This window comes from Enhydra lutris, unplaced genomic scaffold, assembly GCF_002288905.1.
Source record: "Enhydra lutris kenyoni isolate GAN:26980312 unplaced genomic scaffold, ASM228890v2 scaffoldscaffold31, whole genome shotgun sequence".
Taxonomy (NCBI): Eukaryota; Metazoa; Chordata; class Mammalia; order Carnivora; family Mustelidae; genus Enhydra; species Enhydra lutris.
This window is the reverse complement of record NW_019154115.1, coordinates 14810764-14954942: the sequence shown is the minus strand read 5'-3', so window position 1 is coordinate 14954942 and position 144179 is coordinate 14810764.

Here is a 144179-nt window from a genome sequence, read left to right as displayed (position 1 = left end):
ATAACGCACTTTCATTTTAGCCGAAGTTTTAACTCAGAATTCCCTAATCTCTTGACACTGGGGAGTCCCTTCACTATCTTTCTCCTTACCAGCTCCAACCTCCATGAGGTGTTTCTGAAAGAAGCAAACTTCATTAATTAATTAGGAATTAGTCCCACATACAGATCATTATATTTTTATAAAATGGAAGAGAATTTGTGGGCAATATTCCAGTGGCTTATTTGAAATCTTGACAACTTCAGAAGGAACCTTCCTCATTGCCATCTTAATAGGTCACCAAGTGTTGGAAGACCCTTTGGAGGAAGATATGGTCTCTCTCCAAGGGCAAAGCAACATGGCAGAATGGAGTCTACTGTGGTGGGGGTGGGGGGCGGGGGTGGTATGATTATGAATTTGTTACAAGCAGCGTCCCACTCTGTCTCTGGGTTGGGCTGGCTGCGATGCTCAGGACATTGTCCCTGGAAGCCAGTGAGAGGATGGCTGTCTCATTAATGGGGCAGTGGCTGGAGGGTGCAGCGCATGGAGGCAGGATGGGGGCACCTTAGTCACCTGGCAGTCTGGGGTGGGGACAATGTAATGAAGTTTCTGTGAAAGGTATGTTTGTGTGACACTCATTACAGTGCTTCACCTCTCTCTGAAACTTTTATTTCCCCTGTTTTATTAATGGGTATATTCCCTGTACTCAGTATGCATACCCGGTACACCGCAGGGCTCAGTATGCACTGGGCACGTAGGTGACTTTGTGGCTGGCGGGGCAGCCTCTGTTTCTTCTTCCTCTCCCCTCACTTGCTCACTTCTGGCCCACTGGCCTCCTGGAACACATTGGTCATGCTCCTGTCTTGGGGCCCTTAGCCGGTCTCTTTCTTAGGGTTTTATTAGTGAGAGTCTTGGTGTTAGTACTGGTTTTAACCCCAGAATTCTTATATCCTGGAAAATCCTGGAGTGCTGGGCAAACTGAGGTAGTTGATCACCTCCATTTCTCTGGAACATTCTTCTCCAAGATACCAATCAGGTAGACCAATCTGTCCCATTAGGCCTTTGCCCAAATCTTGCTTTCTCTGTGCTTCCTAGCCTCACCACTCTGATTCCCCTTGTTTGCTTTTTTTTTTTTTTAAATAGCACGTTTCACCTTCTTGCCTACCATGTGCTTTACGTACTTATTATATTTATTATTGATTGTTCATCTCTTGTTGCTAGAATTAAGCACTTAGGAGGGCTGTCTATTTGATTTTCTGATTTAACCCAAATACCTGGAAGAGCACTTGGCAAAAAGTAGATGCCAAATAAATATTGAATGAATGAATGAGTGCTCACATCTTCCATGCAGATTATGTAGATGCTATGGGGGGCATTTGCAAAAGCATAAATTGTAATCCTTGCTTTTAGAATTTATAATCTAGCAGGAGAAGGAGAGTAGGAAGACATTGTCAACACTTCATCATCTGAAAAAGATACATCCTTTATCCTGAGGCCCACTTTGGATATAATCTCATTGCTTTCACCCTTGGTTGTGTAAGCTTTGTGAAAAGACAGCCTCCTTTTAATGCACCCATTCCTTCATTGCCTATCATATCCATACCATCTGACTTCCCTTCTCGTGCTTCACTGAAATCCTCCTCCCTAAGGCCATCCCTAAGCTCTTTATTGTCAAATCAGTGACTAGCTGTTGGTCCTTCACTTACTGAACATCTGGCCACATCTGCCTGCACCAGACCCTTCCTCCCTCACCAAAGGCTCCATTCCCTAGATTTTATCATATCTCCTTGTGTAAACTCACCACTTCTTTGCAGGTTTGAATCCCTCTGAACACTTCCTAGATGCTGGTTTCCTGAGAGCTCCCTCCTTGGTCTGCTCCAGTTCCCTCTTTACTCTCCCTAGGAGGCCTCACTTATTCAAAGGGTTTTCAGTACTTGCATATTCCTGATCTCTACCTGGGTGTCTGTCTCCCACTCAAATCTCACCTCCAAGCTTCAGCCTCTTGTGCCCTGCCTACGTAGCATCTTCCTGCGGATGTTATCCAGGCCCCTCATGCTTGCCACATTCCAACAGAACTAACCACCAGCCACCAGCTTCCTGGTTCCTTTATTTCTGTCCCTGGCACCATCATTTAGCTCTCTGTCAAGCTGGACAAGTGTGAATTGTCTTTAACTACTCTTTTCCCGTCACCTCCCATGTTCAGTAAACCATCAAATCCTATTAACATTGCTTCCAAAATATTTCTCAAATATGTCACTTTTGTTCTATACCAATAACTCTCCCCCCCCCACCTCCAATTCAGGGTTACTCCAACAGCCTCCTAACAGATTCGTTACCCCTGGTCTTGTCTCCTCAAGCCTATTCTCCACTCCACACAGCTGTCATTCTTTCCCTATTTAATGCTTATCCTATATGGAACACAGTGATATGTATTAGAGGTACAGCAGTGAAAAAGACAAAGGCCCTATTCTCACACATCAGTGCAATCCACATAAATAATAAATCCCTCACTGGCTGTCTCTGACCTACAAACTTTAAACATGTTTCAACCCTTCTCCCAGTTATCCTTTGCATGTTTGGGGTCATGAGTTTCTTTTAGAATCTGATAAAAGTTGAATTCATGCACAAGACTTTGCTAGCTAGATTTTTTTAAGTTGGTTACTTATACATTTTAAAACTCAGGAAAGAGGGCACTGGACCCTGAAGGTCAGACTTTAAGAACCCCTGACCTGTACTATTAAGTTTGAGCCTTTTTGAACAATTCGCATGGCCACCCATGGCCTGAAATGTGACCCCTCTCCCAGCCTTGCCTCCTGCGTGGCACCACGCCCACTGTCTCTCTTTGGTGTCACAGCAACACGGGACTTCCCAAAATTCCTCACACGCATCATTCATTCATCTGGTGAACGCTTATTAAAAACCTGTTTTTTTTAGATTCTGAGTCACCAAAAGTACAGAGGTAAAAAAAAATACGACCTGAGCATTACATTCTAACTCTGTGCCTTTTTCTCACTTTGGCTCTACCTTCTCCTGGTGCCCCTCTGGTCCTTCCCATTCACTGGCCATTGTCCACTTTAAAATGCAACGCAGGCATCTTAGTCCCTGGAAGATGTAAATGGAACCTCCCTCTTCATATTGGCTTCCTACTGTAGCCCTTCTCAGGGTACCGGTATTTCTTAGTGAATGCTCATTTCCTGTCCCTTAGTACATTCTATGATAATTCCCTATTTGTGTGGATGTTTCTTGCATTACATTAGGAACTTTCAAGGACAGAAACAGTTTTACTCTTGACTACCTTATTTCTGTGCCCACTTTAATTCAGTACACAATAAATATCTGTTGAATGAATAGATGAATTGAAAGAAATAAGGCTACAAAAGTCTGTATCAAGCTACACCAAAGGAGATCCCCGAGTGCTGGCGGAACCGTGTTGTTCTTTACTGTGCAGCTTATGGAAGAGCTGCTCGAAGTGGTGGATAGAGGATGACAGGGTAAAAAAGAGTCTTGGTAACGGCAAATCTGGCAGTGGCTTCCAGGGTCGGGGGAGGGGGCCGGGCCTCTGCCAAGGGCAGGATCTAAGCACGAAGCGGAAGAGGCAATGTGGGCAAAAGGAGGAAGCCTAGTGGAAAGGCTGGCCTGAGGGCTCAGGCTCCAGCTCAATCACTTTTAAAGTGTGTGCGAGTTATTAGGCATTTCTCTCTCCCGGCCCTAGTTTCTTCACCTGTTAATTTAGGGGGGTTAATTGGATGTGTTTGGGATCCTGTTTTATGTGTGTGGCTTTTTCCTCCTTGCTAGCACCTCTCTACTGCCCGCCTAACCCCGCAGCCTCTTTCGCGCGCTGGTTAGAACTGGCCCGCGGCGGCCACCGTAGCCCCCTCATGCCTCGCTTAATTTGGACGCCTGCGTGGGTGACTCCAACTTGGAAGGCCAGTGAGGGTATTTCAGGGTTGATAGGGATCTCAGACGTCACCAGGGCTTTGACTGCTGATAATTAGGCCCCAAGCGACGGCTGTCTTCTTCTCCAGCCCCTTAGCCCCGTGGCAGCTTCGTCATTTTCATTCCTCGGTAGAAGAGACGGCGGCTGGCTGGGATCTTCCCGCCGGACGGGCCCTCATCAGAGCCTGACGAGGCGCCCTTGTGAAGGAACCCCACGCAGGTAGGAGGGGACCCCCGGGTGTCGCCTCTTGCCTCCGACAGGTTGTCTCACCCTCCACGGCTTTAAATAGACCCACCGTCCGTGAAGGAGGCGGGGACCGGAACAGGACGGGCCCCCGCACGCGGTGGGACCCTTCCCCCCACCGTCCGCGCCCAGGCCCGGCCCTGCTGGGCGCTTGTCCCGGGGCGTCCTGGCACCCCCGGAAGCTGCCTGCTTCCCCTTTCCTAGGGAAATGAGGGCGTCAAGGCCCAGAGGGACGGAGGAACTGCCCAAGTGTCTGAGCTGTATTTTTACCAGGGCTCCTAACTTCAGAGTCTGTGGTCTTTGCAACCACAGAGGCGTAAAGAATCAGCCGCTGGGCGCCACAGGTTGCCCACACTGGGACTTTATTTATTAATATGGAAAAATCAAGGCATCTGGGAATCCAAGTTGTGGGTTTCAGTCATGACTCTGCCACTTACTTTGTGACGTTGGCAAATGACTTTACACCTGTGAGTTTCATTTATTTGCCTTATCTGTAAAATGAGGCTGATTCCACTTACTGCATGGCCTGATTGTGAGCAATAGCTGGGAATACCCAAATGCTAATCCTTGTCACTGTTGTCCCCGGTGGGGATATTTTGGAGGGAGGGGTGGGGTGGATGAGCTGAGCACTGTCTCCGGCTGTTGGCTGCATTTGTGTTTCCAATCTGGGGCTTGTCCTGCCCACGCAGTTACATGGGTGACCCCTCCGGTGAGGACTTGGTTGCCAGGAGTGGCAGAAATTCAAGGGAACTCAGACTTTAGGCTTCCCTGGAAGTGACAAGACCACTGTGGGAGGAGGAGGAGAGGAACATCTCCAGGGCACCCTTTCACTCTGCCCTTGTGAGGCTGCCCTAGTGTTATCCGGAAGTGGGGCTGGAAGGGCTCAGGAGTTGGGGGTGGGATAGAGGTGAGGCTTGTAGAAGCCACATACAGGGAGACAGCGACCTCCCAAGTGAAGCCCCCCGCCCCGCACTTGCTGGCTGTGTTATTTTGTGCGACTCACTCAGCCTCTCTGTATCTCAGTCCCTGCATCTGTGACTCAGTGTAACTTACAAGTTGTTACTCAGATTTAAAAAGGAGAGGAGGGTGAAGGGAGAATAACAACATTAATAATAGCATTGGGTTAACGTGGAATATTTTTTTCTCTTGTGAATTTATTGATATAAAAAGTCTTACAAATGGACAGAATTAAACTATTTTGGTGTAACCTAATGAATAATCTTTGTTTCAAAGACAGCACAATGGAATTCTGGTTAAAAATCTAGGCTACTTGATTAGTGTTGATAAGGAGTCCTTTTTACTCTTTTTTCCTAATGTCAATCGCAAGAGGACGCTGGGAGAAATCATGACAAAGCAGCCAAGAAAAACAAAACCTTAACTGTCTCTTATAACAATTTTGAACACATTCACTGAATTTTTTTTTTTTTTTTAACCTGTTGACTCTTACTCCCCAACAAAGACACTCTTCCTCCCTGGATTCTTCTTTCTTTCCATTTTCAATATTAATTCTATGATACCCTTTTCTAGAAACCAAAATAAGGATTTGCTTGATGATAAATAATGACACAGTATGTGGTCCTGGACTAACATGGCACACCAGTGCAGGCTTGATGTTTCCCTATTATTTATTGTACCATGAGCACAGCTCTCAATTGGGTCCTGGTCTTAAATCAGGGATCCCATCACAGAACCTAATGTGAAAGAAAGCCAGAAGCACCAGGAGCCTCCTTTATTTATCCTCTCTGGCTTGTCAAGCAGTCAGAAAACGGAGACTCGACATTAAAAGCTATGTGCTGAATAACTCTCTCTGGTTGCTAATGACACTGTGATGTGGCGAAACTCCAGCTCTTGCTGATGCTACTCCAAGCAGATCTGCATTCTAGAGGAGTCAGGCCCAAAGTCCTTTGTCTAATAAGACATTTAGCATTTCAAACTTACAGCCAGAGCATCGGCAAGGCATTTTGAAATTTTATTTGAGTCTTGTGGGAAATGCAAAAGGGTCAAGGGATTAGAAGAGCTGTTTAAAGAGTTTTGAGGTAGACTCAGTTTGTGACAATCTACTGGAGGTGTTGCTTGCCATCCCTGGATATGGTATGGGACTGGTCCCCCGGTGAGCTGCATCTGGGTCCGGTGGGTGTTATTCCACGGGCATATCTACTGAGTGCCAAACTGTGTGCCGGGCACTGGGCTGCATGCTGGAGACAGATGCAGAGGTCCAAACCCGTGGTGCCTGCCCTAACTAACCTGTACTCTCTAGAGATGGACAAACGGTTGTGGTATCTAGGAAAGGCTTCTGTAAGGCTCCCTGTGAGGGTAACTGGAAGCCTTTTGGATGCTGGCTTAGGGGTATCAATTCTAAGGATTTCTGACCTCTTTTTCCTGACCTTCGCATCATAGAGAGCAGAGGTGATTCCAAGTTCCAGAAAGGTGATTTTTCAGGTGTCGTCTTTTTTCACTTCCTGACAGTAATTTACTAACGAACAAGGAAGTCCATTTCACTGAAAGCAAAGTGGTAGCAGGTGAGATCCTGGATCAAGTCTTCATGGGCACAGATGGATGTCTCCCTCTGCCCACCCCCAACCCCCACAGCTGGCAGTGTGGTTAAATGGAAAAACCTGGTCCCCTTTCCTGGGTGTCACTTGCCAGGCCTGGAGCCAATGATATGCTAATAAACTGGCTGTCGGAGGGGGGTGGGAAAAGCCCTGATGTGTAATGTTTGCCCATTTCCATGGTGTAAATACTCCCATGATGGCTAATTTCAAGCTATCAATAGTTGAACACCTGACTTGAAAAATCCCTGAAAATTTAATAGGCTCTGGGGTGCCACAGAAGCTGGCTTTCGCACACTACTGCACAAGACCTTGATGAACCCTCGTTTCTCCAGGGGTAACAGTTTCTGCTCTGGCATCTGCAGGGCTGTGGTGAAAATGTGGTAAAAATGGAGGTAGGCTGTACCATGGACTGTCATGGTGTGTGGCACACAGAAGGGGCTCAGTAAAGTGTTGGTTTCTTTAACTCTTTTTCTCTCCACTCTGGGAACTGCAGAGTGAGAGGTGTACTGCCACTCATTCATCCAGTCAACATTTATTGAACACCTACGAAGTGCAGCCAACCTCCTAGGTCCTGAGGGTTAAACATACACCAGTATGAGAGTCTTGTGTGCAGGCATTGTGGGGGACAGAGCCATGGGTCAGAGCCCTGGAGGGGGGCTCGAGGATGAGTGCTGTGTAGAGGTCACTATGGGAGCAAAGAGGAGGGGGAAAAAGAAATGGGTGTCCAGAGGTTTTTTGGTAAGAGGGGACATGTACTGTACTGAGTTATGCTCCCTGAGGCAGATAGAAAGGGCAGAAAGTCACTCTGAACCAGTGTAGACAAGGGACTGTCTTTCCGTTATTGCTCCCCTAAGGAACCTTTTCAGACATTTTCCCCCAATCATTCCTCCCTTCCCATGTGAGATTTTTAAATATGCTGCATATCTGTTTATATACTGCATGTACTGCATGAATATTTGTTGTTTATATGTTAGAAGAGTGAGATTTCTTTTTTTTTTTTTTTCTATTTCCCCAGAACCAAAGGGCAGTATTGCCTCCTGCTGAAAGTGTGTACTCCAGGTGAAAAGCCCCAAGGGAGTAGGTGGTTAGAGACCCTGACTCTTCCTTGCTAATCAATGAGCATGCAATAAGCAGTTAATAATTATTTGCAAGGTGAATGAATGCATAAATAAATGTCACCACCAACAGGAAGAACTAGGGCAGGATGTGGAGCAGAAGAGTAAAATAGCAGAGGTGAATGAGGCAATGCAGGGTTTTGCTCTTATTTGCAAATAAGGAAACGGAGGCTCAGGCAGTAGTAGGTTGGGTCCATCTGGTAGTTCCTCACATGCCCGGCTGAGATGTCAAATTCCATTTGATGAGATTCTTGAGCTCTGGGCTCACACTGAGGAGAGATTACCCATGGCTCTTAGGACTCTTCGTCGCAATGAGCCAAGACGTGGTCGCCAAGGCGGAGATGAACAACCACTGGCTAACTTATTACGCTCCAAAGTTTTAATGAAAGAGCTACAATTACCAAGCTCTCTGCCTTTGGCACTTGAGAATCCATCTCAATTTCCCCTTTCTTTCTGAAGCGACAGTGATTAAGGATTCATTCTGCACATAAAACAAGTGATCAATGGCTCCTGGCAGTTGCCATTGTCTCTCCCCCCACCCCCATCAGTAGACAATGTATCTTGGGGAGCTGCCGGGGCCTGAGAAAAATGAGTTTGCCAGACACAGTTCTATTTTGATTTAGATCACAAATAGCTCAGCTCAGTTTTTACATTGATAACAAGGAGATGGGCTCCATTTCCTGAGTTCTGCAATCTCAGAATAAGTCCATCTCTGTTGAGAGAGAGAGCAAGAGAGATCGATCTTTTTGTGTTGTTAGTTGGAATGCACTGTACCCAGATTTTTGTGGTCAAGCAGACGCATGAGGAGACTCAGGCTGACTGACCTGGCTCCTTTCCTGGAACCTCAGAGATCTGTGGAGAGTAGGGGTCAAGCTCTACTCTTTACTTGTGGACAGGCTATGGGTGCTGGAGACAGTAGGGGGAAGGAGGGGCACTTGAGGAGAGAAGTCCAACCTCCTCTCCTTCCTAATCCAAAATACTCTCCCCCATAATCCCTTTCTCCTAAAGGGGAATACTTATTGAATCTGCAGCTGAAGAGCCCAGTTCAGGAGTAGGAGCCCCTCACAAGAACAAAAGGTGAACCATGAGAGAAGCATCAGAAGCAACTGCTGAAAGTTCTGGGGAAGCTTCAATGAGGAGACATCTGGCCAGATGATCAGGGGAGGAGTAGGGGTTTTCCAGCCAGGCGTCATGGGAGGGACATTCGAGTCACAGGATATCATCTGGGTGAGGGCTTGAGGGGAGGTTGGTGGGAGGTAGAGACAGAGGGTGGGCTGAGTGTCCAGGGACTGTGGCACTGGGGGTTATTCTGAGGCAAGAAGTGAATTCACATAAAGTTGTGTCTGCTTATAATTTCGACCATGAAAGTCAGTATTGAAAAGAATTTCAGAAGGAAAGAAACCAAAATGTTGGTAATGTTTATCTCTGGTGACAGTTTTGTCCTTTGTTATATTTTTCTGTGCATTCCATCTGTCAGTGAGTATGGGCTAGTTTACTTTTTAATTTTTAAACAGCTTCATTGAGGTATAACTCACATACTATATAATTGATTCACAGAGTTATGCAATCATCACCGTGATCACATTGAGAACATTTTCATTAATCCTTGAAGAAGCCCTATGCCCGTTAGTACTCATTCTCCATTTTCTATGTCCATCCCCACTCCTGCTTCCTGTTTCTATAAATCTGTCTCTTGTGGAAATTTCGTGAAAATGGAGTCATACAATATGTGGTCTTTTGTGACAGGCTTTTCTTTCTTGAAATCATGTTTTCAAGGCTCATCCATGCTGTAACCTGTGTTGGTGTTCCAGTTCTTTTTATGACCAAGTAATATTCCATTGTAGAGGAGTAACACATTTTCATTATCCATCATTAGTTTTAGTGGACATTTGGATTATTTCTACAATCTAGCTATTATGAATAGTGCTTTTATGAGCTTTCATTTACAAGTCTTTATGTGAACAGAAGTTTTCAGTGGTCTTGGGTATATATATGCCTAAGAGTAGAATTGCTGGGTCGTATGGTAACTCTGTATTTATATATATTGTTTTCCAAAGCAGCTCTACCACTTTCCCCATTTCTATGGGGATTGGATGAGTGTTCCAATTTCTCGTTACCTACTTTTATACTTATTGTTATGTATTTTTTTTTTTTAAATTTTAGCCATCCTGGTGAGTATGGAGTAGTGTCTCATTGTGGTTTCAATTTGCATTTCCCTAATGACTAATAATATTGAATACCTTTTGATGTGTGTATTGGCTATTTGTATATGTTCTTTGAAGAAATGTCTATTCGAATCCATTGTCCATTTTTTAAAAGTTGGGTCATTTGTCTTTCTATTACCGAATTATAAGAGTTCTCTATAGATTCTGGAGATAACACCCTTATTAGACATGTGGTTTGCAAATATTTTCTCACATTCTGTGAGTTGTCTTTTTGCTTTCTTGACAATGTCCTTTGAAGCACAAAAGTTTTTTATTTTTATGAAGTTTAATTTGTCCGTTTTTCTTTAGTTTCTTGTTCTTTAGGTACTTAGGAACCTTGGCCTAATCTAGGATCGCAAAGATTCACCCCTATGTTTTCTTCTTAGAGTTTTATAGTTTTGGTTCTTACATTTAGGTCTTTGATCTGTTTTGAGTTAATTTTTATATATGATATAAGATTCAAACTTTATTCTTTGCATGTGGGTATCCAGTTGTCCTGCCACCATTTGTGGAAAAGACTATTTTTCCCCCATTAAATTACTTGGCATGCTTGTTAAAAATCATTTGTCCTTAAGGTAGGGATTTATTTCTGGACTCTCAGGTGTATTCCACTGATACATATTTCTGTCTTTATGCCAGCACTTTATTCCACACAGATTTGATTACTGTAGCTTTGTAGTAAGTTTTGAAGTTGTAAAGTGTGAGTCCTTTACTTTTGTTCTTTTTAGGTATTATTTTGGCTCTTCTGAGTCCCTTGAATTATTATATGAATTTTAAGATCAACCTGTCAGTTTCACCAAAGAAGCCTACTGGGATTTTGATAGAGATTGCATTGAATCTGTAGATCAATTTGAGGGCTTTACTTTGAAAGAAGAAAGTGGTCTTGAAGTGAGACAATAGGTATAGAAGAGAGAATGGGTGAAGGTGTCAAAGCCAGGCAGACGGCAGTTCATGTGTGATTTCTCAGCACTGACTTGCTTTCTGATCTTGGGTAAATCATGTCTTCTTTAAGCCTCAGATTCCTCATCTGAAAACAGACCTAAGGATGCTCACTTCAAAGGTGTTTTGAGGATTAAATTAGCTTATTTGTGCAGGATGACAGTGCTTGGCACATAACTGAAGTTTCCATCCATTTCCTGGTCTACTGGAACTCACTCAGTTAACAGGAGGGAAAGTACCAGGTTGGAAAAACGTGAAGGCTGGAAAGGACCTCAGTGATTAAATTAGCACATTGAAATGTCACCATCTGTGACCTCAGTCTTTCTTTTGCCCCTAGAACATTTTTCTCCTTATACCTTTATCAAAATTGTACCCACCCTCATAGTCCAGTTGGTGGTAATATCTTTTCTGAAGACACCCAACACTTTTTCTTCTGAAACAACATCTAATTCTGTTTGCCAGTTTTCTACAGATTTGGGTGTGAACCTATACTCTATTTCTGAATAATAAGCCAATAACAGCAGGATTTAGCCATGCCTTCCTTGAAATATCAACGTGACAGGGCTGGATAAAACATGGCTACATTCATGTTTAGACACCGCAGATGTGTGTGTGTGTGTGTGTGTGTGTGTGTGTGTGTGTGTATGTGTGTGTTGAGGGCATCATTTCCCTGCACTCTTACCTCCACGCTCTCCAAGCACATGCTCCCCACCTCAAGCTCAGCAAGACTCTGCTAACTGTGAAATGGGTGAGGACAGAGGGGAGTTGACACTTGAAGACTACTGAAGGTTACAGAGGTTTCTTCTGCCTTGTCTTCTGCTCACTTCCTCACACACGCCTGGCACAATTGGCGGGCAGCCAGCACCTTCTCCAGCAGGGAAGAGTTTCTTTTAATTTTGCCAGTTGGACAGATGGAATATAGTATCATGTCTTGATTTGTACTTCTTTCATTACTGCTGGCATTTATTTTGTTTTTTTTTTTTTAATCTATTTATTAGCCATTTGTACTTCTTTTTTGATTACCCTTTCCAGCTTAAGTATTTCACCATTTAGATTTGAACTGATATGGAATAGACTGGGAACTAGTAGGAGATGCAGTTCAACAGCTTGTTGGGGGTGATGAGTCAGAAGTTTGGACTGGCTCATTGTGGGGATGTGGGGGTGTGTGAGGTGCCTGAGAGACCTAGAGCGTCACCACTGACTTCTTTCAGTGCCACTCGAAGTCATGATGGCATTTATGCCACCCAGTACCTATTAAATGCAGATTTTTGGCATTGTGGCCTTCTGCATAGAACTATGGCTGAGATCTGTTTCTCTTAATTCTTTCATTTAAGCCTTCTCGCTGACTTCAGATGTTGGCACCTCTGTCAAAACGTCTCTTATGTGTGCACAGGCTTCTGATCATTTCCCTTGGAAAAACAGAATTGAACATTACATGCCCCTGTTGGGGTGAGAAACTGATTTTTTGTATCTGTTGCCAGTTGCCAGTTAATTACCTAAATGTTTGATGATGGCTAGAAGCTGGGCTGGCGCTGGAGACAGAAAGAAGAGGGGACTCCCTGTGCTCACTTGCCACAGAGAGTTCCCAATGCCTGGAATGTGCTACTGGAGCAGGATGCTCAGAATAAAAGCACTAGGCTCTGCTGTTAGGTCCAGGGTGACCTGAGAAGTAAGCACCTTTTCCTTGCTCAGAACCTAAGAGGAGGACTTTCTGGATGGCTTCACAGAGCTGAAGATGTTTGTATAGAAAGTGGATGGAAAAAGGATGACCATGCTCTGGAAGGAGGGGACAGTCAGAGCAAAGGCCTGGTACCACTAAAGAGCTTGACCTGTGGGAAGTACCAGGTGATTGAGATGACTAGGGCTCTAGGGTTCTGGGTGTAGCAGGTGGGGATGAATGATGAGGATGAAAAGTGGGTCTTGGCTGGTTGGGGGAGGCCCGTGGGCCATCTTCTATAGGTAATGGCGATGTAAGGGTGGGACAGCATCAGTTAGAGAGCTCAGGAGAGGGAATCTGCTGCTACTATCTGTTGATGGGCTGAAGGATTAAGTGACAGGGGGTGGAGGGCTGACTCTGGCTTCTGGTTTGGGAGCCTGGCTGGATGGTGGTGTCAGGAACTGAGACAGAGGGTGTAAGTAACGAGCTCAGCATGGAACATGTTGAAATGTTACAATCAAAGGGTCTGTGGTACCTGTGAGAAAGTGGGAGTTTGGGGAATCCTGTGTGTGGAACAAGGAGAACCAAGGAGAGAGACAGAGGTTAGAGGAAATTCACTCCGGGTCTCATGGAAGCTTGAAGAGGAGGAGGTACTCCCTAGGAAGAAGGCAACAGTGATACTGTGAAATGCTACAGAGAGGTTGGGCAAGATCAGTGTTAAGGTGGATTTGGCAATGTAGCGTTCATCTAAGGGCACGGCCTTTCAGTTGAGGTGAACCTAGGTTTAAATCCAGGTTCCAGCACTTAGTATCTCCAGGATCTTAGAGATGGCAGTTGACCTGAACCTCAGCTTCCGCATCTGTAAAATGGGGAGAGAATAGTAGTAGCCACTTTATAGAGTTGTTGCAAGTATCAGGTGAATTATTACAGGTAAGGTAGTTGGCACAGATCCTGGCACATTCTGAACAGGCAATAAATATTACTATTATAGTGACGGTGGATAAAAATGGTAACAAAATCTTTACAAACTGTGGTAAGAATTACGTGAGAGTATGTGTGAATGTCTTGTTTATTGTTCAGTCTCAGGTGTGCGGGTGTGATATGATTTATAATAAGAAATGTACCTTTAGTCTTCATCCCCTTTCCTAGCACAGATCCCCTAAAATCCTTGGAATTTCCTAAGTAATGAGAACCATAAAATTGTCTTTTGTTATGTTGATGAGGTGACTTTTGGAAAGCACCTTTGGATGGGGCCTGGTTGCCGTGGAAACCAACCTAGTGATTAGAGAGTTGGAACTTTCAGTCCCATCCCCCAACCTCTGAGTAGGGGAGAGAGCCTGGAGATGGGTTTAATAGCCATAGGCCAATGATTTAATCAGTCAGGCCTATGTAATAAAGCCTCCATCAAACCCCAAAAGGACAAGGTTTGGAGAGCTTCTGGGCTGGTGAACACATGGAGATTCAGGAAGAGCTGCATGCCTGGAGAGGGCATGGAAGCTTCACACCCTTTCTCCATATACTGCTCTATGCATCTTTTCCATCTGGCTGTTCCCGAGTTATATCCTTTTATAGTAAACCAGTAATCTAGTAAGTAAAGTGTTTCTCTGAGTTCTTTGTGCAGCTCTGGCAAATTCATCAAACCCATGGAGGGAGTTGTTGGAACCTTTGATGTATAGCCAGTTGGTCAGAAGTACAGATGACAGCCTGGATTGGTGATTGGTGTATGAAGTTGGGGCTGGGGGCAATCTTGTGGGACTGAACCCTTAACCTGTGGGACCTGATTTTATCTCCAGAAAGGTAGTGTCAGGATTGAGTTGAATTGTAGGACACCCAGCCGGTGTTGGAGCACTGTTTGGATGTGTGGGAACCCCCTCACACAGACAGACACACACACAGACACACAGTGTAACTGGGAGCAGAATGCTTAGTGAGGATGAGAGCTTTTGCTAGGGAGAAGGCACGAGCTGGGATTGGGCCAGGAGTTGTGTGGTGTGTGGGTGAGAGGCACCTGGAGTCTGGACCAAGACTGAGTATTAGATTCAAGTTTAATGCAGGTGGGTTTCATCTAAGGGGTCTGAGAATACTTTGAGACTAAAGTGATAGTATTAGGTGGGAGTCGTTTTTTGTTTTTTTGTTTTTTAATTGAGTGTCTGAAACATAAATCTAGACAAGGCTAGGGTAAGAAGGTCCAAAGAATGAGACTTCTAGGCAGATTTGGGCAGTGTGGGCTCAAATGGTGGAGTGCTTGCTTTATGGGGAACTGCAGCTCAGTCGTCTTATGGAAATCAAGAGCTGGCGCCACCCTGCAGTGCACAGGTATGCGAGCTAGAGACTCTTTGTAGGCACTCTAGTTCACAGGCAGGGCTCTGCATGTTCCCAGGTATGACTCTCACTGGCTCAAGACCAAGGCCTCGAGCACTGAGCCTGTAGGGGACAGGGTACATTTTGGGCAGCTGGGGATCATTGTTTGCTGACTGATGCTGTGAAAATGCCCAGACTGGGATTTCAGGTCAAGATGATGCTCCTGCTTTGAAAGCCCCTTGATGTCAAATACATTGCAGTGTTAGACTAAATATTTCCAGAAGAACTTTAACGTAACCACATTCAACAGGAAATAGCACTAAGATGGCAATTGAGATTACAGACTTTCTGGGCTCTTGGATGTGGGAATGGGCAGAGGGGTTTGAAATATGGCTGCCGTGAGATGACAGGGACTAAAAGTTCTGGGCTCATACCTGGGAGCAGGATCCTAGCTCACTGGGAAAAACTGAAGGGCTTATTGCCTGCTCTTCACAAGGCAGGGGCTGGAAGGAACTTCAATTACTGTTTGGAGATGCCGCATATTCTAGAGCTGAATGCCCAGGTGAGGGGAAGGGCAGAAGAAACTACACCACAGGACCTCAACTAACCACTGCTGGCCAACTGATTAGATCTGTGATATCCCCAAGATCACCTCAGAATAAGAACCCTGAGTCAACATAATCGGATCTGACTCTGAGCTAGGAGTCTTCAGGGAGGAAACCGAACAACTCCCAGATTAGGAGGGATGAGAGGAAAGAGAGGGAACTTGCTAACTACAGTTCTAAACACATAAAGAAAACGAATGCTGAGAATGACAGCCAACAAGCTCAACCATCAGTAGACTTCACTCCTATTGAAAGTGAATAATAGAGCAAACTGATAATGACTTTAAAATGAGTATGTTTGAGGTTATCAAAGGTGATATGAAGAAAGGAATAACACCTAAAGAGCAAGAAAATATGAAACAAAATCAGACAGGTAGAAATCAAGAACAGGTGTATGGGAAAATGAATGAGTTAGACTCTGGAAATGAAAACTCAAGTAATTGGAATAAAAATACATTCAGGAGATGAGATCAACTCTGGACTCACTGTGTGCGAGAGAGCACCAGTGATTTGGGAGATAACACTAGGAAGTTCACTCTGTGTTTCAAAGAGATAAAGAGATAGAAAATAGGAAAGAAAACTTAAGAGTCATGGAAGATAGAGTTTCCGTTGGGCTTCCAGAAATAGAGAATTGAAGGAATGGGAGAGAGCAGTTTTCAAAAAGATAAAATCTAAGAAGATTCTGAAATTGAAAAAAAGACACAAGCCCTCAAATGAGAAGCACATACTGAACACTGAACAGAGATAATGCCCTAGCACAATGCCTGGCAAACCAGTGGTAGCTGTGCAGTAGATATTGGTTCCTTTTCCTTCCTTCCCTCCCTCCCTCTGTCCATTTGTACTTCCTTCTGTTCTTTCTTCCTTCCTCTTTCTGAAACCAACCGCTGAACAGGTGGTATGAGTGTGGCATTGTGCTGAGCTTTGGACAAACAGAGAAAACTGTAATACATTCCCCCTGACAAACAGCTGAGAGTTTGGTAGAGAAGACGGATACGTAAACAATTATATATGTAAACAAGTATAGTTACAAGGACCGTGACAGAAATCTATATAGAACCTGGAAGGTACAAAAAGGAAGGAAAGTTCCTTCCTTCCTTGGGTGTGTGGAAGGGGAGGCTTGATAGAGTAGGTGATCGTTCCATAGCGTCATGAAAGGCGACAAGCAAAGGAGAGGGAACAGAGGGACAAAGGCACAGAGGTCCACGCTTCTGCACTTGAGGAAAACTGTAGGCAGCTTCCTGTGGTTGGAGGGGATGTGTGTATTTTTCCTTTTTTCACCCCATTTATTATGAACTCCCCGAAGGTAGGCTCTTTGGGGGTGGTACTTTCCCAGAGCATATCTAGTAGGGTCTTTGACCAGCTGACCTTGAAAGCATCCTGCTGATTGACCTGCGTAGATGTAAGACTCTTTTGGTGGATGTATTTTGTCACCAAATTTTGGGAGAGCAGAGGCTCTTGTACTTGTGTTATTCACATTCAGGTAGTCCTTAAACCCGATTCCCTTGGAGTACTTGCTCCAACAGCGCCAGGGAGGTGCTGATCTGGAGAGAGGCTGATCTGCCCTCACAGGTCCTTGGCTGATTCACTGGGGGAGAGTTTCTTAGCTTCTCTGTTCTTTCATCTGTCACTGAGGAATGACAATACCTGCCACCTCTATGTTTCACAGATACGTTGTTATCAGGAACATTGGCAACACTCTTTGATATATAGAGATGAAAGATGCTGGATTAATTCAAAGCTTTATTTGTTGTTTTTCACTATTATTACTAGTTAAATTGCTGAACACACTTTTGACAGTCTTGTCAGAAGCTCTCCCATATGTCCTCTCCCGGGAAGAGTAAACATTGCCTTTAGAGGCTTGACTACTATTTTTTTTCTTTCTTGGCAGTGAAAAATGACTTCAAATCACAGTATTTAGGATGATGATATTTTTGATGTACTTTCTCCTCTTTCAAGCTCTTTCTCTACTCCCTCTTCCTGTGTAAAAATGCAAGGGCAGAGGAAAATTCGGATGTTAGCCTAGCCTTGGCCTCCAGAGCCATCTAGGGGTCACGGTGAGGAGGCTGTCATTTGATGGGCCATGAAAGGGGTCGCTATTCAGAACCAAAGACTTCCTGGATGTTTAGTTTCTTGGGGGGTGTTAGAAGGGCTGTACAAGGCTCCGGTCTGCATGTCCGGCAGTTACTGTCTCCTGAGACACCGCTGAACACGGATCTGCCTTCTTTCCTAAATCACAAGGTTCTCAAAGGCCTGGATTTTGTGCAACCTTCTGGGTCCTCTGGGTAGAAAATACTTTTTTGAAGCTAATAGAGTTTAAGGTTTTAGGGTCCTTCATCACAGATCTCATCCAAGACCCTAAAAAGAAGCCCAAACAAAGTAATCACATGTTTTTATAAAATTCACAAAAGTAAGATATTTTGATAGCAATCAGTTAAGACCACAGCCTCTTTCCTTTTAGTTTCTTCTCCATCACATTTCTCTTTGTGTCCAGGTGGTGTGGAGTGACCACAGATATTTGGGATTCTGCAAAAGGAAAGTTGGCTGGAAATATGCCAGTTTGAGTGCAGTTTGCAAAGATCACTGGGAACATATCAGTAATAAAATAAGTAAGAGTTTACAGATTCCCAAGTTGGACCCATGTGAAGAATACTTTCCTTTGTCACCTTCATTTATTAAAGAACTAGGAGAGAATTCAGACGAAGATTCAGAGACCATGAAATGAAAGCAGTAAGATACATGATGGAATCAATACAAATTCTTCACTTTCTGACGTCAGAATTGTCATAAAAAATTTCAGATTCTATTAAAAGGAGAAAATCTATAAGAAAAAGAGATACATTTTGGAATTTACTGACATTTAGGGCCAGATATTTCTTATCTGTAGCTATCCTGGGCATTGTGGAATGTTTGGGAGCATCCTTGGCCTCTACTTACTGGGTGTCCATACTCCCTCCCCAGTTGTGACAACTGAAAAGTCTGCAGACTAAACCACATGTGCCCTGGGGGAAAAGTAGCCCTTTCTGAGGCCCACTGACATAACAGTGAAGGGAGTGGAGGAGAAAGAAGCTGACCTAAGTACTTCTGGAAATTTGGGTTTTGGCTTGATACCGTAAGGCTAAAGATGAAAAGAACTGCATACACATACTTTTCCTACAGAGATATGGGCTAACGATTCTGAAACTACTTTCTATGTATACTAGGTTGAACAAATAAGAAAATGTATTGTAGATAATAAGAGCCAGGTTTCTCACTGTGAGAAAACCAAGTTACAAATAAGGAAAGAGGAAAGATGTAGAATGAGTCTTGTGTTACTGGAATGCACTCAGAGAATTAGTGGGAACTATTGGTGTATATAACACACACAGATAGATATAAAAATACAGATGTGTGTGCATGTGTGGGCTAATGTACATGCAAAAACATTCTCTTGTCCACTAAGAGGGCCTGGAAGCAGCGAAACCTCAGGAGCAATAAGCACACCTAGCGTCTATATCTTGGTTTCTAAATACTACTCTCCACCAAAAGGTAAGTGACTGATTCCAGGGCTGGTATAGAGAGAAGACAGGATGAGCACGGAGCATCTTACGGTTTCAGAAAGTAAAGAAGTTCTTAAAAAAGGGGGAAGGGTACATATTGAAGGGCACAGGAATCAATCTGAAATAATTCTTAATGGTTAAAACTAGAAGAATTTGAGCAACAAAGTCAATCAGGATAGTATTGGATTATAACTCAAAGAATAAGTAGCCATGAGTCTATACACATATGAAAAGTAACCGCTAAATGAATAAATGTGGTGGAAGGGACATATAAAAGAAACCCATTTAAAAAATGTCAAAAGTATGAGAGAAATAGGAAATCACCATTAAAACCATAGTATTACCTCAAAAATAGTCACTAAGCAAGCTCCACTAACAGATAATAAAATTAGAAGATGAAGGTCTAAGGCAAACCAGGATTTTTGCATAATCTTAAAATATCTCCTTCCAAACATTTATTAAATAAAAATAGGGAAATAATAACTCTCTAGTGGAGAAACCTGGAGATGCCTCCTTTACCAAGTGATCAAGGTTAATACCGGCAGTAAGAGGAGAGCAATGTCCTGTGGCTTGACGTTATGCACTGAGGCACATGCCATTTGTGGAATTCTTTCTAATAACCCATAAGCTCAATTTAATCTCGAGAAAACACCAGGAAATTCAAACTGAGGGAACTTCTGCAAGGCATCTGACCAGTGTTCTTCAAGAAGGCCAAGATCATGAAAGACAAGGAAATGCTGAGGAACTGTTACAGACTGGAGGAGACTAAGGGAACACAGCAGCTAAATGCAGTGTGGATTGACTCCTGGAATAGAGAAAGGACTTAAATGGAAAAAGTAAAGTCTGTAGTTTTGTTCATAGGATTATACCAATGTTAATTTCTGACATTTGATGATGGTGCTACAGCTACGTAAAATGTTAACATTAGGGGAAGCTGGGTGAACTCTTAGTACTACTTTTATATCTCTTCTGTGAGTCTAAAATTATCTCAAAATAAAAAAAAAATTCAGTTAACCACACCAGAGGAAAGACTGAATTATCTTTCTAATTTTTAGATAGGAAATATTATAAAATAATTGCTACATGAAACAGAGTATGCCGTTAAAAATGTAGGAAAAATACCCCATTTTAGAGGTGTATAGAGCAGTTAAGTAAGCAAAACATTTTTATATTTGTCAACTTCTTATATTTGTGGTGATTTATTTTATATGTTTATTTTTGTACTTAAATTTGTATTCTTAATATTGTAATCAGAGTGAGACCCAGAGGGGATGTCTGTTACACAAGTTGGTTTCCTGTCCTATTCTTTCCATCTCTCCTGGTCTGTTGGCTGTGCAGGTGATTGCTTTCTCCACAAGTTTGCCCCATTCTCCTCTACGTATTGGTGAGGCTAGAAACCTTCCTGCTCCCTCCAGCCATGATTTTAACACACTCATGGTGTGTGTCTGCGTAATAGACCCACTGGTTAAATAAAGTTCTCGGAATCCTGCCGACGTAAGACTCTGCTCCTAATTTTCTGGCTGTCCATCCAGTTGCATTTTACATCTCTTTTCTGTGTTTTATTCTCATTGGAGCTTCATTATTTGGGGTCTCCAATGATGAGGAAATATATATGCTTTTTCTTTCATTTTTTTAGGTTATTATTTTCTGTCCTAAAAATTTTTTTTTCTCTATGAATTGTAAGAAAGAGAATTCTTTCCAAGACGTTTTAACCCTAACCATGACCATTATAAATATTTTGATAGATCTCCTTCTTGTCGTTTTCTTATGCATAGGGATGTGCATATGTATATTTTGAAACACAATGGTACTAATGCTATATATACCATTTGTTTCCTGCTGACAGCGCAATGTAAATATTTTCTCACAATGATTTATCTCGTCTTTACATACATTATGTTAGTGATAGTACAGTCTTCTGTCCAATGACTGTTTTGATTTACTTAACCATTTCTGAATCAACAGATGCAGGCATATTTGCACACCTGTGTGTGTCTGTATGTGTGACTTTTATAAGGTGAACTCGGGTATGGCTACTGGAAAACCTCAGATAGGTCTGAGCAATTTAGGGAAGAGCAGGCTCTCTGCTAGGTCCCTGGAGTCATACCTTAGAGGCTGTGAAAAGTAAGGCAGACAGTGTCACTAGAAACACAGGTTTGGGTTCTAGGCACGGTCTGGAGTTCAACTTTTTGGTTGAGCTAAAATGGTTTTTCTACGTCTAGGATGAGCACCTAAGAGGATGTTTATTAAGCACCAGGAGAAATGAAAATTAATGCAAATGTCTATTAGCCACTAAAGCCCAAGGAAGGGCAGAATGAGACATTGCAGCAGAGAGGAAATGCAATCCATAATAATGGAGCAAACAGCATGTGTGGAGACTTCCAATGAAGACAGAGACTTGCAATGTAATTAAATCAAGTCCTTGGACAGCTGAGAAGCAGGCCCGTTAATGTGCTGAATCCCACTCTGCAGCAGAGGAGGCTGAAGATGCATTAGAGATTAGAGCCTTAGCTTCCGGTGTCTGTGGAAGCCCCACCAAACCTGTAGCGTAGTATCTCCAAGAGAATGTGTGCTGATTAGTAACATGAGTGATACGGAGGGCTCAGATGCTGTAGATTTGCTTAAGGTAATTTGCCTAAAGAATGCAGAAGGTCGTGGCACCTGGGTGGCTCAGTGGGTTAAAGCCTCTGCCTTCGGCTCAGGTCATGATCCCAGGATCCTCGGATGGAGCCCCGCATCGGGCTCTCAGCTCGGCGGGAAGCCTGCTTCCCCCTCTCTCTCTGTCTGTCTCTCTGCCTACTTGTGATCTCTGTCTGTCAAATAAATAAATTAAAAAAAAAAAAAAGAATGCAGACGGTCATTTACGTATTTACAAAAACCAAGAAGATTTTTACCAAGGGAGGGGTGTTATTTAGTTAAAACAACTTTGGACAGTCTGCCTCCTAAACAGTCCTTATGCTTTGAAGGATATTGGTGACATTCAAAAGTCCAGAAGTGCTTGGGCTGGAAAGAATGATGGGAACTTAAGACACATCCTCCCAGGAACTCTGTAAAAGCCAGCTAAGTGTTTCGAAGCAAGCTGGCATTAGAGATAGTCAGCAAACTACCAGAGGAACCCCAAGGGTTACAGGGGCTGCCACTCAGCTCAAAGAAAGGGCTTCATATCAGAAACCCCAGCTCTTGCCATATACGCCATCTTGATGCCCATGATTTCCCACAGATGTTTCTCAACAAAGCAAAAATGCTATTCTACACATGTCCATAGACCCTGCCAGAGAGTCAGGATTCTCTCAGGGGCTTGCTTAACTGCTTAATGGAGAAAGGAAAATGAAAGAGGGGAAATTGTTCTTTTGGTGCAGAATAGAGGGGGCCGAGGTGATTCCCTACGCCACATCGGCATCTGACAGGATGAGAGTTATTTCTGAGCCAAATGTAGAGAGGATGTCATGGCCCTTTTTAAAGTGACTTTTTTTTTTTCACCCAGTGGAGGCAAAATCATTATGTGGATTTATTTCCAATAAGGCAGTGGTTTTCAGAAGGGAAAGGTAATAAATTCTAGTGACTAAAATCAGAAAACAGCTTTGAATTCTGTTTCCCACCACTCTTAGAATGATGTCCCATACTTTGGAACTAAGGCTGGCTAAAAAACAAAAATTCACCTGAGTAAATGTGAAGAATCATGATCCCATCTGGCAGATAGAAAGGAGCTCTGACGAGCTGTGCAAAATAGGACTTTTATCAGCAGGAGGAGGCAAGTTAAGGAAGTTTTTTCCAGCAGAGAGCGGATTGTTTCAGGCAAGATCACCCACCTAGGGGGGTCCGTCCAGTGGATTATGTCACTAATGTTGACCAGGAAATCCAGACTGACTGGCTAAGATTCCATTTCTGGGAGAGGCTGAAACTGTGGTTTGGTTAGGTATTAAGCGTCAGTTAGGTGACATGGGCTCAGCACGAGTGATTCCATTTGGGGCCTGCTTTCTCTTTTTTAACAGGTTCTTTGTGATCTGGGCATTTTCTAGCTTCATTTTCCATTATGTTTCTGCTGAGATTATGCTACAGCTAAGTAACCTTGTGGTTTCTAGAACATATCAGACTCTGTCAGTCCTCTAAGTCCTGAAATGTTGATGAAATGGATGCTCTTCTCTGTCGTATACACTTTGCCTTGGGACTCTTCCATGCATCCTTTGAGATCCAACTTGACATTTTTCCTCTCAGGGAATCCCTGTATCAGACCAGACTCCAAAAGGAAGCAGACAGTGTACTCACATTAGGGTGATTCCAAGAGAGTTTAATAAAGTTACCAATAGAAGGTATAGACCTATTAACACCCCTAAGTCCAAAGGGGTGAGAAAGGAGAGGAATTATCAGAATCCAAACTCAGAAGGACAGAATTGTGCATGAAAGGCCAGCTTGAGAAAAATCAGGCCCATTTCATCAAATAAATACTCTGGGTGACTGCTCTTTTCTTCCTCTGATCTCCTGTTGGATCTCCCTATTAGCTACACCCAACCAGAAGCCAGAGCCATGGGAGTCTTGTTGTGAGCCAAATGGATCAGCCTGAGGGTGGAGAACAGAGTAGCTAGAAAAGGAAAGAGAGTGGATCTAGAGGAGATATAAAAAATATTCAGTTCAGCCCACGCCTTTTGTCCTGCAGAATCCATTGCTGTTCTTCGTGTGAGAAGTTCATATTCTTTAAATAGCAAATGAAGAAATTCCAGCAATTCAGCTTTACTCATATGGGAAACCTGACCTACTAATCACTACTGATGTTCTTTATATAAAAAGTATTTGGGGTAGTAGGGGAGAAACTAAATAATTAAGTAACATAAAACATAGCTGTATAGTCGTTTATTCTATAGCTTATCTGGAGGCCCATGTGGATAAACACAGCTGTTTTCTCTTATCACCAATTCCATGTTCTTTCTTTTGCCAGACCCATAGGTTGTATGGGATTCTTTCTCCTTATTGCTAAGGATTCTGAAATCTGTATTCCCATAAGATTAGAAGTCTTAACCAACTTGATTTTATTGTGTCCTCTTGATCAAGGCCACTGGGCTGGGGAGTAGAGAAAGGAACTCTGATAAATACTTCGGATTTCAAACCTAATGCTTGTTTTTATTGAGTATCAGCAATCCACTTCCCACCCAGCAATGACTCATGCACATGCATACCTGCCATTGGAATAACGCCTTTAAATTCCTTTTTGTTCAGTAGTATGAGAAGCCCAAAGTGGTTAGGGGGAATCTCAGCTTTCATTTCACTGGAACCATTACTTACAAACCCATTGAGCCCAAAGCTATGGGAATGGGAAACAAAAATTCTCTAAATAATAAGAAAACTACTCACATTTCTATTACTAGTTTCTTGAGCCCAGCATCCCGACTGGGAAAGATGAATCTCCATAGAGGCTGCTGGTTTAGGGTGTGTTTTGCATCCTGCAGGAAAGTAGCCTAACCTCATGAGGTGTTTCTCCACCTGGTACTTAACTAAACCCTTAAGCTCTCCCACTGTTTTATCAGGCCAGCTGCATCTGAGTATAGGTATAGTTAGTTCCTCAGTGTGACCCATGGTTTGAATCTTATTAAATATGTCCCCTGGTAGGAACGAACATTGTATGAGGTACTACAGTCTTGGATAAGATACTCTGTAAGTCTATCAGTAGTGGGTTTAGCAGACATAGTTTGGGTAGGAATGGCAAACACACCTGAAATGTGCGTCTGATTCTGTGAATACAAAGCATTGATCACTCCACGATTAGAAGGATCTAATGTAATGTAGTCAGCTTGCCACCTCGTATCTGGCTGGTCTCTGCGGGGACTGGTGCCACTCAGCACTGGTCTCCATTGATGGCATGTTGGACACTTAATATTGGAAGTAATCAGATCAACTTTGATGAATGTAAGACCATGCTGCTGAAAATATGAATAGCCCTCATCCAGACAAATATAGCCACTTGGTACATGAGCAGGCATTGTACCCATTAAGCTGGTATCAGATTAAGCTGGTATCACAAGCCACTTGTGGAAAGTGACTGCTTGATACCCACTGGACTGATCATCTTGTTTACCTTACTGTTGAGAACTGCCTCTACTGTGAATGCCTCTAGTGGGTGTTTAAGTGGACAGGTATCTTCACATTCTTTACCCATTCTGAGAAATTTGTCCCCTTCTCTTTCAGTCTTTCTGTCCTTACTTCCTTAATTTCACCAGCCAGCCACTTCCCATGAGACAGCGTAGAACTTCAGGCCATTTTTCCCCTCTACATATCACTTATTTATTTATTTTTTTAACATGTTACTGTTGTTAACCTGGGCATAGAGATAGATTTCAGGACATGAACTTGGATGGGAAATAATTAAATCCTGATTTTCACAAACATCTAACTGAAATTTAGAATTTCATTTATGAATCATAGTTAACAACCTATATTAGTGCTAGGAGTACCTGTGATTCTGTCATGAATAGAAATTGCATAGTCTTTAATAGTGTAGTACAGTTGTTTGGGGATATCTTGAAATATCTGTGCATCACTGCTTTGAAAATAGAGTGGTTCTTAGACACATTTCTGGAAGAAACATGGTTTCAGTCATCCTATATATGTATGTATACTTATGCAAGGGTATACCTTAGTAATCCAGATACCTATGATGCTTTTCAGTATTCCCTGTCTACAACTGTTTGTTGATAAATTTGTGAAAATAGTTTAGTGGCTTTGAGAGTTTTCTAAGAGTTTGAAAACCTGGATGGAGGGTTCAATGAGAATTCTTAATTCTGTATAGGATATTTCCAAATTTGGATTTGCCAAACAAAAGAGGAGAGAAAAGCCATATATACTAGCCAAAAATGGGCTGCTTTGTGGACTGGAGCAGAAGGAAAAAGCTGATAGCAACACTCGTTAAATGGTGACATCTGATCTAGAGTAGTTGATTTAAAAAAATTCATTCTGAAGTCTGTCACTTAGAATTGGCAGTTTTGCCATTCTCCCTTAGTATATGGCTGCATGTAAACAGACATTTTTCATACTAGTTTTTTTGAAAGTAGGCTCCATGCCCAACATGGGGCTTGAACTCACAACCCTGAGATCAACATTTTTCACTGTAGCCAGATCCTTCCTTTTGCTCCCTGTGTGGAGGCTGATATACTTTTAAAAATTCTTATTTTGTGAGTCCTTCTTGGAAACTACGAAACACTTTAGTATTTTGGAGATGGTAAAAAGTCTTTTTTTTTTTTTCCTCAAACAAAACTTTGCCTAGAAATAAAAGCTTCAGACTCTGCACAGATGGTGCTTCTACAATACTTGGTGATGCATCTGCTTTTGGTATATAGTGAAACTGGAAGCTCCTTACATTTGTGTCACTTAATTTCTTTCTCATCCAGACATGTATTTACATTAGATTTAGATTCCTTCAACAATTCTGGAAGTTTGGTAAATGCCATAAAGTCATTGACTTTATCAGGAGCGGGTCTCCAAATCATAGTATTTAAAGACTTTGTCAAGAAATAGGAGTAGAATACAAGGAGCTTTTCTACCACACAGAGGGCCTTTGGCAAGACAACCTACTAGGCCCTATTAACACACACTAAGGGCAGAATTTTATTTTTTCTTAAAGAAAAAGAACCTACTCTTACACCTTTCTGAAAGAATTTTATCCATGAGTTGGCATATCTTGTAGATATTTTAAACCATGTGAATAAGATAATAAATCTTTCAATTCAGGTTCTTGAAGTTACCTTTATGGATGCTACTGAAAAATTAAAAAACTTTCCTGCCTTAGCTACTGATATGGAAGGAGAAAGTAGAGGCCAACACTCTTACAGACTTTCAATTGCTAGAGGAGGTGCTTTTCCAAGATGGAGTTGAGATACAAAATTCTGTCAGTTTCTGAAAAGATAAATCAGAAAACACATGGAAACTCTTCAGAAGTTTTTCAAAATTTATCTCTATCTTGATGGCATTAAAGTTGAATTATGGACTCACAGTCCCTCTCTGATATAAACTATACTGAAGATGTGGACTGAGTGAGCCAAAGAACATGTTGGTTTTAGGTCAAAGGACTCACCGCAATTGGAGTTTAAAACAGCCTTGAAAATGTTTGCTGTTCCTTAAGAGAACCCATCTTGATCTTATGAAGTGAGCTATGGAAACTTAAATTCTGCTTGTAACATTATATCTTTGTGAACAAGAATTTTTAACATTTGTAATCATTGAAACAAAATGTCAAAATTATTTGGATGTCCCGCTTATTGTGTGTGTGCAGTGCCAGTCAATGATCACCCCAGAGTTTAATGTTATTTTACAAGCTTAACAATGGGAGACCTTACATTACATGTCTTTTTTTTTTTATAAAGCACCAGAGTCAGGGGTCGGGCAGAGAGAGAGAAAGAGAGAATCTTAAGCAGACTCCGCCCTGAGAACAGAGCTCGGCACAGGGCTCTATCTCATGACCTGTAGATCATGACTGGGCCACAGTCAAGAGCCAGACACTTGGGCGCCTGGGTGTCTCAGTGGGTTAAAGCCTCTGCCTTCGTCTCAGGTCATGATCCCAGATCGAGTTCCGCATCGGGCTCTCTGCTCAGCGGGGAGCCTGCTTCCCTTCCTCTCTCTCTGCCTGCCTCTCTGCCTACTTGTGATCTTTGTCAAATAAATAAATACAATCTTAAAAAAAAAAAAGAGACACTTAACCAGCTGGGCTACCCAGGTACCACACATTACGTCTTTTTAAAAAATAAGTTTACCCTTCGGATGCCTGAGTAGCATAGTTGGTTAAGCGTCGGATTCTTGGTTTCAGCTCAGGTTGTGATCTCAGGGTGGTGAGAGCGAACCCTGTATTGAGCTCTGTGCTCAGGGTGGAGTCTGCTTAAGATTCTGAATTCTTCTGCCCCCTCCCTGCCTCAAATAAATGAATCTTAAAAAAAAAAAAAAGTTAAGTTTAACCTCAACTTAATTATATTATGCTCTCTTGGTATTTAATGTAATACACATATATATTGCTATATTACAAATATATAACTATGCATGTATACATAAATTCATGACATATATAAGGAAATATGTTTCTATTATATATTACATTTATTATACATAATAAGAAATGTATATTATTTATATTTAAAAGATTTTATGTACTTATTTGACAGCCAGAGATCATAAGCAGGCAGAGAGGCAGGCAGAGAGAGAGAGAAGCAGGCTCCCTGCTGAGCAGAGAGCCTGATGTGGGGCTTGATTCCAGGACCCTGGGATCATGACCTGAGGCAAAGGCAGAGGTTTACCCACTGAGCCACCCAAGTGCCCCAAATATATATTACATTTATATTATATTTCATTATATATATTATATAAAATTATAAATATATATTTCATTATAATTGGCATTCAGTTCTTTACTCTCTGAGCCCTCCAGAAGCCAGGTCAAGGGAGACTTTTAGTACATTCATAGAGGTCACCATTACAAGGACAGGCAGCAGAGTAGAGAGGAGGAAAGGGTGACTCTGGAGCAGTCAGTGCAAGGTACCTGGAGTCTTTCTCTTCTTTTCCTCCCAGTGCTGAGTCACAGTGTCACATACGTTATGCTTCTGTCATAGTAATGGTATTTTAATGACTTCAATTCAGCTCTGCTCAGAAAACATTTTTGAGTACCTACTAGAATCCAGGATTCATATACTATCTTGCTAAATACTTGAAAAGTGGATATTAGCATCTCCATTTTACAGAGCAAACAAGCTTGGTCACAGTTAGCAAATGATAGAATTTGTGCAGGACCTTTCAACACTTTGGCCTACAGCATCTTTCTTTCTAATCAATTCATGCGGGTGGGGAGATGAAAGATTCAGAAGTACAGGAGAGAAGTAAAACAGGTCTGAGAACATTTGTACACAAGTGTGTTAGGTGTTGCTAGAAGCAACAGGCTTGCACAATGCTATGTTTGGACTGTAGACTATCATAAAGAATAGAAGTTCAAGTTTAAACACTTGAAGTACATACTCTAGGCCTATAAATAACTTAAGACCTATTTACAGGGAAATTTACCAGAATAAATGTAGCAGTTTTTCTTCTTTATGAAGGCTTAATGTATTCTTGCATGTCTGTATCCTCTTGTGTGTACCCTTGAAAGATATATTCACATGAAATACGTATTACTTAGGCTTTTTCTTTTTTAACACTACTGCTGCCCTAAGTTAGCACCTTACAATTGTCCTTATCTTTGACAGTAGCCTTCTAGCCTATTGCTCTGCCTTTCATTTCTTCGTCTTCAATAGAATGTATAGATAGTAGGATTTAGGTGCTAAAATCCTATTCTAAATCCTTACAGTTCAATTGATCCTTATATATGTATTAAGTATTACAATTAAATATGTAAATAAATACATATACTTCAACATACTTTAATAACAAACATCAAATATTTAAATATTAAAATAATTTAAATATTAAATACTTAAATATATTTAATTTTAAACAGAGGCATCTAATTATTTATTTAAATTCATTTTAATTAACAGATACTGTATTATTAGTTTTAGGAGTAGAATTTAGTAATTCATCAGTTGCATAACACTCAGTGCTCTTTACTTCAAGTGCCCTCTTAATGCTCATTACCCAATTATCCCATCCCAAAGAAGTCTGTCCTGTTTCTCCATGGTATACCTCTAGTTTCTTTGGCTGGTCAAAGAATTTTACCTGGAGAGCTGGAGAGCTGACCAAATCCGGTGAGTTCAAATACCAGAAAGACTTGATTCCTAAATTTTTATATCCATCTCTTTCTTAGATTCAGACTCATTGCCTACTTCATATCATCACATAGATAGATGGGCCAGGGCATCTCACACTCAATATGACCAGAAAGAACTCATCTTGTTTCCCTTAAAAGTTGCCTCTGAACTTCTCAACTAATAGTGCTGGAAAAATTGGGAATACGTAGATAAATAAATGAACCCATATCTCATGCCATATACAGAAATAAACCAAAATGGATCATAGACCTAATATATAAAATCTGAATCTTTAAAATTTCTAGAATAGAATGTAGGATTTAAAATTTTGAAACCTTGGACAAGGCAATGATTTCTTAGCCAAGACACAAAAACCTCTAACTATTAAAAAAAAAGAAGTTTGATACATTGGACTTCATAAAAATTAAGTATTTTTTGAAAGCATGATTAAAATTATGAAAAGACAAGTCACAGACGGGGAGAAAATATATGCAAATAATGTACGTGATAAAGGACTTATATTCAAAAAGAAAGAACTCTCTCAACTCATTAATAAAAAACAAACAACCCAATAAAAAATGGACAACAATTTGATGGGGTGCCTGGGTGGCTCATTAAAGCCTCTGCTTTTGGCTCAAGGTCATGGTCCCAGGGTCCTGGTATCGAGCCCCACATTGGGCTCTCTGCTTGGCAGGGAGCCTGCTTCCTCCTCTCTCTCTGCCTGCCTCTCTGCCTACTTGTGATCTCTCTCTCTCTGTCAAATAAATAAATAAAATCTTTTTTAAAAAATGGGCAACAATTTGAATAGACATTTTACCAAAGATATGCTCTTATACATCCATGAAAAGTTATTCAGCATCATTATTCATTGGAGTACTGCAAACAAAAATGGTGAGACTCCACCACACACCTGTTAGAATGGCTTAAATTGAAATTAAGTAGCAATACCAAGTGCTAGTAAAGATGCAGTGCATTTGGAACTCTTAGATTGCTAGTGAGAATTAAAAAGGTATAGGCATGGTAGACAAGTCTGGTAGTTTCTTAAGATGCTAAATAAGTACTTCCCATACAACTGAGAAATCCTTAGCCTTTACTCATGAAACAGGAAAATAAATGTATACAGAAAGACTTGTACTGTGGTGTTCATAGCAGATTTATTCATAATAGCCACAAACCGGAAACCACCCACGTGTCCTCAGCCAGTGAATGGAAAAAGAACTTACTACATCCAATAGCATAGTACTCATGATGTAAAAGAGCAAATGCTCCTACAACAAGATGGATAAATCTCAAAAGCATTATGTGAAGTGGGAAAAGACTACATACTATATGATTCAATTTATGTGGAATTCTGCAAAGGCGAAAAACCCTAAAGGATCAGATCAGCAGTTGCCAGATCTGGGAAAAAAGTTTCGATGACAAATACATTCTGAAGTTGACTTACATGAATAAAGCAACAGCGAGAGTTTGAGTCCATTGCTGAAGTTTTTTGATCACAGTGCAACACTGGTCATAGATGCATACGAGCCTGAAATATCCAGGCTCCATGACATCTTGCCACAGAAAGAAAAATAAAGGGGTGCCTGGGTGGCTCAGTTGGTTAAGCGTCTGCCTTCAGCTCAGGTCATGATCCCGGGGTCCTGGGATAGAGCCCCGCATGCAGCTCCCTGCTTAGGGGAGAGCCTGCTTCTCCCTCTACCTCTGCTTCTCCCCTCGCTTGTGTTCTCTCTCAAATAAATAAAATCTTAAAAGAAAAATAAAACAGCCAATTCTAAAAGCAGCCATCTTTCTGCTGGATGATGCTGAATTTCAGGGTGAGGGAGAAGGAAACAGAGAACATAAAATGGGTAAAGTAAGATATGTTAAAAATGGCTCTGTCTTGTCCTGAACTCAGTCCATTCTGGATAGGAACTTCTAGTTCAGATATGTGAAGTTTTAGCTCTGATACCTAACTTTAGCCTTCTTGGTCTTCTGATTGCATTGTTTTGATTTGTTCTTCTAGAAAAGCATTTTTGCTAGCAGCCATACAGACTTTCTCCTTCATACCTAGCAGTCCTTTATATTCCTATAGGTATATGCCATGCAGCATTTGAAGACTCCATTTTTGAAACCGTTATAACTTGTTGCTGACTTTCTTGTGTTAATTCCTGTTTCAACATCTATTTCCCTTAATTTGGAATATGACTTCTTGTGTATGACAGCTTTCCTTCACACACCATTTTTGTGGGTGTATATATATCTGACTTGAGGGAAGTTGGGGGAAAAAAAACACTGCTTTTTAATTTGTTTAAAACAGACTTTCTGCCTGTTACATTTTGTGCTCTTAACCAATTAAAGAAGCCAGGGGCATTTTTAGTTTTATACTATGTTTTCCTCTAGTATATCCCTGTTGATTTGTTCATACCCTTTATTAACTGCCATTTTCTAAAATTTTTTTCAATAAAAGGAGAGAAGATGTGAAGAATAAAAGAACTATATACCTAAAATGGATTAGTTTAAAAAATCCTTCTCCCGAGATGATTTCTCCTTTAGTGTTTTCTAACTCAGGAACTGGTTCCACCTTCCAGTGAGGTTCCCAGCCCTGATGATTTCAGTGGCAAAGTCAAAATGTTCCTCTTTTAAAACTTCTGAATCTCCCATCAGCTCTGGATCCCCACTGTTTGTTTTTTGTCCGTACCATTATCTTTCCTTGCCTGGATTACTGTGACAGCCCTGATGGGCCTCTCTGGCCCTGGCGTTGTCCCTTCCACAGCTGCCAATGGACCCATCAGAGAGGCACACTTCCCTTACGGCATTCTCCTGCTTGGAAGTGAACACCCTGTGCATTTTAGCCTCACAGTACTTGCTCAGTTTGTGTGAAGCATCTGTGGTTTCCAGCATCAGTTAAGCAAAAGCCCAGTACGATACCAGGAATTCCCTTACTCCACTCTTCACCTTCCAGACCCCATTCAAGCATGCCATCACTCTGGAAGGGTTTCCCTGAAGTCTCTGTCCAGGCAACACACCCTTCTGTGTGTCTCCATGGCACCCAATGCATGCCTTGAATATAGAACTTGCCGAATTGTATATGGCAAGGCTGAGCTTATTGAATGCAGGTCTGTAAATTTTTATTCACTTATGCCAAGAACTCAGCAAAGTTCCTATTTTATGGTTGAACCACATTTTGTGGGTCAAGTAGGAACATCCACAGGATAGAATTCCTGTACAGAAAGGTACCCTCTTATAATGGGGCTGTTAGGATGATGGAGTGGGCCTTACCTAAAGTTTTAGATTCCCTGGTGTTGGTACTCCCCCTGTTACCACATCGGCTCCCAGGACCTCACTCCCTGCCTCTGCCACCCAGCAATACTGTTCTTCCAAGCAGCTCCCAAGCCTTTCCCTACAGCCTGGTCCACACAAATTTTCTCTGACCCAACTTACTTCAGGCTAGTGGTCCATCCATTATGGACTAAAACTATTGTAGAGTTCCTCAAAGGGCCTTATTAGAGAAATAATTAGGGTGTTTTTAATAAGGAAGGTAGGAAGGTGGTGAACAATTTGATTCCACAACAAATATAGAGTAGTTTTTAATCTGCTAGTCTGATCAACCCCAAATGTAGCATATAAAGGGGTCTGTTTTCAACATTTACTGTCTCTGAGCAACCCTCTTTAAAGCTATTAGGGATTATGTGCCCTTATGAAGGAGAGAAGTAAAGCAAAGAATGTGTGTGCATGTCTTCAGGAAATGCTAACGGAGTAGCCTGCAAGTTAACTTCCCAGCTTTCTCTTCCAGAGTCAACTCCCTTCTCCCCTAATAGGCAGAAGGCTCTGACTCCTGAGGAAATGTGTGTCTAAGTAGGTGACTTTGATGCAAGGCAAGAACAGGGCTTTGTCCTGGATAAAGGTCGATTGGGAAGATAAATGCTCCCTCCGTGTCCATACTTCACACCAGTGAATAGAGTGATAGTCAGCCTGTTTATTTTCTAGCAAAGGGGACATGGCCATGTGACTCATGAAGAAAGAGTCTGCATTTACCTCCCAGATATTTGACCCTGTCCTTCTGAGAGCTACCGGGCATATTTCAAGTCTAAATCCACAAGAGAGCATTTCCAGAGCACATGGCCGAGCATTTAGATAGAGATGAGGAAACAACCTGAAGAGAGATGCATTAAGGAAATCCAATTCCATGACCTTCATCTGTGTCAAGTGCAACACCCGCATCTCATGTCATTTTTTGGTAATGTGACTTGACTGTCATTTTTCTTTTAATTTTTCTTCTCACCATACTGCCTAGTAGTTTCTCTCAAGTTCCTACCTTAGGAGTTCCTCTAGGAAGCACACAATTAATCTTTTATAGACTTATTCACCTAGGTTTGAAGGTAGTTTGTTTACAACATTGTTATTCCTCTGAACCCAGAATCCCCCTGGGATGCATTTTGTTGAGCCAGGGTCCTAGCTGAAAGGAATGATGGGTTCAGTATAGCTCAGGAAAACACTTAGAGCTATTTGGTTTCAATTCAGAGGGGGTGATTTTCAGAGATGGAGTTAATGACTGGTCAAAGTGTATTTTGTTTATAGAAATCTTGACTCTCTCTTTGTCTGACTGCATTTGTATGAGGGGCCATATGCCCTTGTGAAGCGGGGGATGGGCTCTCTCACTTTCCGCCCAAACAAAATTGTGTTGTAGGGTCATGGCCTCCTAAGCTACGGTTGTTAAATAGCAGAAACCTATTGTCAAAATCTCATAAGGAACCCACATATTTAACAGATAAATTGGTAGGTATTTTAGTAGCAAAATCAAGTTGAATACTTAGTATACAGTTAATCAATGAAAGCAAGGAAGTATATTTGAGGAACAGAGAAAGTTGAAAGTGCTAGTGATTGATGACAGTTGCAAATGTAACAGTTTTAGCATCTACTTGGTTTCTTTTTTTTAATATTTAGGTTGTAATGTATCAAGAAAAGCTAGATTTACATAGGTGAGTAATTGCAAGTTCTACATTTAAAAAAAATACTTATTTGAGAGAGAGAGAGACAAGCAGGGGGAGGAGCAGAGGGACAAGCAGACTCCCTGCTGAGCAGGGAGCCCAACGTGGCACTTGATCCCAGGACCCTGAGATTGTGACCTGAGCCAAAGGCAGAAGCTTAACTGACTGAGCCACCCAGGGGCCCTGTACAATCTACATTTTTTAAATAGCTTACCATATAATCTCAGAATACTCTTCAGTTAAAAGAAAAGGCCAGCGAAGCTTCATTCTGAGGGCTCAGTAAAAGTGAAATTACCTGAAATCTCCAATGAACACATTGGTATTTTCCTTTATGTTAAAATTTGGAAGGTAGCACATTTGCATGTCAACATGCTTTACAACAGTCTGACAGATAATTGAGAGTTCTGGTACTACAGCATATGGAGTTAGCACAGTCTCCCTGTCTCTGCCACTAAAAGCAGCAAGAAATCCTGGACAGGACACATGAAACATCTATTTGAAGACTCTGAAAAGTAAATGGTAGCAGGCAGATTGGAAAAGGAGACCAGAATTTGAAGTTCTACCACACTGATGGTGAGGGAGTCTTTCTCTCTCTTGCTCCCTCTCTCTGTTTTTTAAGATTTTATTTTTAAGCCATCTCTATATCCAACATGGGGTTTAAACTTATAACCCCAAGATCGAAAGTTGCAAGCTTCACAGACTGAAGCAGCCAGGTGCCCCAAGGAAGTTCCTCTTTTTTTGTTTTCCTGTGATGTCACCTGATTGTGACTCAAATGCAGCCCCAAATCTGGAGGTGCACACTGGGTATGGAAACAAAAACTAAAGAGAACGCTTCTCTTTCTCCTCTGAGGAGCATGGAAAGGGCTCCTTCAGGTTAGAAAAAGTGGAGGAATCTTTTGGATTTCTACTCTTCCATGTCCTGTCTCTAAGCAGCACCATGAAAATAGTGGTGACCAGACAGGGACCTGAAATTCTAAGGGAGGGAAGGCCTGACCAGAATATCTGTGGTCCCAAGAGTACGGAGCAGATCTCCATTGATATTTTTTCTTTTCTGTGCTCTCACTACTTGGCCTTACATTCAGGTATAATTGTGGGAAGTTCACAGCAGAGCAGGGAAACAAAAATCCCAGCTTTCTAGTTGGAGGACCAAGAAGAGAGGCCACAGAATCCAAAAAGGAATTGGGGAGATCATGGAGAGAAAGGAGGTCAAGAAAATAATCTCATAGGTTTGTATATGAATTTTTGGGTTCACTTGACTCATGAATTTGACTCAAAACAGCATACCATAGGCTTTGAGTACTAAGCTATAGGCTAGGTCATCATAGCCAGACTGGCTACTCTGGCACATACATAAGACAAATCTAGATAGCACAGTACTTTGAGACTTGAACTGATATTGAAGTCATAGCCCATGGAAGCAGATTAGAATTTGCAGCCTGAATATAATCTGGGTAATTGCTTCCTAAAACAAAAATTGCTTCTCAGGATTTATACAAACCGGGAGTCTTAAAACAATATATTCAAAATGTGCAGGATACACTCAGTATTTGAAGAACCGGGAAAAATTCAACATTCAAGAAGAAGGATAATCAGCAGAGTCTAACCTTGAGAAGACACAGATGTTGGAATTATCAGACAGAGACTTTAATGCACTTAGTATAATTGTACTTTGAGAAATAAGGTAAAATGTTCTTGAAATCAATAAAAAGAATGGTTCACAAAGAAATAAAAGATATAACGAAGAATCAAAAGGGAGATGAGTGAAATAGATAAAAGGGATTAAGAGATACAAACTTCTAGTTATAAAATAAACATGTCACAGAGATCAGTGACAGAGAATATAGTCAGTAATATTAATGTTGTGTGTGGCAGTTGGTGACTGCACTTGTGATGACCACTGAATAATGTAGAGGATTGTTGAATCATTATGTTGTACACCTGAAAATGATATAACATTGTATATTATACTTCAATAAAAGTTGTTAAATAAAGAAGAACCAAAAGGAAATTAAGAACTGAAAAATAAAAAAAAGAACTAAAAAATATAATATCCAAAATTAAAAAAAAAATCACTGGATGGGCTCAATTGGAGAATGAAGATGACAGAGAAAAAAAGCCAGTGAACTTGATGATAGATCACTAGAGATTATCCAATCTGAACAACAGAGAGAAAAAAGATTAAAAAAAAAAAAAAAAACAGAGCCTCAGGAGCCTATAGAATAAATACAAAAAATGAGATTTGGAAAACATATGTGCTGATCAAAAACATTTATATGCTTAAGTCTAAACTACTTGTTACAAGCTGGGGAAATGCTTTCCTTTACTCAGAATGATGTTTCCCATCATTTTCGTTTCCAGGAAACTGAGTTAAAATTCCAGGCCCAGCTATCACCACAAGTTGGGAACCTTCCAGACAGATTTTCATTATTTATTTCCAGTGCAAAAGGCAAAGAAATAAATAAAAGAGATACAGTTAGAAAAGAACAAGCAAAACAGTTGGCTATTGGCAGATGACATGATTGTCTTCATAGAAAATGTATGAAGTCTAGAAATTATACTAGAACTAACAAATTAATTTAATAGGATTAATGAATACAAGGTCAATATAAAAAATCAATTTGTATTTCTAAATACTAGTAGTGACCAATCAGAGAATGAAAATTTTAAAAAATCAGTAGAACTTAAAAGAGCATCAGAAACTATAGATACTTAGGAATAACTTTAAGGAAAGAAGTAAAGGACCTCCAAAATAAACACTACCGAAACATTGCTGAGAACAGAGCAAATTGGAAAAAAGAAGTTATATTGCATCCATTTTGGTTTTTAAATGTTGAACCAACCTTGCATTCCTTGTATGAAACCCTCAATCCTGAAATGTCAACCTTTTATATAATTCTGGATTAGATTTCTTAAAATTTCAGTAAGAATTTTTGATTTAGATATTGATAATATGAGGATATTATTTGTGCTTTTCTTAAGAGATTCATGTTTTGATGTCAGGCTTATTCTAATCTCATGAAATGGTTTGGGAAATTTTCAGTCCTCGATTTGCCAAAAAAGAAGTTGTGTGTGATTGATATTATTTATTCCTTAACCTGAGAAGGCTATCTGGACTGGATTTTTTATTGGAAGATTTACCATTACTAAATTATTCTAAATTATTCTAAATAATTTCTTAAATCAAGGGCTATTCATATTATTTGCATCTTCATATGTCAGTTATGCTTATTTGTATCCTTAGCATTGGCCCATTTCATCTGGTTTGTCAACTTTATTGTCAAAAATTTGTTCATAGTATTCCATTTTGTTTTTTTTTAATGTGGTATCTCTAGTGATATCTCTTTAATTCCTTCTTTATTCTTTTATTTTTGCTCGATCTCATTAAAGGAATTATACAATTTCAAAGAACTAATATTTGTTTACATTTGTTACATTGTTTATTTTCTATTTCATTGACTTCTGCTTTACTCTTTTTTTTCCCCATCATTTTGCTTATTTTGGTCTAAAATTGCTCTCCTCTGTTCAGCTTCTTAAGGAAGAAGTTTAGATTATTGGTTTTATACTTCTCCCTCCTTTGAACAATAAATTTACCTCTAAGCACTGCTTTGTTTATATCCCACAAAATTTTCAACAGATGTGTTTTTATTACCACTCAGTTTTATATATTACAAAATTTCCTTCATGATCTCTTCTTTGACCTATTAGGGCTCTCTGCACAGCAGGGAGCCTGCTTCCTCCTCTCTCTCTGCCTGCTTCTCTGCCTACTTGTGATCTCTCTCTGTTGAATAAATAAATAAAATCTTTTAAAAAAATCTATATCACTTCACATATAGTATAATTAATTTAGATAGGATTCTGCCATTTACCCTATTCCATTCTTTGTGCTGCTGTTGCCACATGTTACTTCTGTAGTAGAATAATAGATTTTTATTGCCTTTTCAAATGACATTTATATTTTAAAAATTTAGTCTCATATTTTACCCACATATTTGTTACCCATATTTCTGTTGCTTTTAATTTCTTCATGTAGATCCATACTTTCATCTGGTATAGTTTTCTTTTAATCTGAAGAATTTCCCTTTAACATATACTATATCATAGGTCTGCTGGTGATGAATTGTCTCACTTTTATTTCCACTTTTATTTTTGAAGGATACTTTTACTGAATATAGGATTCTAGGTTGTTGTATTTTAGCACTTTAAAGATACCATTATTGTCTTCTGGTTTGCACTATTTCTATTGGGAAGGGAGTACTAATTTTAATTGTTCCCTGTAGATAATATGTGCTTTTCTTTGGCTGCTTTTAGGGTTGTCTTTTCATCTCTGGTTTTTACCTGTTTGTCTCAGATGTATGTGGTTGTGGTTTTCTTTGCCTTCTTCCTACTTGGGTTTGTTGATCATCTTGTATAGGTTGATACTTTTCATCAAATTTAGATAAATTTTAGCCATTATTTCTCCAACTCTCTTTAGGCCCTAACTTTTCTCTCCTCCACTTTGAGACTCAAATTATATGTATATTTGCTTGACGTTTTCACACAAGTAACAGATTCTGTTCATTTTTTTCAGGCTTGTTTTTCTGTTTCAGTTTTGATGGTATTCAAGCTGACTTTCTTTTGCAGTGTCAGATTTATTTGTGAGCTCATCCAGTGAATTTTTTCTTTCAATTATCAGATTTTTTTAGCTCTATAATTTCCAGTTGTTTTTTAAAATCATTTCCATTTATTTACTGAGCTTCCCAATAATGTTCACTCATTATGTCCATCTTTTTAAAAAGTCATTAAATATAATAGCTATTTTGAATTCTTTGCTAATTTTAAAATCTCTGTCATTTCTGGGTCTATTTCTATTGATTTTCACCCATAGTTATGGGTTAAGTTTTCTGACTTTATACATCTAATATTTTTTAGTTACATGCTGGATACTGTTGAGAGATTGCATTTCATGGTCTTTCTTTAAAGAGTTTTGTTTCTACGGGCAGTAAAACAAATGGTCACATTGGTTTGCTACCTTTGAGCTTTATCAATGAGGTTTATTAAAGCAAGTTTAGATGAGCCCTTACTACAACTGGCTAGAGTCCCATTGAATGACTGGGAGTATTAGGCAAGGTCTCTAAACTCTGGCTATTCAAAATTCCTGTGTTTGCAGTACTCTGTGATTTTTGGAATCTCCATGTAGCTCATGTTGCCTGAGCCTATGCAGCTTAGTACATGTTCTGAGCATATGCAACTTAATATTCTGCCAAAGGGTTAAGGGGGTCCCTCTGTGGGTTTCTGGGATGCCTCTGTGCAGCTTCCTCTTCTGTGTTACTCTATACTACAAATCAGCCTACTTTATCAGTGCCAAATTTCAGTCTATACCTGTTCAACTCATCAAAACCTCAGAGATCTGCTTGCAAACCACCTCCCTACTTTGTTGTACAGAAACTAATTGGGCAAAAATGAGGGTGGTAGTGGTGATCACCACATAGATTTTTTGGTCCTTTCAGGATGACAGTCCTGTGCTATTTTCCAGTGACTCAAAATAACTTATTCATGTATTTTGTCTAGTTTGAGAGTTGTTTACAGCAGCAGGGATAGTCTGGTACCAAGTATGCCCTCATGATTAGAAGCAGAAGTCTCACTTACTTGTTTTTTTACCAAAATCAACCTATTATTTAAAGTAGCTAGAGGTTAACTAAATCCAACTGCTGTTCCTTCTCACTTTCCTTAAAACAAGTCAAAAACATATGTGTCCAACTAAAATTTCAAGGGCTAAGATTATGAAATATATGTAATTAATACATTGCACTAATAAATTCTACTCTGAAAACATAAACAGGCATTTAAGCTTGAATTTTGAGTTTGGCATAATAATTTTTAAAACTCTTCAAGGAAGAATTTTATTTTATTTTATTTTTTTTTTATTTTTTTTTTTTTTTAAAGATTATTTATTTATTTATTTGACAGAGAGATCACAAGCAGGCAGAGAGGCAGGCAGAGAGAGAGGAGGAAGCAGGCTCCCTGCTGAGCAGAGAGCCCGATGCGGGGCTCCATCCCAGGACCCTGAGATCATGACCCGAGCCGAAGGCAGCGGCTTAACCCACTGAGCCACCCAGGCGCCCCAAGGAAGAATTTTAAAAAGGCAAACCAGCAGCTCTCTATAGATTAGATATTGGGAGCTGTGGGTTGTTTTTTTTTTTTCCCGTTTGGAAACATTGATTTCTTCTCTGCCTGGGTTTTTATGTGATGCACTGATTGACGTGGCTGCCTTAAGATGGCAAGTCCATTGCATTTCATTTTTTATCATCTCCAAACATCTTGATTCAGGCCGCAGAGTCATTGATTGATTACAGTGCTATCCTGAACATTGTGATGGGTTGTTTTGTTTTAAAATTTAACCTCTGTGGGTAAAGTGAAGAAGTGTCTATTATTTTGGAGACCTACTTTTAAGTGGCTACCTCTGTGACTCTTCATTCAGACTTCCATAATTTGTGATTTGTGGTTCTTTAGGCAAGTACCAGCAGATGTTCATCTCTCTTAGATAGCTCTTTCTTCTTAATAGAGACAAGGAGTTTTCAAGAAGCAGAGAACTCCCCTACTCATTTTCTCCAGGTCACATGACATGCAGGGACATTCAAGGCTAACATGTCATAGAACATGGCTCTGAAGAGTTAACCACATTCTTTGGCTTCCCATTAGTGCACCAAGTGAATGGAGCAAAAGCTGAGCTGAGCATGGCCTGAGCGCAAAGATTTTAGAAAGAAAACTTGTAGGAATCCCTCCTTGTACTCTGAGGTTCTGTTTTGTCTCTACCAAATGTTTGTCACTTTTGTCCAGGTGTGAGGACTACTTCTCAGCTTCTTGCTAGTCACTCATCTAGGACTAGGTATCTCTTAGGTCTAATACACAGAATATCTCATTTCAGCTTTTTTCAGCTTTTTTACTCTGGTAGAAGGAGCTGGGATAGGTAGACAGAATATGTAGATAGTAAATAGGAATCTGGTTATATTTTACTATCACTGACTTGGCCATACTTGGTCAGGTTTTCCGTTTTTTTCTGTAATTCTTGATAATACTGAAGCTACATTTCTTTAAAGAGTAGTTCCCAGTTCAGACTTTCTCATTAGTTAATCTACTTGAATTAATGATATTTTGATGTATTTTAATTTTGGAACCCAAAATGGGCACTTTTTTTCTTTTTCAGCTTTCAGTACAATACAGATTATTCAGTAGTTGCACAAGGAAATTATAATATTCATTTAATGTTAAAAATGCTCTTTGATATTGTTTAGGATCTATTGATGTAATGCTTCTTTTATTTGCTCTTAGAATTCAATGTTTTCTAATTCCATATATGAGTAATTTACAAATATGAGAAGCTCAGGCATTCATCTATGTTGTGATGCTCTTAACTCACTGTCCTGGCATATACACTTGAGCAGCTTTGTATGGAAAACAATGGAATGAGAGGACTAAAGAATTCCTCTGATTTTTCACACATAGGAATATATGATCTGTCAGACCCGTTTGCCCTTAGGAGGTCTCATAATGACCTGGTAGTACAAGAGAAGTTGAAATTTCTCTGAGTCTTCCTGTATTCATACATTTTTCTTCCCTTTCTGCTGTGAAGGTTTGTTAGGATTCTTGCCTCAGACAAAAGGTTATATAGTCTTTTAAAAAATTCCCAATTTTTTGGAATTGGTAGCAATCTTTAACTTCCTACCTGCAAAGAAAAAGGAGCGACTTTAATAATAAAATAATAATAACTAAATTTAGTACAACAAGTCTGAATTCACAAAGGCCTTTCTAATGAAAACTTTAAAACAACCCTGGGAGGCTAGCAACATTATTATTATCACCATTGTACAGAGGAAAAATGAAGGTATATAACCATAATATACTAGGATATTATAGAATATAAAATGAGAATAGCCTTACAAATGAGTAGAGAGATTTTGAGATTCTGAACATTAAATTTTGCTTTTGTTTGATCTCTGGGACTGGAAGGAATCTGCGGGGTTCAGCTCAGTAGTCTTATTTTGCCTAGACCCAGGGAGCTAGAGAGCTGCCAACACTGGAAGGACTCTCCAGTATCACAGCTGGAACAGGGCGCCCTGGATAGGAAAGTAACCTCCAGGGCAGAGTGGACTCTCCACGTTCCCAGCTAGCATTTTACAGCACTTCTGTCCAGCCTGGACATAGGAAGAAGGCTTGGCTCATTGAGGGCACTGTAGGGGCAGGTATATCCTGCCCTAAAGTCACTTTGGCTCCAAGGCATTGGGTCTTTCAAGACCCTCATTAAAATGCAACTCTGTGGTGTGAGAGGGGAAAGACACTGAGGCAGTAGACTCCGTGATCACACCAGCATGAACTAGGTTGTCTAACTGGTTTGCTCTTACCTTGCAGTATGATTTCTAAGAGGACAGTTGCCTGGGCTGTTGCATTTTTACTGGGCAAGAAAAGAAATGAAAGGCTATAGTACACAGGATGAGGAAAGTGAATTTAATTGGGGCACCATGATGGACACTCCGGGAGAGTTCAGCAGGCATCAGGCAACTGGGTTTGTCTGATGGGGAGAACGCTAGGCTTTACTCAGTTCTGCACAGGGCTAATTCTGTTTGAATTTTTCAGTGGGACTCCAGGGGCTGATTGATCATTCATTCATTCATTCATTCATTTGTCAAGCATTCTGGATTTACTTTTTCTCAAGGCATTTTGTCAAACCTAGTATAGTCAGAGATGGTTAATTAATTAAGCCAATGTCACATTATTTTGTTCTAAATGTAGGCATAATGCTAGGGACTGAGAGAACACAAAGATGAAAGTGATATAGTCCTTGACTACGAAGATCCTGCAGTCTAGTACACAAATAAATACAAAAGTAAAAAAGGGAATCAGACGTAGATACTCAAGAAAATATACAGAATGCATTATAAAATCCAGAGATGGAGAATTTTTGTGCAGCTGTGGGTGAGGGTGGAGTAGAAGAAGGGTCCATAGAGGAGGTGGCATTTGAATTGGTCCTTGAGTGATAAGAATGTCACTCACAAGCTCATATATCTGCAGGTCACATGTCTCCCTTGAGTCCATACTCCTATGTCCAACTGCCTGGTCAGCATCCTCATGCAGATATCAAATAGGCATCCATATGTGACATGTTGATATTTAGACTTTTGATTTTACCACCCCAAACTGGTGTGCCCCTCAGTCTTATTCATCTCAGTTACAGGAACTCCATTCTTCCAACTGGTCAGGGCTTTTCTCTTCTCCTTAATCTACCCCTTTCGTTTCTTGCCAAAGCCACAGTTTGTGCATTCAGCAGCTTATTGCTGTGTGAGACTTGGACTTTTCGATGTGTTAATGAGAATGAGAAATAGCTAATAAGGACTCAATAATATTTAAAGAACATGTTTTACACTGTTGAGATAATCCATCCAGAGTCTCTTTTCTGAACCTAGGACTTTAAATATACCTGTATTTTATAGGGATTGATACATTCATAAGATATGTGTCACCCTTTGCAGTTTTACCTAGCATGATCTCACTGTGCATTTTCATTCGATTTCACAGCAAGAATATTGGCACAGATTTTTTTATTTCTCTTATCCCATAGACAAGGAAGATGGAGTGAGTAGCGCATCTGTGATGTTATAGCTAGTCCAAAGAAGAGCCTGGGCTTATAACCTGGATCTAAGGACTCCTGGGCAGCTTGGTGCTTGTAAGGCAATCAGTGCTTCAGTCTGAGTGGGGGAGCAGTGGTACATTACTCTGAAGAGGAAGTTGGGGACTCGCTTGTAGAGAGCCTTGAATGCCACTCAATAGTTAGAACTCAGTCTTCTAAAACTGGGATTCCTTGAATAAGACCCACTCCTTCCAGGCATAGTCTAGGCAGTCCAACTGGGCACAGCAAAATATTAAAACTTCTATTCAGATTTGTAAACCACCTCTTTCTAACTGCTATTTTTATGAATGTTTTGTAATATGGTAATGCATTTCCAGAGTAACACATGAATAGACACACACATGTATTTCTATCTCAAAATTGTTTTTACTGATGGAGTGAAGTGGCATGTTTTGAATGAGACAGTATCATAATGACAGTAGCTCTTAGGGAAGAGTAACTGTGGGTGCCATGGCTGGGGACATAAAGAGGGCCCCATGCCCCAGGATTCCTGAGCACACCAACCAGTCTGGTCTGCATGGGAAGCATAAGTGAGATGAAGCAAGTGAAAGCAGCCTAAAAATAGAAAATAAACAAGAAAGCATAGCAAAAGATGCAAACAGAATTTGCCTTTAAAACTGCCTAACAGCTGATGCTAGATTCTTGGAAATCGAGGACTCTGTTAGAGGCTAAGAGGAGAAGCTTAAAAAATAAGATGAGGAACTTGGAAGCGAGGCTGAGGAAACCCTTTTCAGATCTGACTGAGCAGATTTTGAATTGTTTATTTACTTGGCATTCCTACTGTCTGTTTTAGAATCATTAGAGCCTTATGTGGAAAAATAAAAACACTTTAGAAAGTGGAGCTGTGCTTTGAAACACCCAAATGAGTTTTTAAGGCATCTTTACCTTTTTATACAGGATAGCATTTATCATTCTGTGGTCCAGTGCTAATAAAACATTAGCAGAGAGGCACATGGTGTAGGAAATAGCTGTGTGAAGAAATTGACTACCCAAGCATTAATAAGTAGGAGGTTCCATTTGTTCTCAACCCCCTTGAGCTTCAACGTTTTTTTATGCCCAGAAGCGAAGGCGACATTTTTCTGTTTTTCAGAACTGAGCTGAACCTGTGTTTCAGGAGCTCTGGCTTGAAAAGCTTTTATTCTACAAGGAACAAAGTGGCAAACTTTCTAATTTAGTTAAAATTCCTGTAACTTAAGAATCAGCTAAAAAGGATCTTGGTGCAGAACAGTCTGTTTGCCAGACTGAGGACTCCACTGGCGTGACAACTATTTTTAGGGAGAGTGCTGGCAGGCGGCATTCTAATGAAAGGCACAACACAAGCACCCTAAATGCTTTCCCTCTTTGTCCAACCTAGACTGGAAAGAAGGACGCTTTTACAATCAGATTTTCTTTAGTTCAAAGATTTTGTGTGTCTGTGCATATTGTGTATGGTTCAAACGCTGCGAAGTTCCATGGAGGGGAAAAAATGCCATTTGCACATCCATGGCTTAAGGTGGCTCTTGGTTGGTTAGAAAAGATCAGTTCTTGGCTCAAGGAAGGGTCGTATGCACAGACATCAAGCCTTAACTGGGAGTGTGAGTGAAGAAAGTACTGAGTAAACCTGAGGCCGTGTAAATAAGTGAAATTCAGACTTGTCCTGGAAGAAATAATGCGCTTGTTGTTAGGAATGCCTTTGTCAAAGGCAAGAGTTTTTTTTTTTTTTTTTAAGAACAAAGGATTCTACATAAACAAGAGAAATAAACAAGACATTCCTTACTGGCTGCTCCAGCTTTGGGTTTCCTGTGGTTAGGCTTCCTGTGAGGAGGAGAATTCTGGCTGGAAGAGGAGAGGGCAGCAGGAGCCCTGAGCTGGGTGAAGGTCAGGAGACCTGGGTCTGCTTTGTCTCTGTCAAGAACTCAGTCTTGGGCGTGACTTTGAGTAAAAGCTTCTGCTCTCCGACCTCAGTTTCTTTCCCCATGAGGGTGCTTTTCGAGGCTCTCCCCAGCGTTAAGAGTGACTCTACCTATAGTTTTCCACGTTTCTCCTTGTTTCATGCGACAGTGTGAGAGTAACTTTTTTCACCCAGAGACAGAGCCCTGCATGGTTCTGGCCCTGTGCCTTCCCAGTGGGGCAGGCAGAGCAGCGGCAAGCACCATCTTCCACTGAGTCACAGTTACCTTCGATTGTAGGCTGTACCCTTGTGTTACATACCACTGAGAAAAAGAACACACAATTCCACCTGTTAAACTTTGTCAATTGTGGGATGCATCCTGATTTAAAAAAAAAATTTTTTTTTTTAATGTAATGATGTGCTTCTGAGGATGATACAGTGTAGCCATTGAATGTAGAGTAGTAACTGGTAGAACAGGTGCTCAGGGAAGCACCAGAAGGAGGGGCAGTTACCTGTCTGGGAAAGGTGTGGTGGAAAGTCTTTCAGAAGGCTTCTGGGTCAGCGGAAAGTCAGTGTGGCATTGGAATGCAGACTGCTTGGGTTTCTTTCCCAGCCCTGCGACTTACTGGCTGCAGGACCCAAGGCAAGTTTCTTCATTTCTTGGTAACTCAGTTTTCTCATTTGTAAAATGGGGTATAAGAATAGAAATTGCCTGATAGAATTGTTGTAAGGATTAAATTAATGAGTATATGTAAAATACGTGGGACAGAGCCAGGTACTTCGTAAACATTCTTCCCTGAATGTTACTATTGATGTGATTAATACCTCCCACCCCGCCCCAGAATGTGAGCTCTAGGAAACAGGGAACAGGCTCATTTTGCCCCCAATTGTAGTACCGATCTGTGCCAGCAATGTAGTAAGTGCCTATCTGTGCCTGCCATATAGTAAGTGACAAGTAAGTGAATTTGGTATTTGTTATTCCCTTTTGGCCATATTCCCCTTTATCCATGATAGTACATCCCTTTCAGTGGCCTCCCAAAGCTCTTCCATGAAATGAGCAAGATGAAAACCGACTGAAATTAGTTTTGGTATAGTTAGCAAATGTCTCATAGAACTATACTCTTAGGTCCTTGCAAATGATGGGTGTCTTTGTCTTTATCAGTGTGTAGACTCCGGCCTACTAATAAGGACAGAAGTAGATGCTAGAAATAAAAAGACCCGCTGTTCCCACAGCTCAACTTTTTCAAGGCTCTGCTTATTGGAAGGCAGATGATGTCCTTGAGCGACTCCACAACCCAGATAAGGCTGGCTAAGACAAAGGGACTGTCCCTGCTTTGACAAATGGGACTGACCTTCTAGTCCTGGTAAAACATTCTAGTTTCAACAAAGTCTGTATCAGGTGGGAGATGATATATGGCTGGGAGTATGTAAATCCACAGGCAGGTGTTAACTGGCTGCCTTGTTATGCAATTAACCCACAATTTACAAGCGCATCCAAGAAAGAAGGGAAGTTGTATTTGTCTTCTCTTCTGGCTTTTTAGTTAAGTGGCTGTATTAAGAAACGCTTATGAAAAAGAAAGATTCATTAGTCGTAGATTCTAAGAGTCTCTATCTGAATTAAGATTCTGTAATTCAGCTTCAAATAACACTTGTCTAAACACAAGATGAGTCAATTAGCAGAATTGGAAGGATATCAAGCTTTCTTTGTATGTTTTCACTGGTGCTACCCCCAGCAGTCAAGGAAGGTAACTGCAGAAATGTATTTATCAGGCCGGAAGTGAAGTGGCAACTGAGAAATGAGAATTTCATAGTTAATTTGAGTCACAGGAGGAAAAGACATTGTGTATTACTTGGTTCTCTGTCCTCAGTTTCAGATAGAAACTTGCTTTCCCATCCATTATCTTTTTGACGGATCCAACATGTCAGCTTGGTTCTCTTTCTCTGAAACTAATCCAGTCCCCCTATCTTCCAAACTTGGAATTCCATGTCACTATATGGCAGACACTTGACATTTTGAATTACTAATTGAAATTTTGATTCAGTTTGTTGAAATGAGGGCTTGGGAGGACACAATAAGTACCTTCGTATAGTTGAAGGTCTGTCATGGAAAAGATGAAAATCGTTCTGTAAGGGTGTAGAACAAGGAAGGGTGCCACAGAGGGAGTTTTTAATTCATTGTAAAGATGGATTGTTTATCAAACAAGGATGAACAAAAATGAAATGGGAAATCCCAGGAGATGTGGCTTTCCCAATCCAGGGTAATCCTTGGATTTGCCAGTCATTAGTGCTGTTGCCAGTACCTGACTTTCCTCTCCTTCCAGTCATTTGGAAAACTGACATTCCTGGTCCCCTTGTGGTTGAGCGGGGCCCTCTTGTCCAAAACTGACATCTGTGCTTCTGAGCCAAAATATAATGTGAAGACAGAGTTTGGGATAAAAAGAAACAATGGCTCTATTGCTTTGGTGGGCAAAGGAGGCTGCAGCAGGCTAAGACCTTCAAAGCTGCAAGCTCTCCCAGAGGAAGGGGCTGGGGTTGGGGGCTGGGGTGGTTTATAGGGAGCTAGAGGATCTGGCTGGTCTCCATAGGAATCATGTACCTGCTGTCAGCCTCATTGGTCATATCTCCAGGGTGGTACTGAGTTGGTGAAACAAAAGGCTAACAAAGGAGGAGGGGAGGTTTGCATAAAGGAGGAAAAAGGTTACTTAGTTTCAAAATCAAGCTTCCCTGAAGCATTGGTGCAGCCATTTTGATTTTTGTTCAACTTTATGCTTTTAAGTGATTTCAGCGTGACTGGTTCCTACTGTTTGGTCTAGCCCATATTATTAAATTGCCCAGTATGAAATCCTAACAGCTCTGTTCCCCTGGCAATGTAATCTAGAAAGGATAAGCCTAGACCCAGTGTCCATCCACCTGATTCCCAGGGGGGTAACCATGAGCAGAGACTCCTTGTCATCTTGCACTGAACATACAGCAAAAAGGAGAAATACATGTTATTTTAAGCTACCGTAGCATAACCTAACTCATCCTGAATGTGGATTTGTTCAGTTATCCCTGGGCAGCAGTAGGCTCAGGAAGGCAGATCCCTCCCCCAGCCTCAGGGTTGGATTGTCCTTGGTCACAGCCAATCGTGGCAATCCCATTTCCCTTTCCCAGAGGAAAAAAAATCCCCAATGGCTGGCCATATGACCACATTCTGACGGATGAGAACTAAGAGGGTCTTAGATTGGAGAGCCTTTGAAAGAGATTTTCCTTCCTGATAAAGAGAGGGAAAAGGGCAAGGAGAGGAATTTTTTTTTCCCCACTTATGATTGTTTCCTGTTAGAGCAAGATCTTGGTAGGGGGAAGGGAAGACATAGTCTGCTTCACACAGAACGGGGGTGGGGGGTGTACCTGTGGAATGCATTATTCTAAGGGGCTGCTCACGTTGTGCTTCGCAAAGTGGAATTCCCACTTCCTTCATCCGCATCTAGCCGAATGATACTCCTGCTTGTGTGTCTCACAGGCTCCTCCATCTTACATTCAAAACCAGGTCCTCCCGTGGGATCCCTGTCTCAGCTAAAGGAACCATAGTCCTCCCTGTTGTCCAAATCAGAAATCTGGGAATGACCCCGCTTCTGCCTCTTACTCATCAGGTCTTTTACATCTCCCAAGTCCATCTATTCCTGTCTGTTCCCATTGCTTCTGCAGAAGCTCAGGCCATCGGCACCACTGCAGAGGGCTGTTTACCTGGCTAGTTTGCCTAAAACCTCGCTCCCCTCCAGCTCGGGTCCAAATCACAGCCAGAGGTATCCTTCTAAAACAAAGTGATCACATAAGTCCCTTGCTTAAAACAACTTAAGTGACTTTCTTTTTTTTTTTTTTTTTAAAGATTTTATTTATTTATTTGACAGAGAGAAATCACAAGTAGGCAGAGAGGCAGGCAGAGAGAGAGGAGGAAGCAGGCTCCCTGCTGAGCAGAAAGCCCGATGCGGGGCTTGAACCCAGGACCTGGGATCATGAACTGAGCCGAAGGCAGCGGCTTAACCCACTGAGCCACCCAGGCGCCCCTTAAGTGACTTTCTAATGTCCTTTGGACATTAGATGTCCTCACATCCTTGGCCGAGTTTGTAGGACCTTTCATGGTCTGGCTCTGGCTCTATCTGTAGTCTCAATTTAGGCCATTCCCACTGGCTCCATTCTTTTTTTTTTTTTTTTTTTTTTTTTTTTTTTTTTTTTTAAGATTTTATTTATTTATTTGTCAGAGAGAGAGAGGGAGAGAGAGCAAGCACAGGCAGACAGAATGGCAGGCAGAGGCAGAGGCAGAGGGAGAAGCAGGCTCCCTGATGAGCAAGGAGCCCGATGTGGGACTCGATCCCAGGACGCTGGGATCATGACCTGAGCCGAAGGCAGCTGCTTAACCAACTGAGCCACCCAGGCGTCCCCCCACTGGCTCCATTCTTAACTACATTCTCTACAGGTCACAGAATGCTGCATGCTCTCTTCCTTCCTGCCCCTTGCACACGTCGGCCTGTTTTCTTAGAACTATCCCTTCTGCTTCTCTTCCCCCTCCCTTGCCCAGCTAACTTCACATCTTCTTGAAGGACTTCCATTCTTCCTTCTCATAGAAGTTACGTTCCTCTCCTGAAAGCCTCACTCACTTCCTCAGTGCCGGTTGAGCTGCCCTTCTCTGGGCAAACAGCACATTCCTTTGCTTTCACCTCCTTAATATTTTTTTAGTTATAATTTCTATTCGTCCTTTGTCTCTCCCACTAGATTATAGCCCCTTGAGGGTGATGACTTCCCTTTCCATCTTTGGAAAAGAGGCTGGCATGTATTCGGTTCTCCACGAGGGGTTGTGCCTGCTATCATTATATGCGTCTTTGCTAGACAGAAGAGAGTCCATGCATGTGGGTTCTGAGAATACGCATCTGTGATGAGCCAGGGGATCGATGGTATGAGACAGGGATGCTGGCGAGAGAGACAGCTTGGTTAGACAGGCTCTGGGTCTGGAGTGTAAACCAGGCAACTAGCATGCAAATGATGAAACTAAAGGTCAGAACAAAAGCAGGGATAGAAGCTCAAAAAGCATGATCAGGGCCTAGGAAACTATCCAGCTAGGCCAATCCTGGGCAGAAGCCCTAGGGGGAGAGAATATCCAGGTTGAGGTACCAAAGGCTTGAAGCAAGGGCTAGGGGCTGTCGCGAGCACAGAGCCAGGGGGCAGCTTGTTTTGTTTAATACAGAGAGAACTTAGCTGACCTGAGGAAGATGTAAGGTGGAACAATAAAAGCAACTTGAGTTAAACTGGAGAATGCTGGCTCTACAACCATGCCTATAGCTGTGAATACCCTGCCTCTATAGACTACGGATCCCAAGACCTTTCACGCTGCAGTAGATTAGACTTTGGGTTATCAGCAGGCAGACAATAGGAGGCAGAGCTTCGTTCAGGGTAAAGGAGGAAGAGAGCTGTCGTCCCAGCTTTGGCCCCGCTCCGGAAAGGCCACTCTCCAAGAGGAGCAGTACTAAGAATCATTGGTGCACACAGGGTCCTTTGGAGGGAGGAATGTCCTGGTTTCTGCTACAGATTCACAGAAATGGTTCATATTTGGTGACGGATCCATGAAGGTCCACAGATCTGAGTGAAGAGCTAACAAAATTGGAGAAGCAAAACTGGACTTTATTGGAGAAATTTATTAAGTAGTGATGTAGACTATAAAGCCAGAAAGGACACTTTGCCCAAGTCAGGTATGCCTAAAATCATACCTTGGAATTTCATGTGAATGTCTACCTGTCACCAGAGCTTAGAATCCCTATGAGGTAGTAAGTTTGTTTACCTGTCTTTCCTAAGACTTAAGGTGGCCCCAGGGTTAAAACCCATGTCTTCCTGCTGGATTCAAGCAACTGGTACGCAAATGATAAATCTTCTAAGAAAATAAGGACAATAGAGAAACCTGTCTCTTGACTCTCCAGTGCCTTAATGGGGCCATGGTGACCTTTACAGTTGAATTTTCCATCTCTTCTATGTCCAGACCTTTGCCCTCCCCAACTTCCATAGGCCAGTCCTACCAGTACTGTACGATTCCATTACTTTATCTTTATTTTCATTTTATGGAATGAAACTTCCTTTGAGTGATCCTACCCCAGTCCCTGTCCCTTTGTTCCTGCTCTTTGGACATTCAAACCTAGCCTTATTTTTTTTTCAGTAATGATCAATCATCCTTCATGGGGGCATGAAGATGATGCAAAGCACCACTGTGGGTTTGTGTAGAAGGGCTACATGCTCCATAAATGCGTTTTCCATGTACAGGCAAGCAAGTCAGACTTATGAATTCCATTGAATTTAGAATTAAACTTAATATTCTTTGAGTCTTTCTGTTCCCGGGAGAATTTCTTTACAAGTATGTATCTAATCCTGGTTTTTCCCTTGTTTCTGATTTTTAAAAGAGACCTAGTATTTTGGCATGTAACCCATGCAGCTCTTACTGTTCTCTTTTGTCCTTAAGAATAGCATGAAATCTATCCTACTACATGAAGACTTCATAACAAGTGAAGGAATTTTATAACAAGCAAGGAAATGTTTACTGACCGGTCATTAATGGTGACATGATATGGGCTGAGAGGAGCCTGCCAGTGAAAACACAGAACAGTCAGCTTGCCTCCACCAGACCTTCACTGTGTGCCTCCTAGGCCCAGCACTCCATTCCTAGAAGAGGGTATATTCTCTGGAGAAATGTGCAATATTCAAAATATGGTCAAAGGGACAAACTCTGCAAAACAGAATTTGTCATCTAAACCATCACTCACATCCAAGGAGATTGAAGTGGGAATATCAGAGCAGTGGCCAGGGACTAACCTCAGGTCGAAGGTAGAAGGCATCTCTGAGCCACTGCAGAGGGCTGCCGTGGGCTTCTAATACCAACAATGAAGGGACATGGCCCCAGTAATAATAACAAACAGAGCATAAAAACTGTATGCTGTTCTGTTCTAAGAAACCTACATATTTTATCTCCTATAATCCTCACAATAACCCCAGGAAGTAAGCAACACTATCACACCCATTTTATAGATGAAAGGAACTGAAGCACAGAGAAGTTGAGTGGCCTGTCCGGCTAGAAAGTAGCTGAGCTGGGATTTGGACCCAGGCAGTCTGGCAGCAAAGCTTGCTCTGTACTAGTTCTTCCCTGCACAGAGGATGAGAGCGGAACCTTTAAGTTTTGACTGGGTAGTCCATGTTCTGTTCCCATCTGAAGCAGCTCTTTGTTTTCATGAATAAACACATATAGTGACACTCTTTGAAAGCTGGTTGCCAGTTTGCATTGTTTGAGCTCTCACTGGTCTGGAGTTTGGAGGGGAAGTCCCTAGAAGATGCTTGGTAGACGTGGCAAGTTGGCCTTAGAAGGAGCCAACCATAGGGAATTAATTTTCTGAAGTCAGTAGAGTCCATAGGCCAAAATGAAAATTGGGACCTAGGCAAGTGGTTGACTCTTAAGCTCTTCCCCTTAGAACTTCCTCTCCCACCTGGGCCTGTCTAGCTGGTGACTTCTAGGGCTGTGTGTTTGGTGAAGCATATATATGAAAAGACCAGTGTTTGCTTGCATTTAATTCAGAGGGAAGTGAAAGGGAAAGGTTGGAAATTGAAAAAAACACAGTCCTCTTGTTGAGGCACATAAGCTGAAGGAGAGGCCAGAGTTGTTCTGCTCATACCCCCACCACACTTGCTCCCACAATCTTCCCAAGCCCCCTCTGAGCCGTGGCATTATTGGTGGTGCCCTCTCCCTGCATTTCAGCCTGCCATGATCCCATACGTTTCCAGGGCCCAGCTCAGGGCTGTGCTCCTCTGTGATTCCCTCCTAGTCCCCTAGTCATCCCCTAGTCTTCCTCACCACACCCTTCCTAGAGCCCCTTAGCATGTTCAGAAACACAGATTTGAGGAGTGCTGTGCTCCCAATTTTTGCACAAGTCTTCCGCTCTGTACCAGTATGGAAAGTATTAGAAGATGGAGACTGTGATTTTAACATGCTCCCCCAACCCCTCCTCTGTACTGGCCCGCTGTCTACCATCTACTGGTTGGTGTTTCATTATAATCCACACATTTCAGCATAGGGTTGTAATCTCTGGATTTGGGGTTTTGGGGGAGACAAAAGAGAGGTTTGAGAGGAAAAAAAAAAGGTGGCTTGCTTTGGGAGAAGAGAGATGCTTTCCTAATAAAAGATAAAATGGCCAAATGGGGGTAGGTTTGTGTTCCTGAGATAAGAGGAAAGGTCATTTATTTAAATGGTAAATGGCTAGAAATGCAGATCGGATTTATAGGGCGCCTACAAATCCATAAAAAAGCTTGCACACAGATGCATGCATAATAATCCCGAATTGGCTATGAAATTTATCTTCATGAGTAAAGAGAGGAGGGATTGTTGATCCTGTTATGATTTTTACCCCATCTTTCCAAAGAAGACAGGATTAATACCAAGAGAGATAAATCATGATGTGATTTTTGTATATATGCACAAAGCAAACACAATGAATATTTGATTTTCTTCAACTTCTGCAGGGCTAAATCAATTTGAAGAGATAATGGTAGAGGATTAAGTTATTGGAACGTGCGTAACTATAAAGTTTTGAATACAGTTAACTCACAAGTTATTACAATTTCAGTATAACATCTGTTATCGTTGAAACAGCAGATGTGTATTGTGAAACTAAGGGAAAATTGGATAGGCACACGTTTTTCAAAAGAAACCAGGCTCATATTAAATTATTTCTGAAATGCAACACTGTAAAAATTATTGCAAAGGGTAGACTAACTGAAGGGGTGTCCTCAAAATGAGGCTATGTCACAGATAATGCTATTAATAGAAAGTCACCTTAAAATACGAGGCAAGTAGAATGTTATATGAGTTCTTGCACTACAAATGTAGAAAGAAGGGAAGTTAGCATACTGAAGGACTTAGAAAAATTTTAAAGCACGGAATGGAAAATAGCAGTTCCTAAAAGTGGGTGTGATATAAAGAATGGAGATTTCCCAACTCTGTGGTCCAGACTCAGTGCCGGTGATCTTACTCTTTTATTGCAGTGACTAAACCACAGACTCTTCATGTGCAGCGGGTTCTGTCCACCATCCTTTCGGCAGTCACATTTTCTGGATCCAGAGTTGGGACATGTGCTTTAATGAGAATATGTAGATGCATAGGAATGAGGGGAGTGGATGTTTGACATTTAAGTTTTTTCATAAAATCCAGAAGGTATGGTCACTTTGCCTGCATTGCCCAGCAAAGTGCTGGCCTTGAAGCCAAGACTCAGAAACCATTTACTCATAGATCTGAATTTGCAGCTGCTCTTTGCCAGGTGCCACCCTTGAGCACCTCTGTGAGTTTTCTGATTACATTATTGTGATCACGTTATTAGTAGCATTCAGTTAATATTTTGTCTGGAGTCTTGAAATTGGTTGCTACATTTTAATTTTTTTTTTCCACTTGTCCACCATTGTGCTTTTCTTTTTTGAAAAGTCTGGGGAAACGAATCCCACTGTATTATTATTTATCAAGTTTCATGGTCAGGAAAGAAAATACCAGTAATGTGAGGTTGGAGGTGGGGGGAGATCTAATTAAGCTTGACTCTGTCTGGTTTTCAATTCTACTACCATTGACAGCTCGCTCCTAGGAGAAAGAGGTCCCAGTTGGTCTCCACCACAAAAAGGTTTTTAATAAAATATTCAAGATAGCTGAGGACCTTTAGAATGGGTAATTTTATTCAACATACACTATGATCTTCCTGCTGGTTGTGGGCTCTGGACCAATACCCAGGAGCTTCTGTTGGAGTGCATGACTATTATGCATTGTTAGAGTATTCTGTGAAAAGTCAATTTACTCGGAGTCAGATACATCATATTTTAACTTTGAGACTAAAATTGTCTCTGGGGTTTAGTTTGCTGCCATGATTAAGTTCTTACTGTTCTGTAAATCCTAGATATATTTTTAACTGCTTCAGTGCTGCATTTTTTAAAGACTAATGAATGGTTAAAAAAGAAAGAGGAAGAAGAAACACACAGGAAAAATCTAGGACTCAGGAAGAGTGCTCTGATAACATGCAGACTTTCGTTAAATAATGCCTGTAGTGAGTTTACCTGCCGTTGGCTTTGCCTCTGGTTTTGAGAGCCTGCCTAACCAGGCCTAGGACTTAATGAGGTGGCTCCCTTCAGTGTTCTAGACACTCAGCTCTCAAAAATCTCTATCTACAAACCAATTTTTCCCATCCATTACGAAACAGGCAAGAGAAATTGAATGCGTGGGTTGAAATCCCTGTTAATCAATTGGATTACTCCCCTTGGGTTGTAGTTGAAGAGCAAATTTTCATTATCTCCAATAATTAGCATCATTTTTTTAAAATGAGCTGAATGGACTGACACAGTAATCTGTGGCGGATATGCTATGTGTCTGTCCATTATTAACTTTTTGGGGAGGAGGGAAGAGAAAGTAGGGGAAGAGACTGACTATGGGAATTTTTTTATTATCTTGACGGTATTTAACAGGAGCTGTGGCAGGGAGTGGGGTCTATTTTAGATGATCTAAAAGTGTTATGAGCATGACTTTGGAGACATAAGTAACGGCTTGAATTCTGACCCTACAGTTTATTTGGTGAGTGAAATTTGGTAAGTTGCTTACCTCTCTAAGACGGTGCATCTGCCTCTGTAAAATGGAGGTAATAACACCTCCATAGTAAGGTTATTGTAAAGATTAAATGAGAGAGTGAGTGCATATAAAGCACCTAAGAAGTTACAATACATTGTAACTACTGTTACTGCAGCTTTACTACTTTAGGCAGCTGTCATATTACATGGAAATTCTTTTTACTCATCATATATATGATGGGTTCACTTAACTACTACGCTGAAGACTCCTGATGAGGCCCTGAGAGGCACAGAGAAATGAATCCATTATTCTCATAGGAGGATCAGAAGTGGTCAGAAATGATCATGGCAGAAAGCGGGAGGTGACAAGTGCCACAGAAGATGAACAGGGCAGCGTCTGGTACAGTGGTGCTAATGGAACAAGCTCCCTTCATTGAGTGGTTGATGGCAGCACCATGTGGGACAGAGCTACAGCTGGATTTTGGCTGTGGTTTTGGCCACAGAGCCCCCAAGCCAACTTTCTTTTCAAGGGTGTTTTTTGTTCTGGCCCCTAAATTCCTATGTTGAAACCCTCACCCCCAATGTGATGGTATTTAGAAGGGGGTTCTTTAGGAGGTGATTAGTGTTAGATGAGATCAAGAGAGCAAGGACACTCTGATGGTATTAGTGTCCTTATTAAAATAAGACAAAGTGACAAGAAGAGCTCTCTTGTGCTCTCCTGCTCTCTTTTTCTCTCTCTGCCACTTAAGGACATAGCAAGAAGGTCGCTGTCAGCAAGTATGATAGGGCCTTCACTAGGAGTCACATCTGTTGGCCTCTCAGTCTTTTGACTTTCCAGTCTCTAGAAATGTGAGAAATAAATGCCTATTGTTTAAGCAACAAAGACAGAGGTCTCCTGTGAGCTTCTTGTTATCCTTTTATTTATTTTTTAAAAAGATTTATGTTATTTATTTGAGAGAGAGCACAAGTGGGAGGGCAGAGGGAGAGGGAGAGAAAGAATCCCAAACAGATTTTGTACTGAGTGTGGAGCCAGATGCGGGGCTTGATCTCATAACCCAGAGATCATGACCTAAGCCAAAATCAAGAGTCAGATTCTTAACCAACTGCACCACCCAGACACCCCCTGTTATCCTTTTGCTTTTATCAGCCAGAGTCCACTGCTTTTTGCTGCTATGAACTTGACCAGTGTACCCCTCAGTGGCAGGATCTGCATTGTGAGACTCTGGCACAGCTCGGGTCTCTGGTCATCTCTGCCCGTCTTCTTTCTCATCCTACTCTAAGAGGCTAATTCCTTCAGGATTCCCCCATGCATCTTCCAAATTGTAGAATCTGAATGGCTTCGTTAATTACCACTGGGCATTGTGGGACGTCAGACCACCTCAATGGACTATTGTCAACTTGCAGACTTGGGCCACACTTGATCTAATTAGGGACAAAGACATGCTCAAGGCATAGCTTGGGGGCACCTTCCCTTTGCATGTGGCACAAAGGAGGCATGTTCCTTGACAGGGATGGTGAACATGGTAGGCACCATGATTGACTTTTCTAGTATAGTGCTTACCATATAACCTCAACTGAGGAACAAGCTGGCAAGGTATGTGTTAGGAGGAATCCAGGCTGGGATGGAATATCTCTGAGGGGATTATCACAGAGAGAGATGCCAACTCCACCAAACTCTCGGTTTTAATGGCTCAGATATGATGGATGGAAGTCTATTTCCCACTTACATAATGACCTCCATGGGAGTTCCTAATTAGAGGGTGGCCACCCTCTAAGCAGGGATTAGGGATCAGGACCCTTCTGTCATTTGGCTTCACTGTCTTCAGCATGTGGTTTCTCAGGTCTCCATGCTTTCCTCCATTCAACTCCATGTGCAGAGTTTTATAAGCCGGGTCTGGAACTGGCACCTGGCACTTCCATTTACCTTTCACTGGCTAGCGTGCAGTCATGTGGCCACCTCTAAATGTAAGAGATCTTGGGAAATATAGTCTAGCTGTGGGCAGAGGAAGAAGAGGAAATGGTTTGGCACGTAGCTAGTTAACCTTTTGAGTCTTGAGCTGGGGCACGAAGAATGAGAAGGATCTGAATGGGGGAGATGAGGGGATGACATCTCAGCAGCAAACATGAGGAGTAGAGGATGGAGAGCAAGAAGAGGTGGATGGCTGTGAGGAGTCGAGGATGGAAAATTAATGTCTTATCACTGAAGTTCCTGGTCTGAGATTTTTATATCTCAAACGAAGAAAAAATGCTATGATTGAAGATGCTAGCCTGGGACCTAGAACACCTGGTTCAAATCTGAGCTCAGACACCTATCAGCTGTGGTATCTCTCTCTCTCTCTCTCTCTCTTTTTTTTTCTCTTTTAACATTTTATTTACTTATTTGAGAAAGAACATGTGCGTGTGCACAAGCAGGGCAGAGGGGTGTGTGTGGTGGTGGTGGAAAGGGAGGGGCAGAGGGAGAGGGAGAAGCAGACTTAGGCAGAGCAGGAGGCCAGACTCTGGGCTGAATCCTAGGACCCTGGGATCATGACCTGAGCCAAAGGCAGATGCTTAACTGGCTGAGCCACCCAGATGCCTCTCAGCTGTGGTATCCTGCATAACCTTTCTGTGTCACGTTTTCTGCATCTGTGAAATGGGACTAGAAATGTGATCTATGGCATAGGCAGGTTGTGAGGATTAAAGGAGTTAAAATCTATGAAGGATATAGAAGAGTGTGTGGCATACAGTAGAATTCAATAAATGTTACTACTTTCATTCTTCCCAGGAGCCCGATGTGGGACTCGATCCCAGGACGCTGGGATCATGACCTGAGCCGAAGGCAGCTGCTTAACCAACTGAGCCACCCAGGCGTCCCCCCACTGGCTCCATTCTTAACTACATTCTCTACAGGTCACAGAATGCTGCATGCTCTCTTCCTTCCTGCCCCTTGCACACGTCGGCCTGTTTTCTTAGAACTATCCCTTCTGCTTCTCTTCCCCCTCCCTTGCCCAGCTAACTTCACATCTTCTTGAAGGACTTCCATTCTTCCTTCTCATAGAAGTTACGTTCCTCTCCTGAAAGCCTCACTCACTTCCTCAGTGCCGGTTGAGCTGCCCTTCTCTGGGCAAACAGCACATTCCTTTGCTTTCACCTCCTTAATATTTTTTTAGTTATAATTTCTATTCGTCCTTTGTCTCTCCCACTAGATTATAGCCCCTTGAGGGTGATGACTTCCCTTTCCATCTTTGGAAAAGAGGCTGGCATGTATTCGGTTCTCCACGAGGGGTTGTGCCTGCTATCATTATATGCGTCTTTGCTAGACAGAAGAGAGTCCATGCATGTGGGTTCTGAGAATACGCATCTGTGATGAGCCAGGGGATCGATGGTATGAGACAGGGATGCTGGCGAGAGAGACAGCTTGGTTAGACAGGCTCTGGGTCTGGAGTGTAAACCAGGCAACTAGCATGCAAATGATGAAACTAAAGGTCAGAACAAAAGCAGGGATAGAAGCTCAAAAAGCATGATCAGGGCCTAGGAAACTATCCAGCTAGGCCAATCCTGGGCAGAAGCCCTAGGGGGAGAGAATATCCAGGTTGAGGTACCAAAGGCTTGAAGCAAGGGCTAGGGGCTGTCGCGAGCACAGAGCCAGGGGGCAGCTTGTTTTGTTTAATACAGAGAGAACTTAGCTGACCTGAGGAAGATGTAAGGTGGAACAATAAAAGCAACTTGAGTTAAACTGGAGAATGCTGGCTCTACAACCATGCCTATAGCTGTGAATACCCTGCCTCTATAGACTACGGATCCCAAGACCTTTCACGCTGCAGTAGATTAGACTTTGGGTTATCAGCAGGCAGACAATAGGAGGCAGAGCTTCGTTCAGGGTAAAGGAGGAAGAGAGCTGTCGTCCCAGCTTTGGCCCCGCTCCGGAAAGGCCACTCTCCAAGAGGAGCAGTACTAAGAATCATTGGTGCACACAGGGTCCTTTGGAGGGAGGAATGTCCTGGTTTCTGCTACAGATTCACAGAAATGGTTCATATTTGGTGACGGATCCATGAAGGTCCACAGATCTGAGTGAAGAGCTAACAAAATTGGAGAAGCAAAACTGGACTTTATTGGAGAAATTTATTAAGTAGTGATGTAGACTATAAAGCCAGAAAGGACACTTTGCCCAAGTCAGGTATGCCTAAAATCATACCTTGGAATTTCATGTGAATGTCTACCTGTCACCAGAGCTTAGAATCCCTATGAGGTAGTAAGTTTGTTTACCTGTCTTTCCTAAGACTTAAGGTGGCCCCAGGGTTAAAACCCATGTCTTCCTGCTGGATTCAAGCAACTGGTACGCAAATGATAAATCTTCTAAGAAAATAAGGACAATAGAGAAACCTGTCTCTTGACTCTCCAGTGCCTTAATGGGGCCATGGTGACCTTTACAGTTGAATTTTCCATCTCTTCTATGTCCAGACCTTTGCCCTCCCCAACTTCCATAGGCCAGTCCTACCAGTACTGTACGATTCCATTACTTTATCTTTATTTTCATTTTATGGAATGAAACTTCCTTTGAGTGATCCTACCCCAGTCCCTGTCCCTTTGTTCCTGCTCTTTGGACATTCAAACCTAGCCTTATTTTTTTTTCAGTAATGATCAATCATCCTTCATGGGGGCATGAAGATGATGCAAAGCACCACTGTGGGTTTGTGTAGAAGGGCTACATGCTCCATAAATGCGTTTTCCATGTACAGGCAAGCAAGTCAGACTTATGAATTCCATTGAATTTAGAATTAAACTTAATATTCTTTGAGTCTTTCTGTTCCCGGGAGAATTTCTTTACAAGTATGTATCTAATCCTGGTTTTTCCCTTGTTTCTGATTTTTAAAAGAGACCTAGTATTTTGGCATGTAACCCATGCAGCTCTTACTGTTCTCTTTTGTCCTTAAGAATAGCATGAAATCTATCCTACTACATGAAGACTTCATAACAAGTGAAGGAATTTTATAACAAGCAAGGAAATGTTTACTGACCGGTCATTAATGGTGACATGATATGGGCTGAGAGGAGCCTGCCAGTGAAAACACAGAACAGTCAGCTTGCCTCCACCAGACCTTCACTGTGTGCCTCCTAGGCCCAGCACTCCATTCCTAGAAGAGGGTATATTCTCTGGAGAAATGTGCAATATTCAAAATATGGTCAAAGGGACAAACTCTGCAAAACAGAATTTGTCATCTAAACCATCACTCACATCCAAGGAGATTGAAGTGGGAATATCAGAGCAGTGGCCAGGGACTAACCTCAGGTCGAAGGTAGAAGGCATCTCTGAGCCACTGCAGAGGGCTGCCGTGGGCTTCTAATACCAACAATGAAGGGACATGGCCCCAGTAATAATAACAAACAGAGCATAAAAACTGTATGCTGTTCTGTTCTAAGAAACCTACATATTTTATCTCCTATAATCCTCACAATAACCCCAGGAAGTAAGCAACACTATCACACCCATTTTATAGATGAAAGGAACTGAAGCACAGAGAAGTTGAGTGGCCTGTCCGGCTAGAAAGTAGCTGAGCTGGGATTTGGACCCAGGCAGTCTGGCAGCAAAGCTTGCTCTGTACTAGTTCTTCCCTGCACAGAGGATGAGAGCGGAACCTTTAAGTTTTGACTGGGTAGTCCATGTTCTGTTCCCATCTGAAGCAGCTCTTTGTTTTCATGAATAAACACATATAGTGACACTCTTTGAAAGCTGGTTGCCAGTTTGCATTGTTTGAGCTCTCACTGGTCTGGAGTTTGGAGGGGAAGTCCCTAGAAGATGCTTGGTAGACGTGGCAAGTTGGCCTTAGAAGGAGCCAACCATAGGGAATTAATTTTCTGAAGTCAGTAGAGTCCATAGGCCAAAATGAAAATTGGGACCTAGGCAAGTGGTTGACTCTTAAGCTCTTCCCCTTAGAACTTCCTCTCCCACCTGGGCCTGTCTAGCTGGTGACTTCTAGGGCTGTGTGTTTGGTGAAGCATATATATGAAAAGACCAGTGTTTGCTTGCATTTAATTCAGAGGGAAGTGAAAGGGAAAGGTTGGAAATTGAAAAAAACACAGTCCTCTTGTTGAGGCACATAAGCTGAAGGAGAGGCCAGAGTTGTTCTGCTCATACCCCCACCACACTTGCTCCCACAATCTTCCCAAGCCCCCTCTGAGCCGTGGCATTATTGGTGGTGCCCTCTCCCTGCATTTCAGCCTGCCATGATCCCATACGTTTCCAGGGCCCAGCTCAGGGCTGTGCTCCTCTGTGATTCCCTCCTAGTCCCCTAGTCATCCCCTAGTCTTCCTCACCACACCCTTCCTAGAGCCCCTTAGCATGTTCAGAAACACAGATTTGAGGAGTGCTGTGCTCCCAATTTTTGCACAAGTCTTCCGCTCTGTACCAGTATGGAAAGTATTAGAAGATGGAGACTGTGATTTTAACATGCTCCCCCAACCCCTCCTCTGTACTGGCCCGCTGTCTACCATCTACTGGTTGGTGTTTCATTATAATCCACACATTTCAGCATAGGGTTGTAATCTCTGGATTTGGGGTTTTGGGGGAGACAAAAGAGAGGTTTGAGAGGAAAAAAAAAAGGTGGCTTGCTTTGGGAGAAGAGAGATGCTTTCCTAATAAAAGATAAAATGGCCAAATGGGGGTAGGTTTGTGTTCCTGAGATAAGAGGAAAGGTCATTTATTTAAATGGTAAATGGCTAGAAATGCAGATCGGATTTATAGGGCGCCTACAAATCCATAAAAAAGCTTGCACACAGATGCATGCATAATAATCCCGAATTGGCTATGAAATTTATCTTCATGAGTAAAGAGAGGAGGGATTGTTGATCCTGTTATGATTTTTACCCCATCTTTCCAAAGAAGACAGGATTAATACCAAGAGAGATAAATCATGATGTGATTTTTGTATATATGCACAAAGCAAACACAATGAATATTTGATTTTCTTCAACTTCTGCAGGGCTAAATCAATTTGAAGAGATAATGGTAGAGGATTAAGTTATTGGAACGTGCGTAACTATAAAGTTTTGAATACAGTTAACTCACAAGTTATTACAATTTCAGTATAACATCTGTTATCGTTGAAACAGCAGATGTGTATTGTGAAACTAAGGGAAAATTGGATAGGCACACGTTTTTCAAAAGAAACCAGGCTCATATTAAATTATTTCTGAAATGCAACACTGTAAAAATTATTGCAAAGGGTAGACTAACTGAAGGGGTGTCCTCAAAATGAGGCTATGTCACAGATAATGCTATTAATAGAAAGTCACCTTAAAATACGAGGCAAGTAGAATGTTATATGAGTTCTTGCACTACAAATGTAGAAAGAAGGGAAGTTAGCATACTGAAGGACTTAGAAAAATTTTAAAGCACGGAATGGAAAATAGCAGTTCCTAAAAGTGGGTGTGATATAAAGAATGGAGATTTCCCAACTCTGTGGTCCAGACTCAGTGCCGGTGATCTTACTCTTTTATTGCAGTGACTAAACCACAGACTCTTCATGTGCAGCGGGTTCTGTCCACCATCCTTTCGGCAGTCACATTTTCTGGATCCAGAGTTGGGACATGTGCTTTAATGAGAATATGTAGATGCATAGGAATGAGGGGAGTGGATGTTTGACATTTAAGTTTTTTCATAAAATCCAGAAGGTATGGTCACTTTGCCTGCATTGCCCAGCAAAGTGCTGGCCTTGAAGCCAAGACTCAGAAACCATTTACTCATAGATCTGAATTTGCAGCTGCTCTTTGCCAGGTGCCACCCTTGAGCACCTCTGTGAGTTTTCTGATTACATTATTGTGATCACGTTATTAGTAGCATTCAGTTAATATTTTGTCTGGAGTCTTGAAATTGGTTGCTACATTTTAATTTTTTTTTTCCACTTGTCCACCATTGTGCTTTTCTTTTTTGAAAAGTCTGGGGAAACGAATCCCACTGTATTATTATTTATCAAGTTTCATGGTCAGGAAAGAAAATACCAGTAATGTGAGGTTGGAGGTGGGGGGAGATCTAATTAAGCTTGACTCTGTCTGGTTTTCAATTCTACTACCATTGACAGCTCGCTCCTAGGAGAAAGAGGTCCCAGTTGGTCTCCACCACAAAAAGGTTTTTAATAAAATATTCAAGATAGCTGAGGACCTTTAGAATGGGTAATTTTATTCAACATACACTATGATCTTCCTGCTGGTTGTGGGCTCTGGACCAATACCCAGGAGCTTCTGTTGGAGTGCATGACTATTATGCATTGTTAGAGTATTCTGTGAAAAGTCAATTTACTCGGAGTCAGATACATCATATTTTAACTTTGAGACTAAAATTGTCTCTGGGGTTTAGTTTGCTGCCATGATTAAGTTCTTACTGTTCTGTAAATCCTAGATATATTTTTAACTGCTTCAGTGCTGCATTTTTTAAAGACTAATGAATGGTTAAAAAAGAAAGAGGAAGAAGAAACACACAGGAAAAATCTAGGACTCAGGAAGAGTGCTCTGATAACATGCAGACTTTCGTTAAATAATGCCTGTAGTGAGTTTACCTGCCGTTGGCTTTGCCTCTGGTTTTGAGAGCCTGCCTAACCAGGCCTAGGACTTAATGAGGTGGCTCCCTTCAGTGTTCTAGACACTCAGCTCTCAAAAATCTCTATCTACAAACCAATTTTTCCCATCCATTACGAAACAGGCAAGAGAAATTGAATGCGTGGGTTGAAATCCCTGTTAATCAATTGGATTACTCCCCTTGGGTTGTAGTTGAAGAGCAAATTTTCATTATCTCCAATAATTAGCATCATTTTTTTAAAATGAGCTGAATGGACTGACACAGTAATCTGTGGCGGATATGCTATGTGTCTGTCCATTATTAACTTTTTGGGGAGGAGGGAAGAGAAAGTAGGGGAAGAGACTGACTATGGGAATTTTTTTATTATCTTGACGGTATTTAACAGGAGCTGTGGCAGGGAGTGGGGTCTATTTTAGATGATCTAAAAGTGTTATGAGCATGACTTTGGAGACATAAGTAACGGCTTGAATTCTGACCCTACAGTTTATTTGGTGAGTGAAATTTGGTAAGTTGCTTACCTCTCTAAGACGGTGCATCTGCCTCTGTAAAATGGAGGTAATAACACCTCCATAGTAAGGTTATTGTAAAGATTAAATGAGAGAGTGAGTGCATATAAAGCACCTAAGAAGTTACAATACATTGTAACTACTGTTACTGCAGCTTTACTACTTTAGGCAGCTGTCATATTACATGGAAATTCTTTTTACTCATCATATATATGATGGGTTCACTTAACTACTACGCTGAAGACTCCTGATGAGGCCCTGAGAGGCACAGAGAAATGAATCCATTATTCTCATAGGAGGATCAGAAGTGGTCAGAAATGATCATGGCAGAAAGCGGGAGGTGACAAGTGCCACAGAAGATGAACAGGGCAGCGTCTGGTACAGTGGTGCTAATGGAACAAGCTCCCTTCATTGAGTGGTTGATGGCAGCACCATGTGGGACAGAGCTACAGCTGGATTTTGGCTGTGGTTTTGGCCACAGAGCCCCCAAGCCAACTTTCTTTTCAAGGGTGTTTTTTGTTCTGGCCCCTAAATTCCTATGTTGAAACCCTCACCCCCAATGTGATGGTATTTAGAAGGGGGTTCTTTAGGAGGTGATTAGTGTTAGATGAGATCAAGAGAGCAAGGACACTCTGATGGTATTAGTGTCCTTATTAAAATAAGACAAAGTGACAAGAAGAGCTCTCTTGTGCTCTCCTGCTCTCTTTTTCTCTCTCTGCCACTTAAGGACATAGCAAGAAGGTCGCTGTCAGCAAGTATGATAGGGCCTTCACTAGGAGTCACATCTGTTGGCCTCTCAGTCTTTTGACTTTCCAGTCTCTAGAAATGTGAGAAATAAATGCCTATTGTTTAAGCAACAAAGACAGAGGTCTCCTGTGAGCTTCTTGTTATCCTTTTATTTATTTTTTAAAAAGATTTATGTTATTTATTTGAGAGAGAGCACAAGTGGGAGGGCAGAGGGAGAGGGAGAGAAAGAATCCCAAACAGATTTTGTACTGAGTGTGGAGCCAGATGCGGGGCTTGATCTCATAACCCAGAGATCATGACCTAAGCCAAAATCAAGAGTCAGATTCTTAACCAACTGCACCACCCAGACACCCCCTGTTATCCTTTTGCTTTTATCAGCCAGAGTCCACTGCTTTTTGCTGCTATGAACTTGACCAGTGTACCCCTCAGTGGCAGGATCTGCATTGTGAGACTCTGGCACAGCTCGGGTCTCTGGTCATCTCTGCCCGTCTTCTTTCTCATCCTACTCTAAGAGGCTAATTCCTTCAGGATTCCCCCATGCATCTTCCAAATTGTAGAATCTGAATGGCTTCGTTAATTACCACTGGGCATTGTGGGACGTCAGACCACCTCAATGGACTATTGTCAACTTGCAGACTTGGGCCACACTTGATCTAATTAGGGACAAAGACATGCTCAAGGCATAGCTTGGGGGCACCTTCCCTTTGCATGTGGCACAAAGGAGGCATGTTCCTTGACAGGGATGGTGAACATGGTAGGCACCATGATTGACTTTTCTAGTATAGTGCTTACCATATAACCTCAACTGAGGAACAAGCTGGCAAGGTATGTGTTAGGAGGAATCCAGGCTGGGATGGAATATCTCTGAGGGGATTATCACAGAGAGAGATGCCAACTCCACCAAACTCTCGGTTTTAATGGCTCAGATATGATGGATGGAAGTCTATTTCCCACTTACATAATGACCTCCATGGGAGTTCCTAATTAGAGGGTGGCCACCCTCTAAGCAGGGATTAGGGATCAGGACCCTTCTGTCATTTGGCTTCACTGTCTTCAGCATGTGGTTTCTCAGGTCTCCATGCTTTCCTCCATTCAACTCCATGTGCAGAGTTTTATAAGCCGGGTCTGGAACTGGCACCTGGCACTTCCATTTACCTTTCACTGGCTAGCGTGCAGTCATGTGGCCACCTCTAAATGTAAGAGATCTTGGGAAATATAGTCTAGCTGTGGGCAGAGGAAGAAGAGGAAATGGTTTGGCACGTAGCTAGTTAACCTTTTGAGTCTTGAGCTGGGGCACGAAGAATGAGAAGGATCTGAATGGGGGAGATGAGGGGATGACATCTCAGCAGCAAACATGAGGAGTAGAGGATGGAGAGCAAGAAGAGGTGGATGGCTGTGAGGAGTCGAGGATGGAAAATTAATGTCTTATCACTGAAGTTCCTGGTCTGAGATTTTTATATCTCAAACGAAGAAAAAATGCTATGATTGAAGATGCTAGCCTGGGACCTAGAACACCTGGTTCAAATCTGAGCTCAGACACCTATCAGCTGTGGTATCTCTCTCTCTCTCTCTCTCTCTTTTTTTTTCTCTTTTAACATTTTATTTACTTATTTGAGAAAGAACATGTGCGTGTGCACAAGCAGGGCAGAGGGGTGTGTGTGGTGGTGGTGGAAAGGGAGGGGCAGAGGGAGAGGGAGAAGCAGACTTAGGCAGAGCAGGAGGCCAGACTCTGGGCTGAATCCTAGGACCCTGGGATCATGACCTGAGCCAAAGGCAGATGCTTAACTGGCTGAGCCACCCAGATGCCTCTCAGCTGTGGTATCCTGCATAACCTTTCTGTGTCACGTTTTCTGCATCTGTGAAATGGGACTAGAAATGTGATCTATGGCATAGGCAGGTTGTGAGGATTAAAGGAGTTAAAATCTATGAAGGATATAGAAGAGTGTGTGGCATACAGTAGAATTCAATAAATGTTACTACTTTCATTCTTCCCATGTATATGTATATGTATATGTATATGTATATGTATATGTATATGTATATGTATTGTATGCATGTTTAAATTATAGCCCCATGAGGACACATAGAAGTAAGGGGTAAGGGAGAGAGAAGAGAGGGTGGGGTGGGCAAGGGATTTGACTTCAGCTTTGTATTTTGGTCACTAATAATGTCACAACACTCACTCTTATTAATCTTATTAATCTCAGTACTTTGGACAGGCAGGACTTTCTTCTGATTGCCTTTTTTGTCTCACCAATTACCAGTTGGTTCTTTAGGGACATTTGGTCATACATTTTGTATTTTGTGTTATGACATAAATCTTTTTTCTCTCCCACCTTTTGTCTGAAATTTGGCTCATTTGTACAAGAGATATAATGATGCTCATTAGTATTGGTAGGACCCAGCTGTTGCCGGCTTCCTTAGAGCAAAGTCCCACTCATGTGGGCCTTTATTTCAGTGGGGTGTGCTGCCCATTGATGCAAGGTCATTGCCAGTTCCTGCTCTTGTTTTCCTCTTCCTCTCTGTGCCCCTTCTGGCTTGCCCATCCAGTTGCCCATTGGACTGCTTTTCATGGCCAAAGACCACTTTTCACCCACTCTCCTCACTTGGGCTGCAAGTTCTTGGGGTCCTGTGGAAATAGCCCCAAGCTGGCAGCTGCTCCAAGTGCAAGTCTGACAGCCAGCCCCCCAGCTGCCAGGAGGGGCGGAGCAGCAGCCTCTGGATAAGGTGATGGGTAATGGGCACTGACATTTGATGAACTACCTCTCCACATTCTTGCTTCACAGAGAGGCCGGGTAGAGTGGGTTTGCCAAGTTCTCAAATAAGAAAACATTGTGTTTCCACTCGACTTCACATTCGGAAGTAAACTTGCTGGGCAACTTCTTACTTGAGGCTCATGTAACTTTAATGCCTCGTCCTGGCATTGTTTACTTGCCTGGCCGGTACAGGCCCCTCTGCGTGGCCTCCTGGAGGACAGGATTTGTTCCGTGCCTCGAGGGCATGCCGTCCCAGGTCAGCAGATGGCCTTCTGATTACTATTTCCAGCCTGTCTTACCTGACCATTCTCTCACTGTATGAACAGCTGTTTCCTTCACTTCAGTGCTGCCCAACCGGATTGGTGATTTTTCTTCTGCCCTTTTGTTTGCACAGAACATAAATCTTTCTCTTCTTCTGACCTGGCCTGCAGTTCCATCCACCTGTGCCTGCCTTGAGCAATATATAACTCTCGCCAGGTTCTGTTTCCTTTGCTCACTTCAGCCTATAAACCAAACTTTCTTCTTCCTTCTGCCCCCTCTCCTGGGCTGATTCAGCACTCTCTTAGCACCTGGCTGCCAGTTAACACTTAACCACAAAAAATACATTATTTTATGACTCTGACCTGAACTGGAAACTTCTGACAAAAATAAGATATGCAACAGAAACCTCCGTCCCATTGGCCTCCTTTCTCTCCTTTTCTGGAGTCTGAGGAGACACAAGTTACATCAGGTTAGCAGCGACTGTGCTAATTGAAAATGAGTTAATTAAATAACACGGTACTTTGAGCTGTCAAAATACAGCCAGTCAATGGAATCAATCCAGTTAAATGTTTAACAGTGGTCCAAAAATTGGATATGAAGTAAAGAAGAAAGGAAAAGGAACCTCTGTTCCTAAGAGGGCAATCCTGTGGTTTTTAGACTATGACTTGTTAAATGGTATTGATTTTTCTAATTACTACGACTGTTTCAGTGGTGTTTGGGTTTGTGATTTTATTTTAGTTTTCTGGAATAGAGAAAAATCCTGCAACACATTTTCTTGTTGCCCTCTTTTTATTGAAGGTGCAAAATGCTCTCAAAACATTTGTTTCTCACTTCTAGTTGAAAACCAAGAAAGTGAGTAAGTAGTCATGCAGTAAAGTTGTGGCAACAGGCTATAGGAAGCAGGGACTCAGGACTCAACCATGGTTTTAGTAAGCTTGCAGTGAAATGAACGAGGTCCTCTGTTACATTACAACTAGAGTCCATACTCCATATACCCAACTTGTGACACATACTCTATACTTGTGACAGTTCATGGGTGGCAACTGGTTCATTTATTCTGGAGGTTCAGCATGTAGGTTTTAAAGATGGCCCACCCCCCATCAGTTTAGCTTTGCAGCAGGCCAAGATTTGGTGTGTAATTAAAACCCAAGTATCTAAATGAGAGCTTAATTGACAAAGCAGGGTATGTAACATAAGGGATGCCTTCAGGTTGACTTGGGCTGAACTGACAGGGCAGTAAGCATCTGGATGGAAAACTCTGTCAGTCCATCCATTTGGGAGGTCTCTTTCACCTCTCAGAATTGGCATGTTGAATCCATTCCAGTTGAATTAACTGATCATCCCATTTCTTTGACAGAACAGAATAACAGTTTATGGCATTTGTATGGTGGTTTTTATTTTTCAGTGGGTTTTCACATCTGTTGTGTCTCTTGATCCTATTAACCCTGTGAGATGGATAGGTCAGATAGAACTTCTCTGTGTTATATGTAGAAAAAGGTTCAGAGTGGTTTACCTGGCTTGTGTGAGGTTGAAAACTAATTAGTATCAGAACCAGAATGATGTGCTAGATTCCAGTGCAGTGACATATTTTCATTTCACATATATCTTAAAAGGTATACTCTGAACTTTTACAAAACTAACACATAAGGACAGCAAACTTAAACTCATGTAGAACTCTTACTCCAGCAGTAAAGGTCACACAATCAGGTACACTTTGTGGTGCAGTTTTATGGTTTAAGTATCTAGTGACAACCCTCTGTCACCACCAGATTCTGAAGTACCAACTGAGTCATCAGATCAAGAGGACCTTCTCTGCACTGTTGTTTTATTTCTAAGACAAAGCCACTGTTGACAAAGAACACCTTTCTTAAACATTTATAATTCATATATGGTACTTTCATTGGTTGCCAAATAAGTAGAACAGTCAGTTACTCAGAATGGCAAGTATTTTGTTGTTAGTGGGTAGGAGTACAAAACCTGAGAGATGACAGGGACAACCGAGCCATGTAGTTGGGGTTTTTCGTTTTAGAGATGTAGAGATCAAGACCCAGGGAAGTGAAGTGGCTTTATCAGGATCTTGTGCTATTTGACAGCTTGCTCAGGTCCTCTGCCCTTCACTATGTACATGGACTCGTTGTCATGGGGTTACCTCGGCTGTGTGAACCTGACCACCCACCCTCATAGAGGAGGACAGAAGCCTTCCCAGGGAGACCTTGGGTCCCTCTCACAGTGATTATAGGTACAAATAAAATCACTATATCATTGGAGTTTGTTGAAAGGCATGGGGTTTAGAGGAACAATTTATTATCAAAATATTTGAATTAATGATACAATATTCTGTATTGAGACTTGTTTAATAATTTGTAAATTCACCAGAAGTTAAGATCATAAACTATTTTCTTTGTTGGTTAGGTTTCTGGAGCAATGAGTTTCACATATTTAAATTAATAATAGCAGACAGTAGTGAGAACTTACCATATCCAAGCACTTTGATGTTTTCCCATTTAATTCTCTCAAGCACCCGATGAAGCTGATACTCTTTAACCTGCATTTTCAAACATTGCTCTTCAGCCAACCTGATCTTATATCAAAAAGCATTTCCTGAACTCTTCATGATGTCCGATTTCTCTGGTAACTATGAAATGGACTGCAAATTAAAATCTCTTAAATTGCTCAGTATTTCCTGCTAAGTACTTCTGGATTTGGTAGCCAGGTAATGCAAAGGCAGATGTTCTCTTGAATTCATTCAGGAGGGTTTCTCCAAGGGCGCTGACTGCCTACAAACATCTTGTGGGAGGATTCCTTGGTGTGAAACTTCTCTAGCAAATTCTGTATCTCTAAAGAAATTTCTAAGCACACATAAGGTGCAGTCTGTAGAAGAGTCTCTTTGATAATCTGAACTCTTGTTTTAGAAGGTAATGAAGACATAAAAAGATAACAAGTGTTATGGAAATAATGATTAAACTAGGTCTTTATGCCCAATTTTTGTTCTCATTTTTTGGTTTATAAATTAGGAATAGGGTAGTAGAGTTACAGCTTTTTTTTCTTGCTTTATTCATTCTCTAGATGTCATCACCCAAATTTTATCTCTGACCCCTAGAGATTCCATGTAAACCATCACAGCACAGGCGGGCTGCCCATCTCAGGTGAGAGTACTCGGAATAATTAGCTTTTGATTTTGTAACCACACCAACTTAATAAGGAAGAACCCACAGAGAGCTTAATCAACCTCACAACCTCTCTTTTACAACTCCATTTTCCCCTAACTTACCACCGGCTCTTTCAATAAACATGAGCTTGTGAAAGAAAAAGCTACATAAAATTTTATACTTCTCATATTCTGCTTTCCTTTTTAAGTTGCAAACTCAAGGCTGATTGTACTGCACTCCAACCAAAAGACCCCCTCAGGCAAGAAACACATTATGGGAAGCTATTTATGAGGTTTAAATTATCCATATTAACATTCTTAAGATTCAGCAGTGTGGTTTCTGGGTGCCAGATCCAATCCACAGTGACGATGCTTCCGTGTTGGGTTATAGAGTTGACGGCATAGACTCAGGGAGAAAATGCCAAGTGAAGCCACGGGGCTGGAAGACCCCTGGAGGAGTTAACTAATCTATCCCCCTGCCTCTGGCAGGACCAAAAGCAAAACCCATCTGGGTACCAGCACAGGTCTACATGCTTGTTTTGTTTGCAAAACCTGATTGGTTCCATCTCTTTCCATTTTTTAAGTGAGAGCTGTAGGCATAGTGTAAGAAAAAATTACTTAGTATATATAGACACACATGTATACAGTCAACCCTTGATCATTAAGTATTTATGAGAATTCTCCTCTTTTAAAAGGACAACATTAGGCCCAGAGAATTAACCCAGTGTAGGTAAAAACACAGTGTATGTTCATGAGGAGCTTACAGTTTGGTTATGAAGACATGACATTCATGAGGGGCATTCACATTTTAATTCAGGACAGCACTGGCTTGTGTTGACGTAAGTATTAGAGACCTAATGTGTATAAGCACTGACAATTCTAATCACATTCACTTGGATTTCTAGTTCTTGTATACTTTTATGTCCTGGGAATCCATTCCCAGCATTTTGAAATTACAAAAGTTTGATTTTACAGAGGTTAGAGACATCCAATTCTTCTCTCTTGAATTCTTGCCCAGAAATATATCTGCTCTCTCTATCCCTATCCCACTGCTAGAAATTAGTAGTGCCACCAGTGGACTGATGTAAGAGACCCAGGAAAACGGGACCCAGGCCTCCCTGTAAGGTTTTAGTTCAGGGCATTCCCTTGGGCTAAGGGCAGGACTTTTTTAATTGGGGAGAAATGGTTAATGGTCCCTCAATCCGGTCTCTCCTCAGGTAAGGTCAGCAGACTCCTACTTGGGTCAGAAAGAATGGAATTATATAGAAAGCTGGATAAGAAAGAAACCATTAATCCATGCACTCATTCAGTGGGCTAATATGGACTAGACTCCGGAGCTACTAAGACAGGTGGCACTTAGCTCTTGTGTGTGAAGAGCTCACGTCTGATGCTGTGGCAAAGGATAATAATAATAGAGACGAGGACAAGGTGTAGTGTGGGAGCCAGGAGGGAGAAGGATTGTATCAAAGAGGTCTGCAGAATGTTTCATAAATTTTGTAATATTTAAACTGGGCTTTGAAGGATAGGAGATTTCACCAGAGGGAGAAGGTACAAGACTCATTCTAAACAGAAGGGGAGTTGTGTGTCAAGTAGTGGCCCTGGAGCAGGGTGTGGTAAGGGGAAGTCAAGTGGGAGAGGACCTGTGCAAAGGGTTTGAGCTTGGAACAGTAGTTTGGTGGCCCTTCAGAAAGCATGGTTTTGGAGTTTGGATCTGACCCAGACAGAAGGTCAGGATGGGTATCAGATTAAGCTCTTAAACAGTAAAGGGAATGTCTGGGTTCATGCTTTGGGAAGATTACTCCAGCAGCCAGTGTGTGGAGGAAATATGGAGGTGAGAGAAGCCCAGAACAGGGAGACTGGCTTGGAGGCCATGGCAGTAGTCCAGTGAGAGAAGATGAAGGTTGAACCACACAGGAGAGGGAGTGGCCTCCCGAGATGGTTGGCATCGTCAGTGATGATCGGATTTAGAGACTGGATCTTGTGGGTAAAAGAGAGAGAAAGACGGGGAAGTGCTCTGTTTCTCACCAGATTCAGGGAGATAAATGTGTTGTAAGGAGGAGCAAGTCTGGAAGGGGTGTGTGTAGAGCCAAGGAGTTTTTGGAAGGAATTCAGTTGCAGATACATGGTATTTGTGGGATTAGTGGTGGGTGATGTTCAATGCAGCTGAAAATTTAAGATTGTACAGCTGGGGAGTGACACCTAGGTGGGACAAGACAATTAAGGTCTCGTGGATGACTGAATTGGGGTTGCAGTTTTGGGACATGCTGTTGCTGAGGGAGTCTCCCTGTCTGTATTCCCAGAGATAGTCATGGGATTATTAGCCTCAGCCTCACTGTGGTTCATGTCAGTCAATAACAGTTCTTCAGGTTTTCTACCAAGATGCCCCTCCATCACAGGGGACTCTCAGGTCTGGGCAACAAGGAGAAAGTTTCTTTCAAGTGCCTGTTTTATCTGAAAAATATATTTAATGTTTGAACTCTGTTACATAAAATATCCATTTTACTTTGATATAAATTCTGTTATAGATTACTTACCAGTTAAATTATGCATGTTAACTGATCCCACCCGCACCTATGCATATCCAGGGAGATGCGCCTTGGTTATCCTATGGCCTTGGGCCCCTCTGGCCTGTGAACACCCATGCTTCTTGGTTTGTGAAGTACAGATCTAATCGAGGTCTGACCATGACAGTGGACAGCTCTTTTCCTGTTTGGAAAGAGCCTTCTAATTCCCACATGCTGGAGTGTCAGGTTGTGATATACCAGAATTCCCTAGCCATATCCTCGGGCAGGGTGTGAGCAAATACTGATACTGTAACAAGAAAAAATGCAGAGCTGGTTCTCCTTTCTTTTCTTTTCTTTCATTCTTTCTTTCAAACCCACCAGATTATGTATTTGACTTTTTTAAATTACAAAGATAAGATGGGGAAAAAATAGAATACATACAAGTGCATGAAATATCAATTACATTTCTACCTTCCTCCTCCTGCCCTCCCCTACCTCCATCCCACTCCTCAGGGGTGACCTATCTGAATAATTGGCTGTGTTACAATGACTTGCTACTCAGAGTAAGGTCAAAGGGCCTTCAGCATCAGCCTTATTAGAAATGCAGAGTCTCAGGCCCCACCCCAGCTGACCAAATCAGAATTTGCACTTTAAGAAGATCCCCTGGTAATTCCTATGCACATTCAAGTTCAAGGAATGAACTTTTTATGGAACAAGGAGAAGGGAAAGTTTATTTCTTTTCTTTACAGGAAGGTCTAGTTTTTGAATCCCCAAATCTTGCTGTCCTCAAAGGAGGAGGTCAAACTGCATCTGGCTCTGGACCATCATGTCCACTCCACATGGGATCAGTCCCCTCTTGCACAAGGGGTCACCAGCCAAACTGGCTGTTTGCAGATCCCATCCATTCCTTTAGCTCTCTCTGCCCTCAGATTTCTGGGGAAATAAAACAAACAAAACAACAGACGCGATAATTCCTAAGTGGTGCTTTCTGATGAGCTCCTCAGCTGTTTATACCCTTTTGAACAGAATTTGGTTCTCTGGCGTCACTCAGAAATCACTAGGGAAGAAGGAAGATCAGCTTCTTGTGACAAATCACCTAGAGTCCCTATGTGCCATGGCCACTGCTGGGGAGCCCTGTGGCAAGGCTGCTGGTGGAGGTGTTTGATCAGGGCCTAGCATGAAGAGATGAAAGCAGACACTTCATAGAGAAGGTATCTAAATTCACTCTACATTTTTACAGACTGGAGGCTGCCTTGCTGTGGAGGGAACTGAGTTTGAATACTGTTGGCATGGATCCAGGGCACCTGGGTTGTAAAGATTCAAGTCAGCCCTTCAGGTCTCCAACACAGTGCAGTTGATTGTGCTGGTGGCATTGGTTATGCTCTTGGGTTCAGGCACAGTAGTCTGACCTTCTCCTTTGTGGGGTACCAAGGCTACCATGAAAGGTGAGATATGCTAGGTGACCTGAAAACAGTTGTGCAGGGTTAAGCCATGATGGGGACCACTGCAGCTGGATCCTCTGCACTTGTAGTAGGTGTAATTGGAGGGATCTGGTAGTCGTAAAATGTATATGAAATCAGTAAGAGGATGATGAAAATAGACACATTAATTTATTTACTCATTCACCATGTAAGTTGAGCATGGAACAGGCGAGTGTTTCTCAGTATTTTAAAGCCTGTACTTTACTTTGATATGCCTAAAATTCCTTTCCTTCACTGCCAAGATTATGATATACTCCTTATTACCTCCCCCAACCTCCACCATCTACATTAAAAATCATTGTGTTCTGTATTCTCACCAGCGAAGTCTATTTTTTTTCTGGACTCGAGTTTCTGTGCTGTGAAAATAATGGTCGTGTTTTCATTTTTCAACTATAAAAGCATAATACTGAATACGTTTTCTCAAACTACATACTGTCTCTGTGTCCCACCTGGGGAGTTTGATCTAGCCCTTTAGAGATTCTCTCTTCTTGGAGAGAATTGCTATAGTAGGAATTTAGTACAAGTGAAATTCTGGAAATAATCATCTTGTAAAGATCATGCCAGAGATCTCAGAAAAGTAAGAAGGCAGCTTCTTCTAACAGATAAAGAAGGTAAGATGAAGGATAGGGCAGACAAAGTTTTGGGTTATAATTATTTTTTTCTCAAATGCTCTTTCTTCTAACACCTGCCTGTATCAAATATGACTCTGGGAAGGCACTTTGGCAGTTTCTAAGTTATAATTTTAGCCATGCTTGCCAACGTGTGGGATTTCTTTTAATAAGAAATCAGTTTAAGATTTTATTTATTTATTATTTGAGAGAGAGATCACAAGTAGGCAGGCCGGGGCGGGGGTGGGGGGAAAGCAGGCTCCCTGCTGAGCAGAGAGCCCGATACAGAGCTCGATGCCAGGACCCTGAGATCATGACCTGAGCCGAAGGCAGAGGCTTAACCCACTGAGGTTAAAAGTAACTTCCAGGTGTCCCGGAAGTTACTTTTAAAAACCCTAGGACCTTCCTCTCAGATAGTGAAATTCCTTCTGAAAATACAAATGAATGATTGAGATCTTTCCTTGACATAAATACTGATGTGGCCTCGGAAGGAAAGAGCATGAGAGCTTTTGTATCTGAGAAAGGAAGGTAGAAAATCCATAGAAAGAGGACACACAGGATGTGGAAGACAGATGTAGTTAGTCTGGGGACAGTTATTCTATAGGGATTTTGGTGTTTGGATGTCCTCTCACATCCTTTCCATTCATAGTTAGTGAAGGGCCAACATGATGTTTCCACTCAGATTCCCAATATAGCATTTGACACATAGTAAGGTGCTTAATAAATGTTGAATGGGTAAACGAATTCTTAAAAATACTACTTGGTATCTTCTCTAACTCTTGCTCCCTGTTACAAGGAACAAATACTCAGTGGGCAGATGGCTTGTAACAACCCAGGTAGTTAAGCTGAAGTACAGAGTTTATCTGGGCATTGTAAGAGATCTTTACAGAAAAAGGTAATTTTCAGAAAATATAAGACACAAGAGAACAAATGTCAGAAGTCTGATTTTTAGCTTTGCTACAAGTACTCTTGTGAAATTTTTCAAGTCACAGTGTTTCATTTGTTAAAAAAAAAAAGTAATGAATTTTTCATAGAGTTGTCATGAGGATTAAATGAGATGTGTAGGGTATGAGGCAGAGGGACTGCCCCTGTATAGATATTAAAAGATATATCATTACCCCAAAGTTATTTGTGATAGTTGTACAATCAGATTGGGATCTGAGTTCTTGCCAGTTTAAATTCCTTCAGAGTAATGATTGTGAGGCCTCTAGATTCTTTGAAAAGCAGTGTATTTCAGAAGCACCGAGTGGTCCTTTATGGGAACATTGCTTAGTTCTCAGGTAGTGGGGAATATTGGTTTTTGACAAGCCTGCTCAGGAATGTGACTCAAATCAGTGGTATAATCCAGAGGCACTAGGATCCTTTCATTCTAGGAAGACCCTTGCATTTAAGGAAGATGTTATAATAATGTTTTCAGAAGCCATGGGCTCTTTTACGACTTGACTGTATAGTCTTAAAGCTAAATATTCAGGTCTCCAAGGCCTGGGCCATGAGCTTATCAGAGGCAAGGGACTGTGACTTTTTCCTGATAGCTGCACAGCTTCTCACCAGGGCCTTTTGGTAGCTGGTAGATATTTGCTTGACTGAAATACCCAAATAAAGGCTAATCAGAGAAATAAGCTAGGAAGCTTAAGATTGTAGTTGGGGAATCAATCCAGAGAGAGGGAGGCTGTTGCTGGATGGGGATAAGCTTGGCAGGTCAAATCCAAGAGGCAGTGCAAGAGGTAGGCCAGAGCAAAGTTCACACCCTGGCTAGTTCCCATGGAAGGTTTTGTGTTGGTGGTGCCCCCAGACTTACTTTGTGTAGGGGAAGCTGTTGGTTTCCTGGGAGGGCTTCCCCACAGGTAGCTTGTACATGGCCTCAGAGTATCCTGGATCACTATGGAGAATTGACTTGAGGAAAGGCTGAGTATGGGTCATCTTTGGTGGCAGGGTTTCTTAGTCTGACTTGCATGACTGCTTGCTTCCTGTTTGAGTGGGTACAGAAAGCCTTAGATGCCTGGGATCATTTGCGTGTGAGTCATCTTTGGGCTATAGTCATCTGTTTCTATGTATGGCAGGCTGGAATAGCTTTAAAAATTTTTTGATCATGTCTTTTGTAGTGGTTTTTAAAAATTTTTTTTTTCTCCTGTTAAGATCCACTTGAAGGCACTGGATACAAACATTCATGAGCTGATCTAACAGGTCTCGAAGAGAGGTAAGCCCAGACTTATGTAGCATTTCTTTATCTATCCCTAGAAACTTTTCATTCTGGAGAATGTGACTCTCCATATCATCATCAAATGGTTTTTCAACAAATCTCATCTCCTACGTACTGCCTTCCCCTACCACTGGAAGCAAATCCTAGCGAGATATTACTTCATACCTAGGTGTTCAAAACTATCATCATCACCACCATCATCATCATATCATCACAATAACCATCATAGTTTCCTTTGAGAGTCTCATAAAAACTCTAGCCTTTCTTTATAAAAAACAAACAAACAAAAAACCCCAAATAATCATATACTTGCACTCCAGATCCTGCATACTATTTCAGGGTATTCACAACCTTCCTGAAATCCTGCCAAGGACTCTATTAAGAAGAATCCTGCTTTGGACTGAAGTCATCATCTGTGGTATTTATTCTCAGACCTCCATCAGGTAAGGAGACGGTTGATGGACATGAGAACAATACAATGTTCAGCTGTAGACTGAGGAAGCTAGGTCCTTGCTAGGATAAGTTGAAGTCTGTCCTGATTCATTACTTCAGCCCACCTCTGGGGTGTCACTTACAATAATATGAAGCACAAATTGTTATTTTCAATGAAGGTGGAACCTTTAAAACCTTTAAAAGTAATACTTATGAATATGTAATCAAAAGTTAGTCTGGGTTTTTTGAAGTAACAGATACTTACAATGAATATTAATGTTCCAAATATAAGGCTAACAGAGATAGTGGGTAGTGATACCAACACACTGAAACTGAGGAATATAAATTTTAACAAAAATTATTAAAATAATTGATGCTAATATAATTTTATATGTTCCAAATTTTTAAGGGACAAGAAATTGCTTTGGAATTCAAGGTCAGCAGATTACATGTTTAAATGCCAGCTCAGCTGCAACTGTGCCATTACTAACTTTCACTAAGTATTGAAAAATCTATGTGAGGTGTATTTCGATTTCCCAATTTTGCTCTTTTTAAGAAAGAAAAGTTAAAAGGCGAATCCATCACCAGGCTGGTATTTAAGCTCATAATCAAGATGACCAGCATAACATTTAAGATACAAGCTGCTGAAAAAATTGATTCTCTCATGTACAGTCGATCTCATTAACATATGGCAAAGATTACAGCATAAATATGAGAGTCAGCATAAAATCCATTTGCTTGAAAGTACTAAAAATTATATTATTAGGTATCCAAACAGATGTCTTCCAAACAAGGCCTCAGAATGATTTCCTTATGTTCTTGCCAACTATCTTCTCTTGTGTTGCAGATCCCATCTCAAATTCCCTCTGCTGTGGTGGTTATTCCTCCCCAATACCTAAGTGTTCTAAGTTGACCATTTAGAAAGATAGAGATGCCCATCACTCGCATAATTACCACTCATGAAGTTATTGTCTTCTAGGGGGCTTAACTAGAGGGATCAGAGCTCCCCTTTGGACATTTTTATCATTTTCTAACACTCAACCATCTGTAGCCTAGGATAGACACTTCTGACTTGACCTATGTGTATGTGTGTATGTGTGTGTGTGTGGTCAAAAATGCTCACTTTTTTTTCCTCCTCCGTAGGTGTTCAGACTTGCATTGAGAAAATAATGTATATCCAGCGTTTCTAGATATTCATGGTAGGAGGATTTTCAGATTATCTTTAGTCTGCTATCTTTCTAGAACTCCCAAGTTTGACCTAGTTTCCTTGTGTCTCTGCTTGGCTGTGTCTAGTGCTGACTCCATTCTCAGGTTCCACATCATAGTGTCTAGAAGGCTATAGGTTTCTTCCTTGTGGTACCAAGATGACATCAACAGTTCCAGATGTTCACACAAACAAATCCAGAGGAAACATGGTGGTTCCTTAGGGTAGCCCTCCTAGAAGAAAGGGTAATTTTACTTTGCTGGAAACATCTTGGGTCTTATTGGCTCACATTGGGCTGCATGTGCATCCCTGAGCAAATCCCTGTGGTTGGGGGATGGTGCATAGTAAGTGCTGAAGCCTTAGGGGATCACCTCTGTATCTAGAGGTGATACAGATCCACATCTGTAGAGATATACATCCCACCTCCCCTGGATGATAAGGGGACAGAGATTCTGAGTATTGGTGTCCAGAAAGAGGGAGAATATGTGCTGGACAGCACACAACAAATGTCCATTTTGTGTTCTTTTTTGCTCTTACCGGGGATATGTGTATAATGAAATGTGCCTAGGTCCTTGTTATGCCAAAATTGGGGTTTGCAATGGTGGAATCATCACGTGAGGATCACTGAAAGGATATGCGATACGTCTATGAGGAGGCCGAGAAAATTGCATCATAATGTTCTTTAGGTGAGAAATAAGGCTGTCATGAGGACTTAAGGTCCTAAAAGCCTAAAAGTCAAGGTAGAGTCCAGAGTCTGTAATACCAGTGGTTGATCTTAATACTACCATAAATAAGAATAGTTGTATAGCAGCTTCCCATTTATAGGACACTTTCACACTCCTTTACCTTTAATGATATATGTAAGAAATTGCATTTCTAGGAGCAGAATCTCTACAAACCTACCAAATAACCCAGTGGTTTGTAGAAGTAACAGCTTGTTCTAAAATTAAAATGTTATTTTGCTATGGAAGTAAATATGTGCTTCAAATGACAACACATTAGCTACTCAAAATTTTATTGCAAAGATATTTATAATAGCAAAAAGAAGAGAGAAATTACATGAATATTGAACAGTAATAGAACAGTTAAATAAATCATGGTATATCTATTTCAATGCATTATTAGTAGATGATTTAAAAATGATGCCCTCAAAGAATGTCTAATGACAGGAAAAATTTATTATATAAGTGATAAGAAACAATTTAAAAATCTGAATGAGCCAATATTTAGTATGTATCTAACATTATTAAAAAATAAACACATAAGAATGAAACATGCACACAAGCATCGGGGTAATGTTCAAAATATACAACCATTGTTATAGCAGGCATTAATCAATCAGAATGAATACCTTGTATTCTCAGTTGGTATGGTTATGCCAGTGCTTACTGACTGTCTATTCTTAAAAAATTAACAGTGGCAAGACAATGGGAGTCAATTTTCCTTTCTTCTTTTTGTCTTAAAAGCATTTTTGTACCTTTTTCTGTCTTCTAAGTTCTGTATGGTGAGAATGTATTATTTATAATACAATAATAAGAAGAATTAATGGAAAAGAATACAATCCCTTAATGTTTCTTGCAGAGGAAACTATAATTTCCTAGAATTTTACAGTGCTTTTGGCATTCCTCTGTTTCTGTGGCCCTTCCCCACCCTCCACTGACTTTGTCTCCTTCAATCCATGCTCTATACAGAAGATACCAGAAATGGGTCAAAAGATGTACTGTCTGAAATGCCCAAGGAAACTAAACTAAATCAATACCATAAAAAGGGAAAGTTTATTGTCTTAGTGATTATTGGTGTAAAACCACAGTGTGACCAGTTATATTTTTAGTGGTGGAGTCATACTGACTGCCTCCCTATTGACTATGGAACCTTTCTCTCTGTCAACAGAGGAAAATCATTATAACATTTATTTAACTCTCACTGTGCACCAGGCCCCATTCTAAGCACTTTCCTTAGATGATCTCCTTTCGTGCTCACAACCACCCCGTCAAGCAGGTGCCATTATTGTCTTCATTTTATAGATGAGGCTTAGAGAGGTCAAGTAATTTGTGAGAGGTCACACAGCTAGCAGTGGTGGAGCTGAGGTTTGATCCGAGAGAGTCTGACTCCACAGCTTTGCTCTTAACCAGTTCATTATCCTGCCGCCAAGAGTCAGCATGATTCTAAAAATAAAAGAGTGCAAATACACTATACTTTCATACACACCCACCCCAAAGGAACATCATTGGTGCTTAATAAATGGTAGATAACGATACTTACTGTTGAGCCTTTTGGCATTTAAAACTTCTTCTAGTAACAATGCTCATAGTGTAGGACACAGGGCCTCGATAGAGGGATTGCTTAGTCTCTGTTCTTTGCAGTAATAGCTATGATCTTACGCCTCAGTTTTCTTTCCCATCAAATGGAGATCACAATGATACCTACCTTTCAGGCTGTGTGGATTAAACAAATTAAAACATATAAGGCTCTTAGATCAAAGCCCAACACAAAGAATGTAGTAAGTGTGAGTTGCTGCTATGTTTTGTTGAGTTTTTTCACTTAGAGACAGAAATAGCTGCCAATGAGTGAACTACAAGAAGCGGTTTGAGCTGGTTCATCAGCAAGGCTCCCATGACCGAGAAAGACCAGGCACACACACTCTTAGACCATAAAGGTCAACATAGAACATTCACTTATTATCGGCATTTCCAGGCCTGATATTTATTTGCACTATATATTCCAGATTTTTTTTCCCCATAAATAACCTCGTCTTCATAGACCCTGCTTTGCACTGTAGTTTGGTTAAGACTTCCCCTAATCAATTTTGCATCTACTGCCCTTATGTTGTTGATTTAAGATTAGGTTAGAGTGAATTTCAGCTGGCATGGATTTCAACGATTGATTCTAAGTTCATTCATAATATGGTCAGGGTGAAGAGAATTTTGTCCAGTGGTTTGCTGTTCACAGAGTGGGAGGCTAATGGGGTATTAATTGAGCAGTGAGTACCTATTTAAGAATCACAGACTTGGGCTAGCAGCCTGAGTAGTGAAGGTACCCAGTAAAGGCTGGGTTGTGGGTCTTGAAAAAGGACTAGCTAAGCTTGGCCATTTTGGTGCTTTTCTTGCAGCCCAGTGGGCCTTGTCCTTCCAAATTTTCTGGGCAAGTGGCGGCTGCTGGGCCAGAAATCCTGATGTGTGGCAAGGGGGAAAGGATGGTGAGAGAGAGCTCTCTCCCTTCCTAAGGATGAAGAAGACAAGCAATTGATTTCTGGGGCAGGCAATCTCTAAACGATTGTGCACACCCTGATAATTTGGGGAGCTGCTAACATTTTTGGAAATGGGAATATATTTAAAATTCTAACATATAATTTCTAGCTATTTCCAACCTCCCATATGTGTATCGCCAAAAGTGAATTTTGAGAGCAGTAGTGGGAAAATACTGCCTGGGGATAAAGAAAAGTTACCGCAGGAGTCTGGTTTCTATATTAATTTATTTCACAATAAGAGCAAATTCCTTTCCCCAGGAGAGTATTTGACACAGTAATTGCACTAGGGGACAGTCACTGTTTCATTTCATTTTCTTTCTCTTTTTAAACTTTCTTTGTAAAGCAAAGTGTTATAAATCTTCCTGAAAGAGCCACTTAAATAAGATATGTGAGCTGTGAGCTATATGTTTTATGTGTGTATATATACATATTTAATGAACATCATATCTATATATATAGATATTCATTCATTCATTCACTGTTGAATCTCAGAATGACATTTTGACCAACCAGAAGAGAAAATTATAAATACACGAGATCAAAGACATGATGAAACATATCTTTCCAGATTTAGGGAGTAAGAGATCACATGCCATTTACATGTTATATAGATCAGGAGCAAAAACCTGAGCTCAACTTGGTTTCTTCTAAGTGACAATGGTTTTATTACCTACAAAGATTTTTAAAAATTTAAATTGTATTTGTAACATAAATACAGTTTTAAACCATGAATTCATATGGATGTGATGGTTTTAATGGCTGACACACATCCAGTTTAAAATACTGTGCTTTAAAATAGAGCAGTTTGAGAGGTATGTCATTCTGTATTATAGCTTTTGATTGGGACCGGCCTTCTGGAATCCTGTAACACTCAGCAGCCTCCCTGTTTCCAGCTCTTTCTCACCCTCCCTAGGGTCTCAGTAATATCAAACTACTATTGTAACTTCCAGAACACTTCTAATTAACTCAGCTGTACTAAGGTTTGGGGACTTATGCTGCTGTCCCTCCCAGGAGCATTTGTAACAGAAAAGACAACACAAATGAGAGCAATAGTTTTGACTATTAAAAGAAAGGTGGAATTTCAGGCACAGGGAGTAAGTATTTCACGCTGGAAGGCTTTCTGGCAAACCTCGGTCATTATCATGAACAATGTATGCGCATAGTACACACATATCACATTCTGCAAGGAAATGAAGCTGTTTGTAAAAGTAAAAAAAAAAAGGCATTACAAAAACTTAAAAAGTGAGTGAAGGAATAAAAGACAATGGGAAAATAAAAGAGAAAGATAAGTTGATTCTAAGATTAACATTTCAAACTTATGTTAAATTATTATATTATGACTACTTTTTTATTATAAGGATGATGTAACACTATAGGAAACTGGGAGATTGAGAATATTGTTCCTATAATCCTTTCTCCAATATGAAAGTTACTCTTTAAAAAATTTTTTGTTTAAATAATCTTAAAGGTCTACTTTCATATATTAAAAAACTATTACTTAGAAAAATTAACTGACTTGCTCATAATGACATAGCTCATTCAGAATTCATCAAGACATATAAACAGGACACACATTTAAGGAAGACTGATAAATATATTGGGAGAATTTCTTGTTGATTTTCAAGTGCCATCAATTGATTCCAACTTGTGTCTAACCAAGATTCTGATTAGTACATTTCGCTGGACTTATATTCCAGTGAGAACTCTTCCTGGACATCTCTGTGACTCTAGAATAAATTATAAAAGCAGAACTGGGTCAGACTCCAGAACTCCTGTCTCTAAGCCCAGGCCTTCCCCTCCTGCACTTTGCTTCTTTATTGAGTGAATTGTGACGTCTAGAATGGGTACTGTTGATATTTTTCTGTGAATGATTTGTCCTCTTAGATGAGGAGGACAGCTCCTTTTCATATGAAAATAAATTTAGGTTGGGAAAGAAAATGATCTACTCCATGAGGCAGTTAGTATTATGGTCTTTTGACTGTAGATGAAGAAACCATGGCCCGGAAGGTTGAGCAGAAGAGACTGAATCAGGCCCAAATGCAGGTCTATGAACCTTCAAAGCCCATGCTCTCAAACACTGTGCCATGGGTAGAAAATATGGGGAAGTTTTGTTTTGCCACATGTTGCTAATTAATTGATACACTTTTCTCTTGAATTTAAACTCAGCCTCAGAATCCTTCTTAACGCAGTACTCTGGGCAACCATAATCAACCAATGGGAATTGACATAGAGTGAAATTTATGGGTCAGCCTGACACTGCAGTATACTCCTTTCCTGAACTAGGCTTATGCAATGGATAGAGCCCTGAACATCTACCTGTCCTGCTTTTCTGAATCTGTAAGCAACTCCCTTAAACTCTGAATTTATTTTTCTACATTATAGAGGAGAACAGTGTTATCCACTTTATGAGGCTGATATGAGGAACATACCAAGTGAGAAAATACATGTAAAAGCCCATGCTTAGCCATTCTAATGTAAGGATGATAATAATAATTAGTTTTATAGATGAGGAAAACTGGTTTTACTTACAGAATTTATCACACCTATAGGTATTTATTATTTTAACCCTTCCTTCCTCCCTTCCCTTCCCTTCCCTTCCCTCCCCTCCGTCCCTTCCCTTCCCTCTCTTCCCTTCCCTTCCATTCCCTTCCCTTTCCTTCTCTTCCCTCTTTCTTTCGAGAAAGAATGTATATCCACATGTGTGTGCAGGGTGGGGAGGGGCAGAGAAAGAGGGAGAGAGAATCCCAAGCAGGTTTCGTGTTCAGCACAGAGTCTGAAGTGTGACTCGATTCCACGACCCTGAGATCATGACCTAAGCCAAAATCAGGAGTCAGATGTTTAACTGACTGATCCACCCAGGTCCCCCATTTTAAAAAAAGATTTTATTTATTTATTTGACAGAAAGAGACCACGAGAGAGGGAACACGGGCATGGGGAGTGGGAGAAGGAGAAGCAGGCCTCCCGCCAAGCAGGGAGCCTGATGTAGGGCTTGATCTCAGGACCCTGGGATCATGACCTGAGCCGAAGGCAGACGCCAACGACTGAGCCACCGAAGCACCCCCAGGTCCCCCATTTTTAACCCTCTTTAAAAGAAGGTTTAACATACTTTCATTGTTAACTGTCTCACTTATAGCCTGGACATCCAGAATGGGGGGAAAATTGCTAAAATGGTGCTATAAAGTTCTGCTAATGATTTCTTTCCTGCTGCTCCCTTTACTACCTGCCCCAATGTATGAAGTTGTCTCTAACTACTATAAAGAAGATCTGGCTTATAACATCCTTTTAATTTCTTGGATGGTTTTGACTTCATCCCTTCCCTTGCTCCCAGCACTGGGAAATTGAAAAGGGAGGTGATTTACAAAGGCATGAGCAAGGTGAAAGTGCCACTAAAGGAGATACCCTATCCCAGGGTTGAACTGATGGGGAACTCTTCCTACCTGGGCTTGTAGGAACATGAGACAGAGTGGTTACTGGAGCCCAGAGAAGAGGGCTGTCTGAAAGGGCTGCTGGTCAGGAGCTGGGACCTTTGGCAGAAGAATGAATGTGGCACCCTATGACCCAGCAGAAAGTGAACCATAACTTGGAAGGCTAGGGAGCTATTGGTATGGTTCATATGCTCTAGCTCTCAGGCACAGAGAGGTGGAGAAGGGGAGAGTGGGATGGACAGATGACCCCTAGAGCAGTAGACATTCAGAAAGGTGAGTAGGGTGGTATTGAGAAGAATAAGATTTGGGCTCTGACAGGAGATGAAGAGGAGAAGGGCAAGAGGATGTGTGATAGATAGCTTCTGACAGTCCAGATGAGAAGAGTATTCTCATATTTTGAAGAGGTGTCAGACCGAAATCAACCATACGTTTTTCTAGGCTCTCTGAGTTCCCTTTATGAAGCAAGTGGGATTACCAGAAAGCGAAATGTGTGCACTGAACTCCTAGTTCCTAGCACAGTCTTCCCAGGGCAGGGACATAGTGCTCCATCCTCAATTTTTTAAATAAATATACAATTGAGGGCGCTTGGGTGGCTCAGTTGGTTGGGTGACTGCCTTCAGCTTGAGTGGTGATCCCAGGGTCCTGGGATTGGGTCCTACATCGGGCTCCCTGCTCTGTGGGGAGTCTGCTTCCTCTGACCTTCTCCCCTTTCATGCTCTCTCTCACTGTCTCTCTCTCAAATAAATAAATAAAATCTTTTAAAAAAATAAATATACAATTAAGATAAACATTGTCTAAGCTTAAGGTGTCCAGTGTGTTGGTTTGATATACTTCTATATTGAGAAACGATTACCATAGAGCATTAGGTGACACCTCCATCACCCCTTATAATTATCATTTCTTTCTTGTGAGAACATTTAAGATCTACTGTCTTAGAATATTTTAAGTATACAATGTATTATTGTCAACTATAGTCACCCTCCTTTTATTAGATTCCTAGAACTTACTCATCTTAAAGCTGAAAGTTTTTTACTCTTTGATCAATATCTCATTTTTCCCACTCACCAGCTCTTGATAACTACCATCCTACTTTCTGTTTCTGTGAGTTCAGCTTTTTTAGTTCTACACATTCATGAGAACATACAGTATTTGTCTTTCTCTGTCTGACTTATTTCACTTAGCTTGTTGCCCTCAAGGTCCATCTATGTTGTTGCAGATGACAGGATTACTTTCTTTCTTACGGCTAAAAAAATGCCATTATATATGCATACATATGCATATATAAATATTTTTTTCTTTATTCATCCAATTTATTTATTCATCCTTTTATTTATCCATTCATCTGTTGATGGACGCTTAAGTTGTTTCTCTATCTTAGCTACTGTAAATAATGCTGAACTAAGCATGAGGATGCAGATATCTCTTCAAGACCCTGTTTTTATTTCTTTTGGATGTATACCCAGAAGTGAGATTGCTGGAGACAGGGTAGTTCTATTTTTAATATTTTTGTAAAAACTTCAATACTGTTTTCTCTAATGCCTGCACCACTTTACAATCCACAAAGAGCATATGAGGTTTCCCTTATCTCTGCATCCTTACCAATGCTTGTTATCTCTTATTTTTTTTAATGATAGTCATACAAAGGTGTGAGGTGACACCTTATTATGGCTTTGACTTGCATTTCCCTCATGATTAGTGACCTTGAGCATCTTTTCATGGGTCTATTGGACATCTTTATGTCTTCTTTAGAAAAAAATGTCTATTCAGGTCCTCTGTCCATTTTTTTTTAAAGATTTTATTTATTTATTTGACAGAGAGAGATCACAAGTAGGCAGAGAGGCAGGCAGAGAGAGAGGAGGAAACAGGCTCCCTGCTGAGCAGAGAGCCCAACGTGGGGCTCGGTCTCAGGACCCTGGGATCATGACCCGAGCCGAAGGCAGAGGCTTTAACCCACTGAGCCACCCAGGCGCCCCGCTCTGTCCATTTTTTAATCATTAATTTTTTTTGCTTGATTAGACTGCTGTATGAGTTCTTTATGTATTTTGGATATTAACCACTTATCAGATATATGATTTGCAAGTATTTTCTCCCGTTCCATAGGTTGCCTTTACATTTCATTGATGGTTCATTTGCTGTGAAGAAACTTTTTAGTTTGATGTAGTCTCACTTACTAATTTTTGCCTTTGTTGTTTGTGCGTTAGTGTCATATTCAATAAGTCATTGCCAAGACGAGGTCAGGGAGCTTTCCCCTTGTGTTTTCTTTGAGGAGTTACGGTTTCAGGTTTTATATTTAAGTTTTTACTCCATTTCAAGTAATTTTTGTGAGTGGTATAAGATAGGGGTCTAATTTCTTTCTAACACATGTGGTTGTCCAGTTTTTCCAATATCATTTAGTGAAGAGACTTTTACTTATTGAGTATTTGTGGCTACACTGTCAAATATTAGTTGATCATATATGCAAGGGTTTTCTTCTGGACTCTCTATTCTGTTCTTTTGGTGTATGTGTTTTTATGCCTGTATCAGACTGTTTTGATTACTATAGCTTTGCAGTAGAGTTTGGAATCAGGAAGTGTCATGTTTCCAGCTTTGTACTTTTGCAGGATTGTTTTGGCCATTTAGGATCTTTTATAGTTCTATATAAGTTTTAAGATTTATTTTTTTCTATTTCTATGAAAAATATCCTGGAATTTTGTATAGGGATTATATTGACTTTATAGATCATTTTGGGTAATATGGGCATTTTAACAGTATTAAATGTTCTGATCCATTAACACAGTATTTGGATCTTTTACCTCCTTGGTTAAATTTATTTCTAAATATTCTTTTTTGGTGCTGTTGTGAATAGGATTGTTATCTTTCTTTTTCAGATATTTCATAGTCATTATATAGAAATGCAACTGTTTTCTGGATGTTAGTTTTGTATCCTGTAACTTCATTGGATTTGTTGGTTAACTCTAATAGTCTTTTGTGGATTCTTTAGGATTTTCTGTGTATAACATTCATCTTCAAAAAAGGACAATTTTATCTCTTCCTTTCTGGTTTGGATGCCTTTTATTTCTTTTTCTTGCCTGATTTCTCTGGCTAGGAATTTTAACACTATGTTGAATAGAGTGGTGAGAGTGAACGCCCTTGACTTATTCCTAATCTTAAAGGAAAAGTTTTCAACTTTTTTTTCCTTTTTCTAAAATTTAATTTAATTCAATTTTTGTGTATGTGTTGTTTATGCACCACATTTGTTTATGCATCACACCCAGTGCTCCATGCAATCCATGCCCTCCTTAATAACCTACCACCAGTCTCACCCAACCCCACCCCTCCAAAACCCTCAGTTTGTTTCTCAGAGTCCACCGTCTCTTGTGGTTTGTCTCTGATTTCTCCCAACTCACTTCTCCTCTCCATCTCCTAATGTCCTCTGTGTTATTCCTTATGCACCACAAGTAAGTGAAACTATATGATAATTGACTGTCTCTGCTTGACTTATTTCACTCAGCATAATCTCCTCCAGTCCCCTCCATGTTGATACAAAAGTTGGGTATTAGTTTTCAACTTTTTTTTGTTGAGTATGATGTTAGCTGCGGGTTTGCCATACATGGCCTTTATTATGTTGAGTCATAGTCCTTCTATACCCAATTTGTTGAGACTTTGTAATCATTAAAGGGCATATTTTGTCAAGTAGTTTTTTTGCATCTATTGAAATAATCGTATGATTTTTTTTCTTTCATTCTGTTAATTTGGGGTATCACACTGATCTTTGGGTGTTGAACCATCCTTGCATTCCTGGAATAAACACCCTTGATCATGGTCCTTTTAATGTGTTTAATACAGTTTTCTGGTATTTTGTTGAGAATCTTTGCATCTGTATTCATCAGGAATATTGACTGATAATTTTCTTTTCTTATACTGTCCTTACTTGGCTTTGGTATCAAGGTAATGTTGATCTTGTAAAATGAATTTGGAAATGTCCCTTACTCTTCAGTTTTTCAAAGAGTTTAAGAAGAGTTGATATTAATTTTTCTTTAAATATTTGGTAGAATTCACCAGCAAATACATCGGGCCCTGGGTTTTTCTTTTTGGGGGAGGATTTTGATTACTTATTCAATCTCCTTAATTGTCTATTCAGATGTTCTACTTTTTCATGATTCAGTCTTGGTAGGTTGCATTTTTCTAGGAATTTATACTTTTTTCCCTAGGTTATCTAATTTGTTGGCATAGAACTGTTCATAGTAGTCCTTTGTATCTCTGTGGTCACAATTGTAATGTCTCTTCTTTCATTTTGGATTTTATTTGTTCAATTCTTCTCTCTTTTTTGGTCTCTTAAAGATTTGTCAGTTTTTTTCATCTTTTCAAAAAACTAGCTCTTATTTTTATTGATCTTTTCTATTGTTTTTCTATTCTCTATTTCATTTACTTCTCCCCTGATCATTGTTATTTCCTTCTTTCTGCTAACTTTGGGCTTACTTTGTTCTTCTTTTTCTACTTCATTGAGCATAATATAGAATGTTTTATCTCTGAGATGTTTTATGTAAGTCTCACAAAGCAAAAGTCTACAATAGGTACATAAAGAGAAGGGAATAAAAGCATATTACTGTGGAAAACCAATTCAAAAAGGAACACAGCAAGAGAGAAAGAAAGGAACAAGAGGATACCTCCATAATAGGCAGAAAAAACTAATAAGATGATATTAGTAAATCTTTACCTATCAGTAATTTCTATTTAACTCAAATTCTCTAATCAAAAAGTATAGAGCGGCTGGATGAAAAAAACAAACAAAACAAAGTAAGATCCAACTATATGCTGTCTACAAAAGACTTTCTTTAGCTTTAAGGGCACACATAGGTTCAAAGTGAAGGGATAGCAAAAGATATTCCATGCAAGTGGAACCAAAAGAGAGCAGGAGTAGCTATGCTTACATCAGACAAAATAGACTTTAAGTCAAGAATGGTAACAGGAATCAAAGAAAGTTATTAAATAATGTTTCATCAAGAAGCTCTGACAATCGTAAATATATATGCACCCAACATCAGAGCACCTAAAATATTAAGCAAATACTAACAGATCCAAAGAGAGAAACAGACAACTATATGGTAATAGTAGGGGACAATATCCCCATTTCTAACAATGGGTAGATCAGTCAGACAAAAAAATGAAAAAGGAAGCTTCGTGCTTGAACCACATGTTAGAGCAAATGGGCCTAATAGACACATACAGAATATTTCTTCTGACAGCAGGAAAATGCACATTTTCCTCAAGCACACCCAGAATATTCTCTAGAACAGATCATATGGTAGGTCACCAAAGAAGTCTTAGCAAATTTAAGAAGACTGAATTCATACCAAGTATCTTTCCTGACCACAGTGGTAAGAAACTAGAAATCAATAGCAAAGGAAAGCTGGAAAATTGACAAATATGTGGAAATAAAGCAACAAACTCTTGAACAACCAGCGGGACAAAGAAAGAATTAAAAGGGAAATAAAAAAAATTCCTTGAAACAAACAAAAATGAAAACACAACATACCAAAATTTATGGGATGTTGCTAAAGCAGTTCTAAGTGAGAAGTTTACAGTGATAAAAGCGTACATTAAGAAAAATAGAAAGATCTCAAATTCAGTGTTTTATCTCGAGTTGAGCTTTTTGAAAAGTTACTCTGGGACCATTCCTTAAAGTGCTTCCTGAGATAATGATGAACATCATTGTGTTGTTCAAGGAACATACCAGAAGTTCTTGAATATTTAAATGTTATTTTTCATGTTTGATCACTAAATCACTTACACAAAAATGACCAGGAATGAGTAATGAAAGTGTAGGTTCCTGGGTCCCAGGCAAGAGCAAATGAGTCAGAATCTGAAAGGGGAATCTCAGGAATCTATTTCACAAGTCATTTCTATTTCCAAGTCATTTCTAAGTCTATTTCCAAGTAATTTCTAGGGATCCTTAATTTTGAAAAATACAGTTTTGTAAAGTTTTGTACCAGAGAAAACAGTGTTTCTCTAGATCTGATTGTGATTATAGCACACGATTTTGAACTCTGTGGCTTACTGTTCAAATATTTTTCTTCTTACTCAGGTTTCACCCTTTTATCCTTGTTTTAATTAAGTGTATATGTAAGATATCTCACATAGTTTTAGAAATTGACAAGGTATGAACAATTGAAGAATAAAGTTAGGGTATCACAAAATAATAGTTTCCCCTTGCTGCTGACTCACATACATTTATTTCAGACCATGCAGGTTTTTTTAATGTGAAAATTTTACTTCTGTTAAAGTTGTTTGAAAACTTACACCTTTGAAAACTTACACCTGTGAAAAACTCACATTCTGACTCATCCATTTACACACCACAGTTCGACTTCAGGCCTGCGGTCCCAGCATCCACAAGCAATTGCACTTATATTTAAAACTGTGTCTCATTTTCTAGGTATCTCTATTTGGGTCTTCAGGAGAGTAGCTGTGAGTACAGCGGGAAGGGGCATGGGGGAAGAGTTCCCAGAGATGTTCTGTGTTGCTACCAAAGGTCTGGCACCCTGGCCTGTTTTAAACCAAACACATTTCCCAGGGGCTCTTGGAAAGTAAAGAGGCAGTGAAGATACTCATCTATCCTCAGTGTCAGATAAATGTGGTATAAGTCCTGGCTTCGTCACTTACTGCTGTGCTAGGGATGTGATTCTTAACCTCTTAAGCTTTGGCTTCAGAGATATCAGTGGACGAAATAGCAGATCAGATAAAGCAGGTAAAGAGAGGAATGAAGCCAAGGTGATGCTGAGATAGTTCTTTAGAGGTCAAAGAAAGGGGGTATTCCCATGAGCGCTCTCTGGGATCCTTAATATGTTTGGGGGCTGACCACAACAAATTAATTAGGCAGGTGCCAATTTTAGCATCCCAAGTGCTCTTTCCAAATCGGCAGCCTCTTTTCCCTTTACAGGTGCCCACTGACCCGTTTTGTAGAGATCCTTGAATGCCGTGGTCAGCAGAGTGCAGCCAGTGGGCCAAATCCATCCTGCACCCATTGTTTTTGTAAATCAAGTGTTTTGGGGGGCACAGTCACATCTATTCATTCATTGATTCACACATCCTTTGTGGCTGCTTTCAAGCTTCAACAGCAAACTTCAAGAGTAGCGACAGAGACCAAGTAGCCTTCAGAGTCTGAAATATTTGCTATCTGGTCCTTTACAGCAAATGTTTGTTGACCCTTGCTCTGAGACATGGTTTTCTCGCTCCACCTGTCTCTTCCCTTAGGGCTTTTGGAGGACATTGGCTGCTCTGAGACATTCTCTTGATGAAGTTGTTCCTGGTGTCAGCCCCTGTCGATAGCATTCCTTTTTAGCATCAGCCTTTAAAAGCCTTGTCCTAAGAATGAAGCAGAGTAGAAACTGAAGGCAGAATCAATGGGGTGCACTTTGTATTGTGGAAATTTTGTCTTCACTCAAGTTCTACTACATTGACGAGACACCTACAGAGACTGAACATATTTTTGCAACTGGTAGAACTGAGACGAGCTTTTGCTCACAGACCTCCTTCTTGCTCATGAGGATCAGCATTCTCAAATTAGAGGGGGAGGCAGAGATAGAGGCAAGAATGGGAGAACAGTAGGGCAGTTTGGGGGCTACTGTTTAACCCCTTCAGGCCTGCTATGTGTCTCCTCACTGCACTGAAGACTGGACCATCTTGGGGGAGGGGAGGGGAAGTCCTTAAGGCAAATGGAAGTTGAGTGATGAGAGCTGAGTCTTGCTGCCTCTTAGGCCAATTACTAACCATATGTGTTGCGCTGCCTCAGATGACCCCCCACCTTCTCCCTCCAGACTATTGTAGAGACCCAGTGACAGAAAGCATTGTATCAAGTCCTGAGGTTGACTCCCCACTCCTGACCCCAGCCTTCTCTCCTTGGACAAAAGGGTATCTTCCAGTCCTTTCCACCCTCCCAGCTCAGTTAAGTATTCCCTGCCCCTTGGCCTGCTTTACATCCTTCCCCTTCTGGGGTTGTGCTGCTCCTTCTGCTCCCACTTCCCTTCATCTCCCTTCATCTTTGGTTGACAAACCCCCATTCCTTCTTCAAATCCTGGATCTAATGTCTCCTCTGCTGTGAATCTTTCCCTGGCTCTGCCAGATGGACTCTCTTCTCTCTGCGACCCCAGAATATTTTCCTACTCTGTTGTAGCCTCATTCAGATGGTGTATTTGCATTTTTATCTCTTGCTCCCTCAGCTAGTGGGCGAGGACTACATCTTTTTCATTTCTGTATCCCAGTTCCTAGCACAGTATCTGGCACACAAGAGAGCACCAGTAAATGTAAAGCAGTAAAGCATCAAGGTTATGGGCAGGAATTAGAATTGGTGAGCCCCTGGGCAAATTAGTTAACCTGTTTCAGCAGCCAGAGGATTCTTGTGAGGACTAGAGGGGTTGATGGGGTAAGGTGCTGAGCCCAGTGCCTGGTACACAGTAAAGTCTCAATAAGTATGCTGCTGCAATTACTAATAATGTGCTCCACTTCTTGAATTATCAAACATGTAACAGTACTTATGACCGAATAATTCGATGGATGAATGCTTATTTCTTTCTCGTTCATTCCCTTGATGGGGTCACTGACAAAGACCAGTATGCTACCTATAGGAAAAAGCTGTTTTGGGTCGTTTCTTGCAAAGCTTCTCCTTTTCTGGAAAGCCTTCTCCCCACTTGGGCAAAGTTTGGAGTGTCTGAACTTTCCTTTCTTCAATCAGGTCAAGCAATCCTGTGCAGGGGGGAACCAACACCAAAGGCCAAGGAATGGGCTTCAACACCCCAACTCATTAATATCGTCAGCATCCTAACAAATGGGAGGCCGGAGAGCCAGACCGAGCAGCCACTTGGTCACATGGCGGGGGTCTGCCCCGGGGCCCTGCGCACATTGAGCGGACGGGCACAAGTGCCATCCATATTTCTTTGCACAGCCCCGGCCCCCACCTCCCATGTCAGCCTGCTGAGCAGGCTTGGCTGTGGTTCTTGTACTTCACAGAGAAGATTTATTCCTCAAGACTGACCTACATGGATGTATGTATCTAAATTCACAAAAGCTTGAGTTTGATGGCAAGCAACAAAAGGTCAGAGGAAAAGCAGGCAAGGCGTTTAAATCAAAATGATGAAACTGGGTAATTTCATTAGCAACAGTTGTATTTACTGGAAGTCACAGATGGTGCAGTTTAGCTCATAGCCAAGTTTTTAGGACAAAATAAGAATGAAGAAAGAAATATTTCAAGGGAGAGGTGGTTAAAAATTAAATAGGCACCAGATGGCTCAAGATTGTCCTTCCTATAAATTTGGTGAACGAAGGCATGCTGAATCCAAAGGCTTTCTGAATGGGATTAGAGCTTGAAAAGGGACTTTAACAATATATAAATAAGGCCTTTAAAAGAGGGAGATATCAAGTGTGAAATTTATTGAGTGGAGGTGACAGTTAATTATATAAACCATTTTACATTTCATCAATTTATTTAGCATTTATTGAGAACCTACTGTATGCTAGGTCTCTCTCTCTCTTTTTTTTTCCATGTGTAGTGATGATATAAAGGAAGGCTTTATTTTTTCTGGAATGTCAGAGAGCCCCTCGCTTTGAGTAGGTAAGAGAGGGCAAACGTGACTTTGAAATGCATTTGGCTATGGGGACGCACTTTTTTCTCCTCTGGTGAATTTGGTAAGAAATACTTGAGCGATTTCACACCTTCAGAGATTAATGCCTAAACTCTTTACCAGGCCCAGAGCCATTCAGGAGGCATTTGACGTCCCTGGACTTGGAGTTGTCCAAGCTTCTATGTGTCAGATCGTATGAGGGACCTACACTTCACCAAGCAGCCCAGCTGATGCTCTTGTACTGCTTAGGATTGAGAACCATTGTTCTAGACTCTTCTCTTACCTGTTGTCATCTTATCTTCCATTCAGTGTGCTACGAGCTAGTTGCCACTCCCCGAACTCCCATGCCTCATGCCCTACACCTTTGCACATGGCATTCCTGAAAGCACTTTGCCATTTTGTCCTCACGTTCACTCCCTACCTCTCCTAAGTCTCAGTTTAAGAGCAGTTCTTCTCTGGAAACACCTCTCTTCCTACCAGGGAGCAGACCATGTAGAGACGTTGTCTTAAGAACTTGGACCGATACTCTGGGTGGTTTTGAGGAGAGGAGAAACGAGATATGACATGAGTTTAGCAGGCTCATTCTGAGAGTGTCAGTACTCATAATGATAAAGTGGCTTTTATTGCACTAACCCTCCTGCTGATGTATACTACAGACAATATATGGAACAATTGTTTAAAGGCAGTAGAAAGAAATATATAGCAGGCAGAAGCTGGAGGGGAACTTGACATTTGAAATAAGGGAAGAATATTGAGCAAGGCCCTTATCTGAAGGCTTTTCTCTTGAGGGCACTTCCTAGTCTATGCAGGGTATAGTGGGGGAGCTCAAGTGAAAAGCTCTCCTGTTACTGGCTATCAGAGCTGCCAGAGCAATGGGTAATTGAGGCAGGAATATTAAAACATGGTGGCCATCAAAAGCTGTGTACAAGCTTCCGTCAGTTCCCTGGCTGCCCTTTAATTTGTGCATACAGAGGTGAGGTTCCAGGATCCTCAGGAAAAATGACAGATCACTTCAAGAGCTCAGTAGAGATTTCTGCCTTTGTAGGGAGACAGTTTGGAATTGAATACTGCCAAGACATAGAGGGGCTGGGTAAACACCCTGAACTTGCCATTAAGACCCCAGGAAGAGCACACGTTATAGTAAAAGATCACATTTTAGAACTAAGGCACTGATATAGACCTTTCTTAACAAAGCCTAAAACTAAGCTTTTACCAGTTCAAGGTGATTCCCTGGTAATTTAAATGTCTGCAGAGACAAAACTCAGCACTCTTCACAGGAAGCTCTATGATATATTGTTCACAATGCCTACATACTTTTAATGATATAATTTGCCAAGTAGAAGAGGCTGGGAATATATGCCTTTTAGGATTTTTTATCCTTTGCCTGTTTATTTGATTTCTACCCATTGGGAAAAGAAATCTCTATCCTTAAATTAATTCAAATTAAGTAATACCCTACTGTAAATACTTTCAATTGTCAGGGACCTGAGATATTCAGTGATATTTCCAGTGTTACTTTTTGGTGTAGTTGGAAGCTGGCTACTTATCTTTGGGTCACTATACACATTTTTTCCACAGCTCTAGCTCTGTTTCTCTTTATAGGCTCTGATGCTACTCTGTGTTAATTCTTGCTAATTTCATTAGAGATACATGATGTTTCCAATATTTTGGCTTCCCAATTCCTTGAGCTCTTCTTGCCAATGATTCTGTTTTACAAATTCAGCCACTCACTTTCAAGGTGAAACCTTGTCATTGCTAGTAACTGCAGTGCCTCCAAACACCTCAGTTCCAAATTTCCATCTCTCTGACCTCTACCTTTTCTTTGACTTACGTTCTTGCCTGTGCCAGCTCCAACCCTTTGCCTGTTAGCCATTGATCCACCGACATTTGTCTTTCCCTCACTTTCCAGAAGCCTCGTCTTCTGGCCTTACCATTTCCATTCCTATGCATACCACCGTTTCTCTCGCCTCTCTCCCACTTCTACATTCTGGTTTGATTAACCACGAGCACGATGAAATCCAGCCATGTGTTCCCCAGAGTCCCGTGGCTTTGCACATGGAGCCAAACACAAAATCGAGGTGAGGGCTTCAACGGAGCTCTTCAGTCTGTTCTCTCTCCTCCCCTCCAAGACAGTTTTCATTTCTCCTTTCTCCTCAAAGCTCCCAAATCTCTTTCTCATTCTTTCATCAGACCTTGCCTCCTATATCCCTGGGGCAAAAAAAAAAAAAAAATCCAAAGCTTAAAGAAAGAAGGGACCAGCAAAGAAATTCCACGGACTCACCAGCACATCTTCCCTAACCCCTTCCACGCTGTGCCATTTTGTCTGCCTGCTGCTGTGGCTGAAAATCCACGGGTCCTACCCCTCCATCAGGCACTACCCCTCAAGGGTTTTGCTCCAGCACATCTCTCTTTTCCCTCTTAGATCATCAACTGTTTCTCTCCCCACTGGATCATCTCCCAACAGCATACAGATCTATCTTTCCCCTTTAACAACTGCCCTGTTACTCCTCATTATAGCCACTCTACTCAGAAGTTCTGTCTCTGGTTGCTGCCCAATGTAACTCTTGAACTCTTTTGTGTTTGCAGTATCTCAGGATCGTATAGGAGGTGGCTCAGTTGAGTGGTATATTATCTTTAAGCAACATTGTATTTCAGTGGAGTTATGGGTAATCATGATTTTCTTCCTTTTACTTATTTGTTCTTTCTAAATTTTCTATGATGAATATGCAATACTTTGGTTAAAGTGGGAAACAATAAAATTATATAAAAAGAAACACCATATTTTATGAATAATTTACAATCAATTTTTATAGCAAAAATTGGCAGTGGGTTGGAGTGGAATGGGCATTGGGCCTGGGGCCAGTTCTACTCTTGACTTGCTCTTGAGAAGCCACTTAAATTCTCTGAATTTTAGATTCCTCAGCTGTGAAGGGAAGAAACTGCCATTTTCTCAGCCTTCCTTTCAATAGTGCTGTGAAGATCTTAAAAGAAAATAGATGTGAATATGATTTGGGGGACTACACAAATGTCAGATCTTAGTACCCCTTACCCAGACATTTACTGTGAGTCACATGGATGACATCTTCCTTGCACTAATGAGAAAACGGGGGTAATGAGATGAGGCAGGCTGAAAGCCACATCAAAGGTGAGCACTGAGAAGATAAGGTTTTGATGCTTCTTGGCCAGATTTTCCCTGCATCCCAATTTCTTCATTTATTCCATTTCCAAATATCCTGCAAGATGGAGTCATCTTCTCTCCATCAAAGATGGCTCTAAGGGCTGCTGACAAGAAGGGGTGCTCTGGAGGCATCTGGGACCGCCACATGCTATGGAGGTATTGACTGATTACCCTTGGGTTTTTTACATATGTTAGAGAGGATACTGCTTAACCAAATGGAACCTCCACAGAGATTGGTCTGATAGATTCATGGCATGCCAGTCTTGTAATCTGGAATTGACCACACCAGGGCTTGCTTGTGTGTAGGTGCTCTGACTCACGTACATGTGGAATGTGAAGCATTTTTGTTAACTGTTTGACTCCTACTGTTTTCTCTATTTTCCTTACCTAACTTAGTTTGGAGTTCTAGTAAGTGGGCGTCTGGGGGAATCTTGCTGATATCTCGGAATAGATTTGATGCATCCCCGGTCTGACCCATTCCCAATGTTAATCACCTGCTGGGTGAAGAAGTACTTCCCTTTTTACTTGTCCTCAAATTTAGCCCTTGATCTCCTAGTCTGAGATGTGGTGAAAGAGCTCCTATTTTCACTGGGGCAAGTAATTGCTAAAGCGTTGAACTGACAAATGAGTTATTTCACTGCCCAGCCCTCTATGTTTTGAGCCAGAGGTTCCCAGTTCCCAGGAGGATGTTTCTCCCTGCTTTCCACCAATCACCTTCCCTATCCTTCACAAAGCAGAAAATAGTGTTTCCTGAATGTTTACTTGGTTCCAGGGATAGTCATATACTTTGCTTTCTTTAGTCATCAGGAGAGCCTTTTAAGGTACATATGAACCCAGTTAACTGAAACTCTTTGCCCCTACCTCCTCAACTCCACCTCCTACTGTGCAGTGATGTAGAGATGGACTTAAGCTCAGAAGACAAGCCATGAGGCTGGGATTTGAGGTAAACTCTCTGTAATTCTAGAGCAGAACTCTTTCTGCCATCCCAAGTATTCTCTTCAAGGCTTTTCCTCTTTAAAATTTTCCTTGACAACCCCTCCCTCTTTACCCACCAAAATGAGAGGAATTATTTGATCCCATGCTTCTCCAACCTTCATCTTTCCCTGTGGAAGAGCACATATATTTTTAATTTTGTCCTCAGATGTGCTGGGATGTTGACCAAATCCATCCAGACAGGGACACCTGGAGCTGCTTCACACTCAACAGAGGAGTTTCCTGGGGGAGGAGAAGGGCTCCACCCAAAAGGCTTAGAAATGACATGTTGGTTTTCCTGATAATTGGATTGTTAGAGTTTTCAGGGAAAGAGTCTGAATCCAGAGAAGCACAATCTAAATGTAAATGAATGTTTACATGGGTATTTGGAGGGACTCTGGGGTTGGAATACTGATGTAGTGGTGCTTTACAATGTGCAGGGAGCTGATTTTGCAGGCCGGGGGTGGGAAATTGCTCCTCCTCCTCCTGCTCCTGTCTCGATAGAGAGAAATGGATCTGTTCTGGCTTAAGGGCCTCACAGAGCCTGTTTAAGCCATGTTGTCAATCAGTTGATGAAAACACAATAATGGAAAAACACTTAACGGAGCTATAAAAGGAGCTACAGAAATGGCCCCAGCCTCTCAGTAGTTACAGTCCAACCAGATTGTCCTTCGGGAATCTGTCTTGTCATCCAGTGTGACCATCTTCTTTGTCCTTGACCTCTCTGCTGCGCTTCACACTGTGGAGGCTGCTCTTCCTCATCTGCTCGGATCTCAGGGAGCCCAGGACTCAAGACTTGAGTGTTTGCTCTTAGCTCTGCTTTCTGTCCCCCAGACAGCTCATCTGCCCCCCAGACAGCTCATCTGCCCTCTTTGCCTTGATGGCCCCTCTCGACTGGTCATTATTCCCCATGTTTGGATTCATGGGTGCAGCATCCTCCCAGCCAAGTGCTCAGATTGACCTGAACGTTCTCATGAATGACCTGTCTCCTTGCCGGTAGAGCAGTGTTAACGCTCCTGCATGACTGGTAGGGCAAGCCCATAGTAGATGCTCAGAAAATGTTTTTGTCATTCCTGTGCACAACATCAAACACAACATTAAGCTTTCAACAAATACATAATGAATGTGTATGTCATGCATAGCTTTACAGTTAATACAAGAAAACAGATAGCATGTGGAATCATGTGGTCCCTTCTCCATTCCAACCTCTACCAGGCTAAAGGATATATGAAGACAAGAGAAGATTTTCTCCTAGATGGCAAATAAGTGTATCATTAAGAATACAGTTTATTCTCTCTGTTCAATTAATTCACTTAAAAACTATCTAGCCTCTACCGTGTTTCAGGCAGGCTGTGTGCTAGGTGCTAAAATGTGATTATAACTGGGAGATCACAGTCTGGAAGAAGAGACAGACGAGTACAGGAGGTTTGCAGTGCGCCACAACAGGGGTCAGCTTCGTATGGGCAGATGGGGCTGACGGAGGCAGGGAAGGCTGTCAGAAAAGCATTCTAAGGAAAGGAAATATCTAAGTTTTGTTGAAAAGTCTAAATAGAAATGTGCTAGGCAAGAAGAAGAAGGGAGCATGCCAGGCAGAGACCGCCGCCTAGGCAGAGGCTGGGATGAGCTACGACAACAGTGTGGGAGGCTTGTGAGTGGCTTATCACTGGGGCATTATTGAAGTGTCAGGGACAATGGTGAGGAATGGGGGGGCAGAGAGAAGTTAAAAGACCCAGAAGGACCCCCCTCACCCCACCCCATGGCCCATCCTGAGGTCTTGCTCTTTATCCTGCAGCCATGCGGAGCAAGTTGAGGGCTACAGCAGAGGAGAGGCATAGCCCTGAGCAGCTGTAAAAGCATAGACAGGAGCAGAGTGGGGCTTCAGGCTCAGAGACCACTTCTAAGCCTATTGAAACAGTCCAGAAGAGAGAGGATGTAGGCGGAGAGAGCAGAAAGATGTGACAGGTGCATTTGTGCTACAAAAATGAGGACGAGGGAGATAATGCGACAGCAATCCTGTAGAATTCCTCCATGTGCCTTCAACCCTCTATTGCAAGGAACAGTGTCTGATGCATTATAGGCTCTTAATAAATATGGAAATGAATGTCTAACCCCAAGTAGTGATATAATTCCTCTAATTGGTTAAAATTTAAAAGCAAACAAAAACCCTGATGGCTGGGTCGGAAAGTATGGGTGGAGCAGTATTAGCAAATTTACACAAGACATCTAAAGGAATTAGGACCAGGCACAGTTTGATTAACTGGGACCCAACTGGCTAATTGATAGTAGGGTATTTGGCCTTGAATGATATCTTTGAATTATGCAAGATCTAATATTCTTATCTATCTTTATGATGAAGAATATGGTATTTTCCATATTTCCAGATATATTTCCATATTTCCAGACATGTTATGAAGATGAAGAGAGAAAGTGTATGTCAAAATATTTGCCACCTATAAGGACCATAAAATGTTACTGTTGATTAAGGATTTCTCAGGTTCATGAATTGGGCACTGATCAACAGAGCTGATCTTGGAATGTCAACCAGCCGCCAGCAAAGCTTTTTCTTTGTCCCACCGTGGCTGTCCTCTTGGAGAGACCAGTGCCCTAGAAGCCAATATATGCCATCTTCTTCCTTCTCTACTCTGGTGCTCTCATTTCTGCATTTGCTTTCCTTCCTGCACCTGCCATAGGCTGTCCTTGCCTGGTACCCATTTCATGGTGGCACCCAAGATGATGTCAGCCCTTGTCCTGCTCAAACACTAACCCCTTCTAGATAAACAAGTATGGTCGTGAACCTCTCAGCAGCAGCAGGTCACTGGTGCTGGAGAGGTGCTGGCAGTACTGGGGAGGTGGCAGGATCCCAATGGTAGAGTGTGGCCAAGCATGGGGGCAGGTAGAAGGCAGGTGCGCTAAGGATTCTCTCACACATAAGCATACAGAGGTAGAAAAGTGTGTGTGTGTGAGAGAGAGAGAGCGAGAAAGAGAGAGAACACGTCTGGGGTGGGGAGTGGGGCAATACTCAAAAACTCTGCCATCATAACAGAGTAAATGAGACCAGCTGAAGTTTGGATGGTGTGTGCATTTCCACAGCCCTTTCCCTTCTGCTCCATCACATAGTCCTGATGATATCTGGGTGAGGTGGGGCTGTTACTCCTATTTGTCCAAAGAAGAAACTGAGGCTCACGATGACTTGCTCAAGCTCCCCTAACTGGTGGCTGGAAGGGTGTGAGTTCTGAAAGAGCTTTCTGATCCCTGTGCTTTTATTCCTTTGCTGTCTTAGGCAGATGAACATGGATGTAGTACTAGTTTTCATAGAAAGCTACATCTGGGAGGAATGTATGAAGAAAACTTGAAAAAGTTAACATTCTTTCTGACACAAAAGTCCTAAGCCCTTATTATAGAAACTTAAAACACAGAAAAATCCGAAGACAAATCATAAATCATTGAGGATCTTGCCATTCAGGGACAAACACTATTAGCATTTACTGCATTTCTTGTAGTCTTTCTTATGGATTATTTTATGTATAGTGGAGATTGCAATTTACATGCAGTTAATCCTACTTTCCACTTAACCTTATGCCACAAGCATTTTCCCATATCATTAAAACCCTCATAACTGTGATTTTTATTGGGTTCATAATATTCCTTTATATGTCCATGCCCTAACTGACAAAAGCATTCTCTAGGCATTGGTCACTTAATTTAGGTAAGAGTTACTCTGTGATTGATTCCTCGGGTCTCTTGGACACCAAAGCAGCATCCCAACCAACCAGAAATTTCAGAAATTTGACTTCCTTCAGAGATTCTCAGTCTTTTGGATTGAAACAGTTTGTTTCTTAAGAAGCCAGCCACGTATTGATTTAAAACACAATAAATACATCTTCCCATAAGAATGTAAATGCTACACTGGATGGAGGGTGGTGACAAGAAAGTCCCTGTTCCTGAGGAACTTGCCATATTCCATGGCTGAGAACAACCCCAGCATCTGAAACAAGTGATGTGTGGCTGATGCTCCTTGCCAGCCGTGATGCCCACCACCAGACTACCCAAGCAGTAGGTATGTGGAGACAGAGCCCTGGCTATCCGAATAGCACGTGGCTTTCTTACCGTCTCTCATGTTCCCCTTTACAAACAGGTCTCACCATCACGGGCTTGGTCCCCAAGAGTGAGTGAGGTGCTCAGTGATTCACTTGGTAGATGGTGCCTGGCAACTTCTGTGACGTTTGTGCTTATATACGGAATAGCCTGGGTATGGATACAAATGACAATGAATATGTATGGAGTGTTTTGTGTGTCTCGAGCACTACGAAGTGCTACAGAAGAACCTCTGCATTCTCCTTACACACAAAGACAGTGTAGTCTAGGGACCAAACACCCAACAGCGAGGGTCAAGCTCTTTGCTTACAGTGTAACTGCAGATAAAATATTTTACCTACTTGTGTTTTTTTTTCCTTCACTATGGAATGGAGAGAGAAAAATGTCTACTTTATAGGGTTATTGAAAGAATTTGCTAAGTTAAGAGAGGTAAAGTATTTAGCCTAGTGACTGATGCATAGTTAGTATGTGACAAAGGTGAACTCTTATTACTTAAGCCTCCCAAGAAATGCCCCAGTATGTTCTGTTTTTATTTCTATTTCATGGAGGCTGAAATCGAGGCACAAAGAGGTTAGATGCCTTGCCCAGGGTCACACAGACAGAGTAGGAATCCTGACAACTGGACTCCATAAACTGTACTCTAATCACCATGCTATAATATCCTGAAGGAATTTTCCATCAGGAAAGGAGAACCCTGTAGAGCAAAGCAGAGCTCTAACTTTTGTATGTGGTCAGGGTTTCAAAGGTGAAAGCAGAGCCAGCAAAGGGAGGAGATGGCTACAGATGCTTGTTTGCCAGGGACCCTGGCAATGTTGAGTCCTTATGGCTGCTGGAAGTTAGGAAAGCCAGCTGTTCTTAGAAGGCGAGCAGATTGGGAAATGTAAAATATTTCCGGCTGCAGCAAGGTGGCTGGCTCCTGGGCTGAAGATGCAGTAGGTGTAGGTGATTCAGCTTTGGCAAAAGCAAGCACTGTCCCTGCCCCAGGGTCCTGGTGCAGACCTCCAGTGGGGATGTGGGCCTGGGATTCACAGGGAACTTGGTTTTGTTTCAGTCTTTTTTTTTTTTAGTCTCTAAGTTGAAGAGTGCATTGTATCCTCTGTGGTTCAGCCACCTCTTTTCCTCTCCACTGGTAGGAATATGGTGTGGTGTCTATTTATCTGTTTACTTTGATAGGACCCAGTGATACCATACCAATCTTAGGGTTCTCGACTTGCTCTTTTCACTCATTTTGTGTTGCTATAGTCTGTCAGTGTCAATATGGATCTCTCTAGTCTCTTCATTTTAACTGCTGCATAACAGGTCCTTCTATGAATTCTCTGTGATGTGTCCATTTCCTTACTGATGGACATTTCCATTTTGTGGATATTGGCCATTTCAAATAATATTGCAGTGAGCCTTTTTGTATGATTCTCCTTGTAAAAATGGGTGAGGATTTCTGGTTTGGGTATCAAGCTATCACATAAAATGAATAGCACAAATTTTCACCCCCCCCCAACTGCCTGAAATTGTTTGGATAATATAAGGATTATATGTGACATTTTGTTTTTGTTTTTGTTTTTTCTTTGAGGGTTTGATAAAACTCACTTATAAGTCATTTGAATGGGTTTTCTTTTTGTTTTTGTTTTTTCTTTGAGGGTTTGATAAAGCTCACTTGTAAGTCATTTGAATGGGTTTTCTTTTCTTTTGGGTTATCTTATTGGAAGATATTTGACTAGAAATGGAATTGCTGAACTAGAAGATAGGTACATTTTTAACTGCTAAATTGCTTTCCTAAGTGATTGTAGCAATTTGTATGTCTTCCAGGATTATATGAGAGTTCCTGTTTTCTCACATTCTCTCCAATATTTGGTATTATTTAACTTACCTTATGATACGTTATAGTTTTAAATTTGCAGCTAACGGATTATTAGGGACTTTATGTTTCCTCCCTTTATGAATTGTTTTTCCATATATTTGTTTGTTTTTCTAGTGGTATATTTGTCTTTTTCTTAATGATTTTAAGAATTCTTTACATGACCTCCATTCAAATGCATATAGCCAGCTTCATCCCAAGTTCATAAATGTATTCTTCTGTATTTTATTATAATAATTTATAAATGTGTGTTTTTTTTTAAAGGATTTTATTTATTCATTTGACAGAGAGATCACAGGTAGACAGAGAGGAAGGCAGAGAGAGGGGGGAAGCAGGCTCCCTGCTGAGCAGAGAGCCCGATGTGGGGCTCGATCCCAGGACCCTGAGACCGTGACTCAAGCTGAAGGCAAAGGCTTAACCCACTGAGCCAGCCAGGTGCCCTAAATGTTTGTTTTTTTATATATAGACATTTAACTTGTCTAGGATTTATTTTTGTGTACAGTATGAGCCAGGAATTCAGTTTCACTTTTGCCATGTAGAAAACAGTTATTGAGTAACAATTCATCTTATTTAATGGTTATTGGTTTAGTCATTTTATTGTGTGTGTGTGTGTGTGTGTGTGTGTGTGTGTGTGTGAAAACACACATAGTTCTATGTGTACCCACATCTGTGTGTCTCTGTATTTCAATTTAGGTATAATTTTCCATGTCACATAATTTTTTGAATTTATAGGAATCCTCTTTTTTCATAAGATACTCTTATAGGCACAGTTCATCACTTTTTCTTTCTCTTGTCATTGGGCAGACTTGCTTTAAGTTTTTCTTTCCTACTAGCCATTGAAAAACCAGCTTTTAGTTTTATAGATCATTAATACATTTCTCTATGAATTTTACCTCCTTTTAAAATTTATTTCATTCTATTTTCTTTGGGTTTAATCTGTTTTCCTTTCTCCTACTTCTTGAATTGAATGTTTAACTCATTTATTTTCAATATTTAATACATGAATTTAAGACTATAAATTTCTTTATAATTCTCTGCTTTCACAGACTCCCATAAATTTGATACATAGTGCTATCATTGTTATTCTGTTCCAAATATTTCATAACCTCTATTATGAGTTGTTTTTCTTTAACCCATTGGCTACCTGGAAGTGATTTTTACTTTAGAAATTTATGCTGTTTTTCTTTTTCTGTTTTATTTTTATTCTAATTATTTTGTAATCATATGTAAATTATGACATAGATTCTATGGAATTTCTGGGAATAACCTTCATGACCTCGTAGGCCTGTGCCTGTTCTGTGTGTGTGAAAAGAAGGCATATTTTCTGCTTGTTGGGTCACAGAGCACTATGTAATATTATTAGACCAAGATTGATATGAGTGTTGTTCATATCTATTTGCTAATTTTTGGTTTGCTTGATCTCTTACTAAGTGATGTGTGAAAAAAAAATTCCCACTAGCTGTGTTGATTTGTCAACTTATCATTGCAATTCTCTCACTTTTTGCTTTATGTGAAAAGATACTGTTGGGCACTCGCAAATCAGTGATGGCTATATTTTCTTGGTGGATTTTTGTGTGTGTGTTTTATGCAAGGTGTAGTTAGTACTCTATATCCTTGCTGTTAGGTTGGGGGCATCTGACCGGTTCTGGAGAATGTACTATGAGAAGTGAAATGTGTCACCTCTGGAATGCCTCCTTCATTTCTCTCTTTCCCCACTATGATCATCTCTGAGGCCATATGTTCCAGATGACATTGCTATAATGTGGAACCTTCTCACCTAGAGTAAACTTTCTCAGTTAAGCCCCTGGGATTTGAGAGGTTTGTCAGTCATAGCAGCTAGTGTTATCCTGAAATACACTGTTGTCATTATGCTTTTGCCATAAATTCTATTTTCTGTTTTGTTAGTATTTCCCAAATATATTATATGTATATGTGTGTGTGTGTGTGTGTGTGTGTGTGTATAAATTCATTTACATAATGGTTTTAATTTTATGTGTTGTGATTACTGATATCTTGGGTTTTTTCCTACATCTTATTTTGTGTTTTGTATTTGACCATGTTTTTCTTTGTTTCTCTCCACCCTCTTCTTGCTTTCTATTGGATTGCTTTTGTTTTCTCTATTTTCTTTGTTTTTATTTCTTGGTGGTACTTCTAAAAATTTAATATGTGATCTTTTAAATATTTTTTATTTCTAAATTTTAATTTGCTATTAATTATAGACTTATGAAATGTTGCAAATATACTATAAATAATTCCAGCATATCCTTCTTCATTCCCCAGATAATCACAGTAAAATGATCGAAACCAGGAAATTAACATTGGTACAATACTAATCACTAATCAACATTATTTACATTTTTCCAGTTGTCCCTATAATGTCATTTTCTAGGACCAACTCAGAATCACTCATTGCATTTAGTTATCATAGTTCTTTAGTCTCCTCCAATTGAGGACAGTTCCTTACTTCTTCATCTGTCATGACTTCGACATTTTGAAGAGTACTGGCCAAATAAGTTTTGTAGAATGATCATCACTTTGGGTTAGCTTGATATTTCTTCATAATTAAATTTAGATTATGTATTTTTGGCAAATATACCACAAACATGATGTTTTCATACTACAGCATGATGCCAATTTGTTTAATTACTGGTGATATTAACATTGATCACCTATGGTGATGTCTGTCTGGCTTTTCTATTGTAAAGTCACCATTTTTCCTTTTGCATTTGAGAAATATTTTGAGGGCAGTATTTTGAGGAATGCAGACATCCTGAGTCTCATCATACACTCATTCAGTTTTAGCATCCATTGATGATTCTTGCCTGTCATACTTAGTATTATTGTGTTGGCAAAATGGTGATTTTTCTATTTGCATCACTTCTTTTACATTTATTGGTTGAAATATACTATGAGGAAGAGCTGTCCCTTTTGCATATGTACTTACTCAGTTATTAAATTCCTATCTTTATGTCCTTACTTTTTTTTTCCCCATATGGGTCACAATCCATTATTATCATTATTTATATTATTTCTCACAACCTGTCAGATTTGGCTATTGGGAGTTTCTTCCAGTTGTTTTTATGTCCCGTGACAAACCTCCATTATTTTGTGATAACGTTCTTACTTTATGGCAGCACAAGATGCTCCAGGTTCACCTTTTCTTATCCCTGTGCCAACCCTGAAATCTGCTTTTTCTTCGGGGATTTCTGATTCCTTTTTTGGAGACTGTATTCTGAAATCAAGATCTGGTTGATAGATGGGGACCTTGCTACTGTGGTGTCATTGCTTCTAAGTACTTATAGTAGATAAAATTGGGAAATCATTCCTTGTAAGTTCAAAGAATCTTCTTTCTTTCTTATAGCTGCATAGTATTCCAGTGTGTGGATGTACATCATTCGTTTAACTAATCTCCAATATGTGGGCATTTAGGTTGTTCTCAGTATTTTGCAATTATAAACAGTGCTGCAATGAATAATCTCTTAGCGGGTGTATTTTTGTGTTTTTGGATGTATACCGTCAGGGTGAATTCCTAAAAGTCGAATTGTTACATCAAAAGGCAGTTTCCGGGGCGCCTGGGTGGCTCAGTGGGTTAAAGCCTCTGCCTTCGGCTCAGGTCATAATCCCAGGGTCCTGGGATTGAGCCCCGCATCGGGTTCTCTGCTCGGCAGGGAGCCTGCCTCACCCTCTCTCTGTGCCTGCCTCTCTGCCTACTTGTGATTTCTGTCTGCCAGATAAATAAATAAAATCTTTAAAAAAAAAAAAGGCAGTTTCCATTTTCATACTGGTCTTTGAGAGTGATTGCTTCCTGTTTCACTATGGCTTTGTCAGTAGAAAGTATAGTCTTACTTTTAAACTTGCATTAACATGGTAGGTGAGAAAAGGTATCTTATTTTTTAAATTTGCATTTATCTAGTTATGAATGAATTCAATATCTTTTTTTATGTTTGGGGGTCATATTTATATCTTTCTTGTGGTAAGTTGTCTGTTCATGTGTTTTCCCCATTTTTCTATTGGAATTTTGGTATTTTGTCTCTCTGTTTCCTAGAGTTCTATGTATTAGTGATAATAGCCCTTTGTGATATCAGTTGTAAGTAGTAGTAGTCAGTTGTCTTTTTTTTTTTTTAAAGATTTTATTTATTTATTTGACAGACAGAGAGCACAAGCAGGCAGAGAGGCAGGTAGAGAGAAAGGAAGGGAAGCAGGCTCCTGCCGAGCAGAGAGCCCGATGCGGGGCTCAGTCCCAGAACCCTGGGATCATGACCTGAGCTGAAGGCAGAGGCTCAACCCACTGAGCCACCCACATGCCCCAATCAGTTGTCTTTTTGATTTTATGTTTTTTCTTTTCCATAAACAGTTAAGAAATTTTTAAAAATAAATATTTGTTTATTTTTTTAAAGATTTTATTTATTTATTTGACAGAGAGAGAGACAGTGAGAGAGAGGGAACACAAGCAGAGGGAGTGGGAGAGGTGAAGCAGGTTTCCCACCAAGCGGGGAGCCTGACGCGGGTCTCCATCCTAGACCCTGGGATCTTGACCCGAGCTGAAGGCAGACACTTAACAACTGAGCCACCCAGGTGCCCCAATATTAATCAGTCCTCTGTTATCTCTGGATTTGAGTCATCATTAGAATGCCTTTCCCTACACTGAGGTTAAAATGAAATTCACATTCATATTTTCTTTAGTATTTACATGGTTCCATTTTCTTTTTCTTTCTTTCTTTCTTTTTTTTTTTTTTTTTTTTTTAGTGGGGGGCAAAGGGAGAGGGAGGGAGAGAATTTTAACCTGGCTCCATACTCAGTCCAGAGCCCGACATGGGGCTTGATTTCATGACCCTGAGAATATAACCTGTGCCAAAATCAAGAGGCAGACACTTAACCAACTGAGTCACCCCTACATGGTTCCATTTTCTAATTTAAGTTCCTAATCCATTTGGAGTTTATTTTGTCTATTATATGGGCCACTGATTTAATTTTACCTTGTTCTAAATGGCCACCCAGTTCCCACTGGCACCATTTATTCAAAAGTTCATCTTTGACTCTATTATTTGGGATACCTCAATTTATCATATTTTGAAATTCCACATGTATTTGGATCCATTCCTGGACTTTCTGTTCTATTTGGCCAGTCTGTTTGTCTATTCATGGACCAGTACACACTGGTTTAATTATAGAGGCTTTACATTATGTTTAATGTATGTCTGACAGGTTAGTTCCCCCTTGTAGTTTTGTCTTTTCATTTTCTTCTTCCTCTTTTCCTCCTCCTCACTCCCCCACCTCCTCTTCCTTCTTCTTCTTCTTCTTCTTCTTCTTCTTCTTCTTCTTCTTCTTCTTTCTTCTTTCTTCTTCTTCTTCTTCTTCTTTCTTTCTCTCTCTCTCTCTGTCTTTTTAGTGTTTTCCTGGCTATCCATGCATGTTTATTTCATTCTATGAGCTCACTATCTACTTGCCTAACTTCCTAAAAATGCTTGTTGGCATTTTATTGAGCTTGCATTAAATTTCTTAACTAATTAAGGGAGAACTGACAATTTTTTATGATGTTGAATCATGTTATTCAAAAATGGATTCCTTCCATTTATTTTGTTTGCTTTTGTGGCTTCCAGGAATATTTTAAAATTTTGCTGATAGAGATTTTATACATTTCTTATTAAGTTTTTTCCTAAGTATTTAATCTCTTGCTATTGTAAACGTTGTTTTTTCTACCATTATTTCTTGTAGCTGGTTATTATGTATATAAAGGGTTATTGGCTTCTATATTAACATGCAGTTTTAATTTAGTAGACTCTAATCATTCATTACCTTCACTGTCCTCCTGAACAATGTCAGAATTTAAACTTTGCTCTCTACTCATGCCTTCCATTTTATTTTCCTCCAGTATTTAATTTTCTTCTTGATTTCTTCTCATTCTTGGCATTATTATTACTATGATAATCAGTCAATGCTTATTTAGATTTATCCACAAGTTTTCCATTACCTTTGCTTATCATTACTTGTTGAAGTTCTTTTTTTCATTCTGGGTTCACTTTTTTTCTTCCTGAAGTATACCAGTAGTGTGTGTTTCCAAAGGGATCTATGAGTGATAAATTCTCTCAGTCTTTATTTAAAAATGCCATTGTTTAGCATTCTTTTTTTTAAAGATTTTATTTATTCATTAGGGAGAGAGTATGTGAGCAGGAGGAAGGAACAGAGAGGGAGGAAGAAGGAGGAAGAAAGAATCTTAAGCAGACTCTGTGCTAGAGCATGGAGCCCAACATGGGGTGCAATGCCATGACCCTGAGATCATGACCTGAACTGAAATCAAGAGCTAGATGTTAACCGACTGAGCCATCCAGGTCCCCCTTTAACATTCATTCTTGGATGTTAGTTTAGCTGGATAGTATGTTGCATTGTCTCTGACATTTGTTGTTGCTTATAGAAGTCTTCAGTCAGCCTAACTGCTGCTACTTGTTAATATCTCTTTTTGTCTCTAATGGCTTTTGAAGTTGTCTATTTATTTATAATGCACTGTTATAGTACTGTGTGTGCGGGTTTGCATTGTTTTAATTTATTATTCTCAGGATTTTGTATGTTCTTACAATATGAGGACTTCTCCCTTCAAGTCTGAAAAATTCTTGAGTATTATCTCTTGGAATATTGACTCCTCCATTCTTTTATAATTTACTTAGTCTCTGTGGTTCTTTCTAGTTTTATGTTCAGCCCTTCCACTGGATTTTTTCGCTGGCTCTATATTTTTATTTCTAGATTTCATATTTGATTCTTCAAATCTTTTCTTTTTCTTGTTGCCTATTTTTACCATATAATTTCTATTCCTGCTGTTAAATTTTGAACCAGAGGTAGATCAAGGTTTTGTGGGACCTGAAGCTTGTCCATTTTGAGAGGCCTCTCTTTAAGAACAAGAATATACAATTACAAATATTAAATTAAGTGCAATAGTGAATATTTAGTTGGAATGAGAAAAAAAAATCACACATCAAAAAATTTCAAAAAGCTGACAAACCACAAATATCACACAAAATCTAGAAAAATAACTTTATAGTTTTGTTAATTAATTGCTGACCTCATCCTCATATGACAAGTTTATAATACTATTTTAAAGGAGAAAATGAAAAGATTACAGCCTTTTCTTTAGCATATTTGATCATTTGTGGTTTATAAAAATTAGCTTCGGCTTCACATATAGCTTTTGGCAGTATCACTCATTTACGAATTGGTGTCACATTTGGGAAAACCTCTAAGTTCTTTCATATACAAGCTGTAAGAATTGGGATAATTTTTACATATCAGCATCTAGCTCTATACATTTCAGTTTTTTTTTCTTTTCTACTTATTTGTGATTCAGGTAGTATAGGACAAGTTTATATTGGGATCCAGTCTCTTGCCTTGTACTTTCATGTCACTATATGGAAATGACTATGAACCACATAAATATGTTTCACTAAATCCACACTAAATGTATCCAAACTAAATGGTTCCTTGCCATTCCGATGCCTTCAAATAAAAATAGAAATGTGATAGAGGCAGAAAGGAGAGTCGCAAGTAACTGTAGCCAATTAAGGTTAAAATATATTTTATAGATTTTATGAAAATATGAGAGACCACTTGAGTACATTGCTAGATTCCTTCTCAAGACTTTGGGAAGGGCCAGTTTTAGTGAGAGACCCTGAAAAGTTAGTTACATTAACCTTATAATCTGCCTCTGCTGTGACCATCTCAATCATAATTATTTTATTTTATGATTTCTTTTATTTTATTATGTTACATTAGCGACCGTAGAGCACATGATTAGTTTTGATGTAGTGCTCCATGATTCCTTGTTCGTGTATAACACCCAGTGCTCCATACAATATGTGCCCTCTTTAATATTCAATCATAATTATTTTAAAGCCTCTTTCAAATCACTTTATTTAGGCACAGCAGTTGCCTCAGTGGACTCTTTTCATGGTGTGGTTTTACTTTGAATTATCTGTAATCTTGGGCTATGAAATCTACTTCTGTGGGGCTTGCTTTCTGTGGGAGTCCAGTGGGCCAGTAGTAACTTGGTGGTTGCCTTTAACCGGATTCCATTAAATGTTTATGCTACTTTCTCAGCTAGGGTAGGGGGCCACACAGTATAAAAGTTGTGAATTTACACTCATAGATTTACATGGAACAAACTGGACATTCCAACTACTTGCAGGTGACTCTTCACCCTTGTGCGGTAGAGTCGGCCTTACTTTCTGCTTCCCTGAATTGTTGGGTAAAGCTCTTCTAGACTCCGATTCAGATTTGAGGCAGCCCTTCAGGGGTCTGGGCAAGATCAGTTTTAGCCTTTCAGGAGCACAAAGCCATTGGTCTTCTTTCCCTGTGTACATCAGAAACCCATCCCACAGCTATTAGGACTTAAATACAGATCCAAGACTCACACGGGCCATTTCTCTTTAGTTTCTCTTCTCTGACTTTGAGTTCTCTCTTCATTTTTGTCACCTGCCTTGCTTTCAAACTCTCCTAAATGTCCTACATCCTTTCGTTAGATTTTATCTGATATAGCCATGTGTTTGGAATTGGGGAATGATCACTTGAGTAAATGTAGGCAGCCCAGGGGCAACTCATTCATTCATTCAGCACTGTATTTTTGAGTGCCCTTCTTGTGTCTCATGCTTCCTAGAGTACTAGCTATGCTTCAATATGTAATTCAATTCCTTGCCCTTGTGGAGTTTACTTTCTAGTAAAATGATATCTGTTCTTTTGTGCTGAGGACTCTTTTTTCTTCCCATGCAGAAAGGGTGAGGTGAAGGGGGTAAGCTTCCCTCTTTTCTCTTTTCTGTATGTATCTGAGGTTACAAACATGCTATAGCAGCTCTGTGACTATGAGTCCTGTCTGAATAATCTGAGGCTATTTAAAGTCAACTGTGAGTCTACCATATAGTCTCTGTGTTCTCAAACATTTTACTACTGTGGACCTTTATTTAGGAAGGATTTTTCTGTTATACACAGTGCAATAATAATTAAGACCTTGCCCCAGTTGTTTGTGCATGCTCAACAACATAATTCTTTAATTATTTGAAAATAATTTTTCTTTTTATTCACTTTTCTTTCATTTACATACAGAAAAATTCACCTTTTTGGTGTATAGCTCTAAGAGATTTGAGAAACTGAAGTCATGCAACCACCACCACAATCATGATACAAATGGTTTCATCACCCCCAAATAGTCCCTCATCCCTTTTGTAGTCAAATCTACCTCTACCCTCCAGGCTTTGGCAACCACTTATCTGTTCTTGACCCTTCAGCATTATCTTTTCAAGAATGTCATGCAAATGGTATTAAACAGTATGTAGCCTTAGGTATCTGGTTTCTTTCACTTAGCTCAATATATTTGAGATTCAACATATCGTTGCATGCACCAGTAATTTGTTCCTTTTCTTCCATTTTTAAAAGAAAAGCCCTAATCAGAATTTCTTGTTCATAAAAGCTTATCATGGTCAACAAGAATTGATTGAAATGTGATATTTCTAGTTGCTAAGATACTATCAAATAATTATGTCTAATGTGTGCCACATTATAGATTTTTAGGGAAAAAAGAAACAAGACTTCTGATTTAAAAAACTATTAAAATAGGAACAAACATACTGTGGCAGGAGGGAGTTCAGAAAGTATCGCAATCCAAGGAGAAGTCAAAAGAATGTGGTGATCTTTTAGTAAATGTCGGAAACCTGATAGATGGTTAATGTAAGATTTTTAAAGGTGCTTTGAGTAGTGCTCAACAGATATTTGTTGAATTGTTGAAGAATGAAATGATGGCATCTCATTAAACCTTAGGGACTTCCTGAATTATGGAGACTCCCAAGTTGATGATTATGTGCCCAAAAGACCATCTGGCTTTGACCCCAAACCTACCAGCTGCTACGTGTGGTTCTCTCTGATGCTGGCGTAGCAAAAGTTTTAGCATCTTCTCAAACTCATGGCTTGTGAGGCAACACAAAAGAGCAGCCAGTTAGCACACTGCAGTCATTGTCCTGTATCTTTCCAGAAGCTTGTCTGGGGTCTGCTTGCCAGGCTGCTGCACACCTGCTCCAGATTGCCTAGTCACATGGCTCACTGAGCAGTGACTTCCCTTACATGAGGTGGCCACACATCTGTTTTCTTTAATCAGGCAAGCAAAGTGTTTATGGCATGAGCCAAATTTCACCTTTAGATGCATACTCAAGAGTCCCCATTTCAGGTGACAAGAAGCAACTGCACCTCTGGGGGCAGGGATGATCCCTTGTGCCTGAAAGGGGTGGTCTCTTCCCACACCTGTGTGCTTCGTACTCAAGCCAAAAGGATATAAGACACATATTAAATATAATCACTGCTTTGAAGTAGCTTACTGCCATTTTGGAGGTAGCATGCCATGGTGCAGAAGGCTCTTGTTGCATGTTTGCTGAGTGAATGGTACATCTCTGTCCTTTTAGGTAGGAGGTATTGGTGTATAGAATCTTGGGGTTGGAATGACCTTAAATGTCATCCAGTTGAGCTAACCAGGTGACCACTGTTGCTTGGACAGCCATCTCTGCTTCTCTGCCTTCCCTCTGTTTCATCACATGAGACAGCTAATATCTTACCATGGAGTATGTCTCCTTGGTCATTCCCCGATAACCTAGTTCAGCAGCATGAATCTGCTAGCTTCTTGGCTGTGAGCAACTTCTGGTACACCAACTGGGAATAATAGTGAGAGGCCCTTGTTTCCTCTGGTGATTATTAAACTTGATTGCAGCCAACTTCCTGATAGACAAGGATTTGATTTAAAAGCCCACTCCTTTGTTTGCGTTTTATGGGCCTATGTTGCATCCATTTGAAAGATCATCTTAGTTTCTCTTTTTTTCACTTCTTATATAGGACTAAGGACTCGATTTATTAGACTCCTACAGTGTAAATTATTAGAGGTTACTAAAATTTGGTATCCAACACTAAAAGTGTTAGCTTATTTAAAACTTTGAGTTAGAATTCCTTTCCTTACAAATACAGACCTTCTTGGTGTTCCTTGAACATGATAAGCTCATGCCCACCCCAGGATCTTTGCCCTTATTATTTCCTTTGAAGACTTTGGATAATAATGACTACAAGAAATACCTAATTTTTATTAGGGCAAATCTATTTCCCCTTGTCTTTTCTTCCTTGGCTAAATTTTTCTCACTGATGCCAATAACATGTACCCCTTTCAGAGAGAGGGAGAGAGACAGGTATTGCTGAAATCCAGCTCATCTCCCAAGCGCCTGGAATGTGTGATATAATTTTCCACTAGCTGAGCTTCAGTGTTTTCCTAACATTAATTTTGGACTTTGACCTTCACTGGGAAAGGCTAGATCAGAATTCAGCAATTAAAAAAGTTTGATTGTATGCTCCTTGTAAACATCATGTAAATGGCCATAAATACAGATTGCACATTCCAGTTTACTTAACTTTCTCCTACTTTGTGATGTAGATTGAAATTGTTTTCTATCATTTTTACAGATCTTTAAAATAGGAATCCACTCTCACATAATCAAGAGGTGACCGCATTTGCTAGCCTTTGTGTAGAGCATAAAGTATCCCTTGGAAATAAGACAGTTAAAACCCACAGTTCAAAAAGAGCTCCTCCAAGCTTTAGTTTAGCAGTCCTAGCCAAGGAGCTGGGTGAACAGTGATCAAAAACACAAATGGTATTCAACCAAAGAAACTCATAATATACTTTAAGTATGCACTGAATCTTTTATTAAATTATTTTGGCTTATTAAATGCCATATTTAAGGTTGCTTTTCAAATACACTTTTAATAATGATCATAAGTGTACTGCAGTGTAGTTGGTGCACCCATTGAAAGGGAGAAATATGCCGTGTAGTCATAAAACCCGTAAACTGCCATTTTGTAAGTGGCTAAGAAGTGAATTGCCACACAAACCCAGACTCGCAGCAGCTGCAGATAAAGGAAAGAAGTTTCTTAATGCTGACACCGGTCATGAAACTGATATTTTATTTAGATGTCCTTGCAGCACAGAGCTCGCGGAAATCATGTTTATAGTCTTCATGCAATAGAAATACAAGCAATAGTGTATATTTTGGCAGGTAGTGCCCGATTTAGTTGTAATAATTCACAGCACTGCTCCAGGCCTTCCATGTTGCTCCAGGCAAAAACCTGTATTATAAATTATAGCACACAAAGCTGAATTTGACCTACCAGTTGATGCATAATAAACTGACTTAATTCTGAATATTAACTACACATTGTGGCCTAAAGGTTTTATGCTCTCTAAATGTAACAATAAATTATACAAAAATCTTCCTCTTGGGTGAAGCCTAAATATAAATAAATCCCCAATCTTAATACTACGCCGAAAGACCGGTTACTATAGATACCAGAAAGAATATATTAATCTTAAATATTATTGCAGAATAAAATAACTTTAGAATATCACTAAATACCTGAACTAATTATAGAAACTTTGGGGAGAAGTTTCCGTACTTTAATAAACCACTTTCCCCTTTGGCCCATTTCTTGAGTGGGAAACGGAAAGATGCCTTCTCTCTTTGTTGATCAGCATGAGTAAAATGGTTTGTTCTAAAAAATTCTCTCCTGTACCAAACGCAGGGTTTAGTTCATATAAATGTGTCCATGTAAGTGCTCAGCAGATATTTGTCAGTGAAAGAATGAGTTCTGCATGTTTTGGAACATTGCATATTAGATCAAAACAGTCTTGGGTTTGAGGAATATGTTTTCCTAGGTTTAGATATTTTGCTCTACAAATGACTTCCTGTGCTATTTTGAGCAAATCCCTTTGCTTCTCTGAGCCTCTTCACTTGCTTATAAAGGGAGATTAAGAGAAAAAGGACCCATCTCTATCTCACAGGATTGTGGTTTAAGAAGAGTTGAGACCAACATCTGTGGAGTGTTTTGAAAATTATTATTATCTCTGGCAAAGATGTATTACACAGGGAAGCAATGACCAACCCTAGTGTAAGGGGTAGACTCTCTTTGCCATGCTCATATTGTGTGACTCTACCTCTACTGGCCACAGTTGACTAGACCTGGGATAGTCAGTCATATCTTCTCTCTTGAGAATTTGAACTGAGAGATCCAGAGTCTGAGAATTGTTTCATAATTGTCCCCAACCTGGAACTTCCTTCATGGAATCTGGTTCTGTTTCCCTGTCCCCACTTTCCATGAGCTGTGCCTGTATCCTAATAACAGACCTCCCTTTCCTCAAGTTAGATTGAACGGGATTCTATTTCTGGCAACTGAATGATCCCTAAGACAATTTTTTGCAAGTCCCTTCACTCACTACTTGAGCAACTACCACAATCCAGACTCAGGAATTTTTGGTTTACTATTGGGAGGATAAAACATAAAACTTACTGCAATATGAGTCAAAAAATTCTAATACATGTAAAGATATGAGCTGTGGTTTAAATGAGATAGCAGGGAGGAATAATACCTGCTCATGAATGAGAGGTAGGTTAGGAAAGACCTAATAGATTAAAAACCTCATATGCATCCTTTCTTTATGTACACTGCCCCTATCATGGTACATACTCCCGTTATGTCTTGTGGGGACTGTAACAGTAGCTTCCTAACTGTTATCTTCATACTTAGTCTGCCCTTCGTGCTGCTTCCAGAGTTACCTGATAATATCCAACATGTAATATCAAGCACGGATCCTAAAATGACTCTTAAAAGACCCCCACACCTATGTTTTATAGTTAATTGTTTATGCATCTGTCCTTCTCTGAAGAAGTAAGTAAAAGGCAGAACAGGTGCTTCTCATGTTTGCCTCTTCAGTGAACAAATGAAAGGTGCTCCTGGAAGGGGCTCAGTGCTGCGATTATTTAATTTGGGTGGGGATGACATTTGGATTTGTCCTAGAACAATGGCTAAGATTTTGAAAGGTGGATATAGGACAAAGGCTTTAAGGACCGGGGAACAAGAGTCTGAGCATGAAGGGAGGAGGGAGTTCAAAGGAGTTTCAGGGACAGGATGTCTTCCAGTTTGGATGGAACAAAGGGAAGAGATAATGAAGATAAAGAAAGAAGATAATGTTGGAAAAATCAGTTGGGATCCTCTTGTGGAGGATTTTAATTAAAAAAAAAAATGTGAGCTTAATTTTATAGGCACCAGGGAGTCATGTCCATTGAGCATAATGGTGATGTGATCAAAACTGGCTTTTAAGGAGCTGAACCTGTGAGAGGTGCAGAGGGTGGACTGGAATGGAAAGACCTGATTACTCTCATCATACTCCAAGGGAAGAGGGCCAGTCACGCTCCCCCATTGTTTCCATCTTCTTAACTATTTCTTTAGATTTTACTATTCTCTATTTAGACAAATTAAAAAAAAAAAAAAGAGTTGCCCACCATGGCAGTCTCCTTTTCCTTCATCTGAGGTATTGCAAGAATTTTTTTGGGGCTTTAAAGCATCTGATAGACAAGAACAAGGGCATATCATCCCCATCCAGATGATCACCCTTTCATTTTTAGTAACGCTGGAGAGATGGAAATGGTTTGATATGGAGACACGCTTGACCTGTTCTATTTTTGCCATGCTTTCAGGCGGCTTAACAAGAACACTGGGTTCCTGCTTTGACAAGGGAATTGGAAGGTTTTACTTTCCCTCTGTGGTGTTGGTTTCCCTTCTGGCTCCCCCTACTCAGCAAAATTCAGAAACCTTGACCTCCAAGTTTCAGTTGCCTTGTATCCCGAGTATCACTTCCTCTGTGAAGCCTTCTTGGATTCTTTGCCATCCCCCATGCCTGAAGTGATTCCACCTCTATGCTATTTCCTTTTTCCCACCTGAAATTCTGATTATTTGTAAAATGATTTTCCATGCCTTCTAGCCTAAAATGTCCTTGAGGTCCGAATCAGCTCTTACTCATCCTTACTACCCCTCTCCCCTCATCTGTTTCATTGATCACGTGTCTTACACATAGCAGGGTACCAATACTTTATGTTTGAATAACACGTAATATTGTGCACAAATTATCTATGTATCAGGAAATGAAGGCTTTATCATCCCACTTCCATTTTTCAGATTAGAAAGTAAGTGTTTGAATGACATACCTAAGTTGCATAACATGGCAAAGCAAAGACCAGAGCTATTTTTTGCCTTCTAAATTCATAAATACTCTTTCTACTATACCCTCCTACCTCATGCTGTCTGATGAATGAGTGAATTTGGATTTTAGTGAGAATTTCTTCAGGGGGGATTACACAAAATTTTCGTGAGGAAAGAACCTGTTGAGATGCCATCACAGTTGGCAACATCCTGGGGAGGCACATATGACAAGCAGGGTGGTGTGGGAGAGCGCCGCGATCCGTCTCAAGTATTTAAAATTCAGCCATTAATCATAACAGCTGCATTTTTGCTTCAAGTGATCAGCTACTAATGATTTCGACATTCTGAGTTTTAGAAATTCCTATTAATTGTCCTTAAAAAAAGGGCAAGAATGAATAATCTTGACTTCATTTGTGAGGAAAGAATCAATCTCTCATTCTCTTAGCTGCTCTCACTTTCCTTTTTTCCCTTCAGAATCATTTGATCTAAATTGCAGTTATTTTCTAGTTCCTTATTTCTGTGGGTCTGACTTTTAAAGGCTGCATGTTCTAGATAACAGTTTGACCCTCAGAATCAACAGGGAGGGCTGGGTCCTTTGCTAATAGGTGCCTCTAGGAGCAGCATGTATGAGTCAGCTTAGACACAAGGCTGGACAGGAGATTGAAGAGTAAACATCCAACTCATACTAGTACGGTGATGAATTTCTTCAACACTGAGAAGCCAGCATATCTTTAAAGATAATATATGAATACATATATGTGTGTATACATACATAGACATATGTGTGTGTGTATGTATGTGTATATGCACGTGTCTGTGTCTATGTCTGTATCAGCTATATATAGTCACCACATGCCATCGACGCTTAATACAAAAGCTCTTGGGTTTTTCCATAGTTCCTTTTAGTCCTTGCTCATAAATTCGTAGAATTTAGTATGAAGGTTTGGGGGCTTTCAAAATGGGTTATTTCTCATCCTAACTTGTTATGCAAGGTAATCAGTCCAGTAAGTCACTAATGATCTCAGAAAGACTAAGCCATTCCATACAGATAGCATTCAACTGCTAGTAAGTTAGGAATTTAACTTTCTTTCTAATGGGAACACTCCTAAGATAATTCCGTCAAGTTAATTTTTAATCATTTGCATTTAGACATTTTGTATGAACCTGTGTATTAGTTTGCTAGGACTGCTGTAACAACGTACCCCAGTGGTGCCTGGGTGGCTGAGTCCGTTGAGCATCTGATTTGTGATTTCATCTCAGGTCCTGATCTCAGGGTTGTGATATAGAGCCCTAGCTCGGGATCCATGCTGAGTGGGCAGTCTGTTTCAGATTCTCTCCCTCTGTCCCCGCCTCCTTCCTGCACGCACTCTCTCTCAAATAAATAAATAAATCTTAACAACAGCAACAGCAATAGTGTACCACAAAGTGAGTGGCTTACACAACAGAAATTTATTGTTTCGTAGATCTTGAAGTCCGAGATCAAGTTTATTGTTTCGTAGATCAGAAGTCCGAGATCAAGTTGCTGACATGGCCATGTTTCCTCTGAAGGTGCTAGGGAGGGATTATTCCAGTCGTTCTCCCAAATCTAGTAGTTCCTTGGCTCTTGGCAGCAGAACTTCAGTGACATTCTTCCTGTGTGCACATCTGTGTCCAAATTTCCCCTTGTGATGAGGGCACTGGTCATACTAGAAGCCCACCCTACTCCAGTATGACCTTATTTTAACTAATTACATCTACAAAATTCTATTTCCAAGTAAGGTGATTGGGAGTGCTGAGGTGCTGGGAGTTAGGACTTTAACAAATGAATTTTGAGAGGACAGAATTCAGCCCTCAACAACCAATTAAATTTTCAGTGTTCTAGAAGGACCTAACTACCCCCTCACTCAAATTCCAATTTTTGTTTTTGTTGTAGGTATTCTTACATGACAAGATGGCCATCAGGGATGTTAGCAATTAAGCCAGCCAAAATCTGTGGAGTCAATTTCATGGGTGCATGACTTGCCAGGGCAAGGTCTCAGCTCCATTACCTGGCTCAACTAAGTTGACAAGCATTAAATAATAGTTGCCATCATTTTTCAGGTTCCCATAATATATGAAAGAGTGTTTTAGGGTTGTATAGACATTATATAATCCTTATAAAAACACTACAGTTACTACTTATAATGCCTATTTTATAGATTAGAAAACAGGCTCAGATGGTTTAAGAGACTTATTCTTGGTCATAAAGACTCCAGAGATCACACCTTGCAGTGTTTCAGAAACCTGCTGCCATCACTGAGTTGGTCTGGAATCATCTGCAGATCTGGTGTCTGATCTGCCTTGGGTAACTCATCAACATGGCCTCACCCCATTTGGAGCCCTTGATCCAAATACCCAGGAATTTTCTCTTTTAAAAACAGTTTTGTTGTTTTGTTTTGGGTGGTTTTCCAGTTTATTACCACATCCAGAGACCAGATCCATGGTTAGTTGACTTGGTTAGAACCTCTTCTTTTTTCCTTCTAGCCTCCTTCTAGACCCTTCCAGACCCCTGCTCTTGAAATCCTGGCTACTGGCAGTGATGCTGGACCCATTTGGAAGGACCTGCTCGGAGCAGGACTTGCTAGAGGGCAGGTGCACTGCCTGTTTGATCAGTCTCCCCACAGACTGAGCTTAGTTTGAAAGATACTCTAATTTTTTCAGATTCTTGGGACACTATGATCGACACTGGTTGTGTATCCCTTGGGTGGGCTCAGGTTGGCATGTGAGAGAGAAACTACTGTTACTGGATAATTAATAAATTAAATAAATATTTGTGAGCACTATACTGCACACTAGTTTAACAATACTAGAAGCCACAGCCATGTTTCCTTTCCTCCTAGAGCATCTCAGACTCGCTCCAGATCCAGTTTACTCCCCTATTCTTGAAGTTTCATCACTGAGATCTTAGCATGCTCTGAAGCCATGGCTGCATGAGTTAGAATGTCCCTATGAGACAGAAGCCTGTGGAATTCTTAAAGTGAAATTTCCAAAAATCTGTTCTTCAAAAAATTTCAGGTTTTAGCCATACTATGTTACTCTGTTTCACATGCATTCTAGTATCATTGCTTGAGTAAATAATAAAGTGGTGGAGGTATGACTCATATTTTGTCTCTGCCAGGGGTCAAAATTTGGGGGTACCATGAGAGTGTGTGTTGTATTTGTAAATGCCATTTATCTTGTGTGCCATGGGGCAAAAAGTCTAGTAACTGCATGTTAGGTCAATTTCAAATGACTATGGCAAACCCGTCAAACACCTTGCCTTCTCCTCAGTGATCCACAGTGAATCTCTTATTTCACAAATGCCTCTAAATGTGCTTTGAGTCTATTTATAAGTGGCCTATACCACCTCCAGGGCTGGTAAGTCCCATAAGTTTCCTACCTGCTGTGTGAGGTTATATTTCCTTTCAATTGTTCCCAAATGGCTTCCTTCCAATTTGGAGCCTGCTCCCCAGTCCTCATGTGTAGGGTTAGCTGAACAAGGCCATGTACAACTTCTCACTTCCCTTCATCATTATCTTCGGAGACTTTGATTGGATTGTTTCTGAGTTCTGGTCTTTTCAGGCTGAGGAAAAGCTGCATCGTTTGAAAGCTTTCCTAACACTGCAAAGGCTGCCTACCCTTGATCATCCTGGCTTCCCATCACAGCGGGTCTGCTCTGGCTGTTAAATCTCTAGAATTATGGCACCCAGGACAACAGGGGGTCTCCCAGGCAAGACCCCCTCCCCCAACCCAAACCCCTTGCCAGGGATGATAATGAAATCTCTTGGTTGCATCTTCCTTACTTTCATCCCCTGAAGATTCCTTCAGCCAGGAGAGTATCCGTCTGAGAATTCTAAAACAGCAGACATCCCACAAAAAAGAGAAGCAGATTTCCTCCAGGGTCACGTCATGTGCTGTCATTCCAAGCGTCTGATTTTTAGATCCTGAAGTTTTGAAAGCCCCCGAAGAGAGGGATCACCTGCTGAAGGGCTGCATGGCTAGCCAGGGAGAGTCTCTTAAAGCAGGCTTTATTGCAAGCGTGAGGACCCGGTTTATTAGAAGCACTAGGGGGAAAAGCCCACACCCGAGACTCCTCACAGGCTTGTAAAAATCAGCCCCGAGAAGAAACATGTTGGGATCAATCAGAATCAGCTGGCCACCTGGCTGGAGGGAGATGGCAAGGAGGGGGATGGTAGACACTTTGAAAATTCTGCCTTGAATAAAGTGCCCTGGCTCCCTGGGGTTGGACAAGGATGAATGAAATGTGCTTGGGCTTGTGCTGACATCCAGTCCCTGGAGTGAATGGCATCTGCTGCGGGAGGCAGGGGATTCTGTTCTTTTTCAATAGGAGCCTTTGTGGTGCCTGGTTTAGAATCTCTCAACCCTGCCATTCCTGTTCCCTTTAAAGGATGGCTCATCAACACCGAGTGTTGGGTAAACCTTGAAAAGGTAGTCTTGTTCTTGGCCAAATGCTGATTTAAAATTAGGTTTTCCTCCATACTTGCAATGGAAAATCAACTCAAAGACTTGGCTTAACTAAGTGTAGGCCAATGAGGAAGACAAGTGACCATCTTAGTGATACCTCTGCGTTTTTTGAGATTTTTCACTGAAAAGTGATTTTTCCCCCCCAAAGTGTGACATTATTTTACGTTCAGTCGCTTGAAGGCAGAGAAACCCTAAGAGGGAGGCTAGGGAAGCATGCATTTACTGAAATGAGCAGAATTTCAGGTCAGTCAAATCCAGTCACTGCTGGGCAGGCTTTGTGATCTTAGGTAAGTTAACTTCTTAGGGATAATGACATCTATTGCACTGGTCGGAATGAGAAATAAATATGATAATGTCTACAAGGTGGCCAACATGTGCAGCACATGGCAGGTACACAAGGAATGTTAGTTTTTTTTTTTTTCCTTTTTAGGGACACAATCAAGGGTCCTTCTATAAAGGAAATGTTGTTGGCCAATATACAATCATTCACTTTCTCTTTGTTTTCATTTCCTTTCTGTGTATACTATAGAAGAAGATAAGTGAACTAATAGCAACAAGTTCATGAAAGGGCTAGTTGTCACTTCGGAGGTTGGGTGGATGGCAGTCTTTTTGTCCTTCCTCAGGAGAACATAGACAGAAACTGAATAGGATCCCATTTGAGGACGCATAGAAGGTCTGTGAGGAAAAAATAGTCTTACTTCATGAGTGTTAATAATGGAGCAATATTAGAAAAGTATAATGGTTGCTACCAGTATAAAAAGTGATTACATTTATTTTTAGATTTTTGGCAAGTGAAACATGCTCTTTGGTAAATAGAGAAAATGATAAGACACGAAAACATGGATAGAAGCTGCAGGACTCAAAGGGCCTTAGTTACTTGAGAACAACCCAACCATCCACCTGGGCCATCAGAAGCCCCCGGCCATCCACTGTGGGCCATCTTGCCTCCTTCTGCCTACTATTCTGTACTGAGCTCTGCCATCTTTCAGAACACCTGCCCAAATGCCATCCTTTCTCTCCCCATGTGTCCTCTTTCCTAGGACCTCAGGCTGCCTTAGGAAATCAATTCTCTAGGCCCTTACTGTATTTTACATGGTTTTTAAATAGCATATTTCCTGTGTTATTCTGTTGATCCTAGGTGATCTGCTTTAGGAAAAATAATTCAAAATTAGATATAAAATTATCCCTTTAGAATGATAAAAGGAATCATAACAAATGACAAAGGTTAAAAAGCTGACAGATACCACAAATGTCACAAACTTTGGGGAAATTGCTCATTGTTTTAATCAGTGAAACAATAAATAAGCTTCTTTATTTGTGCATTTTTTTTGTTTTGTGGTGTTTGATCACTTTTTCCTATTACAGTGATTTTGTAACATTGTCTATAGAGAAAATAGATTATCTACTGTTTTCTCATAGTTGATTGAAATTGGTTTATATCACTCATAATTTAGGATAATTTTATTCAGTGTCACAACTTATTATTGGTAATTTCATGTAAATTCTTAGGATTTTTGTCAAGTTTGGGCAAATACCAGTCAGGTTATTTTTTTTTTTCTTCCCTATAAGAAGTAAGATTTCAGGCCATTTCACTTTTTTCTTTTCATTGACTCACCTTCAGTGCTCTTTGAATGGATTGTATTAAGAATGTTTCTGGAAGCCAGAATGGCTAAGCAGTAACTTAATTATACTCAGAATTTTTCATGTTCTACATAAATACATTCCACTAAAGCTAAATGAAATGTTTCCCCAACTCAACTTCCCAAAAGTTGTATCTCCAAAATGCTCAAAAGCCAATCTAATTGCGACTGACTCTCAAGGAGAAAGACAATGGAGGGAAAACTGGATTGGTAAGAGACTAAATTAGATGAAGTCAAACTACTTTTTAAAAATGACTTTTTGCCAATTTTATAAAGTTACATGACCTAAACCTTCATTAGTGTCATGGCTGATCTGCCTCTGTCCTCTTGGCTCTGGACCTGCCCAGAGAGTAACCTGGTAGAAGGTCAGTTGATGCACGAAGTGTGTCTAGGCCCTTGCTTATATTCTGACTTTACTCATGCCTTCCCTTCTCCCTCCCGCTGTCCGTTCCTACCCAGCCTCTCAGGTCCAAGCTGGCATACCATCTCCTCCGCTGTGATCACCTGGTCTTGTATTGTTCACATCAGATTCTCCCTTGCCCCTGCCATATTCCCAGTGATGGGGAGAAGGGAATATGGTGGTTAACCTGGGGGCAAGGACACCTAGCACAGCTTTGGCACTTGAATCCATCTGTTTTCCAGTGGTTGACTAATTGGTGACTGCCATCCTGACCTAGACCACTCACGAGAGCCAGATGTTTCTCCAAGTTATTTTAAGGATTCCTTTATAAATGGAATTTGACTCCTTTTTCCAAAGATAAAGGAAAGCCTGCTGGGTTATTGCTCTCTGCCTACAAAATGTACAGAAGAGAAAAGCCTTTCATAGATGACTGATTTCTAAAACAGATGTGCTAAGTTCCTTGGGCTAAAAACTTTAGTTGGAAATGAATCAGGGCATTTTTAATATGAGTTTTTAGAATGTGTACTTTGAGCAATGCTAATAATGATCAGTGTGATGGTAACTTGGTTTAAGGGTTTTGAGGATCGAGAGTGCTAATAAAACTGCCCAGAGGAACATGAGCTCACCTGATATAACAGAACTAATGAAGGACTCAGTGCACAAAAGTGTCTCTTGTCAGAGAGGAAGTATTTGCGCGTGGTCTCATCCTACGATGCGCTTGACAAGGACAGAAATAGAAAACCGTTTGTGGCCACCTGGCAGAGATTTTCCTGGTGCCTTGGTTTATTATTCCTACTATTGTACTTCCCTCTTTCCTAAAAATCTTTTTTTTTCCTCTTTGCCTTTTCAGTTGGCTTCAGCACCTTTTGTGAGTTTTCATCAGCACATTTCATTCTTTACTGAACAATGAAAAGATAAGGGAGGGAGAAATGAGAGAACGAATCTATTACTAATTGTGATGGGAAAGTCAGGGGAAATTGTGCTGGCTTCCCTGTTGTTCGTCCAAATCATGTTGTTAATTTTCCTTGACACATGCAAGAGGGAGATGAGGTTCCTGTATTTAAGTGAAGAATTGTGAGCATCAGGGGCCTTGCCTTCTCTGTGGTATGATGAAAGTTATTATTTTTTGAGAACCTACTATGTGTTGGGCTTTGTGCTTTGCACTGATGCCTGAAGAGAAAGACAAATCCCCTGTCCTCGGGGAGCTCAGAAGCCCTCTAGCCTGAAGTTTGTCAGCCTTATAGCACAGTAACTGCAATCCTTGCCTGAACACCTTATGTATGTCAGGAAATGTGAGAGATCTAGAGAGATAAGGTAGCCTCTGTCCAAGGAGTGTGTGGCCACACCAGAGAGTAGTCAGGCCTTACAACCCTGGAAGCAGAGGAAGAAATCTGTGTGGGTTGTAAGGGAGCAAAAACACTAAAAAGGAACACAGTGCTTAACATAGCTGGTAAGCTCCCAGTGGCCCTAAGAGGTGGGTGTTTTCCCATTTAAAATATGAGACATTCTGCCTCAAAGAGGTTGGTTATTATTTTCAGTGTCCCATAGATGGACATGGAGCTTCTTGAAGGATGGGGGTATCTTTTTTTTTTTTTTTAATTAACATCTAATGTATTATTTGTTTCAGGGGTACAAGTTGTGATTCATCAGTCTTACACAATTCACAGCACTCACCATAGTACATACCCTCCCCAATATTCATCACCCGGCCACCCCATCCTTCCCACCCCCATCCCCTCCAGCAACTCTCAGTGTGTTTCCTGAGATTAAGAGTCTCTTATGCTTTGTCTCCCTCTCTGGTTTTGTCTTGTTTCATTTTTCCCTCCCTTCCCCTATGATCCTCTGTCTTGTTTCTCAAATTCCTCATATCAGAGAGATCATATGATAATTGTCGTTCTCTGATTGACTTCTTTCACTTCACATAATACCCTCTAGTTCCATCTACGTCATTGCAAATGGCAAGATTTTGGTTTTTTTGATGGCTGCATAATATTCCATTGTGTATATGTATGTGTGTGTGTATACATACATACCACATCTTTTTTATCCATTCATCTGTTGATGGACATCTAGGCTTTTTTCATAGTTTGGCTATTGTGGACATTGCTGCTATAAACTATAGCAGCAATGTCCCTTTGGATCACTACATTTATCTTTAGGGTAAATACCCAGCAGTGCCATTGTTGGGTCATAGGGTAGCTCTACTTTCAACTTTTTTGAGGACCCTCCATACTGTTTTCCAGAGTGGCTGCACCCGCTTGTATTCCTGCCAACAATGTAGGAAGGTTCCCCTTTCTCTGCATCCTTGCCAACACCTGTTGTTTCCTTACTGGTTAATTTTAGCCATTCTAACTGGTGTGAGGTGGTATCTCACTGTGTTTTTGATTTGTATTTCCCTGATTCTGAGTAATGTTGAGCGCTTTTTCATATGTCTGTTGGCCATTTGGATGTCTTCTTTGCTGAAATGTCTGTTCATATTTTCTGCCCATTTCTTGATTGGATTATTTGTTCTTTGGGTGTTGAGTTTGATCAGTTCTTTATAGATACTAGCTCTTTATCTGATACGTCATTTGCAAATATCTTCTCCCATTCAGTTGGTTGTCTTTTGGTTTTGTTGAATGTTTCCTTTGCTGTGCCAGAGCTTTTGATTTTGATGAAGTCCCAGTGTTCATTTTTGCCCTTGCTCCCTTGCTTTTGGGGATTTTTCTAGGAAGAAGTTGGTGTGGCTGAGGTTGAAGAGGTTGCTGCCTGTGTTCTTCTCCAGGATTTTGATGGATTCCTGTCTCACATTGAGGTCTTTCATCCATTTTGAGCTGTTTTTGTGTGTGGTGTAAGGAAATGGTCTAGTTTCATTCTTCTGCGTGTGGCTGCCCAATTTTCCCAACACCATTTGTTGAAGAGGCTGTCTTTTTTCCATTGGACATTCTATCCTGCTTTGTTGAAGATGAATTGACCATAGAGTTGAAGGTCCATTTCTGGGCTCTCTATTCTGTTCCATTGATCTATGGGTCTGTTTTTATGCCGGTACCATACTGTCTTGTTTTTATGCCGGTACCATACTGTCTTGATGTAATAGAGCTTGAAGTCTGGAATTGTGATGCCGCCAGCTTTGGTTTTCTTTTTCAACATTCCTCTGGCTATTCGGGCCTTTACTTGTTCCATATAAATTTTAGGATTATTGTTCCATTTCTTTGAAAAAAGTTGATGGTATTTTGATAGGGATTGCATTAAATGTGTAGATGTGTAGCATAGACATTTTCACAATATTTGTTCTTGCAATCCATGATTATGGAACGTTTTTCCATTTCTTTGTGTCTTCCTCAATTTCTTTCTTGAGTATTCTATAGTTTTCTGAACACAGATTCTTTGCTTCTTTGGTTAAATTTATTCATAGCTTTCTTATGGTTTTGGATGCAATTGTAAATGGGATCGACTCCTTAATCTCTCTTTCTTCTGTCTTGCTGTTGGTGTGTAAAAATGCACTGTTTTCTGTGCATTGATTTTATATCCTGACACTTTACTGAATTCCTGTATGAGTACTAGCAGTTTTGGAGTGGAGTCTTTTGGGTTTTCCACATAAAGTTTGGGCGTATCTTATTCATCTGTGTATTTTCAAAATCCTGACACACAGGAATCAATCTTTGGGAATGAAAGAAGAAAACAAAAGTACTGGACACAGTTTTGATACTCAGATCTGATTCCAGAGCCTATGGAATTCCCTTGATTTCATGACAGAATTGGGGAAGTCAGAATGAGTAAACAAATTGTAAACAAATGAGTAAACAGGAACAGACCCATGTCCATTTTTAAACATCTTGGGTTTCAGTGGCAATGGGAATTACCAAAGCTCTGTGGGAGACATGGGACTGATGCTGAAAAGTGAGGTCAGGGTTGAAGGGGCAGACTCGAGAACCATGGGGAGGAGGCAGTAGAGATGAGGTGGATATAGACAGAGAAGGGGGAACGGGAGAGGCCTGCATGTGAGGAGAGTGACCTTCTTAGCAGCGTTTGAATGGTCCAGGTTGGGTGGACCTTGGAGATCATTCAGTGCACCACCTCATTTTGCAGTGAGAAACAGAATGGAGAGTTCAAGGGTGCATACGGTCCATGGCTGAACTCATGCTAGATCCCTGGCTTATGTTCTTCCTGCACCTCCCCTCCCCATGAGTTGCTTGTGGTCACATTAAATATACTTGTGGACACATTAAATATGTGTCCACTGTCACTGGTTCCGTCTTTGCTTTGTACTTCTATTTTTAAAATGGAGATGAAGGGCGACTAGACAAGCATTAGAACCCAAGAAAAGGTCCTGTTTTATTTGGTTTGTGACATTTTCATAGTGCAGGTCATTTGGTCATTGATCTCTAAAAAGACGAGACTTATCCCCGTGTGACGACGGAGAGCTTGTCACATAGTGTCCAGCATTTTGCATGACTCTTTATTTGATTTTACACGAATATTGCAAGGCTCTAATGGAATGATGCAATAAAGAATATCCTGTGTACAAATTTGATAAGCTCTTAACAATATGGTGCCTGACAGGCTCTCACTTAAAGAGAAGACATCCTGTCAATCAACATGAAGCATGCTAAAATCTCCACTTCCATAAAGTTCTTTATGCCTGCAAAGCAGCTTTCTTCTCTCCGACTCTAAGTGTCTTTAATATAATATGCCAACAGTGGCAATTGGAAGCATAACGAACAGTAAGTTGCTTTCTTACTCTCAAGAACTTGTTATTCCCCTGACACCAGCAAGACTCTGGCTTCTGAGCGATGATGCATTAGCACGTTTTTCAAGTCCTGTGTCCTCTGCTGACTACCCTACTTGGAGGGCAGGGTGGGAGCAAATAATCATTGTTTAGACATTTGCCCCAAGCTGGGTACCGTGCCAGATGATTTCTGATCACTCTCTTACTTGCTCCTCACGATAGTTAGGAAGGAGAGTGTGGATGAGGGGTACAGTAGTGTCCCCATTGTAGGCATGGGGAAACTGAGTGTTATGGACCAGGATTTGTATGTTTAATTCCTAACCTTCAATGTGAATGTATTTGGAGACAGAGCCTTTCAGGAAGTAATTAAGGATAAATGAAGCCATCAGGGGTTCATTAACCCAAGAGGACTGGTGTCCTTACCAGAAGAGGTAGAGACTCCAGGGATACATATGCATGGAGCAAAGGTCGTGTGAAGACACAGGGAGAAGATAGCCAGCAGCAAGCCAGAGAGAGAGGCCTCAGGAGAAACCAAATTTGCTGACACTTTGATCTCAGATTTCTAGCCTCCAAAACTGTAAGAAAATAAAATTCTGGTGTTTAAGCCCAGTCTGAGGTCTTTTGTTATGGCAGCCCTTGCCAAACGAATACAGTGAGGCTCAGGGAAATTTAAAACATAGCCCAGAAATGATGGCTATTTATTCCATTCTGAGATTCCGGAGACCGTTTTTACTGGGTGTGAGATGATGCAGCTGGCTCCTTCCTAGCTGAGGGGTCTCAGATAGGTGCACTTACTATTTCTAAGCTTCCATGAATTCTTCTACAAAATGGGCAAAACAAGACTTCCTAACTCAAACAAACAAACAAAAAATCCTGACTCCCTAACTTAAGTGGTTGCTGTAGAAAACAAAGTGCTTCCCGAAACATGCTCAGTACAGAGCAGAACCAAGTATACACTCTGTATCAGATTGGGGATTGTTATTGTCATTACTAAGGTCCCAGAATGGTGGGCTGGTCTGCCATGAACCCTGCTGGCTCTTGTTAGAGCACGGCTTTTAGAATTAGTGCTGTCAGGCTTCGGTTCTGACTTTGGCACACACAGGCTCTGTGAGCATGGGCAAGGCACTTAGCCTCTGTGATCTCTGAGGTGCCGACAATTCTGAGAGTTAGGGTAATGCCTACTGTACAGATGATTAATTGAGATAGGGCATTGAATGTGTTTTGTTAATTATAAAGCTGTGTATAATGGTGAGGAATTACTGCTCTGAGCAAGGATCATTTCCTCTGTTTTCTATCCATATCAAATACTGCCAAGAAGCTTGCTCAGAGATGCTGCAAGAGTGGGGAGAGTAGAAGGGATGGAAGGCAGATTTTCCCTGTAGTTATAATGGCATATAGATATGTCATACTAAAGCAGAATTCATGACACATTTCGAGGGAGGTGGAACATGTTCCAAAGCTGTTCCCCTCCCCAGTCATTGCTAAAGATTATCTCAAGGCAGGAAGGCATTGACAGGACAAACTCTGTGAAATACTTCTAGCTAGTCCGGACAGAGCTGGAACACCTCTGCTGAATATCTCCCAGTGGCTGCCAATGAGGTTATTGGTGAGAAAGGGGAAAGGGGAGGGATATCTGCTTTCTTCCTATGTTGTACATAAAACTGTTAGACTTTAAGGAATTTTGGGGTTAGGCTTGTGGTCCCTGGTTGTGACCTATAAGGAATATCAGAGGACCAGGTATATCATAGGCACAGGTCTATGAGGACACCTATGGCCAAGGGAAAAGGTGAAGTCAGAGCCTCCTAGGTCCAGCAGTGACCTCTCTATTCATGAGATCCCACCTACCCACTCTTCCTTCCCCTCATGGAAGCAGGGGTGATGATGATGGGTTCACAGATTAAAACCAGTAATGTGAAGAATAGGATGTTGTGGGAATTTTGGCCAGAGACCTTCTTTTTGAAGCCTCACTCTATGAATCAGATTGGTTTAAGGTTATTTCCTAACTCCCACTGCATAAGGAATACCATCAAGTCAAAAAGATTTCCTATGATGCTTTTATTTGGTAATTCCTATCTTAATTTATATTACTATTTTTCAAATGTTTTTAAACAAAACTCACCTTAAAAAGCTTATTTTAAATAATGATGCAATTCATACATATATATATGTGAGGTATATATTTACATTTTTTCACAAATTAGTACTTACTGTACTTTGTGCATTGTATTGTGCCATTTTCTTTTCTATCCTATTCCATTCCATTCCATTCTAGTCTACTCTTTAAATATTGGCTAAGACCCACTAAATTGAGCTCATGATGCAGAAATAGGTTGTAACCCTCAGCTTGGAACCACTGGAATATTCTGTGCGATGGAGAGACATCAGGGTATCCTGTGAAAAGTCAGTTAGCGAGCTGTTCCTTTGTGACATGTGCACCTTCTGAAGCAGGATGTGAGTATAGAAAGGTCATGGGCTTTGGGTTAGACCAGAAGCCAAAATGACCCCAATCAAGTTTAAGCTCCTATTTCTTCATAATGCCTACTTTCCAGAGGAATTATAGGATTAGGTAATCACATGTATGTGAAAATGTCTAACTTAGATTGGCCCAAAGTAGGACTTCAACAAACATTAACTCTCTTCTAATTAAAAAAAAAATTACTTGAGGGGCACCTGGGTGGCTCAGTGGGTTAAAGCCTCTGCCTTCAGCTCAGGTCATGATCCCAGGGTCCTGGGATCAAGCCCCACATCGGGCTCTCTGCTCGGCAGGGGGCCTGCTTCCTCCTCTCTCTCTGCCTGCCTCTCTGCCTACTTGTGATCTCTGTCAAATAAATAAATAAAATCTTAAAAAAAAAATTACCTGAGGGTATTTGACACACAATGCTACATTAGTATCAGGTGTACAACATAGTGATTCAACAAGTTTAAACATTATGCTATGCTCTCCACAAGTATAGCTGTTATCTGTTACCATACTATTACCGTGCTATTACAGTGTCATTGGCTATATTCTTAATGTTGTGCCTTTTATTCCTGTGACTTATTCATTCTGTCATTGGAAGCCTGTACCTCCTAGTCCCCTTCACCCATTTGCCCATCCCTCACTCCACTCCCCTCTGGCAAATACCAGTTTGTTCTATGTGTTTACAAGTCTGATTTTGCTTTTTGTTTATTCATTTATTTTTAGATTCCACATATGAGTGAAATCATACAGTATTTATCTTTCTCAGTCTGACTTATTTCACTTAGCATAATGCCCTCTATTTCCATCCATGTTTTCACAAATGGCATTACCTCTGTCTTTTGTATAGCAGTGTAATATTCCATTATATATACATTTATACTCACACACACACACACACACACACACACACATCACATCTTTCTCATCTATTCATCAGTGGACTCTTAGGTTTCTTCTGTATTTCGACTGTTGTAAATAATTCTGCAATAAATATAGAGGTTTTTATATCCTTTCAAATTGGTGTTTTCATTTTCTTTGGGTAAATACCTGGTAGTATTTGGATCATATGGTATTCCTATTTTTAATTTTTCTAAGATTTATTTATTTATTTATTTGACAGACAGAGATCACAAGTAGGCAGAGAGGTAGGCAGAGAGAGAAGAGAAAGCAGGCTCCCCCCTGAGCAGAGAGCCTGATGCAGGGCTTGACCCCAGGACCCTGGGATCATGACCTGAGCTGAAGGCAGAGGCTTTAACCCACTGAGCTACCCAGACACCCCCTTATTTTTAATTTTTTGAGGAACCTCCATACTCTTTTCTACAGTGGCTGTACCAATTTGCATTCCCACTAACAATGTACAAGGATTCTTTTTTTCCTACATCTTCACCCATACTTGTTATTTCTTGTCTTTTTGTCTTCAGCCATTGGGAGAAGATATTTGCACATGATTTATCTCATAGGAGGTTAATATCCAAAATAGATAAAGAAGTTATACAACCAAAAAAAACCCCCAAAATTCAATTAAAAAAATAAACAGAGAACCTGGATAGACATTTTCTCAAAGAAAACATACAGATGCCTAACGGACACGTGTAAAGATGCGCATCACTAGTCACCAGGGAAATGCAAATCAAAACCACAGTGAGATATCACCTTACACCTGTCAGAATGGCTAAAATCAAATTTTCTTCTAATTTTTAACCCAATTAAGATCTTTATTATCTGATGATACTTGCAATTTCTTAGAACATCTGGCTTTACTGTGTCTGTCTGTTAGGTTCAGATAGTCTTTGATGAGAAACAAAAGGTTGCTTTTCTATACTGATTGCTTAGAAGGGCTTTTTTGGAATTGATTTAATAATCTCAGGGTTGCTATGGGTGTTTCAGTATTTCATTCAGTGAATTTGATGGCTAGGGACCTTGCAATGTAGAAGGATGAAATTTCTGGCCTTAGCTAGATCTTTTCTGGGTAAGAAGGTACTCCATACACAAATCAGGAAGAACACTGCCTATTATGAGAGAAGCGCCTTTAATAGGAACCCAGGGCAAGTTCAGATTTACCAATAGCTGAACCCATAAAAATACTGCAGCCCCAGGGGATTAATTAGGTGACATACATGTGAGGCTGTGCTTGATCTTAGACTTTTTGTGTGCCATGTTTCCCTTCCCATGACACATCCTTGCTTACAAACTGGATTCAGTATAACTAGTTATCATTACCTGTCTGTGTCTCAGACATATTTTAGTAGGATCGAGTCTTGACTTCCTGGAGTATTAGAGAAAGGGTGGTTTGTTTTCTCCTCATCATTTTACAACTCCCAGCACTCACTAATCTACCAGAGACACCCATTCTTTCTGGACACTTTGCTGCCACTTCGCTGCCACTTCATGCTAGCCACAGGAGATGGAGAGAAAAAGCAAGGCTGCCTTCCCTACCCTTCGGTGCCTCAAGTATGGACACCAACTTTCCCACTGTGTCTCAATACTTGTGTTTCACATATTTAACCGAGGACAGGGCTAGCTAGGGGAATAAGAACAGAAGACATCCCAATATTCTTGCTCCTAAACCCCTCACTAGTCATGTGCCATCACTAGAAGCCCCTCCTGGACCTGTCATTAATCCCTGCCTCCCTCCATGATATTAAGTGCCCATTCTTTAATTCATTCAGATCAGAATCCTCCCTCTCCTTTTCTCTCTACTTAAATTCTGCCTCCCTCTGACACTCCCTCTTTCTGAAATCTCCAGGAAACCTCAACTCAATTTATAGTGCAATGGCTTCTTCCCTCAAAGGACCTGCTTTATCATGCAGATCAGTTCAGTTCTTCTTTGCTTCTGTTTCTCCCCTTCTTTGCAGAAAACCCACTGTAAGCCTCTAACCTTCAAAAATTATCTTCACTCCTGAGCTAAATTCTTTTACTCCAGGAATTTGGGAATGCTTATACTGTTTTGTTTTGACCCGTTATGCTTAGGATGATCATTAGCTGATGTCCTTTGAGTGGGATACCTTTAACAACTTCATGCCCACCTCTGAAGTTGCCTCTTGTGTCTCAGACTGTTTCTAATATCAGATTTATTCTGGCTGGTCAGTCTCTGGAGAGGTCGGAACTACAGAGTAATGAACTCTGTTCTCTATAGGAAAGGACTAGGTCATGCTCATAGTTAGGGAGAAAGCAGGTGTCTTAGCAAGACCATAGCATCCAGAGGCCAGTTTCCATGAAGCAGGACTGAGAATCCAATATAATCTTGCCCTAAGTAACATCCTCGGGCACCAGGTAATAACAGTTGCTGGATCCCCTGTCAGGAACTATCCAAGGAGTAGAGATGTCTGGCATATGTGGAGGACATTAGATGCATTAATGTGTTATTAGGAGATGATGGGAACAAATATTCAAACGAGGGACTTGGCTTTTATCAGTAGGGCTCTTGGTGTGTTAGGAGAGAAATTACCTTTTCACTTGAGATGCACAGTGTGTGTTCAGACCTGTGAGTCTGGTTTTGGAGTCACAAATGGAGATGCGCTGAAGCTGACAGAGGTGACAGCTTCTCACATAAGGAAAACTGAATAATAACAACAATTCCATTTGTGAAGAAGGGTTGGAAATTACGTTTTCAATTCTAATGCAAGGCAGGGGCCAAGATGAACAGATTCAAATTGGAGTTTGTCTGGGCTCACTATTTTCCCTTGTAAGTGACAAAGGAAATAATGGTTGATGAAGTTGCCTCTAGGGGATCTGGGAAAAATTCTTTCTGCTATTGAAAAAAAATGAGATTTCACATGGAGGCTATTAATTACTACCAGCCATTTGATAAATGCAGCCTGAACTAGTTTAACACTATCACACACCATATTGCTCATAAATGCTCTGAATGGCATAGTTGTAAATACAGATTTCTGATATTCAGAGAGGACTATTGGCTTGTAAAAGGCACAAGTTGGCTGTTTTTTGATGTATGGGTTATGATAGAGCTCTGGAGATAAAGGAATAAATGTATGATTCATATTACCTTGGAAATTAGTATTAAGACAAAATTGGTTTTAAAGGGAAGAAAACAGAATTTTGAGTCCTAATTTCTAAAAAGGATCCAATATTTACATAACTGTTGCACCCTAAAACTGAAGGGTGTGCTTACTTACTTCCAATTTCAACCAATTGTAAGAGAGTCTGTAAGAGCTTCAGCTTTGGAATCAGAGGCAAGTTAAAATGAGCCCATGTTCTAGCTTGGTTTCTAATTCTTGCCTATATGACTAGTTGACATGGGCTACTGGCTCCTACCCCTGAAGTCAACCGTAGATTAAACCTTACAATACAGGCTGTCTACCTTTTACATTGGGATCACTACCACACTGATATTGAAGGCTTTGACTTGGAGAAGCAGACATCTAGCAAGCCAGGAATCCCATAAATAAAAGCTATAAATTCTTGGCAAAATGCCAAAAACAATTCCTTGAGGGGTTTGGAAACTGAAATAAAGTAGGCAGATTTTGAAGGTGAATTGAACCTTGAAGTAAGCAACTCCCATGAGGTCAGTCTGTGGCTCAGTGTGGCTGAGCTATAACTTTGATACAAATCCCTCCGAATTTTTGGACAGAGGAACTAGGGTAAGGAGCCCAGGTCAGTCAGGGATGCCAGTGTATGAGTGGGAAATCCTGAAAGGAAAGAGCTAGAGAAGAGAAACTCCAAATTCTGTGTTTAAACACAGTCCAAGTTCCTGACTAATCTCTAAATCATGAATGCTCGGAACTAATTAGAAACATAATGCAGCTAAAGCCAAGAATTGAACTGAAGTCTGAATGTTCCCCACCTCATTTGTGACAGTTTTAGTCTGAGTCTAACCAAGAAAATTATTCACTGAAACAAAAATGTCAACAGTCTTTGAAGAAATGTAGCACAATTCGGGGCTTTACAGCTTAATATTTACATTGTCTAGAATACAATTCAAAATTACACAACATATTAAAAACCAGGAAAATGGAATCTGTTCTCACATGAAGAAACAATTAACCCCTATGTATTTGTTCCCTATGACTGCTATAACAAATTACCACAAGTGCATAGCTCAAAACAACAGAAATTTCTTACAGTTTTGAAAGTCAGAAGTCTGAAATCTATGTGAAGGCAGGATTGTTTCCTTCTTGGGGGTTAGAGGAAGAGTCCTTTCCATGCCTTTTTCTTAGCTTTTGATTGTCGACAATCCTTGCTGTTGCTTGGTTTGGGGCTGCATGTGTCCAGTCTCTGCCTTCATTCTCACATAGACTTTCCCTGTGTGTCTCTATTTGTCCAATCTCCTATCCTTTCTCTTATAAGGACCCATAGTATTTTAAACCTAAAATTTTATATCCAGCCATATTATCATTCAAATATGAACACAAAACAATTTTATTTGTAGGTCTATAAAGTTGCATATGGTTTCAAATATAAATAACCGTGTTAAAATATTTTTAATGAAATATAATTAACATACAATATTATGTTTCAGGTGTACAGCATATTGATTCAGCAATTCTATACTCGGTGCTTACCATGATAAGTAGTCACCATCTGTCACTAAACAATGTTATTATAATGTTACTGACTATATTCCCTATGATACACTTTTCATCTCTGTGATTTTTTTTTTAATTTTATAACTGGAAGTTTGTGCTTCTTAATCTCTTTCATCTATTTTACCCATCCCCCTACCAGTCTCCCTTCTGGCAATCATCAGTTTTCCTTGCATCTAAAAGGCTATTTTTTCTTTGTTTTGTTTTTTAGATTCCACATATAAATGAAAACATATGGTACTTGTCTTTCTCTGTCTGACTTACTTCACTTAGCATAATACCCTCTGGGTCCATCCATATTGTTGCAAATGGCAAGATCTTTTTTTATGGTTGGCTAATATTCCTCTCTCTGTGTGTATGTGTGTTTACTGCATCTTTATCCATTCATCTGTTATTGATGGACAGTTAGGTTGCTTCCATATCTTGGCTATTGTAAATAATGTTGTAGTAAACATAGGGGTACTTATATCTTTTCAAGTTAATGTGGGTTTTTTTTTTGTTGTTGTTGTTGTTTATTTTATTTTTCTTTGAGTAAATGCCCAGTAGTGGAATTACTGGATCATATGGTATTTCTATGTTTCATTTTTTGAGGAACCTCTGTATTGTTTCCCACAGTTGTTGTACCAATTCCCCACCAACAGTGCACCAGGGTTTCTTTTTCTCCGCATCATCACCAACACTTGTTATTTCTTTTCTTTGTGATTCTAGCCACTCTGACAGGTGTTAAGGTACTATCTTATTGTGGGTTTAATTTACATTTCCCTGGTGATTACTCATGTTTAGCATCTTTTCATATGTCTCTAGGCAATCTGTATGTCTTCTTTGAAAAAATGTCTATTTCAATCTTCTGCCCATTTTTAATTTTAATTTTAATTAAAAAATTTTTTTAAAAGTAGTCTACGTGCCTAACATGGAGCCCAACACAGGGCTTGAAGTTACCACCCTGAGATCAAGAACCAAGCTGAGATCAAGAGTCAGATGCTTAACCAACTGAGCCACCCAGGTGTCCCCTTCTGCCCATTTTTAATCAGAGTATTTGTGTGTGGGTGGGGGGAGGTTGGTGATCTATAATAAAAGAGGAAAGAATATATAATGGAGAAAAGACAGTCTCTTCAATAAGTGTTGGGAAAACTGGACAGCTACATGTGAAATAATAAAATTGGACCACTTTCTTACACTATATACAAAAATAAACTCAGGAGCCCTGGGTGTTATACACAGACAATGAATCATGGAACACTGTATCAAAAACTAATGATGTACTGTATGGTGACACAATAAAAAATAATAAAAAAAGGATGAAATACCTAAATGTGGGACTTGAAACCCTAAAAATTCTAAAAGAAAACATAGGCAGTAAGTTCTTTGACCTTGGCCTTAGCAACATTTTTCTAGATATGTCTCCTTGGGCAAGGGGAACAAAAGCAAAAATAAACTATTGGGACTACACCGAAGTGTAGTGAATGAAACTATCAACAAAATGAAAAGGCAGTCTACTGAATGGGAGGATGTATTTTCAAATGGTATATTTGATGATAATTTTGAAGAAAGTAGTCAAATAAATCCAATAGATTCTAATACATACATATATGCTAATGTATATTATATATGTATATATAATAGATGCTTATATATAATACATATATATGTATATATATGTAAAATGAAGATAACTAACTATTTGACAAAGGTTGGATATTTTTGGACTCTAAAGTTAAAGCTAAGAGAAAGAAAAAGAGAAAGTATATAAGTATATGCTGGATAACCTAGAATTAAAGTTCTACAAAGTATTGACATGAGTTTGGAATGGAGGATGTGAGTAGGTAGAGAAACCAAGGGATAGGAGAGCCAGATGAAGTTTTTGTTTTGCTAGGGGAAAGCCATAGATCAATTTTTAAAAGGAAGGCAAGAGAGGAGATTAAAAGAACACAGAAAATGTTGAATAAATTAAAAATAGAAATTAAATTTTAGCAAATCCTCATATATAAATACTCACTATAAATATAAATTGATTCTCAAAAGAGATTGCCAGAATAGATTTTAAAAATCAGTTTTATGTTCTTTATAAGAAACTAAATCATGGGACGCCTGGGTGGCTCAGTGGGTTAAAGCCTCTGCCTTTGGCTCAGGTCATGATCCCAGGGTCCTGGGATTGAGCCCCATATCGGGCTCTCTGCTCAGCAGGGAACCTGCTCCCCACCCCCGGCCTCTCTGCCTGCCTCTCTGCCTACTTGTGATCTCTGTCTGTGAAATGAATGAATGAATAAATAAG